Source organism: Elgaria multicarinata, chromosome 1 (genome assembly GCF_023053635.1).
Source record: "Elgaria multicarinata webbii isolate HBS135686 ecotype San Diego chromosome 1, rElgMul1.1.pri, whole genome shotgun sequence".
In the NCBI taxonomy this organism is placed as follows: Eukaryota; Metazoa; Chordata; class Lepidosauria; order Squamata; family Anguidae; genus Elgaria; species Elgaria multicarinata.
Genome location: NC_086171.1, coordinates 167,167,712 through 167,311,890, shown reverse-complemented (window position 1 = coordinate 167,311,890; position 144,179 = coordinate 167,167,712). Strand labels below are relative to the sequence as shown.

General features: G+C 43.5%; 1 protein-coding gene across 8 annotated transcripts; it reads right to left on the bottom strand.

Annotated features, from left to right (window-relative positions):
- Positions 1 to 57,338: 57,338 nt before the first annotated feature.
- Positions 57,339 to 128,698, bottom strand: TMCC2 (transmembrane and coiled-coil domain family 2). 8 transcript variants are annotated; one of them, XM_063142499.1, is made up of 5 exons: positions 88,050 to 88,167; positions 83,254 to 83,426; positions 72,228 to 73,162; positions 64,589 to 64,724; positions 57,339 to 61,575 (listed from the first exon to the last, which is right to left on the bottom strand). In XM_063142499.1, the coding sequence occupies exons 2-5, from the start codon at positions 83,302 to 83,304 to the stop codon at positions 61,264 to 61,266; spliced, it is 1,434 nt and encodes a 477-aa protein (XP_062998569.1). In that variant the 5' UTR covers positions 83,305 to 83,426; positions 88,050 to 88,167; the 3' UTR covers positions 57,339 to 61,263. The 8 variants fall into 8 exon arrangements, with proteins under 8 accessions (XP_062998569.1, XP_062998612.1, XP_062998549.1 ...); XM_063142542.1 differs by having other exon boundaries at positions 83,258 to 83,426; XM_063142479.1 differs by lacking the exons at positions 83,254 to 83,426; positions 88,050 to 88,167 and adding an exon at positions 128,204 to 128,698.
- Between the last annotated feature and the right edge of the window lie 15,481 nt (positions 128,699 to 144,179).

Sequence of the window (144,179 nt, the reverse complement as noted above, 5' to 3'; positions counted from 1 at the left end):
GAGACGGCCCTTTCACTCGGTGGCAACAGTTTCCGGTGCTGCCCCTCCTCCCACTCCACCCCCATGGCTCTCTGATCCCTGGCTGCAACACACTTCACAAGAAAAGGCTCTATTCATTCAGTGACAATTATTAATGAGCCCCTTTTATCTATGCCCAAAGATATCCAGGTCCAATCCAGCGCTTTAACAGGAGTCCAGGGCCGGATCCCCAAATCCTGTGAAAAGCCCTTGGCTCACTTTCATTTCAATAGACACAAAGGTCTTGCATCGCTCTCAGTAGGCTTGCTTCAGTTCAGTATCTTCACAGAGGGTGCTCAGCACTCTTGGGAACTGAACTGTGCACCTTTGCCCAAAAAAAGGAAGAGAAAAAGAAAGGCACTAACCGCCCCTTTATAATGCGTCGTGACATTCAAATGGATTAAAAAAAAAAAACACTTTTGCAGGAGAAGACACCACATAAAAAGAATTGCAATGTCGGGGTGTTAACTAAATCCTGGAAAATGACTGCATTAATTTTTTCATGCAAATGGGGATGATGCAAGAGATGGAACAAGACAGGAGAAAGGCCAGAGGAAAACAAATCCAGCTGAAATGCCAAACAATTGCAATAAAAACGCTACTCCTGGAGCTTGTCTGTTATGAAGGCAGGAAACTCTCCTGCTCTGATGTTCCCCTGGGTGAGCTTGGAAGTCTAGTGGTTCTTTTAGACTGAAAATCATGCCATTCAAAGCAAAAAGGAGTCTTTTCACACCTTAAAGACCAGGCCCTTGTCTTCACGACTTCGATAATGCTGCGCCTGGTGGTGTGAGCCACGGAACTGCCACACTGATGCTCCTTCTGACCATTCACATCAGAAGGAGTGCAATTGCAGGCTTTCCCCCGCCTCTGCGCCTGCCCACGTGAGCACTCACACGGCCGGACCAGGGGCGCCTGGGAGCATCCATGCCCCCTCTTCTAAGGATAGAGTGTTTTTGTTTTGTTTTAAATGGGACTGACTTGTTGTTTTTTGATTGTTTTACAGCTAACTTTGTGGGGGGAGGAATGGGGGTGCTCCCTCCCTGGTGGGATTTCCAACCCCCCTTTAAAAAAAACCCCTCTTTAATAAGGCTCCGCAGAGGTGCGGAGCCTTGCTCCAAGCTAAAAAAGTCAGGTTAAGTGCTCAACTTTTTTTAAGCGGAGCCTTGGAGCTTTGCCCCTGGATTGCTTCGGAGTGGCAGCTGCATCATGTAGATCATCTGCCTCCAATCCAAAGCAATCCAGGGGCAAAGCGCCCTTCTAGACGAGCCCCAGCAGAACTATTGTGGCCTATACTTTCCTTGACTAGAGTGCACTTCATCAGATGCCATTGTAATGTTTACACCCCAATCTATAGGGATAATTCTGCACGCATCCTGATAATATCTGCACCACATCCCAAGTGGTGTGTGTACCTAAAGCTCCACTCAGTGGTTTTGTTGCTGGAAAGCACTTCCTGAAAAAGATACTCATTTGCCCACAATATTCCTTGCAATGTGTGAATAACTGCTAGGATACTTGCTGCTTAAAACAGCAAACTAGGATGATTTGGTCACAAATGATCTGCTCACAGGTAGGCATTCCCATCTGTTTCAAGCAGCCTGCTGGGCAGAACGGACCTGTTAAAGACTGGAGCCCTTCCTTCCAAGCTGATCCTGGCCAGCAGCTTCCGGTCTAGTCAATTTCACTTAAGAAGGGTATGTAGGTGGGTGTATACATCAGTTCCCTCTTAGAAGAGGGCAAGCAGAACCTGCAACACAACATTCCCATGTGGATAGCTCCTGTTCCAGCCAGCTGTGCCCTTTCCCCAAATGCTCCATTCCATTTCCCATTCTCTCAGTTTTCAATTTCTCCTCCAGCAGTCAGGCAGCATTCTGTGGCCACTGAGCATGCTCAGTCCTCATTGGGCTGATGTGGGTTTTCTCCCCGCCCCCCCGCTTTGGCTTCCCATAACCCAAAAACAGTTTTTATATTTCTGGAAACCTTGGAGTTTCCATGACCCTGCTGATATATCTTTCTGGTACGTGAATGGTGCCGTTTTGGCTATATAAGGATCTACACTCAGATAATAAGGCCTTAACTAGACAGGGCAAAATCCCAAGGCAAACCCCAGAATCGTCCCTGTGTGTCCACATGACGCACAGGGGATCCCAGGATCAGGGAGGGATGATCCCTCCCTTGCCCCAGAATCTTGCCCTCCACTTTAGGCCTCCAGTTTTTCCGCAGGAGCACTGAGGAAATCTTGCCCTCCAGTTTTTCCTCAGGAGCACTGTGCCCATCGGTGGTGGGGTGGAGGGAGCAGGGGATTAAAACAAAAAACAAAAAACTCGTGTTCGTCTTCTTTAAGAAAAAACCCAAAATGGCAGACACAATGCCTCTCCCTCTGAGGTGATCACATGCCATGTGTGAACAGATGGGGAGATCTCACGATAAAAATATAGGGGCCTTAGTCTACAAATAGTTTTAGAGGACTGAACAAGAATGTTGCCGTTTGTAGCTGTGAGGATCTGCTGGAAAGGATACCTACCGGCTTATGGCATCAAGTGGCAGACTGAAGCCTTCTTCATCAAAGGAGTCCTCCCCACCAAACAATTGGTCTGAAGCATTTGCTCACAAGTAATTCATATGACACATGGCTTGCAAAGATCCTCACCAGAATTGAAGAAAAGAAAAACACTGGGGCAGGCACAGTATCATACAGAATCTAATTCACTTAAGACATTTGTGCTGTGCCGCCTACCCTCTAGTCCCCTCTAGTTCCCAAACTACCCTCTAGTTTGGGAACTACAGTGCTCAATTTCTAGAAAAAGGAGATGATGTACAGGGACTCCCTGTAGTAACTCAATGGTGAGAAAAATGAACTTAAATGAAGTTCATAAAAGTTCAGAGGCACTTTTATGTAGCCCAGCCTTTCACAATTTGATGTCCTCCAGACGTTTTGGACTTTTACTTCCATCAGCCCCAGCCAGCATGGCCAATGGTCCAGAATGCTGAGAGGTGATGTTCAAAACATCTGGAGGGCACCAGACTGGGGAAGTCTGATCCAGTCTTACTTCAACGTTCCAGAGTTGAACCCAGATGCTAAAAACAGATGTTGGGGCTGAGTCCTGGTGAGCTCTGTCAAAAATTAAGCCATACCTAGTAACGCTATTGTCTGGGGGCTCTATGAAAGCTAGAGATACGTGTTTTATGGAGCTATTATCTTTTAGAGTCACATTCCCCAATAACAGCAAATATCTGGCAATAATCCTAGAAAATGCAAGTGAGCCACACATAAATCTGGTTAGGGTCCCAGTGAGCATTGGTTATAGCTGGGATTAGAGGAGATGGTTGGTTGCTCCAGAAGGAAACCAAGAAATCCCAGGACAGTGTCGAGGAGTACCGGAGAATGATGTTTGACTTAGGGCTCCAGAAAGACTCAGGTTCAACTTTCACCTCAGCCATAGAATTATCAGGAGGGCTGAATAAGCTTTTCTTCACCATTTGCTGGTAAATTCAATCTTTGGGGAAGGCTGTTACTGACAGAATTAATTTGATCTTGTATTAGAAATTAATAATTTTAGCTCTTCCACTTCAGTTCCCCAAACTAGGAATTATGATTGGTGAAGTACGTCGCTATAATTCCCAATGTGGGGGGTTGAGGTAGAACTGCCCAAATGATTAATCTCAAAGACAAAACTGACTGAATTCTGTCAATTCTCCCAAGAGACTCCATGATAGGGCCACTCCAAAACCTGTGAGCCAAGGGTGCCCCTGCGGGCCAGCCAGTCTCCTCCTGCACCCATGGCTTTGTAAAATGCTCAAAATGAAAACTGACAGAGAAGGAAAGAGGGAACAGTAGTTATACAGCCATCCTTTTGCCATTTTGCAGAGCACGAGAAAAGAAGGCTTCTCCAACAGGCAGAGACAAACCAAGACTCCTGATGACATTTAACCTCACGTGCAGGAGCTATAAACAGAGCCATGTGCCAGTGAGTATTTGTTTTTAAACTACTCAGCTGTGATTTGTTTTGCATCTTCACTCTGTTTGTATAACAACAAAGATTTTCCTTTGGGTTTGTGTCGTTGCTTTTTGTGGCAGAACCTTTGTAGTACTCCACCCCTGTGACAGCCACCACAAAAAACATGGCATCCCAGAAAGGCACCACTAGAAAGTGAACTTGGGGCCTGAGGCTGGGAATATTTCACCCAGGCAGCTCCATTCAGTTAGAATGAACAACCCTGTCTGAGTAAGATGGGGTGATTGCATTTTCATATCCAAGGTCACTGACAACAAACAGTGGGAACCACCAACAGAGCCTGTTTTGGGGGGGTGACGGGTGATTGTTTCTTTTTAAATTTATAAATGCAGCTTTTAACAGAGTCCACCATCACTTTTAGGCTGCATTCTCAAGTGATCCAACTCTGACAAACCCTGAAAAGAAATGAATAGAAAATGGCATTTTTGTTGCCTGTCGGTTTGTAACAACTGCTTTTGTGCTGTTGTTAGACCTGCTCTGAGATTTCCCCCATTTTATTAATAGGGTGATGCCACGACACAGTCTCTGAACACCAGGCCTGGCCGCGGCTACTCCCTGCTCAAGCCAAGCACCACCACTTGATACGCCTGAGGCGAGGGATAAAATCACCTTCCTCCAAACTATGTGGAGAAAGGGATTTAAATGGAGAAGGATTTCAATAATAAAATAATGTGCTGCGAATTATATGTGCTGAGGTGAATTATTGTCAGAGTGGGTGCTAAATGTATAAACTTCAGATGATAAATGCCAAACAGACACGTGGGATTCTTGTGGTAGTTAAAACAAAATGATTAAAATTTATTTTAAAAGTTCACAAGCTTTGTTTCAAAATAAAACATTTAAAAACCTTTTTGAAACCTTTCATCCAATCCTTTCACCCATTCACATACACGCTTTCCTTTCTCTCACACAATCACTCTTGAACTTTCTTTATCATCAATATTGATTAATGTACATCAACTATGTGTACACCACACCCTAAAGACACTACTCTCTACCCTGAACCTCAGACTCTCCAGAACTCAAGTACTCTACACACAGAGAGCTAAAGCACTAAAGGCTAAAGACTCTAAGAGTACCTAAAAGTCTCCCTCAATCCCCTCAGTCCTTCCCTAATATATCATTCCTCCCCCCTCCTCAGACATTCTAACTCCACCCACTCAGGTCAACATTCTAAAAACCGCAGACTTACAAACTTCAGACATACATTTGGGAACTGACTTGTGGGGTGTAACACCACAGGTGACCATATGAAAAGGACGGGGCTCCTGTATCCTTAACAGTTGTACTGAAAAGGGAATTTCGGCAGGTGTCATTTGTATATATGGAGAACCTGGTGAAACTTCCTCTTTATCACAACAGTTAAAGCTGCAGGTGCCCTGGCCTCTTTTAGTTCCTGCACTTTAACTGTTATGATGAAGAGGGAATTTCACCGGGTTCTCCATATATACAAATGACACCTGCTGAAATTCCTTTTTCTATGCAATGTTAAAGATACAGGGCCCCGTCCTCCTTTTCGTATGGTCACCATAACTTTATAAATGTACAGGTGAAAGCTTTCCTAGATTTTATTTTGCTCCTGGCCAGGTGTTCCTGCTTGAAATGCATGGGCGCACTTAATTCCCTAAGACAGGGGTGGGAAACCTGTGGCCTTCCAAATATTTTGGACTCCAACTCCCATCAGCCCCAGTCAGCATGGCCAATGGCCAGGGTGGTGGGGATTGTAGTTCAACAACATCTGGAGAGCCAGAGATTTCCCAAACCTACCCTAAGAAATAATTGAAAGCACCCGTGCCTTATTTCCCTGTGGTATTCATTGTTTCTCTGTGCCCATTGTCCCATCTGGTTAACAGCTGTGGCTGACCAGTGAGTAAACACTGAGACTGCAGGGTGCAGGTCAGATGAAATGAGGGAAAGGAAGAAACGTCGGTGTCATGGGCATAATGACCAAATATCTGCACAATCTTATCAGGCATTTCCATATCTCATTGAACAGAAGTGGGTTCAGGATAGAAACCTACAAAGGGGCCCTGACTCTTCTGCTTAGATTTGACTTGCAGAAGGGGCAAGCATCCATCTTTCAAGTAGTTGCATGTATGCCCCAAAGCACCGTTTCCACAGTGGGGGGCTGACGGAGCTGAGTTGTTCACACTTCAGTCTTAGGCCCTTTCTACACTTACACTTACCAACTTCCGGGATCGTCACCCTCAGTCTACACGGCCACACGACGTCCTGGATGGGAGGAGAGACATCGCGCGTGTTGTGGATGCCATATTTTTAAATGGAAAAAGGAGCTGGAGCACACTCATGCTCCAGCGAAAAATAAGGTAAAAAAAAAAGTCCCGACCCTACTCCCCACCCCCATGGCCCTGGACTCCCCCTGTCCCAGCTCCTTCCCTCTAATAACCCCCACTACTTGTGGGGAGGAGGGAATAAGCTGGGACAGGTGGCCACATACCTCCCACCTCCACACCGAGACCATGGGAAGAATCGAGTTTTCCCAGGGATTACTATTGGGCTGGTGTAGAAAAGACCTTAGACTAAGGCAGGATCTACACTACTGCCTTGTAATGGTATTGAGGTGCACTGACAACTGTTGGGGCCCCTGACAGCTGTTGGGGCCCCATATACCCTTTTCAAACCACTTTCAAAGTATTATATCCTACTTGGTATAGATCTGGCCTTGGTAGACCAATTAGCAGCTCACAGACCAAACCAGATGAGATATTTTGCCTGCCAAAAAAGCAGGTGGACAAGCTCAACATAGTGGGCTGAGGGTGACTCAGCTCCCTGTCAGCCTGAATTTACCAGCCCTCTGCAGACACAGGAAGAACAGGAAACAAAAGATGTCTTCACTACTAGCAGCCCTGCTACCACACCAGAGTGTTTTTAAAACAATCCGTGCTGCAATTGGTAGGTCACAGCATTAGTCATGCACTGTACTGTAATCTTTTACTCTCCTGCTTCATCCACCCCTGGTCTTCCCTAAAATGAGAAGACATTTGCAAATAATATTTTGGGACAGGACACCTTACAGCAAAAGGGTTGAAGGTGGAGGCCTCCTAGTTTTTCCACAATTCAACTCAAGCATCATTAAAGTGGTGGGAACATTCCCCAGAGCGTATTCAGATTTTGTCCTTGCTTTCAGCACCCTTAATCCCTCATTGGGAAACTAATCCTAAACTTGAACTCAACAGGGCTTACTTCTGAGTAAGCATGATAAGGATTGTGCTGTAGGGCTGCAATTCTTTGAACACTTACCTACAAGGAAGCATGATTGAAACACAGCATGATTGAAACCCTGCGAAGTAATTTCTTAGGATTTTTCATTATCTATATCAGGAATGGGAACCCTGGGCCCTCCAGATGTTATTGGACACCAACTCCTATCATCCCCAGTCAGCATAGCCAGTGGGCAGTGTTGATGGGAGCTGTAGTCCAACAAGTCCCACCTCTAATCTGTAATGATGATGATGACGACAACGACAACAACAACAATAACTATCACTCCTCCTATGAACTCAGGCGGTAAGAGAGAGAAGGGCCTCTTCTGGTGAACTTAATGCACGGACAGATCGTTCTGTGATTCCACTGTTCTGCATATCCCAGAACAACTATCTGCCCATGCATTATATGGGAAGTACATCAAGAATCTAAGCACACAAGAAGATCCATGCTGGATCAGACTGACTGTCCATCTAGTCCAGCACTCTGTTCACACAGTGGCCAACCAGCCATTGGCCAGGGATGAACAAGCAGGACATGGTGCAACAGCACCCTCCCACCAAGGTTCCCCAGCAACTGGTGTATATAGGCTTCCTGCCTCTGATACTGGAGGTAGCACATAGCCATCAGGACTAGTAGCATGAACAAAAGAAAGGGCCTTCTCTATGGTGGCAGCTTGACTTTGGAATGCCCTTGCAAGGAAGGTATCTCTGGCACCAACACTCTGATCCTTTCAGTGCCAAATATATATATATATATATATATATATATATATATATATATATATTTGGCTAGGCATTTATATTTTTTATTTTCAGCTGGTGACATAGTATTATTTCTATTTTTATTGTATTGTTTCATGTTTTATGTTGTTTCAACACTGCATTCATATCAATTCTTTATGTATACCAACCTAAAATCCATTTGGGGGTGAAAGTAAGGTTTATGCATTTTTAAAATAAATAAAATAAACCACAGAAGGAGATAGATGGGTGTACATACACGTTTGTGCCATTTGTCCCACATTTCATAGTTAGCCTGGTTTTGCATTTGAGGCACAGGTGAAATATACAGAGCTATTTTGCTGTGCCACACACTCCTCGATGCAAACACTATCAAGTCACTTCGCTTTTTTTGCTTTTTTGCTTCTTCTTTTTTACATCATTACCTCTGCCTTTCAAATGGCAGTACTGCAACCCTTTCTTCTACTGCTTGACTGCTTTCACATAACAAGCTCTCTGACAGATTGGCTACCTGCACCAGCCAAAATGTCTAGACACTATTGTTACGTTGACAATAATTCAAAATATAGACTAGAGTTTGCACACTCTTTTCACACCCTCATTGAAGGAGATTTGCCTGGCCCTAGAACTTTTTGGAGCACCCACCCAATTTGATGTGGGACTGCTCCGGAACAGAGGGAAAAGGAAGGAATAAGTGAGACAGAATTTCATCTGTCTCCTTTTTGGCACTCCCACCAATTATTGTGCTTGAATCAGGAAGGGAAATTCCAACAACAAAGCTGAAGAGAGAGTAGCCTTCAGTTGCTCTGGGCAAATGACTAGAAGGTGAATCATATACCTTTGATGAGATGTATACCTTTTGAATCCTAGATCCAAGGTTTATCTCTTAGATATTTCTGGCTCTTCTGGCTCTTCTCTCTCTCTCTCTCTCTCTCTGCTTCATGTGTATGAAAAACAAAGTGATGGAGAAGTCAGTCTGGGGTCAATGTATGCCTTCTTCATTGCTGTGCACACTTTTGTGTATATGGATGACAAAGAAATGGAGAGTTGGGTGTGCCTGTTTATGTTGTATGCATAGAGGGTGGTCTATTGAAAACAGAAGACTGGCCGTAAATTTCACCAGGTTCTCCATATATACAAATGACACCTGCTGAAATACTCTTTTCTATGCAACTGTTAAAGATCCAGGAGCCCTGTCCTCCTTTTCATATGGTCACCCTACACAGTGCTAACTGAAAGTCGGTGCCAGCTATGCAGATGGCAAAGGAAGTAAATGCCAGCTGCCCAGCTAGGTGATATTGATCTTACTCCTGTGTCATTCAGCATGATCGCTAAATGCTATGTACATTCTATCACAACTATGTATCTCTGAACTTTACTTTGTGCTTAATCGAGGGAGCCACTTTCCACAATGCTGGGTTGGTTTTTCTGTGAGCAATATCTGAATACGCAGCCTTCCCCAACCTGGTGTCCTTGAGATGATTTGGACTACCATTCTCATAGCCCATAACATCTAGAGGGCAGCATGGTTGGAGAAGGCTGCTCTAGAGCATTGGTTGCCCCAAAGTAGGTTGTAAACACTTTTCTTTTTGTATTTTGTATAATGTGTTTTTTAATGTATCAATGAAATGAAGAGAGTTTTAGCCGACATACTTTAGACAGGGCCTTTTCAGTGGTAGTCCCACATTTGCAGAGTGCTTTTTCCTAGAAGTAAGCATGGCATCATCACCGTTGGTCTTAAAGGTAGGATCTACACAACTGCTTTAGAACTGTTTTTAACATTAGTGACAAGTGTTGTAACCCAGAACACACTCCATATACAGTTTTCAAACCATTTTCAAAGTGCCATATCCTGTTTGGTGTATATCTGGCCTAAGACGACTCATAAGATGTTTTATTTTGATCCAGTTGTAAGAGATGGTGCAAGGGGTGGGGAAATGCAGCAGGGCTGGCTCCCGATGTTACTCCACCTGTAGATGTTTACACCATTCTGAAAATGGGTGGGGGAGGGACACCAGGAATGAGCACTAAGTCCAAGCTACAGAGGCTGCTATGTTAATGGCATGGGAAAGATAGACAAGAGAGAGGCAAGGAAGCGCGAGAGCTGGAATTCCACGTTATGAGATTGACAACAACCAAGGCTAGCTTTGTTTTCCAGGGATTGATGGAGATCACAGTGTTAGCATTTAAAGCTCCATCCGATGAGCGTTTTACTGCATGCTCGTTACTGGGCACTCACAGATTGCTCACATGATGTCGTCTGCCTCTTGCACGTCTTCCGCCCCTTCTGGCCTTTGTTGCGCCACAAACCACCCACCCACCCAGAAAAAGTCCGGTTGCTTCTCTCTCCTACTGGACTGAATGGGCCTAATTACTTCCTGTTTTCAGTGAGCGATGTCTGAGCAACGACAGAGAAGCGACAGGAGCCGCACGTTTTGACTGAGATGTGATGGGGCTCTTAGATTTATTTATGGCACACATTAGAGAAACCCCATCTTTTATTTGTGCATCAGGCTTACTCAGTTCTGTTTGCCGGCTCATTGTCTTGGTGTCTCCTCAAAATACTTCTCTCCAAATGATGTGTAATCTATGCTGATCATGCGACTAAAAATGCAAACTGGCAGAAACAATCCCTCTGCAATTTTGAAATGGGAAGTGGGGGAGGGGAGGGGTTGGTGCCTAACAAATTGGCCAGCCCCATATCATACTAATTTTGCATTTGGTTGATTCTTAGCCAAACCTCCAGGCAAAAAAGAAGAAGGTAAGTCTAAGATTCTGGAGCAGCCATTTGATAGGGCAAAACAATCAAGATAGCATTTTTTAAGCAAGGCTGAGAAGTGAAAAGATGTTTTCAAGACGACTTTTTGTTTAAAGTGGTTTTCAATATTCTTTCTTTGATTATAGAGTTTCTTTGTAGATTTGAAATGAGAAAATTCCCTCCTTGAATTTTCGTTGGCTTCAGACAGCATGTCACGGTTAGGTTGCACAGCTGCTGGGAAAGGATGTAATAGAGTGAGAGCAGTCTTTGATCAGCTTCTCAGGGCAATGCAGGATGTCAAAGGCAGGCTACATCAAGAGGCTTTTGCTTCCAGGAACCAGGATTATATATAAATATTTTAATAAATAAATTATGTGCATCAGATTCAGGCACCGATATCGATCCTCAAGGGTTCGTTACATGTTGCAGTGATCATGAATGTTTTCCTGTTCTCGGCCGCATCCATGACAGGATTAATTGTCATGTATTTCTCCTCCTCGCTAGTCTAACTTAAACCCCATTCATTTTCGTGGGTCTGCTCTAAATAGGACTAACATTGAATACCACCCCAAATTTATAATGGTAAATAATAGACATGATGATGAAGAGTTATAACTGGAATTAGAATTAAAAAGTAGTACTGAAAAATGGATGTATTGTCCCTTTTGGACAAAAAAATATTGGAACTGAAACGTTAAATTATGTCCAAGTTATAGGCAGGGGAAATTATTGAAAATTCATTCCTCAGACAGAGTAGCAGGAAGATAAGGAATAGGACAGAAGAAGATAAAAATGAAATATGAGGTGAGAAAGAGGAGATAGCTGTGCAGGGAAGTTTGTGTGTGTCAACAGGGCAAGGAGTCAGACTAACAGATCACAACTGCTGCTGTTTCTGGGCAATATTGTTGTAATCAAAACTCTGTGGAAGGGCATCTCATATGCCATGAAATTTGTGCAAGGTATTCCTTTACATATATTTCACTACTCTTGAGATGCCAGTTCCATGAGTTCCCCATACTCAGTCATCAATATCAATGGAAAGGTTAAGCCAGATTAGTGATATGTTATGTGTGATGAACAAATTTTAGCTGATCTAACAGTATCCTCCTTTATCCTCTTGCTGACATGATGATCAATGTAAGGTGGCCCTTTTTTCCAAAATATCCATGGGACGTAGAGCAGTTTCACCCATATGTGAGTGCAAATAAGAGAATTCACATCTTGCCTGGGGCTGTTCAGAAGGCCTTTCTCTAAGTGCTTTGGAGAAGGAGAAAAGCAGACTTATATGTAGTCAGAACTGGGAAATGATGAGCTCTTTCACACCAGTGTTTTATCACACTGCCTTGTTTACACTTTTGCCCCGTGATGCTCATACGACGTCGTCCCTGTCCTGCAGTCATCTCACCTCTTCCCCTCCATTTTCTGTCTTTTCCTAGAATGGGGAAAGTGTGGTATTATTTTCTCCTCGCAGGATAAAACCACCCTTCCATCCATGCATATTGCCATCCTCACCTTATGTCATAGAACCTCCCTTCTTGGGGGTGTCTGCGTTTCAAGGACGATGTTGCTGATGAAAGAGGAGGGCATTCCTCAGCAACGCGATGGATGGTCCAAGGAATGGGTGGGAGAAAGGGGAGAGAAAGCATTTGGGGAGTAAGAGATTCCTGGGGATCGGCTGCCTGCTGCGGGTACTTGGTGAGAGAGGAAAGGACCTCAGGAAACTGGGCACCATGAGGACTTTCCCTTTCAGCACCGCCCCCCCCTCCCGGCTGATCGCTGGGTTCTGCGAGCTGGAATGAGAAGTCTCGAATCAGTTGGATCCCCTTTGACCATCCTCTCTGTTCCTTTTCATCTCATCGGATCCTGGTGCAGGAGTCTCCCATGGAGTCCCATGGAAGGAGCTGCTGCTACTGTATGTGTGGAGGTGTAATTTTGAGAGAAAATGGAGTCCTGTCCTCCTTTCTGTATGGTCACCCTACCTAGTATTACACTTCATTAAGGGATTTAAAGCTACACCAGTGATAGATCTCTCGGCTGCAATCCGGCCCTGCCTACTGCAAGGAACAATCTTTGTGTCTACAAAATGTACACGACTCGCCAATATTTGTCCAAGTTATGGGCAAACCAGCTGGGATTCTGTTTGCTAAACAGATACCTAAGAGTCTCACTAACCTCATTCCCTAAAGCTCCAGGCTGCCAGCTGCTATCACCTGGCAGAAGAAGACATGCATTGACTTAGCCCCAGGATATGTGTCACGTCCATGTACAGCCTTCTTTGCCAAGATGGGCCCACCCATCTGCAAAAGGAGAAGCTTATTTTGTCAAGACCCAAGTTGGTCTCCTCTTCAGGGAGTACAGTGAGGCATGAACAAAAGGCAATGTGCTTTCTAGACATGCATGCCTACAACCCACCTGCTGTAGGTAATCCCAATGAGGTGATTACAGGCACAAATTATAAAGGTAATTGTTTGCCTTTCATAAAGCAGCACAGGTTTTGTCTACCTCAGGAAATAGTGAGATAAATGCTTTTTGTTATGAAATGTGGTTGTTTTTAAAAAGGCACCTCTGTTCTCAAACATAGTTTCAGGGAAAAATGGGGCAACATGATTTAGTGGTTAAGGCTGTAGCATGAACTGAGGTCAGGAGGAAGGAGGAGGAGGAGGAGGATTTGTTTCTCTAATCTTGGCCCTAGGGTTCTACTGGGCAAAAGCCAACATAAATCCTACTTAGAGTAGACCCATTGAAATCAGTCTCATTTCTTCCAATGGGTCTACTTTAAGTAGAATTTACATCGGATTTTACCCCATGTATCAATTGTGCTGTAGGTCAGAGTCAGATCTCAGTGTATGATCCACATAGAGAAAAATGTGGTCTGGTATCTCTCCCATCTGCTGCCCCACTCTTTGACAATAGTGATAGTTATGGGTATCACTCTGGGCCACTGTGGGAACAGGTAAATGGCAGATTTCCCTTATTCAGCTGCTGCTACTCCCATAGGCCTACAGATGAGGAGACAGGTAGCCAGGAGGATCCAAAGCTCTAGTCTTTATATTCCCTCTTGGAACACTTCCTGGGCTTATGCATTACTGGGCTTCTGCATCATCAAAAAGAAGTGGGGAAAGGACAAAAGAAGATACAAATTTGCCTTAAAATGTGCATGTGCCATATATTTACTATGATTTAATCAGAAATACAACCCATCTCACACAGTGGGGAAGACTGGAACCAGGTGACCTGTGTGCCTTCCTGCTCAGTCTGCTGTCCAGGTGCTCACCGTGGATGAGCAACTTCAAGGCCCCTCTTGCTCTTTCTTCTTATGATTCTTTATCTTTACACCAAACTTGGACAGTCTTTCAAATGGAGGATGCCTCCAAATAGAGGACTGTCCTCTGACAGCCCTTCAAAGAAAGGATGCTAATCTGTAAAGTAGGACACATTGCCACCCTAGAACTACTCACTCTTATGATGGTTAACTAAGGGTCTTCTAAAATACCAGTTACATTTATAAATCCAGGATTCCCCCACAAGCCTTTTTTGAATGGAGGTAACCCCTTTGATATATAAGTTCACAAGTGAATAGCTTCAGCAGCCCTTTAAGATAGAATTCTGCCTTTGGTAAACCAGGCTGTGCTTCCAAGTTGTAAATTATGACCTTAGCATCAGCATTTGCTGCATTCTCGAATGACCAGCCAACAACACTTTTTTTAAAAATCCTTTTTAAAAGCCACAGATAATAGAATCTGATAATATTCTTGCTCATTCCAGTTTTACGTCTTCCTTTAGCTTCAGCCCAGTTACTCTTGATTAATCACCCCCTCTCCCCAATCCTGTCTGCTAACTAAATTAGGAAAAAACAATCATGAGAGCAGTGAGGTGGCCTGGGTTGAAGGTCTCGAAGAAGCAAGTCTCGCATGCAATTGCCTGAGTCATTGGTTTATCATGCCTTGATCTCCAGGCCGGTCACCTGAGCTCAGAGGTGGTCTGCCAAGAGACTAGACTTACAGCCATCATTGCTCAACGATGGGATTTCAAGACTTCCTGGTTCAGTTTTCATGTTCTAGCTGTACATCGGCCTTCAATGTTTGGGTTGCGTGCCACCCATAAATGGGTTGCAAATGAACCTAAAATGGGTCATACCTGTGGTGTTGCTACCATTTGGTTAAAAAGCATTCTTTTAATTTACTGCTAATTATCAGAGATGCAAAGAATTTAAGAACAATGGCAGGAGGTGAGTGTGTGTGCAGGTGTGTGCCCAAAATAAGGATTTGTCAGTTTTGGTCTTTCCCAGTCTCTTTTTTTTCAAAAGTTTACATGTAGGTTCATGAAAATTTTTGTCTGCATTTCTTCTAAAACATGTCTTTTGCATTCAAATTTGCCTAAGATACACATTTTTGCAAGCATTTTTCCTAATTAATGCATTTTAAATGTTATTTTTACCCCCCCAAAAAAAAACCCCAAAAAAACAAAAAAGAACTAAAACATTTTTGTGTGCATTTCCCCCAGATATTTTATATATATATATATATATATATATATATATATATATATATATATATATTCCATCCCAAAATTTGGAGAAGGGCAAATATCGAAAGATAACTGAGTTTTGATCTGTGTATTGAGTTGAATGGGTGAATTAGGTCAGTTTGCATTAAAATGCAACCTGAATAAATTTCTTCCCCGTCCTTATGGCCAGAGCAAGAAATTGCCCAGTGTCATAGCATTATGAGGTGGGAGAGAGAAAAGGAATCCTAATAATTATAGGTCCCATGTTAAAGATTTGAGTTAAAGATGGAGCCTAAGTATGGAAAACTGAAGACCAATGTTTTGTGTCTTACAACAGATATATGCATGTATCCCACCATCTGCATCAATGATGAGTAACCGGTCTTAGGGTCACTCAAAATTATTCTCTCTCCTTTTCGTATCAATTTTGTATGTATTTCAAAATGACTGTCATCTTGTGAAAGCTGCTGGTAATATGTATTTACGTTGACATATCTCCAGCTTTCTGGTAACAGTTATTGTTTTACTGGCTGTTCTCCTGATAACACAATGGGGAAATGCTCTTATAATAACCTTACAAGGACAGGTTCATTCTGTTGACTTCTAAACATTAACAAAGTCTGCATCTCTGGTTGTCATGGAAGATAGAACGTGATAGTGGAACAACAGGAAGCAATGATGGAAGGGGGTGGCTGTTTTGGGGAGTTAAATATGAATAAAGATCATAGACATTGATTAATATTTAAAAACCATTCTATTCCCAAAGCTTAGAGTAGTTGCAAAAATGTCTACAATTTTACGTATATAAAGGGAGAAATGAAGAGTGATTGATCTCAGTCCTTGAAATGCTCACCCAAAAAAATAAATTAAAAATCTGTTCCGGAATTCAATATAAGTTAAAATTATCCAGTAGAGTCTTACAGCTAGTGATAAAAGTGAATTGCATGTTTTGACAGCACATTCATAATATTTTGTTGGAATTCTCAGCTTAGTGATGAATCTCCAAGAAGTAGGGTTATTTTTTCCCTTTTCTTTTTCCTGGAACTCCATAACATTTCACTGGAACTTGCCTGTTCATGTCCCACTTTCACCATTATTTTCAGCTCAGTCTTATGAGCTACTCTATTGATGCAATGAGTAACAGCTTTCTGCATAATAACGGACCACAGGACACAAGCATGCACCTCACCTCCTTGTCCTGGTGCCTCAGTTGCCGTTGTACATGCAATGACAAACAAGAGCAGTTACACCTCAGTCTTAGGGACAATGAAGCAGCAAAGACAGACACATCTTAGAGGAAACGTCATGATCCTTGATGATGCATGGAAGCCTTGGAGACCCTTGCAAAAATATGCACCAGCCCAAATGCACTCTTTATTTATTTATTTTTATTAAAATATCCAAAGCTATTTGCACTTCAACATGAAACCATAATAAAACACAAAGACAAAGACAAAAAATAGCAGATAAAGGCCCCGTTCAGAAGATACCTTAAACCATGGCTTTAACCACAGTGGTTAAGCCAGAAAGATGGGCTGTGTTCAGAAGACACGTTAAACCACAGCTTTTACCATGGTGAACAAAGCAACAAGCCTTATTTGTCATAGTTAAAGCCGTGGTTTAAGGCATCTTCTGAACACAGCCTGGCTTTCTGGCTTAACCACCATGGTTAAAGCCATGGTTTAAGGTGTCTTCTGAATGGGCCCAAAGAATCCATACAACCAGCAGCTTAAAACCTGCAAAGATATGAAGCCATCATAGCATGGTAATTTAACCTGTAAAGCAGCCTCAGTGATAAAAGCCCTGATAAAACATACCAGAGAGGAATCAAAGCTGTTTCCTATAGTCTGCTCCAAATGCTCTTTTGTTAAAGGAAGGTCTTTTATGTTTTTTTAGAGGGTAGGTGCAGCCACAAAAAAGGCCCTGTCCATGGTTCCAACCACATGCATATTAGACATTGGAGGGACTCAAAAGAGAGCCTCTGAGGAAGATCTTAAAGCGTGGGGTAACTGAGTAGTTGGGGGCAATGGGAGCTTTATTTTATTTTTATTTTTTTGACAAATAGGGCATTGCTGTCCAGCTCTTGCCAAGAACACATTGATTGTTTGGCTGTAGCAGAGCAAGCTTTTGCTTGCATTACTGCGGTCATGAAAACATTCTGAAAACTGAAAGCTCGCACAGAGACAGTGGGGTTAAGGGATGAGGAATGCTATGAACTGCATTTTTCAATATTTATTGTCCATATTTTTAAATTAAAAAATGCTCCACAATGTTTGTAATACAAAGGCTTAATTTTTCCAAGGCTTCTGTAGTCGCTCTCCAGAGCTTTCAGTGTTAATCCCAGCCTCGTTCATGTCCACTTGGAGACATGAGTCTGCTTGTGTTAGAGTAATGTTCTTTTTTGCTATGGCCCGAGTCAAAACAACTTCATTTCCGTATATGTTAACTTGGCAAAGAGAGGCTCGCCAAAGTAACATCATCATAACATAACATCTTGTTGAGCTCTTTATTCACACTTCCTGGGGTTTAAATTACATACCTCACTATTTTGGCCCTGAAGATAACACAGATGCTGGAATTTTGTAGGATGCTGGGTTGGATCCAGGATCTGCCTTCTACAAGAAGAAAGGAAGGGCTCCACTCAAAGGAAGTCCCTTCACCTAATTCTGGGGGATCCCCCCCAGAGCACAGCCCACCACATTCATCAGGGTATCTTGACTCTCTGTGTAGTATTTTCAGGGAGCAGGGAAGTGCACTTCTATTAGCACATTTGAACCAGCATAAATCTGGATCCAACTCAATACCTTTGCTTGAAAGCTCCAAAGTATGCACTCCGATTCACCAGAAAATGTTCAGTAAAAGGTCTTGTCCCTGCGAGTCATTGGGGTGTAGCAGTTAGGGTGATGGACTTTGGCTAAGGAGATCAGTGTTCCAAATTCAGCCAGAAACTCACTGGGAGACCTTGGGCCAGTAACCTTCTCACAGGCTTGTTGTTAGGATAAAATGGGGTAACCCACATTCATATATGTCACCTTCAACCTACTAGTAGAAAGGTAGGATGCAAATGTCAATAAGATATTATCATATCTGCTTACCTGTCATTCTCTAGAAGAGGGGTGGGCTGAAGGTAGTTTAGGATCTCCTTCCAGGTGATCTTCTGAGTGATTTTCAGAAGATCAGCAAGGATTTATGACTCCCAATTATCTAACAATATCATCACTTAAAAAACCCCCACTTACCTTAAATTAGATTGCTGGAAAAGAACAGTTGGGAGAAACCCAGTCATGTTTTTTGTGTGTACAAGAACCTGCAAACTGAGTTCAAGTACTGATCACAAAGCCCTGGGCTACCCATGTGTATGACTGCCCACCTGAGTGACTGTTTTGCACCACACTCTGGTTAGTAGACACCATAGTTCTAATAAAAAACAACAACACCAATTAGATCCTGCAAGCCTAAATAGTCTGCCTATTCCTAATCTAGAACACATCAGGCAGCAGCTATCTAAACTATTGGATGAGGGCACTTTAATTTGAAACAGAAGATAAGGCAAGACACTTGTTCAGGTTCTTTGGGCACACATCTAACCAGAGGTTCACCATTTGAGAATGCCAGTGGGGAAAATTTGACATACCAAGGACCAGAAACAGGCTGGCTCTAAACTGCTAGTGAAAGGTACATAGAGCCTGTATGTGGCAATGCTGCATTATGTCATTTCCCTTGTGTTTCACTCTTGTTCTTCAGGATCATGGGAGGTGGGTGGGAGTAAGATTTTTTTCCCTAGCTGGCAAGATGGCAAGGAAGCCTCAGAAACTATGAAATGACATGAAGGACACAGACAAACTACCATGTCATCATCTAGAATCTACCATGCCAAAATCCACAATCTACCATGAATGGTGGTAGCAAAATGGTGGCCCTTTTTTCATGGACAGAAGCTCTGTGACTTGAACAGCTGCATTCCTACAGGAATCAACAACACAAACGTCTTCATTTCTTGTACCTCAATACTGCGGGGAGGGGGGAAGGTTGTCAGTTGTCAAATTCTCCATTAAAAGATGGTAACCTTACCAATAACTCTCTTGTAGGGACAGTTTATACTGTGATATGGACGGATTGAAAATATTATGTCCTTTCTCTGAACCCTATGACTGAGGACTCCAAAAGGGGAAGTTCCTCATTAACTTTGCACATTTCCTTAAAAATACCAATGGCAAGGTTTTAAGAAAGAAGCCTCCCACATTTGGCCCTAGCCTCCATGTGGTGCACACCAAGACAGCAGCAACACAAGCTCTTCCCCATCAAGCTATCAGTCGTATAGCCTTATCGTGAGCTGCTTGCATGATATGAGGATTGCTGCTGTATTCTTGAGCCCCATTTCAAAGCATACACTGAACGCAGGTTGTGTTGCTTTTCGGCCTCGATGAGAACTACTTCAATCCGTTTAATTAAGATTTGTATCCTGCTTTTGTATTTTGTAATAATAACCAAAGCAGCTTACAATAAAGGAATAATGCAATATATCCATCTACGGATGCTATTTAACTACAGCAACAGCAAAACCCCAAACACATTAAATATAGTTATGATTTTAACTTCTCATTAGGGGCCAGTATCATATAATGTCTTCTTATCATCCAGCTGAATAAACAACAACAAACCACAAAAAAGGAGGTGTACTCCTCTACGAGCTCTGGACTGCCCGGCTCTAAATTCAAGACAAGCCTGATCAGCACTTCCAGATTTTTGGCAGTATAATTTGACATACCCCATATTGTTGACATCCAACTTATCCACACTATTCTTTACCTCTGTCTGGCAGTATTGTGACCACCTCAGTGCCCCATTTCTAATCGGATGAGGACAATTGTCATCATGATGATCAAATCGGCTTCTGGTGAGGGTGGGAAGCCGTCAGGGAGAACAGGCCTCTTAGTAGCTTAGCCACCATGTAAGCCTGGCCTGGAAAGGTCTGGAAATTTCACTTGACCTGCTCTGGCCTATGGGTGCAAGATGGTTTCCCTGTTGACTGACAGGTCTGGTTGCCCTGCCGTTGGCCAAATCTGGGGGTTGTGCACAAGCCAAATCCCTTCTTGGCATCCTTCACATCATCAGTTCAGAACCCACTGTGGGCTTTTCTTAAATCAACACCCCCGCTCCCCAAATTACCCATGCCATTTTGTAACTCTCGCTGAAACTGAAGGTGATGGGTAGCCGGCCTCTTGTGTGAGATCAAGCACAACACAGGGGCATTGCCCTTTTTCTTGGAATTCCCTGCTTGTGCCGACACAGCAATGCAACAGCATAATCTCCCAATATCCTTGATATCCTATCTTCATTCCCTGTCTCTGTCACCCATGCTTTCACTTCTTGTTTGTCTCTTTCCTATCCGTACTTTGGACCTTCTCAGTAGTACAGTAACAAACCCGGAGGCACTGTCTCCCTATGATCCTATGGAGAAACCGGTGATACTCTTATCTTTATTGCAGAAGGAACATTCCTGGCAATGCCCTTCTGTAACCCAGGGCTCCCCTTGGGTTTATTGGAGTGTGCTGTGAAATGAGTGCATTTGATCGGAGGAAGAGAAGGAACCTGATCCTGCAGGGAACTCTTTTTATAACGTGCTCTGACCCACGCAGTTTGCAAAAGTCATCGCTATCGCTTCAACCCCAAATTAAACACAAGCACTATGCCTCAAGAGGAGGTACAGTCAGTGTCTAATATTCTGTAGACTCCTGGTTTGATTGGGCCACAGAGGCTAAGTAAGCAAGAAGGATATGATTCTTCCAACCCCATCTTCTCACCTAAAGTGAGACAGTTCTTTGCTGTCTGTTGTGATAACCAAGCATATTTAAGATGCTTGCTGCTATGTACATTTGAATGCAAGTCAGCACTCACATGCCATTCTTTGTAGTTCCGGATGAGTTGGGCTATCCTGTAAATCCCCATCTTGTCCCTAGAAAGCCTGAGCCAAGGTGATCTCTCCTGGCATTATAGAGAAATCTGGGTTAGCACAATATGCGCACCTCTGTCCAGCAGTAACTCTCTTTTCTTTCCCCCTTTGATCCTTTGTGCAACACTGTCCACAGTACCCTCCTCACAGCCCATTTATGTGTTCTGATTCAAACAATACCCATGACCTGTGGTTTGGAAATCATATAGATATAGTGTGTCTATACCCTTCTGAGTATGTCAGTGGCTGCTAGTCATTATGCCTATTTATTTATTTATTTATTTATTTATTTATTTATTTATTTATTTATTATTACATTTTTATACTGCCCATCAGCTGGGCAGTGCACAATTAAAAACCATGAAATACAACAAGTATAAATTTAAACATTAAGAATTTAAAAAGCTACATTAAAAACCAGGGAATGACTGTGTAAAAAGGTATGTCTTCAGGAGGCCTTTCAAAGATATTATGTTTTCCACCTCCCGAACCACACGAGGGAGGGTTTTTCCAGAGGGTGGGTGCCACCACAGACAAGGCCCGCCACCAAGGTTCTTCATGGCAGCATTCTGTTTGTCTCAAAATGGCCAGTCGGGCCTCCTTTGAGGAACGTATTATCTAAGAGTGTATATTGCCTGCAGCATCAGAGGCATTATGCCTCTGAATATCAGTTGCTGGGGAACATGAACAAGATGGTGCTATTGCATTCATGTCCTACTTGTAGGCTTTCCATAGGCATCTGCTCAGCCACTGCAGGAACAGAATTCTGGACTGGACAGGCCTTTGGTTTGATTCATCAGGGCTCTTATGTTCTTATTCATCTTTTGTTTACCTAATTTCAGTCCCATCAACAAAAGCATGGGGGTGGAGTGGGGAGTTCAAATCCAGTTCACTATCCTGTCATTAGCAGAAGCTGCTTCCATTAGCTTAAAAAACAATGTACAATAGACATCTCAGAATTTCCATAATATCACAAGTGTTGCCTCACTTTGTGACATCCTGCTTTCTTCTTGCCTCTCCTCGTGGTAAGATGGTTTTTAGCAGCCACACTACATATTACTAATATTATATTATTTGCATTTCTTAGATACCTTTCTCCCCCCAAAAAAATGACTCAAGGGGACTTTCAACCAAATTAAAAAATACAAAAAAATTAAACTATTTAAAACTGAGAAAGAACTGGGACTTGGGAAATCCGGGTTTTAATCCCCATTTGGCCATGAACCTCACTGGGTGAGTTTGGGTCAGTAACTGGCAGGAGCCACACCAAGAAGGATATACCACTATGAAAGTGGTATATGGTATGTGTCAATTGGACCCAACAACTGTCAGTGCACTTCAATACTGCTATAAAGCAGTCGTGTGGCTCCTGCAGTGCACTTCAATACCACTATAAAGCAGTAGTGTGGATCCTGCCTTTTATATACCACTCTCATGCTGCTTTCACAGTGCAATATCCTGCTTTGTGTAGATTAGGGCTCAGACTAACCTAACTCACAGGGTTATTGTGAGGATAAAATGGAGAGGAGGATTATGTACGCTGCCTTGGGTTTCTTGGAGGAGAGGCAGTGCACGGACATGCGTACAAATATATGTGCATAGGCGCTCCTCTTCACATGTGCTCTTCAGTGCAGGTGATGTGGGCAGAGTGATATTGGAGACAGAGACCAGTGATACTGGGGGGGGGGGGGGGAGAGAGAGATCAGTCCTGTTCCACTCCATGCATTTGTTGCACATGTCGAGCATACATGAAGAGAGCTAATGAATGCCTGTATGTTTCCCACTCCAGCTAATAGTAGCTTCAGTAGGATCGTTTGCATTGGAGAGTCAGTGCTAGGGTCAGTGAAGCCTGCCTCCTTCACACCATAGCTCTGATCCAATTTCACCCCCCTCTGCCCCCCAATACATGCATTCATAGCTGCCTTTTGGGAAAAGACAAAGGCTTTGCACTGTCCAATCATGGAGCTCCGGTGCCAGGTGTAATTTAAGATGTTCTGGTAGTTGGCGGAGGGACGGACCAAATATTCACCCCATCCTTTGCCAAATACGATACAAGGAAATAAAAAATGGACTGGCAGTGGCTTGGGATTTGTTTCCATCTTGCTGTTCGTTGTTTAGGGAACTGCTAGTTACTGCCTACAGCACAGGAAGAAGGCGCTGGCAGTTCCCTAAACAAGAAATGTTTGGATTTGGGGTAAGTTCTTATCAAACAATGAAGTGAACAAAATGCTCGCCCGTCGCCACTGGTCAAATTCAACAGCTACAGCTATGAGGAAGAAAGACAAGGAGCCAAAAAAGGTGGTGACCCTAATTCAGCATTACAAACACAGTTGAATATCCAGAGAGTCAAACCCAGACTTTGAACAGCAAAGAACTCAAAGCCCTCTGCCTGGATGGATGAATCGGTCAGTTTAGCTTTCTCCCACATTCTAGTTTTCTAAATCTCAAGTCCTTTCTGTCCACTGATGGAGAAACGTGCATATTTGGGACACCTTATGAAAAACAACAAAACCAATTGAAATTCTTGCCCATCCCTACTTCCAAGTAGTCCCAAAAGACACCCCCCCCCCAGCATGGAGCTGTACCCCTTCTTGATCACTTAAACGACTGAGTGTTAATTGCTCCTTCCTCATCATGTAGGTTTTCATCCTTGATTGAAACTATAAACACCGAAACATCACCCTAGCATCTGCTCCATGAACAGCATTAGCGGATGGCCCACGACATGATCACCGTTCAAAAACCTTTGCAGCTCTCGGTGAAAGTCCTCCTGGCCTCCTCCTTTCGCCTTGGTGCAAAGCTATCTGAGCTCCTTGGCACATTTTGCCCTCTCCTGGAGGGGCAGGGGATGACGCTGGGTGTGGAGAAAGATTTTAGAGCCAGTGTCTAGGGATTGCCAGGCCCTTGTAATTTTCCAACCGCGTAATAGCACCCAAGTGCCCGCAGGCTTGTGGCTGGCACAGTACCCGAGATATTTGAATAAGTCAACAGTGTGATGTCTTGCTTGGCTGGAACAGGCTTGCCAGGCAGGCACCGCCAGGCAATAACCTCCGACTTGCCGTGGCACGAAAGGCACTCCCTGCCTTGATTCCATGAGCCCCTTGGGAGGGCAAGTTGAGGCTGCACATTTGCCTGGGCCGTAAGGCAGAACCAGCTTGCTACAGGCACATAGGCAGCCACCTTTTACTGAGTCAGACCATTCGTCTATCCAACTCAGTTGGATGTTTTCTATTCTGACTTCAGGTGCCTCTTCAAGGTCTCTCCAAGGGCAGTGGCTCCCCTTGCCCAGCCCAGCCCTGCCCCACCCACCCCATGACTTGCTACTTGATCCTTTACAACAGGGGACTGGTTGGGTGGCTGGGTGCCCTGGTGCCCTCCAGATATTTTGCACTACAACTCCTGTAAGCCCTGACCATGGGCCATGCTGACGGGGGCTGATGGGAGTTGTAATCCAAAACATCTGGAGGGTGCTGTGTTTGTGAAGGCTGCCCTAGAAGCCAAGATAGAACTCATGTCTAGTGGCCATGGTGGATGGGGCTGATGGGAGCTGTAATCCAAAACATCTGGAGGGTGCTGTGTTGGTGAAGGCTGCCCTAGAAGCCAAGATAGAACTCACATCTAGTGGCCATGGTGGCTGGGGCTGATGGGAGCCATAATCTAACACATCTGGAGAGCACCAGGTTGCCTACCCTTGCTTTTAGAGAGAAAGAGAAAGAGGGAGGAGGAGGAAGAGGGTCTCTTCCCCAAGGCTACAAAAGGAGTTCATGACCGAAGGAGGTCTTGAGAGCCCCAGTATTCCAGATTCATGTTCCAGGGAAAGCTCTGGAGCGCATGCTGCTGCTGTTACTTTACTGAAGCTAAACAAGTTTGGTCCACACCTGATCAAGAGACCATTTGGGTACCCCAAGGATGGCACCCTGAAGTCTAGGAAAAAAGGCAACTGGTGAGCCACTAGGCTTCCTTCCTGGGAAGGAAGCATCATTGTGTGATAGAAGGTGAGTGATTAGAAATAATGCCAATTTCTCTCCTTCCAACATTTGAAGGTTTTCTTCTCATTGGTCTGAGAGCAGGAGCCTTCCCCTTTCTGATATCTTGCTAGCCATCAAGTCTGTGTCTCGGCCAGAGCAGACCAAGGCAAGAAACAAACAACTGTCACGTCGCCTTAGACAAGAGGCAGGAACAGCAGGCTGCTCAAGTAACATCATGATGACTCCTGTGTTCCTCATCACTTTCCTGTGAGTCTTGAGTTTGAGTGGACCTGTCTCGGTCTCCCATCCTTCTGTCTCATTCATTCAGCCTTGATTTATGTAGGGAGCCTCTGCGTGGAGCATGGCTTCTTTCTTCCTGTGCAAAGCTTGCTCAATTTCCCCTTCCCCAATTTGAGACACAGAGTGGGGAACTTATGACTTATGCACAGCCTCTCACTTGTGTCAGAGTGACTTTGTGTGTGTCGGGAAGACATCATGATTCAAGGGGGCTGTTTCCCATGTTCCTAATTTGGTGCCCCGGTGCAAAACTTGTTGTGCAGGAAGAGGTCTGGGAAAGGGTAGGCACCACACCCATCGCAAGCAGCAAGAGACACAAAGATAGTTGTGACATCCATTGAGGGATCCGTGTAGGCTGAAGGGCCTTCACACATGGACTGCATGCTCTGATGCATCATCTCCAGCACTTGAAATGGTGGCATTGAAGAACGCCTGGTTGTTCCCCAAGGTGCTAAACGTTGATGGGCAATTTCAAGGGCCCTGCTCTCCTGCCTCCGTAAGGTTCTTTATCTTCAAACCAAACTTGGACTGGATAGCCCTTCAAAGAGAGTGTGCCATCAAACAGATTACAGTTCTCTGGCAGCCCTTCAAATGGAGGATGGTCCTCTGTGAAGTAAGGCACATGTGTGATGAGTCCTGCAATAGTACTACAATAACAGAATGTTCAGAAGGAGGGGGGAGGACAGGGGCAGTTGGAAAAGGGGGAGGAGGAGTTAAGCCTGGTCCTATGAAGAGGGTGTTGTGTTGGTCATAGGGCCAGGAAAAGAACTGGGTATTTGGAGAGAGTTTCCCAACCTAGTGTCCTCCAGATGTTTGGGACTATAACTCCCCTACATTGGACTACAACTGCCTGATCATTGGCTATCCTGGCTGGGGCAAATGGAAGTAGTTCAAAACGCCAGAAGGGTGCTGGGTTGGAGAAGGCTGCCGTAGAGGCTGCTGTTCCCAAATGGACGTACAAGAATCTGACAACTTTTGTTGCAGGTCCAGAGAGCCTACCACAGTGGTGGGCAACCATAATGCAGAGCTGGATGACATCCCCTAGCCTTCCGTGGGCCATATGATGTCAGTGGGCATGCCCCCCACCGATGTCAAAGGGGCAGGGCCACACACTCTGATGTCATTTGTATCCCAACAACAGAATCAGGAGGATTATCCCCCTGATGTGGCCTCTGGGGACTGGCTTCTCCTTCTCCCCTGGGGAGAGGATGTGGGGCAGGCAAAGCCTTTGGTTCCCAGCAGCCATGGTGGGAAGAGGATCCTCACAATGCAACTGCCAAGAACTGTCTTCGTCCACTGCACACCTTCTTTCATTGAAGAGAGAACGTAAGGTAGTTGAAGTTGTTGTTTCCTCAATCCCCTTGTTATCTCTGGTATGTGATCGGAGATAACCAGGGGATTTCTCCTATGCGCTGCTCTCCCTCCATTGGGAGGGGGAGTGGCATGCATGGGAATCCCCTTGTTATTTCCAGGGCCAGCCCTACCATTATAAAGAATGAGGTAGCCACCTCAGGCGGCAGATGCTGGAGGATGCAGAACACTGCCAAGGTGTTGGAGGACAGAGGTAAGTGTGGCATACAGCCTGCCTTTCATTTATGAGCTAGCCTACTGCCTTCAAGTGATGTGGAAGAAATAAGATTCAACTGCCAGCCCAGTCAGCTTTTATGTGTGGAATTTGGGTTGGGGTGCAACCTGCAAAGCTAAGCACTGGCAACCTATTCACGCTGCTGCCTATAACCGGGCTGGGTGTGAGGGGGTTAACATGGCCCTGGTGGCAGCAGAAGAATTCCTAACAGCTGGCAGTGCAAGAATTTGCCTTTTCAAATCCCAGCATTGCAGGAACTGGCTGCCCACCATGCTCGGGCACACATGACTGATGCGCTGTGACATGCCTTTTGTGCTGGGGGATTGGCTTAGAGAGTTACAGATGGTCCCAACTAATGCCACTGAAAACTCTCCTGCAATCACCAGCATCTGTCTTAGAAAGATATGAGGCACATTATCCCCTTCCAACTACACACAATAGAGGCAGCAGGGAAGGGGAGAGGCCTTTGAGATGCAAATCCCCATCCTGGTTCCTTCCTGCCATTCTTTTTATGAGCCAGCTGGAGCCAGAGTTGTCCGATTCCAGGGCACAGAACGTTTAAACCTTGACAACTCTTGGCCAGGCTTCTCCGGCTGCCTGTTTCTTTCCCTGCCTTGTCTTCCACTGACACCCAGCACCCCTGCTTGCTGTATATGGCATACCTGGAGCCCTAGTACGAAAGGTAATACGAGGAGCAGGGAACCAGGCACAGTGCACGAAGCTCTTCAAGCGCTCCATGCTTTTGCGCTGGAGTGCAGGTGTGTTCCAGGTCCTGACTTTTTAAGAAAAAAAATGGCGGGTGTGACGTCCTCCTTCCTTCCTGGACATTGTGTGCCGCGTGTGAACGCAGGGGGAGGATCTCGCAATCAGCATATTGCGAGATCCTCCCCCTCCCAGAACGCCAGGAGGTGTAGACATGCCCTTAGAAGTGCATTTTCTGCCCACACATGGAGAGTCACTTTAGGAAAATTTGGCTGTTGCGAAGGAGGTTTTATGGGTGTGGGTATTTTAATATCACCTGCTTAGGTTTGCCCTGTTTTAAAGAAAACTTTGGATACAATTGACCCCCTTTATTTGAGCTACATATATTTCATTGTGACAGCTAGCATGCTTGCAAGAGGGTTCCCCCCACCCCTATACTTCCTCTTACTTTCATTCCAATTGAGTGGGAACACTTTTCTCAAAGATTTGGTTTGGCACTATCGTGCTGAATTATAAATAGGAGTTGGGTATTTTAGACGCTGGACTTAATCGTGTTATTGGAAGGAGGGTTCTTTACATGGTTATGCGTAACATTTCACTAACTTGAAATACCCTAACCCAGCCCCATCAGTCAGATGACACAGGTAGAGGTTCACAGCCACCGCAGGGCTTCCCCATGATGCCGTGTTTTGAAAAAGTTAGGGATTTCCCCTGACTTTTTCAAAAGGAGTGATGTCAACATGGCGCCTCTGCCATGTAATGTCACTCCGCAGCCAATCCACGGCCATCCAGGGGGCAGAGCCTGGTGGAAGGGAACCAGCGATTGGTCGCTTTTCACCAGGAAGAGGGTGAGGGCAGGGGTGGCTACAAGCACTGAATAGCCACCCAGAAACCCCATGCTCCCTCCTTGGCATCGGGATTACCCAACACCACCCCAGGACAGGGAAAGCACTGGGTTGAAGAGGGAAGTGATGCCAACCCAGCGCCCCCAGGATAAACTGATTAATTCACCTTTGCCAAAAGTGCCTCGCCAATTTCACTTACCTTATGTGTCAAAGTGTACATGAAACGGACAAAAGTTAAAGGGAACTTTTGCTTCTAACCATTAGGTTACACCATCTCAAAGAACACATTAACCTGTGCAGATGTAACCCCTTGGACTGGGTTACATTTGCTTCAAATCAGAGCTACCCTCAGCAAATAACAAGGCAAGGCATGCCCAGAGGGAGCTTTAGAAATGGGTTTTTAAAACTGTATTTAAAATCACTACTATCCTGCCTTTCTTTCCATTCTGATGGTCATGGTGGCTAACATCATAAATAATAAAAACAATCTGTCAAAAATACAAAATTAGAAAAACGCATAAATGACCCACTTTCCCTAAAAACAAAGAGAACAACTGAATTCTGACCGGAAATGTATATGCAGCCAGTGTAATTCCTTTAACTTACACAATTGCTGGAGGTGTAATGCGCTCCCACACTAGAGGCATTCAAGAGGCAGCTGGACAACCATCTCTTCTTGATCATCCCAAAGTACAGGACACGGAATAATGGGCTCAAGTTACAGGAAGCCAAATTCCGGCTGGACATCAGGAAAAACTTCTTGACTGTTAAAGCAGTATGGCAATGGAACCAATTAGCTATGGAGGTTGTGGACTCTCCCACACTAGAGGCATTCAAGAGGCAGCTGGACAGCCATCTGTCAGGGATGCTTTAGGGTGGATTCCTGGATTGAGCAGGGGGTTGGACTTGATGGCCTTTTAGGCCCCTTCCAACTCTACTATTCTATGATTCTATGAATACAATAACTTTCAACATAGAGGGGAAGACTGACCAGGTGACCGCTGTGCCTGCTCAGTCTGCTGTTGAGGTGGATGTGCAACTTTCAGGCCCCTCCCTGTTCACCCTCCTTGTGGTTCTTTATCTTTAAACCAGGCTGTGCATCCCTTGAAATAGAGAATGCCTTCAAATAGAGGACTGTCCTCTGTGGAGTAGGACACTAGACCTGTGGCCAGGGACCGCTTGGTACTTTACCTTGCTTGGAGCATTGAGCAGTTTCTGAATCATGTGCATTGCATTCCTTTGGGGGGGAATCCCCTTCCCTCCCTCTCTCCTCCTCTTCTTCCTCACCACAGCCCAGGCCTGCTGCAAAAAGGTCTTTCATTCCATTCTTACTGGAGCCAATGAAAGCAAACAAAGCTGCTGCTCCTGACCTTGGGGAGGAATGTGGGCTCTCCTCTGAAAAGGGTAGTGAATTGCAGCGGCCACCCAAGGCCTGCCGGAATGCTGTTGGCTTCTCCCTTTGTGGTTTTCTTCCTCGCCCCCTTTGCTGATTGTGCAGGTGTGAACATGAGGTGTGAGCAAAGAGAGGAAAAGACAGCAATAGAATATGAAAAAGCCCCGACTTCACAGACTGGGAATGCAAGGCATGGGGACTATTTGGATTGTTATGGTTAGATTACGATTGTTCATCCTCTTTCCCTGGCCAAAGTTGCACTGGGGGAATTTCACTCAAGCCAATGCTGCACAAGGAAGAGGAGGCAGGCAGGGTCTTTCCGGACTGAAAACATTAAATGTTGAAGCCATAGACATTTTCATCGATTTCCATTTGAATATGCTGTGTGCAACCCATTGGTGAAATGTCATATCGGGCTGTAATTGTGGCAATCACATGGCACCTTTGTGGTCCTAGATTCAGTGTGTTGGCTCACACAACTTTGCTAACCACACACGTCTTTACAGCATATACCCAGTGGCAAGGAAGGAGAAACAAAAACTATATTTGCACATATTTCAAGACCTATTTTTTGTTTTCTTATGAAAACATAGAATATGATGCTGATGAAGAACCTGGGAGTGGAGAGAGAGAGAGAGAGAGCACGCTAATCACCCAAGTCAAAAGTAGTTTTTGTTTCTTTAACAAGAAAACTGGTTCTTATTATTTTTTTAGGGGACTTCTAGGCATTTGCCAAAACTATTGGCACCTTTGAAAGACTTTTTTTTGTAACAAAAGAGAACTTCTTCTATGGAGTGGTATAAAAATACAATAAATAAATAAATACCAAACATCATGAAAATTTAACACAGGGCAATTCTATGATGTGTTTTTGGCTTATCAGACCAGTGCAGCAGTTACAATCTCCTGAATTCACAAACATCTAGTTCTTCAACCCATAAAGGTAAACCCTGTGCTATGATCTATTACCACCAAGGGCCATTTTGAAGGAGCCAAGCAGCAACCATGTTCTGTTTTCATTTTATTACGTGCAGCATGATAGGATCACCTGAGGCAGGGTAAGACAACTATCACTTGTAGGCAGATTGGAATGGAGATAATATTTTTCATGTTCTTTTTGATTTAAGTGCTATTTTTGCCTTTGAAGGCCTGTTCTGAAGAATGCAACGATCCATTCCTTAAAAACCTTACAGCAGAGCTCTCTCATCTCATTTTGTGGAACCACTCCAAGGTTCATAGTTTGTATTTTACAACCTCATGACTTATCCAGCATAGCACAGAAGGCTGAATGCAGAAACAGGACATCCATCACAGGACATCCAAGTGTTCCTGGCAACATAAATATGTGGTCATCGTTTCTTCTCCTCAGGCATGCTGGCTAGTAACTTGATGATCCTTCCATCTTCCAGGAAACACCCCTCTCCTGCCTTTGTTCACTAACTAACTGTAGATTCAATCTGAAAGTAAAAGGAGGGCAACACCTTTATTAGGAGCAACTAAAAGCTCAGAAAGAAATGTGCAAGCTTTTGAGTTCCTCAAAACACTTTATCAATGTGTGTGTGTGTGTGTGTGTGTGTGTGTGTGTGTGTGTGTGTAATACTCTGTTGTTAGTCTTTCTATATTTCATCAGGCTGGGTCTTAATAAGAAAAAAAGGGGGGAGTTTGGGGGAACTTGGGAAAAATTCCATCAGGCTTCACCCTCCATCAACTGTCACTTGGCAGCAGCCATTCCTCAAGCTGTGGCTGAGAGATGGGAAAGCAGATAATTCCACCAGCCTTGCAGAGTTTCTGAGTTTGCTTTTTTTCCCTCCTCTCTCCCAATCCCTTTTCCTTTTGTGTCATGACTTTTATATTGGAAGCCTGATACCAGGACCAATTAAATCACGGTGGGAGCCTTTTGGAGGCAAACATGCTTTGCATAAACAAACAATCAAACAAATAAATAGCCCTAGTCGTAGTCCACAGATTGTAATAGTCTAAAAGTAGAATAGGGAGGTGTTCTGCAGATTTAAATTAGGTTAAGCTGTACTTGGTGCAAAAAGATCTCTGCTTGTGCCAAAAGTTACAGAGACAAAAAAAAAAAGGACTGCTGCTCTCCCTTTGAAAATATTAAAGCCAGCAATTATTTGGAGCTTCCTCTAGCACTAATCAGAAGTTACGAGTTTCTTGTGAGGCACAGAGAAAATGTAAACCCCCCCAAAGTGACTGTCTTGTACTTAATAAAGCCAGAGAATAATTTTAGGTGGCCAAAGAAGCCAAATTGAAGCCAAAATGGGAATTACCTATATAATGTATTTATCCATTAAAACATTTGTATCCCAAGCTATATCACTGGGATCTCAGGGTGGCATACAGTTAAAATCATACAAACACCTAGTGAAGCTTTCCCCAACCCGGTGCCCTCCAGATGTCTTGGAGTAAAATCCCCATCATCACCAACCATCCAAGTCTCAAACTATGCATTTCTTAGCATATAAAAGCCTGGGTGTGTTCCATGGAGAGCTTCCTTGCCCTGATTTTTTTTTCTGCTCAGAATGCAAAACAAAACTATTAAGAGTTTAATAAGCCGGCAGCTACCGTTGGCATAAGCTCAGAAGTTGATTACTTTAACCCGTTAGTTTTGATGAAGCTGCCTTTGATTCCTATAGTTGACAAGAACTTTTCCAAAACAAGAATATACAGAACAATTCCTTGGATCCTGAGTTCTTTGGATTACCCCAAGTATGTCCACAACAAAAATGGCAGGCTTGTCCTAAGGGCATGCAGAATGGACATGCAAACTTTAAAGTAATTCAGGAGCCTTACCACTAAAAAGAAAAACACCTTGTTATGAAAACTGCACACTGGCTGCATTTCAGCATCCTGCTAAATCATTGTTTATCACATGGATGAGCCTAAATGAACCCCTTCCCTTCTCCTCCTCTGGCACAATTGTTTGGAGGAGCTCAGAAAACTATGCTTCCTGAGTGACACACTTTAGTTACTGTTAACTGTGGTTTGTTTGAAAGAAGCTAACTTCAAACTATGGATTATGGTGTTGGCTTCTTTAAACAAACCATAGGTAACATTGACTCTGTTCAGATGACATGCTAAGCCTTGGTGGTTAAGCACTTTGAGCTAAAGATTATAGTTTAGCATGTCGGGTGAACCATTCCTAACCATGGTGGCTACATAACCATGGTTCAAACACACTCGCTAACCATTTGCTGCAAAAGGGTTAGCAGCTTAACCATGGCTTAGTGTGTTGTCTGAACAGGCCCGTCAACTGCAGTTTAGGGTTCAGACGACACACTAAACTACAGGTAAAATAAAATGAAAGCAAAAACTCTCAAACTCATCCTTGTGGCAACACCACTAAAAAAGTTGGAAAAGTTATCATCAATAAAAAATTCAAGGCAGGTGTTGCCAGCTTTATTTCAGAACCAGACCATGGGAGAGTCCAAATGATTATCAAGGAACTCAGCCTCATTGCCATTTATTAGGGTGATCATATGGAAAGGAGTACAGGGCTCTTGTACCTTTAACAGTTATATAGAAAAGGGAATTTCAGCAGGTGTCATTTGTATGCATGTAGCACCTGGTGAAATTCCCTCTTCATCACAACAGTTAAAGCTGAAGGAACCCTGCCTTCATTTGTATACTAGAGTAACCAGATACAAAAGAGGGCAGGCTTCTGTAGCTTTAACAGTTGTGATGAAGAGGGAATTTCACCAGGTGCTGCATGCATACAAATGGCACCTGCTGAAATTCCCTTTTCTATACAACTGCTAAAAATACAGGAGCCTGTCCTCCTTTTCATACGGTCACCCTAATTTTAATACCTTGATACGGGGAAAAACGCAACATGACAACTCGAGTCCTCCCAGTGGTTGGGCACCAAAGAAGTCCTCTTCATTCACCTGCATCCTCACAAGAAAAGCCCTTTTGTTCCTTAGTCTAGAAGACAGAATATCTACACTCTGATCATGACATTTTGCTGCCTGAGGAGAAACAGCAAATGGCCATTCCCAGACACCCAAGTCAGGGCGCATAGTACCTGTTGCTGGCAAAGTTATTTTGGCACATGAGGCAGAAAAACCCACAAGTATCTCTCCCCATCCCTCACAGTAAATGTAATAATAACAAATTAAATAGACTAACCATTTGCTACAGTTTCAGGACACCCAAACTATGCCAGCCCCAGGTCTACTCATTTGTTTTCTTCTGTCTCCTCCCTGCCTCTCTTCACATACCATCACTAGCAACATGTCAGCAAATCCCCCAGTGTAATTAGCATCCATGGGTGTCTGTCTAAGTCCCCAGCTTTGCCACCTCCTTATTTGGAGCAAAGTGCCTCATCCCCTCTGTTTTTTATACGCTACTCTCTGTTTCACTTGGCCGTTTTCTCTCTTTTCCTTCCTGTCTTAAATTAAATAAACTGCTGATCCAAGCTGAGCACTCCTTGTGTAATCAACATCGCCATTCTGTACCAAAGCTGCCTATTCATCAATTTCTCTATCTTATGTAATAAAATGCATGTTCTGCTGGTGTCTTGTATTGGGGATTTTCCCCCTTTCATAAGTGTAAAGGGCAACCTTCTTGTGGTGCACTGTGACTCCAGGTCCAAGATCTGAAAAACGTGTCAGTTTGATACGTGCCTAGCCATGAATATACATGCACAAGTGTAGACGAGGACATGCACTAACAAGTGTTTTGGACTTCAATTCCCAGAAGCCCCTGCCAGCATGGCCAATGATCAGGAATACTGGGAGTTGACGTCCAAAACACCCGGAGAGCTACTTTATGGTGACCATATGGAAAGGAGGACAGGGCTCCTGTATCTTTTAACAGTTATATTGAAAAGGGGATTTCAGCAGGTGTCATTTGTATGCATGCAGCACCTGGTGAAATTCTCTCTCCATCCCAACAGTTAAAGCTACAGGAGCCCATGCCTCTTGACAAGATAAAAAAGATGGCAGGGCTCCTGCAACTTTAACTGTTGTGATGAAGAGGGATTGTACTGCAGAAAAACACATAATGTTGTTTAGGCCACCTCAGATGAGCTGTTAAGCTGCCATGCCTCTGGTAGCTGAGCCTAGTGCTGTAGCAACATCCCCCTTCTTTTCACCAGAAAACTGCAGAATCTTTGACCCAAAGGGTGGCTGGATATTTGTCATGTAGGTCAGTCTAAATTCCCCTCAGAGACAGCCATGGAATGCCAAGTATGTTATCCTTAGTACCAGCTCTTTCTTTTTGCAGACTAAGTACACCCAAGACAAAGCTGGCGGGGGAGTGAAGGAGGCAGGCAGGAGAACGGCTGGGATTTGGGGTCTCCACAATGCTGTCTGGCTTCCAATGGCAAGCTGGTGCAGTAAATTGAAACACACACACACACACCTCTGCCCACTGGGCAATTTTCCTCCTTGTTCCTTGCCCCGAAGTTCTTAAGCGCTTACAGTAAAAACAACAAAGAGTCTTGTGGCACATTAAAGACTAACAAGTTCATTATGGGATAAGCTTCATGGACAACCGCTGAAGCTATTAACCCCACTGGGCGAAAAGGGCAGACACAATACAGGTACTTGTTCTATTCTCTAACAGAGCTAATAGCAGCCTCGGAGGGGTGATTGGGATTGGGGAAATGGCACATGTGGGAAGGGTGAACCTCCCCTCTTCCTCGTACCTCTGCTCCATTTAAACTCAGAGCCCCTGTAGCTGTTATTCAGTTTAAAAGAAAATGGGGAGATCCCAAAGTGGATCTCCCCCATTATATATATTTTGGCCTGGAGCAAACCATTCTCTTTCAACCTCAGCCCCACTGTTCATTTGCAAGATGATGACAGTAGCCTACCTTAATGGGCTGTTGTAAAAATGATTGAAATGTGAAGCACTTTGAGCACAGGGCAAAATGTATTGTTTGTCCATTTGAGTCAGGGTTCCCAACTGCAAGGGCCGCATAAGCACGTTTGGCTGAATGTGCTTACAAGAGGTCTGCACTAAGCTCTCCGAGGTAGCTGGGTGCACGGGGATGCATGGGGGCAGGCTGTGCATGTGCGCACACGTGTCATCCCCACTTTAGCCCTATGCATGATGCAGGCAGATGCCTTCCTAGAGCTCTGCTGCAGTGGAGACTCATGGCTCCGATGTCAGTGTGGTGGTGAATCCACTCTGGGTTTCAATCAGAACAAGTCAGAACTCTAAAGGACCTGTCTATTGCCCTACTGACATCAGAGCCACCAGCCTCCACTAGTTCTATTGTAGTATGTATGTATGTATCTGTGTAAGGCCTGCTTGCAAGCATTCTATCTGAGTAGGAGCAGGAAATGTGACAATGGTGTCTCGGAGCTATAGTTGGTGAAGCTGATTGAAGATTATTTATTTATTTTATTTATTAATTAATTACATTTCTATACCACCCAATAGCCGGAGCTCTCTGAGTGGTTCACAAAAATTAAAAACATTCAAAGTATAAAACAACAGTATAAAACCATAATATAAAATACAATATAAAAGCTCAACCAGATAAAAACAGCAGCAATGCAAAATTACAAATTTAATTTGTGGCTAGAAGTGGGTCGCAGAGGGGATCAAGAGAGCAGGCTGGAAATTTGGGAGCAGAGGACTGGTTGATTAAACTAATGTGTGGATTACAGTGATTTTGTAGATTGCTATAACCTTGTGGATTGCAGTAGCCTGGTGGATTCCTTGCGGAATCCTTTGTTTGTGATGTATTGTTTATAGATGTATTTTCCCCTTAAGAGTAATTTTAACTTCCCCTTTTCTCCTGTATTTTGTCTATTCCTATATGTTAATTGCATGTATGAGTTGTTGTTTTTAAACTTTGATCGTTCATCTTTGCTGATTATAAAATTATTCCAAAGTTCATGTTGTGTTTTGTTGGTTTAAATGGGAGTGTGAGTTGAATCTGGCCTAATTTTGATGCGAAACTGAGAGCATCACATCTGTCGTTTGGAAGCTGTTTTGGGGTGGATGAGGGTGAACAAGCAGAGACTTAGGCCTTAGCTAGACGGGGTGAAATCCTGGGCGATCCCCAGGATCGTCCCTGTGTGTCCACATGGCGTACAGGGGATCAGGGAGGGATGATCCCTCCCTTGCCCCGGGATCTCGCCCTACACTTTAGGCCCGCTTTTCCTGCAGACTCAGAATGATCCTGAGGCTGAGGAACATGTGGGAGCACATTGCAGTTTGTCCTGGTACCTTATGGTTCTTCGCGAGGAGCCAGGACCTGTGCACGGGGTGCAGAGCTCCTCAGGAGCTCCTCGCCCATCAGGGGTGGGGTGGGGGAGGGGGAAATTTAATTTATTTTTTTAAAAAAAACTACTGTTCTGCACATGAGCACTTTTGCGCTCCTTCTTTTTAAATATTTTTTTACAAAATGGCGGCCACGATGCCCTCGCCTTCCAAAGCCATCGCACACCACGTGTAAACAGAGGGGGAGATCTCGCAATAAAAATATTGTGAGGTCTTTACCCCTCCGTCCCACTAGACTGCTAGGTCTAGCTGAGGCCTTAATCCAGGCAAGACAGGTGTATTATGGGTTGGGAAACCAACTACTCTGGATGGAGGTTTACAACTGGTCTTAGATGGAGTTGAACTCCCCCTAAAAGACCAAGTACCTAGACTGGGAGCCCTCTTGAATTCTGCACTAACTAGGGAAGCCCAGGTGGCTACGGTGGCTAGAAGTGCATTTTACCAATTACACTGGTGCACCAGCTGCGATCCTATCTGGAGAGTATGAACCTTTGCTAGGGGTGTGCACGGACCCCCTGATCCGCCCTGTGGGCCGATCTGAAAATTTTGGATCAGGCCCGCTCCGCCCATAGTCCACTCCTCTTTGCCGCGGAGCTCCGGCTCCGAATCGGAGCTCCGCAGTGGAGGGGAGTGGCGCCAGGTAAGGCCCCCCTCCCTCCTCTCCCTTACCTGCAGAGCCTGGTAAGGGACCAAGGGGGAGGGGGGCCTTACCTGTATCCGTCCGCAGTCCCTCGGCTTCTTCAATTGAGCCCGCGGCTCAACCAGGAAGTCTGGGCTGCACTAGACCGCGGACTGACACAGGTAAGGGAGAGGAGGGAGGGGGGTTACCGGGCCCTGCTGCTGTCGCCGCATGGGCGACAGCGACAGCGGCAGGGCCCGGTAAACCCCACTTACCTTTCTTGCGGAGCTCCGGATCGAGGCGAAGGATCCGCCTTCACCTCGATCCTCTTCGCAATGCTCCGCTGGCCCCCCACTCCTCTTCGCCTCCGCTTTAAGGGGAGGCGAAGCACCCTGCTCTGCTTCTAATTCGCCGGTCCGATTAGAAGCGGAGCACATCCCTAACCTTTGCCCCTGTTATCCATACACTGGTGATGTCCAGAATAGACTAATGTACTGGGGGTGGGGGGCTGCCTTTCAAGATAGCTCAGAAACTTCAGCTGATACAGAATGCATCCACCTGAGTGTTGGTGGGTGCAAGGAAATCGAATCACATGTAACTTCAATCCTGCACCAGCTTCACTGGTTACTAGTGCATTTCCAATTTAAAGTGCTGATTTTGACCTTTAAAGACTTAAACAGTTTGGGACCATATCACTCAGTGGAGGCTGGTGTCTCCAACGTCAGTGGGGTTGTTTACCCACCCTGGGTTGCAGTCAGAACTGAAAAGGAGCTATATAATGTGTTTAACTCTACCCAAAAAATGGGTTCAGCACATTAGATAGTTCCTTTAGAGTTCTGGTTGGCTCTGACCGAAACCCATAGCCCCTCTGACATCGGAGCCACCAGCCTCAACTGGGACTGCCTTCACCCATATCAGCCTGCCAGCACTTTAACTTACTCCAACTCCTCAGCCAAACCATGCAGAACTCTAGCCCCAAGGGGTTGGTCCTGAGGGCCTGAGAGACAGGGCTGTCTTCTACCCCGTGTCTTTGGCTGGTTTTCTTCCTTAGAACAGGTGAAAGAAAGATGAGGGTAATGAAAGACAAATAGCTCCTCAGCCCTGCGTCAGCTCTTGTACAGCTATTGTTGGCTGAGCACTAAACTGCAATTGCCTATCTCACCATCTGACCTAATTCCAATCTGGAAAACTGACAGTCTCGCCTTCACTTCACATGATGAATTGTGGGTGTGCCCCGCCTCCATTAAAAGCCCTTACCACCTAGAAGAGGAAAACATTTCTTCTTGTGTTTAACACATTTGTTGCCCTGCAAGTGAGACTATAGCAAGATAATACCTTCTTTGCATAAGACAGCCTAGGTATGGGAGGGCAACACCATGCCAGCTTTCAACTAAACCTTGGGGGAAGAGATCAGCTCTCTAATTTATTTATTATTTACTTATTTAAAACATTTCTATCCCGCCCTGTATCACTAGGATCTCAGGGCGGCGTACAGATAAAATCATACAATATAAAACAATAAATATACACAGCTAAAAACAAATTAAACCACGAATCAAGTTAAAACCAGTATATAATTTAAAAGCAGTAAAACAGTTAAAACAATGTGCAAGCTTGGTGAATTTAACCATTAAAGGCTTTGTTAAAAAACCATGTTTTTACTTGCCTCTCCACCCTATGGTTACATAATGCATGCCCCAATGTAAAAGCCAGTGAAGTGAATTCAAAACAGTCTTTACAATTCAAGTTCTATGGGACAAATTCCAGAAAAGCAGTCTCTGGCAGCAAAATAAATAAAGTGTCTTATGGCATCTTCAAGGCCAGGATTCCTTGACCTGGTGCTCTCCAAATGCATTGGACTGCAACTCCCATAATCGCCTTGGCCCAGCTGGCTGGGAACTATGGGAGTTTCAGTCCAGTACATCTGGAGATCATTGGATTGGAAAAGGTATTCGACATTATGTTTTTCAAAAATGTAATGGTGTTTTAATCTTTGTATCTTTTACTTCTTAAGTTCACCACTCCAGAATCTATTTCAGATTTGGAGTGGTATACAAATAAATAAAATAATGCTGAAAGCCCAGTCAACAATGAGTTAAGTTGTGTTCTAACTATTGACTAAGGCAGCCTTCCCTAACTTGGCGATGTCCAGATGTTTTGGACTACAACACCTATCACCCCAACCAGCATGGTTAATTATTCAGCATGCTGAGATTTGTAGTCCAATACATCTGGGCAGCAGTTTTGAAAGACTGAACTATAGCAGTGCTCAGTCAGAATATGGGGGCAGGATTTAGGTGACCATATGAAAACGAGGACAGGGCTCCTGTATTTTTAACAGTTGCATAGAAAAGGGAATTTCAGCAGGAGTTATTTGTATATATGGAGAACCTGGTGAAATTCCCTCATTACCACAGTTAAAGCTGCAGGAGCTATACTAGAGTGACCAGATTTAAAAGAGGGCAGGGCACCTGCAGTTTTAACTGGTGTGATAAAGAGGAAATTTCACCAGGTTCTCCATATATACAAATGACTCCTGCTGAATTTCTCTTTTCAATACAACTGTTAAAGATACAGGAGCCCTGTCCTCCTTTTCATATGGTCACCCTAGGCAGGATAATAAGTGGAATAAAAGCTTTGTTTACACACACCTTTTGCAAGTCTCAAAAGCTGGTCTGGAATCCTGTGCGGGTGTGAGACCCTTTTCAAGGGCTATCTAATTAGTTTTTATGAAATAACTGAGAAATCATTGATTCTAGCTTTCCTGATCCTTTGTAGAAACACAGCATCAGGGGTTATCATGATCTCTTGGATTGTATAGGTCTATAGGACCATCAACAATACACATAAAAAATGTGTCTGTCTCCTCCATGTTAGCAGAAAGCCTCAAAGAATGTCAAGGCAATCCTGTGGAACTCCCTGCCAAGGGAGGCTAGGTTGTCCCCCTCCTGGAAATATGATTTCATTCAAGTAGGCCTTTGACATGTAAGCTGATCTGTTGGGTTGAGCACTGTTTTATTCTATTATTGCTGCATTTTAACTGCCTTTTTAAAAATGCATTTGTTTTATTATTGATTTAACTAAGGTTTGGTTTTAAAAATTTGGTTCCTTTGTTAGCTACTTTGAGCACCATTTTCTGAATGGAAAGGCATGGTATAAATCAAATCAATCAATAAAATAAATAAATGTGAATCAATGCCTTGTTTTGAAAGGTTTCCCAGTATGGATTGGATTCCAGGACATCAGTTCAACAGGTAACTCATGGAGCATATATTACCTGCTGAGCTTTCATGTATGTCCTACTGGGCCCCCAAATGTGTTTTGTTAAAGGCAAACAGAACGGGTTTGGCTGGCCTCTCTCAGAGTAGTGTGTCCAACATGCTTAGCCATGGTAATCCAGAGCTGCCTGCATTTGAGGTGACACCTGTCCCTGGCAAGGCTGAAACAGGTTCTGTAGCATGACTCTGGTTATGCGGCAGATTTTAGAGAACATGGGAAGAATGCCCTTGACACGAGTGAGAATGCGTAGGGGAGCCAGCTTTGACTCCGCTCATCTGCTATGTCTGAGAATTGATACAGAACTGAGGCTCCCTAAAAGGCAGACTTGAATCTCATGAAAAAGTTGGCTATGAACTGTCCAGCTTCCTCACTCAAACAGGCAAAATAATTCAGCCAGCGCATGAGCCTTTTAAACACATGTGTTGTACTGCTGCCAAGTGACAAGAGATTCAAGTCCAAGTCCTCGGCATGGAAGCATTATGAAGTTAGGGTTATATTCGGGTTATAACGAGAATGCTTGCCCATTTTTAGGCAGCCTTCCACAATCTGGTGCCTTCTAGATGTTTTTGTACTACAACTCCCAGCATTCCTGACTATTACCCATGCTGGCTAGTGGCTCTTGGGAGTTGAAGTCCAAAACATCTGGAAGGCACTAGTTTGGGGAAGGCTTGACTACAAGGTTTCCTGGGTAGGAGTTACAGATGCGGAATTGCTTTCAAAGTAGTTACAGCTGAACTGCAGACATACCTTTAACTCTCAGTGGGAAAGCTTATGGCACAGCAATACTGGGGAATGATATCAATGCTTGTATTCTCCCTGGAGAGGTGCCTGGGCACTAGGGAAAGGCATCACTATCCTTTTTTCTTCAAGCAGCATAACCATGCCCATGCCAATGGATAAGAAAAATATAGCTAGGGTAGGGTGACCATGTGAAAAGGAGGACAGGGCTCCTGTGTCTTTAATAGTTGAATAGAAAAGGGAATTTCAGCAGGTGTCATTTCTAAGTATGCATAACGAGATACAAAAAGGCAGGGCTCCTGCAGCTTTAACTGTTGTGAAGAAGAGGGAATTTCACCAGGTGCTGCATGCATAAAAATGACACCTGCTGAAATTCCCTTTTCTATACAACTGTTAAAGATACAGGAGCCTGTCCTCCTTTCCATATGGTCACCCTAATATAGCACTTCCATAAAACTTTGCAATGAGACTGTGTGTAGGGGTGGCAAACCCACCCACGACCAACTCGTCAGACACTCACCCCCATCGTGCCGCCTGCCCCCATTCGTCGGGCCACGTGGCCTTCTTTTGAGGCTCGGCTCAGCCCGATGAACGCTTGGCAGCCATCCGTCCTTGGCAGTCGTAAAGGCCCCATTTGCACAAGAGTAAAGGTAATAGGGGAAATTGCGCAATTTCTGGAGTCTCCATTGTGCACACAATGGAGGCTCGAGGAATTGCACAATCCACCCTTGCATCAATCATGGCCGTAAAGGCGCATTTAAGCAGCAGGGGAAATGCGCAATTTCGGCAACGAGGACAGACAGCTGCTGAGTGCTCTTCAGGCCTAGCCAAGACTCAGAAGAATCTCTCCAATGCGTTGAGATTAGAGATGGATGCTCTGTCAACTCAATGACATTAGGGTGGACATATGAAAAGGAGGACAGGGCTCCTGTATCTTTAACAGTTGTATTGAAAAGGAAATTTCAGCAGGTGTCATTTGTATATATGGGGAACCTGGTGAATTTCCCTCTTCATTACACCAGTTAAAGCTGCAGGTGCCCTGCCCTCTTTTAAAGCTGGTCACTCTAGTATAGCTCCTGCACCTTTTACCATGGTAATGAAGAGGGAATTTCACCAGGTTCTCCATATATACAAATGACACCTGCTGAAATTCCCTTTTCTATGTAACCGTTAAAGATACAGGAGCCCTGCCCACCCTAAATGACATTGAGGTTCTCATCTTTCGATGACCAAGGCCATTCCAAATTAGGTCCACAACAGACTGTGCACCTTCCTTCCCCCTTTGTATTGGATTTTTTACTTATTTCTGTATGCATTCTTTTTTAAAAATGTATGTATTATTTGTATGCATTTCTAGAATGCACATACTTTATCCATACTTTATTTTGTGCCCATTTTTCAAATGTATGCATTCTTTCCAAACACATTTCAAACACATGCACCTTTTTCTACACAATTTCCTCCCCACCCACCCCAAACCTCATTGCAATCCTTGGAAATGTACCGATTGCGTTGGCGACATGCATTCCATTCTGTGTTCACCTTGATATGTGTAAATTGGGTACTGGTGCATTAAAATGTGAACCCTAGGAGCATCTCAGCCAGCCCTAGCTGTGGTGTGCCTTTCTGGCCTTATCCCATTGAGCCTCTCTTGAATGCTCCTGTTTTCACCCACTGCGGAGGCCCCTGGGAACCGCTGTGTCAACTCTCCTGTGTTAGCACCCGTGCAAAGCTCCTCACAGCAGGAGAGCAGCATAGGCCGTCCTGCCCGACCCTTCCTCGCAGTTTTGCATTCTTAACCAGCTCCCATTGTCAGTCACTGCTGCCGACATGAACGGGGGAATCTGTCTGGTTGTGGCTTTTCCAGCCACCTTGGAGCCTGGAGGCCAAATACCCAACTGTGAGAGGAGGGGGCGTGGAGCCCCAACATCATTGAACAGGCTGGGACAACGGGGACCTTGCAGGGCATCCTTGCCCCCTTCTCCCCATTCAGCATCGCGCTGAGGAAGCTTTTGCCGCTTCCCAGCAGCCCCTTCTCCTCATGGAGAGCCTGGCCCCTGTCACTCTGACTTATCCCTTTTTCAATGGAGCAATGGGCACCCAGCTGCCGCTATTACATAAGGTGCAATTAGCAACACAGGCCTGAATGGCATTAAGGAATTCCACCCGGAGTGACGTCAAAGCCTCCCTTCTCCCCGTGCCGCAGAGACAAAGGGGGGGCTGTTAGGAGCCAGCGTGTCCCACTGAGCCAGCTCCAGCCACTGGGAATGCAAGTCATTAAGAAGGCCCAAGATGCCGGAGCAGAAGGAATTGTTCTCAGGGCAAGGGGAATGAAAGCCATGAGCCAGCACACCGGCCTCTCGAGGGTGGGGCAGGCTCCCCTCCGCTCCACATTGTATGCACAGTCAGTTCCCATCTCTTGTGTGTGTGCCATCTGTTCAGTGCCCATCTGTGAGACGTCACAGTGGAGGGGTGAACGGACAGGTGCCCATGTCACCAAAGACCTCACAACTCCTATTGTCAAATTCCATTTATCAAATTAAAGGCATTTCATCACATGTTGCCTCAGAGCCTGCCCCCCCTCTCTTGAAGTGTCAACTGCAGAAATTGGGAGTACTTCAGAGAGATATTATGTTGTCAGTCAGTCAAATATTTATTGCTTATGGTCAAAGGCTTTTGCAAAGATTCGAACGCCCTCAAAAATACATGTGCTAAAACAAATCATATTTGCAAATACAGTTAGTTACTAGAAATGCTTCAGCTATAAAACACTGTCACTAAAAACTAGAGCCAGAAGAACCAAACAAGCAGTAAAGCAAAGATGAAGGGAATACAATAATTCAATCAGGATATCACCATGGCAATTTCAAATAATCTCTGATCACACTTTTGCATGGATCCTTGCAACACCCAGTGCAAAAGGAGACACTCTATATATTATGTTATGTTATATTACAATATTAATGATATCATATTAATGATATTATATAAAATAACTTTCTAGAGATTTTGAAAAGCTAGTAAATACAACACTCTGATTTTAAATTTTAAATGTTTTAATATTGGAATATATTTAATATATTTTTAACTTTGTATATTTGTATTTATAGGTTTTTAATGTATACGTTTTAAATTTTGTAATGCTGTCTTGAGGCCCAGCACTGGACAAAAGGTGGGATATAAATATAATAATAATAATAATAATAACAACAACAACAACAACAACAACAACAACAATAATAACAACAACAACAACAACAACGGACTTCTAGGTGGAGGACTACTAGCACTATGGATTAGAAGGCATTGCGCAGAATTTCTGTCTTTTTCAACTTAACAATTTTTTAGCATTAAGGAAAAAGATGGAAGAAGCAGTGTGAAAACACAGGAGGGTTATGAGTGGAAGATGATGTTGACACCCTTAAAATCCCATGAATGGAGCAGGGTGATTGCAAAATAAAAGCCGCACCTGGAAGCACCCCAAAACATCCAGAAATAAAATACCACTCAACATTTATTATTACTTCGATTTAAACTCTATAGACAACAGTTAGCTTCCAGGGCTGAAGCCTGTGTGAAAATACCTTCTGGATCTTTCACACAGCATTTAAAAAAATTGGTATACTTTTTAATGTTCACTGTTTTTAACTTTTGTAAACCGTCCTGAGAGCTTCGGCTATGGGGTGGTATATAAATGTAATAAATAAATAAATAAATGTGGGTGGGTGGGGGAAACAGACCACAGATCCCTGGAATCTGCATGTGTGGCGATACCCACCTTTCTGTCCCTTAGGTATGTCTGAGTTTGTATGTCTAGCAAGTGCAGAATATTTGACTGAGTGGGTGTGGCTAGTGATGCTGGGGAGGAGTATAAATAGGTTGGCTGAGGGGATTGTGTTTAGTTTGGTTTTAGTCTGGGTTTTTTAGTCTGGCTTGTGCTTCATGAGAGTGTTTGGTATGTGAGGAATGAGAAGAGATAGGATTTTAAGGGACTTGCGATTGTTGTTTGAAATATAAAAATAAGCAGGTTTGATCTAAATTGAAATACCAAAGATCTGTTAAATTTCAATAAACTTTACTTTGTGTTCCCTTACCACAAACCACGTGTCAGCTCGGATTTATTACCTGCTATATGACACAGTGTAACTAAAAACATCTAACAATACACCTGCAGTTCAGTTCTTCAGCAATAGAACCTATTTTCCAAAACCCTTTACCTAGTTCCCTCACATATAGGGGAAAGGTTGTGTTGTTTTTACCCTTTCCTCAGGCTTTTCAAGAGGTGGCGCTTGGCTTGAGAAGGGTGTGCTCTGCTAGGCAAGGCCTTCTGTGTGAGGTCGGTGTCGTCGCAGCATGATTAAGCCTCTCTGCTGCACAATCTGCAGGTTGGTTGCCTAGAAATCCAAACTCATTTCAATCTGCTGCAGACTTCTCCAACATCTCTAACGGTGGTCTTCAATTAGGGATATATACTGTGGAGGAAAATGGTGCAGAGCACATGAGGGGCAAGAGCAGCAACCGAAAGGGAGAGGTGTGAAGCTTCAAAGAGGAGACTGAGTTGAGGGCTGAACGTTGATTGGCATTCCAACAGGAGATGGGCCACTTTTCAAAGCATTTTGTTAATGCTTTTGATAATGGCCTCTTTGAAATGAGGGCTACTAGATGAACTGACTGGACCATTAAAAACTGTCCATGCAGATGCAAATCTGTATTGCACGGCTGCTGGGTTTCCACCAGAGGGAGCCTCATGCCTATAAAATAAAATTTGGGATAATAAATTGAGCTCTTGGTCTTCCAGGGGCTCCTTTAAAATAAAGTTGATATCATTATTACTGTGAATTGTTGGTCATTTCTCCCCAGATAATAATGATTTCTACATGGATGACTAAACAGTGCAGGCAGCTAGGTATGCTTCTTTTAATGGGGTACTAGTGTGAAGATTAAAAATTTGTGGTTTTCAGGGCTTGCTGCACCTCAGAAGAATCATGTGTTTTGTATTCTGTTTTATTTTGTTCTGTACAGCACCATGAAAATTGATGGTGCTATATAAATAAATGTTATTATTATTAATAATAATAATCCTCATTTTACGAAACGGGAAAATGAGGTTGAAAAATTGAACGTGTCCAAAAAATGAATGTGAGACATGGGAACAAGCACAGTTTATTCCTTGACTCTAATGCTCTGAAAATTTTCCTTCATCGACTGTATCCTCCAATGACCTTGGGGAAAAGGATGGCCAAGTTTTCGCCCAGCATCTCAGAAACATCTTGGCATCACTGACTGATGCTGTTTAAGGCCATAGCTAGACAGGGCTTTATCCCGGGGCAAACTCCGGGATCGTCGCTGTGTGTCCACATGACACACAGGGAATCCTGGGATCAGGGAGGGATCATCCTTCCCTTGCCCTAGGATATAGCCCTCCCCTTTGGCCCTGGTTTTTCCGCGGTCCCGGGCTGAGCCCAAGACCACGGAACTTATGGCCCGGCTCCACGCAATTACTCGCACGGAGCCAGGAGCCGCACATGGGGCGCAGCACTCCTCAGGAGCGCTGCACCCATTGGGGGTAGGATGGGGGGAGCGGGGAAAATAATTTCAATTAAAAAAAAAACCACTTACCTTTAGCAAACGGACGTTCGTGCGCTGCTGCTCCTTTAAAAAATAAAAAAATGGCGGACGCAACGCCTCTCCTGCTGAAGTTGTCACATGTCCGGCTGGACATCAGGAAAAACTTCCTAACTGTTAGAGCAGTGCGACGGTGGAATCAGCTACCTAGGGAGGTTGTGGGCTCTCCCACACTAGAGGCATTCAAGAGGCAGCTGGACAACCATCTGTCAGGGATGCTTTAGGGTGGATTCCTGCATTGAGCAGGGGGTTGGACTCGATGGCCTTGTAGGCCCCTTCCAACTCTGCTATTCTATGATTCTATGTCACGTGTAGACAGAGGAGGGATCTCGCATTAAACACAATGCGAGATCTTCCCTCCTCTGTCGCGAGATAGCAGGTAGGTCTCGCTAAGGCCTGTGTGTGCAATCCTATGCATGTTTAGACTGAAAAAAGTCCTACAATTCCCAACATCCCAGCTAGCTGTGCTGGCTGAGGAATGCTGGGAATTGTAGGACCTTTTTCTACCTAAAAAATACATGCATAGGATTGTGCCCTTAAGCAACTTTTCTGAAAGCTAAGCTCAACGGAGATTCTATTTCAAGACAAGGATTCTCCTGCTCCCTAGTGGTGAGAAACACAAACAAATCAAGACGAAACTGTCTTTGTTTTTTTATTTTTGTTTTTTCTCTTCTTGCTTCTGTGCTTTACTTAACAGAGGTCTTAGAGGGCATTTCTTCCTTCCTATAGGGCAGCCTTCACCAGCCCTCCAGATGTGTTGAACAATATTCCTGAACATGGTCTATGCTGGCTGGGGCTAATGGAAGCCAAAACATCCAGAGGGCAATAGGTCAGGGAAGACTAGTCTAAGAGGTCAGTGTGGACTGTAGCTCAATGTATTTGTGGACTGTGGGGAATGAAATGGACTGCTTAATCACACCTGATCCCTAAAGTAAGTGTGGCCATGCCCTTACAGCAGATTTAGGTAGTGATGGTGTTGCCAAAATTTTGTAATTAGTCAGTTGGTCAAAACTCACCTGCCTGTAGTGCTTGCCTTTGCAGCGAGCCTGTATCGATGTATTACTAATTCAATATTAAGTTTGGGATGGATTGCAAGCTACAAAGCATGTGCAGTAAAAAATAGTACACAGTCCTCCACACACAAAATGCAGTCATGTTACTACCCCAACATACTTGACCTCATCTTTGTCATTGCCACCACGGCTCCAAAGAGGAGGACTTTGCACTAAGGGTGTGCAAAGTGGGTCTTCTTTGCCTCGAAATTTGACCTGGAGCTCCATAGAGGTGATTCTCTGCCTAGATTTCAGAGCAGTCCCCCCCTCCACCTCATCAAATTTCCATTTGAAGAACCATTCAGTATTTGGGTAACCCTTATTAACAGAAATGCTTACAGCTCCCTCATTTTTAAAGATAAAGTGATAAAACTTGGCACAGTGATAACACTTAAAGGGGGCTTTAGCCTCACCAAGTTTGAATCAGGTCAGTTTATGCTTTGATTTTTTAAAGTAATTTTATAATGGAAATTAACAAAAATGCTTACAACTGCATAAGTTTTATAGCTAAAGAGATGAAACATAGCAACATGATAGCACTTAAGGGGGGCTTTAGCCATGCCAAGTTTGAATCAGATCCATTCATGCCTTGAGTTTTTAGGCTTTTTTAAAAAAATCCCCACTCCAGCCTTCTCCAACCTGGTGCCCTACAGATCTATTAGACGGAACCCACCTCCTTCCACCCAGCCACTGAAATAAAGAGTCTGCCTGTGCCTGACTCAGGTGTAGAACCTTTCTCACCATGCCAGCTAGCCAGCCCAGCAGCATTTTCACACTGTGGGAATGTGGATGATTGACTTCTATGAGTTCAAGCAGAAATGCACTCCCTCTCCCCGCCCCACCCCCTGCACAGCCAGAATCAGCAGGCAGTTAGTGTTTTCCACTCCCCCAAACACTGTGATTGTAGGCGAACACGGTCAGGGACAGCACTGTGGCTATTCCTAATTGGCTAGCCACAGAAGTCAATATCAAAGCTACCCCTCACCCCACTCAGCATCTTCCAAATATGGAGATATTCAATTTACACACACACACACACACACACACACACACACACACACACACACTCTTCTGGAGACTTTAGAAGCTCCAATTGAGCGTGTCACCACTCTGATATTAATCGATGGGTTTGGAAGCAACCAATCTCTGCTCTGGAAGATGAAACGCTCTATGGATGTTCGCGGTTACCAGATAATTCCAGGGCAGAGTGCACACCCCTACTGGGCATATCCATCTTTGTGTCAGCAATCAGCGATGGCAAGTAACCATCACATATCATCAAGCCATGTGAAAACAACCAACCGAAAAATGGACACATCATGTGGTGACACATGACATCACGCCACACTACGTGATTCCAAACAACAGCTCCCAAGACGCAGCTTGATATTGTGTGTATGCAAAAGCTCATATACACAGAACAAGACTTTGTTTTTAAGGGGAATTCTCATGCAAATTTGTTATTTTCTGAAGACTTCACTTGGGGTAAGTTCTCATGTCCATCTTTTGAAATTCCTATTTCTAAAAGCACATTGGGAGCCTGAAATTAAAAGATGAAGTCCTGAATGCTTGCATCTTACTTGGGAGCAGGACCTGGAGAGCAAAATGTGCCGCTAACCATGCATACGAAGCTACTTGTCTGATAGATTTCAGACTACAGCTCTGTGCACAAATTAAGAAAAAAAAATTCCATTGAACTTCTGAATAAATGGAGCCACAAGACAGGATCATTGACAGAGGAAAATTACCATATGTCAATACTTTCCTTATATGCACCTCTTGGCTCTCCAAAGTGGTAACTTGAGAATAATTTAATCACTTGCTATTTTCTCAACCAGCAGGAGCCCTGAGCATGCTTGAAAGTACACCAGACCTGGATTGTTTCTGTGCCCCGCTCGTGCTCTTCGCTCCTCTGATGCCATGCTTCTTGCCTGCCCAAGGGTCTCTACTTCCCTTGCTCGGCTTCGCCCATTTTCCTCTGCTGCCCCTCATGCCTGGAATGCTCTTCCAGAACACCTGAGAACTACCAACTCAATCACAGCTTTTAAAACACAGCTAAAAACTTTTCTTTTCCCTATAGCTTTTAAACTTTGAGTTTGTTCTGACTCTATACTGTTAGCTTCACCCTTCCCGGTGCCTGTTTACACTTCCCTGTGCCTGTTTGCATTCTCTTTCCCTCCTTATTGTTTACTACAACTTTATTAGATTGTAAGCCTATGCGGCAGGGTCTTGCTATTTACTGTGTTATCTGTACAGCACCATGTACATCGATGGTGCTATATAAATAAATTAATAATAATAATAATAATAATAATAATAATAATAATAATAATGTTTATCTTAGTTTCTATCCAGGTAGGTGGAAGGTCGAAGCCTATGTTGTATGCCTAAAACATCGCTCCCTCTATGGCCCTCCAGGTGTTGTTAGACTCCAATTTCCATCAGCCCCAGCCAGTGAGGCCAATGATGAGGAATGCTGGGAGTAGTTCACCAGCATCTGGATGATCACTGCTTCCCCAGCCCTGACCTGAATCCACGGTATTTAAAGCTTGAAAGCCCATTGGCCAGGCTCACTGGGAAGGGTAGGAGTTGCACAATCCTGGAGGGTGCTAGTTTGGGAAGGCTGTTTTAAGAGGTACGGAGAAGCAGCCTCTGGCAACCTGGTGCCCTCCAGAAATTTTGAACTGCAATTCCCAGCATTACTGACCATTGCCCTTGCTCGCTGGAGCTGATGGGAATGGAAGTGCCATTAGCCCTAGGTTTAGAGAAGGCTGCACAAAAGGAAGAATTTCTTATTTGTTATGCTGGGGGGGGGGGGTTAATCCTGTTTTTCCTCCAAAGAGCTCAGGATGGCATGCTTTACCCCCTACCCCCCATCAATTTTAAAAACAACCTTTTGAGGTAAATGGTGAACTAAGAGGCAGTGACTAGCCCAAAGTCATTCACTTTAAGCCACGGTTAGAGCCGCTAACCCTGCTGCAGACGGTCCGACTGTGGTTAGTGAGTGAGCAGGGTTTAGCAAAACGCATCGCACAAGACACCTTAAACCATGCTGCTTAAACCAAAAGCCTTAACGAGCAAGGTTTAAGGTGTCTTCTGAACAGGCCCTCTGAGTCTACTTGGCTCTTGGACTATGGATAATGTATATTTGGAGCATGATGCCTCTCAGCCCACGTTAAAGATTATAAATCCCAACCAAAGAGCAAAAGGAACGTGCAAAGGTAATTTCAAAGTATGATTGTTTATTGAACTTGTTTCATTTACACACATTTAATGGCAGAAAAGGAAACATTATTGCCAATACAAATCTCCTTTCCACCCCATTCATTGTAAGCCACTTTCAGGAAGAACAAAACAATTAAAGATAGCTTTGTACTGGCTTGCAAACACATCCAGAAAATGTCCTGACAAACAGAAACAAAAACCTGAGGTGAGCGGTTAGAAACCCTGTGGATTGTAAGGATTTTTTATTATTATTTGTAGATCAGGCACACACAAAAATACAAATGAGGGGAGAGTCCAAGCTCCCTTTAGGTTGTTGCCCTAAGGCAGCCTTGTCTAAGATGGTACCCACCAGATGTAATGGACTACAGCTCCATCATTCACCAGCCAGCATGGAGGCCACCAGCTTGGGAAGACAGTGTTAAAGAATAACTTTTCCATTCTTTTCTTAGGAAATCCAAGTCTGGGCAGGGTATCTCCAATGGATAGCTGAATAGCATTATACTGTATCTGCTGAGGAAGAGTTTAAATAAAATCAGAATTCCTGAAGTCACTATGCTTAAACTGCTTCCCTCACCAATTTGAAATTAATAGAAGAGGGTTTTGTTTTGTTTTTTAAAACTGTGCTGTTTGGCTTCAAAGTTTACTTTTTGTTTTCCTATCTACTGCCTACCTGATTCAGTGTCTTGTACTGTGCTGATCTTGGATGATTGACTCTTGCAGGCAGACTGTAAGTAGGGGTGTAATTAACAGCACATCTCGTTTGGCCCTTAGACACTGTCCAAGAAGGGACAAGGTTCATAATGTTCCATGAAGACCCAGACCCAGATCTCTCTCTCTCTCTCTCTCTCCCTCCCCCTCACTAGCTGATGTCCAGTGGAAATCCACAATCTCCACAATGTACCTTCAGAAGAAGGAAGGAATGCTGGACCATGTGTTGGGAAACGGGTCATGTTCCTGCAGAGTCCATGCGCAGAGAAGGTTGCTTTGTGCACATGCCTTGCAGCAGAAGGCTATTCCAAAAATGGAGGGTTGTTTTCCCCTTGCTCCTATTTTTAGCTCTGTAAAATCAGAAGGTAAATGACCCTTGCTGAAAGTTGCACCTTCCATTGCAGGCCCAGTTCTGAATCGAGACACTTCTGTTGCTGTCACAGGCAAATCTTCTGTAGTCAAGCACAAGTTCAGCCTTTTTCAGGTTCTGTACTTCTTGTCATACTCCTTAGGGGACAAGGCTCGTGTGCTTTAAAAAGTTAGGCAGGAGAGCACATTTCTCTGACTATTGCAACCACTCTTATGGGGAGAAGTTGCAGCAGCTGAAATTCTTTCTTCTACCCAACTGTTAGAATCACAGTAGTTTATTGAATCAGACTCACCTACATGTCTCCCAGCTGTATATCGGCACTGCCTGTGCCATCCATAAAATTTTACATTCGGGAATGTTGTGCTTTAAGAAGATCAGGTATCTGCAATTTCCCTCAGTCTGTTTCCATCTCTGCTGACATTTCCATAACTTCCTGTGAGTCAGTTTGCCTCACTTCAGAAACCTTTTGGAAGCTGTCACCATCTAAGGAAATAGGTGAGCATCATGGACCAAGAAACAATCTTTCCCCTTTCTGCCACACACAAACTTTGGGCAATCATTCAAGTGTAAGCCCCATGGCCTTCCTGAAACATATTTTGAGCTCTCTGAATGTAACTCATTAGTCACAATATAGATATGGGGGTTCATCACATGTTTTCGTTTTCCTCTATAACACTCTTCCCCAACCTGAGCCCCTCCAGAAATTTTGGACTACAACTCCCATCAATTGTAGCCAGCATGGCCAATGGTAAGGAATCCTGGGAGTCATAATCTAAAACATCTGAAGGCTGCCCCATAGCTTCAGGAGGTTATATGCCTGATTTCCCTCACCTGAAGAGGTTCATGAAGTCTACTGAAGTGAACAGGTACTGAATGCTGCAAACTTCCCTTTCTGATTTAGGCCTGGCAACTGCCATGCATTCCTTTACAACAGGAGCGGGCAATTTGGTGATCCTCCAGATGCTTTGACCTACAACTCCCATAATCCCTCACCATTGGCTATGCTGGCTTGGGCTGATGGAAGTTGAGGCCCTCCAGATTTTTTGACCTACGAGTTGCCCATCCTTGTTTTACAATGTCCTCTCTACTCTGCTGCCTCTGATAGCTGTTTAGACACTAAAGCATAGCGCAGAAGCAGTGTCCCTCTCCCCGGTGGTGTGAGTCACAAGATACTAGGCCAGTTCACTATTTGAAGGGCTGATAAGAGGACAGTCCTTTCCTTTGAAGGGGTCCTCCATTTGAAGGACTGTCCTGTCCATGTCTGGTTTAAACATAAAGGACCATATAAAAGGATTGCAGGAGCCTTGAAGTTGCCCATCAACAGTCATCTCCTAGGGTGACCATATTTGGGAAACCAAAAAAGAGGACACCTAGTGTGTGTGTAGGGAGGCAGCTTTCTGAGTCCTGCAGAAAGTACGTTATTCCCCCGCCACCTTAAAGAACACGATTGGAGTGGAGGAGGGGAAAGGATTTCATTCTGCACCACCACCATCCACTCCAATTGGGGCCTTTTTTATAATGTCCACGAATGACCCACTTTCCCCTTTAAGACCTCAATTGGAGCTCGGGGTGGGAGAATGATGTGCCTCAAGAAAGCATGTCATTCCCTCCTGCCATGCTAATGGCAGCCTTAAAGAGGAAGGTGTGTCATTCCAGGACATTATTGAAAATTATAGAAAATCCCCCCTGACACCATGGAAAGAACAAAAACTAGGACAAATCCGGGGAAATCCTGACAGTTGGTCACCCTAGCATCTCCACAGCACAGTGAGCAAAGACACACAGGTCACTTAGACATAGTCTTCCACACTATGGTGAGTTGCACTGTATTTCTATTTGAATTACAATAATGCCCAAATTTGCACCTCTACATATAAATTAGCATATGCAAATTTTGTACAAATCAGTGCCTTCCTTTTTTGTTGATGTATTTCCTCTTCTTTTTTTTCTTCTTTTTTTTAGCAATTTACCCTTCTGGCTGTTGAGATAGCCACAATGAGACTCCTCATATGATAACAAACACAGTGGCTTGAGGCCTGTATTTCTCATCTGACCATGGGTGACACAGCAGAGCAAGAAGTGGGGTGAAATCCAACCTGAGCATTAGGAGACACGATCACTTTCTTTGGTGACTTTATAATTAGCCCACACTCCTATGGCAGCTGAACTCTCGCCCTGACCCCTGACATTCCACACACCCTTCATTTAAGGCTCCAGTGCAGCCTTTTCCAACTTGGTCCCCTCTGGCTCTTTTGGACTACAGCTCCCAGGATTCCAAACCATTGGCCATGCCAGCTGGGGCTGATGGGAATTGTAGAACAAAACGTGGGCTACAGGGTGTGTAAGGCTGCTCTTGTGGGTTCTATTTCCCCCTTTCATTTCAACAGGGCTTCTGGAGAACTTCCTAATGTCTTATTCCCATAGTGACTGGTTCCGAGATCCTAAGCACTGGCCTAATGTATCTGCAGGTATACTGGCAAAATCATCATCATCATCATCATCATCATCATCATCAATCATCATCCCCTTCTAACCCCTTCTGGACCAGCCAAAATCGTCTTCAGGTGTTCTCACAAGTGCTGCTGAGAACAGTCTTCCCTGTTTGTAAATTAACTGAAAAGAAGTGCCACATTGCTCAATAGGATGCCCTGGAAACCAAAAGCATGCTTATTGCCACTTTTGACGACACCCATAGGATGGCAGCATTGACCCCCGCCCCCAGCTGCAAAGCCTATAACTCATTCAGATTTATTTATATCCAACATTGCTCTGCTCTTTGGGCTCCTCGTATCTATAAGGATATAGCGTCTCACTAGATCAAGTGCAGTGGGGTGAAATCCGACCTGAGCATTAGGAGACGCTATCACTTTCTTCATGTGCTTTATAAATAGCCCACATGCCAATGGCAGCTGAACACTTGCCCTGACCCCAGCATTCCACATCTCCTTGAATGAGGCTGCTCTTGCTACCTCCTTCCATTCATCTTAACTTATGCCAGGTTCCCCCAACCTGGTGCCCTCCAGAAGTGTTGTACTACAGCTCCCAGCAACCCCCACCAGCATGGTTGGCTGGGGGAGGCTAGGAATTGTAGTCCAACATATCTGGAGAGCACCAAGTTGGAGAAAGCTGATGTATGTCATTGCATTTGACTCAAGTACAGAGCAATGTGAAAGCTCATTAGCAGGATTGGCCAAGAAGATGTCCTGCCTGCACATCAGCCCTTCAATAATGAACAATCTAAAATGTAGAATTCAATGGGTGGGGGGAGGGTGGGAAACGTGCATTGGGAACTGTCCCGCAGAAGTTGCAAAGGAGTGGTCTTTCTAGACAGGGCCACTGACAAGGTTTGGTCAAAGGGTAGGCCAGCCTTCCCCAACCTAGTGCCCTCCTGATGTGTTCCCAGCCAGCAATGACCATGGTAGGTGAATGCCAAGGTTGGGCAGGTATGGTGCTGCTTTCTACTGGGAGCACTGGGCAGGTTAGAAGCAGCATGTGAGTCTGTCACACTTACTCCCACCTCATTCTAGGTGAACTGCAACACTTCCCAGAGACCTGTTATCAAGTTGCCCTGAGACATTTTGTTGCCTGAGGCAAAGGACAAGATGGCACCTGTCTCCTCATCCATGTACAAAAGCAGAGCAGGCTGGCAGTTGAATCTTACTTCAATGTCTTTCACTGCACACGAGGCCAACAGTCTTATGGGACACAGAGCAGGCCATGGGGCACAAACATCTCCGTCCTCCAACAGGACAGGCAGCCACCTCACTCTGCCTAATGGTAGGGCCAGACTTGCTCTTCAATTATGCAGTCATCTCTTCACATATTATGAGCCCCCTCCCACAATCCTTTATTTCATGTCCCCTTACAGGCAGCAATCTTTGAACCCAGTCCTGGGACAGCTATTCCAACTGCCCATCCACAACTTCTTCAGCAGCCTTGCTTCTAGGTATCTCTGAGACCTGAGAGCAAGAGAGCACGCTATGTATGCTCTCCACTAAAGTTAACCAACAGCAACATTTAATGTATTGTACAAGCTAAGCAAATGCATAATTTATTCTACTTCAGCTATCCTTGGGGAAGGACAAAGAGCTATGCAGAGAATTGAAGCCCTGTTCCCCTCACCACTGGAAACCACTAGCCCTGTTCACAGCCTACTTCTCCATAAGGCTCAGAAATACAACTTCCCTCCAAAAAAATAAAATTAAGTTTCTGTCAGTCCCCCATGCTTCCACAGAACATACATTGATTGATTGCATTTCTATACTGCTCAATAGTCAAAACTCTCTACAGATGCCTGGAATACCTACAGATGTGCCCTCACCTTCCACTTGCAAGTGTCAAAGTAGCCTTTTCTCCATCCACCATCTGACACATTGCAATGCAATTCTCTGAGGAGCATTTTCTTCCGCTTGTGCATGGGGCCACCACAGAAGTTGAGAATAAAGGACTTTTCTTTTGCCAATGTTTTAAAACTCGTTTTATTTGAAAAAGTGAATGGAAAAATATAGTGAAATGAAACCAGAGTTTCCTCTTTGTGGGCTTTCCAGTGGGATATCAATGTATTATCACGGGGTGGAGGCAGGACAAGATTCAAGCATACATAATAAATACAGTCAAACAGTTTCAGAAGAGGATTTTGGCATGGGGTGGGCCTTGGTTTTTTTCTGTGATAGAAGACCACAATCTTGCCAACTCAAGTCTGTCATAAGGGCTAGAAACTTAGGACTATGGGTTTGTCCCCCACCCACAGTGGACATGAAATCACTAACAGCCAATTCACAAGGAACATCTTTCCTGCTAATTATGGGCTTAACTATATGCTTGCAATGACCAAGTGAAAAGGATAACCACAGTTTTCCAATCTGGAATTAAGTGAACAATCAACTCCTCCCTCCACTAGAATAGTGCTTCAAGGGCTTGCACCACCCCATCGAGTGTAAAATGTTGCTTTAATATGCAGTTGTGGACATGAGAATCCTTCATACATATACGTGGATACAATGGGTGTAACAGAAAGCATGAAACAGTCCTAAACTAGTTTTGATTTAGGCTTCCAAAAAAACTTAGGATGTGGCCACATGCCACAAATATTCCTGTTAAGGCAGGATAGGGGAGCAGGTTAAAGATAGTATGTCAGTCAAATTTAGATCAGTAAATAATCATGACTCTAAGGCCACAAAGGACTATTGCAATTGTTGTTTGCTTCTGGCGCTTGCTAGCTTGGGCACGTCACCAGCTGTTCTTCTACCACCTTATGCTTGAAAGTACTATTCAAAAATATTCAACTGATCAAATCAAAATATATGCTGCTAAGGTGTATCCATGAGCTTAAACAGGCTGGTAGTAAAAGAAGAAGAAGAAAGATCAGGAATAATTGTGAATGTTAGCAGTTTATGTGCAAAGCAGGCATGGGCACCCTCATTTAGCCCCATTTATGGAACAGTTTTTAGCAGCAGCATCTCTATCCCCAGTCAGTGCAAAGCAATATTTAATTGCAGCAAAATTGCCTCTCCCATTCATTAACTGGAGAGAGGGGGAGCTGTACTGGGGTTAGTGTGTGCAAGGTCAGAACTAAAGGTAAAAGCTCCAGTCCTGCACACAGATACACTCTCACCATGGATTGTGGCAAAAAACTGTTTTATTTCATGTTCTGGAATAGCTTTCGTCGTCGTTGTCACTGAGAGCTCTTTTCCAATTTATCCAACATTCATCCTGACATCATTCAATAAATTATCCATGCAGATTACACTAGAAAACCAGCTGGTCCTGTAACTGACCGGAAAAGGTATACTGATTTCCTGACTCTTTAGGAAATAAAAGATACAAAATAAATAGATATATAAAATAAAGGTTGGGTTCTTCACATCTCCAGGGGTTAATAAAGCCAGACTGCAGAATGTTGCTTATATAGGATGGAGTTTTGTCACAGAGACTCCTTAGGAAAAGGCCATGCATTCTATAGGATAGATCCAAGGCCAACATTCCAGGGTGGTTTAAGAGACGCAAGCCTTATGGAGGCTCATCAGCTTCAGCCTTTATGCACATCTCTAGTTTTAGAGCCAGAAAGGAGTAATATACAGGCTGTGTATATAGCAGGTGCCCGGGCTAAAATACTGATTACCCTGCCTGTGATTATATAATATCTGTAAAAAAACAACAGACATGTTTTGGATAATAAAGGGCAAATTTGAAAGTATGTTACAGAAAGGTCAACATAAACGGAGATCCTCTCTCTCTCAAACAAGATAGGGTGGTTCAACCGTTCTCCTTATGACTATTCAAGGAGAAATAACTATTATTTCTGCAGATGAAGCTTCTATTGTAGTGTTGTTGTGGGTGGGAGCTGCACCTGCCAAAATTCTCTTCAGTTTTCCTGTCCTGTACGGAACCTCACAATTTCTGGATTCTAGAATTTTACACACTAGCCATTTGCAAGAGATGAAAACGTCATCAAGTGCTTATCCTCATGGGTTTCAGTGCCACCTTTCCTTTTCCTGTCTCTATAACCATATGGCAGCTATTCAAAGTTCTCTCCAGTTCAAAATTTTCACAGTCATGGTTTTCACATGTGGGGTGGGCTGAATCCATACAAGCAGCAGAATGAGGTGGTAAAGTCCTGTGAAGTATTGTGGATTGTGTAACTTCAGAAAGCAAGTGGAAACTATTATGGGGGGGGGAGGGAAGATATGTTAAAAAAGACTTTTGCAAGCAGAAATCTAGCAAGGTTTGGAAGGTCTATTCTAATTCAGCCCTCTAGCTGCTATACTAGGTTCTAGTGCCAGGGAATATGTTTTTTTTTTTAATGAAGATGAGCGATAAAAATGTGACCTTACACACACACCATAAGTCTGAAGAGGTACTGTTGCATGTGTAGATCTAGACTCAGTTTTGTACTGAAGAGCAAAACTTTGATCTATGACTTACATTTTTTGAGCCCAACTTACAACTGAGCCTCCCTTTTGGCAGCAAGACTAATTATATACTTTTGCAAATACTAATATAATATCAAATTCCTCAGCGAGATAATTTCAAACATGCCCTGCCCTGTCAGTTTTGGTGTAAAACAAGATGGGGTGACCAATGAGTGGCGTGAATACCTATCTTTAAATAAAAACTGGAGAAAGACACCTGGATTCATAAGAGCCAATGGTGATTGATTGATTTCCCTTTTGTGAGAAAATCTCCATTCGAGGGCTGAATCCTACATCATATGGACTCTGCCCAATGACAATGATGCTTTATTAATAACATCATTCTAGTATGCAGAGATGAAGGGCTGCCTCTTTGAGCAAGTAATGGGCAAATTCCCTACTGGTACAATTTGATAAAGCATTGACAAATTCAAATGGAGACTCAATAATTTTGTACAAACTAAGGGTATTCAAGCATTTTAAAGCCCTCTTCATATTCCGTTCTCTCTAGGGACACAGGAGATGTGAAGGCAGTTGAATTTTTATCCCTGCCCTCCCCCACAAAAAAAACACATATCTGTGAAATCAATAAGTTAACACACACACACACACACACACACACACACACACACACACACACACAGATTGTAAGATTCGCAGATGCAATGTCAGCATTTCTTGTAAGTCCCTGAAGATATCAAACAAAAGCAAAAAGAATGAATGAAAACAAAGCCAACCAAAAATGTTGAGTTTGCACTAGAATGGTAGATGCTTCTTCCTCAGATCTTGTCTCTATTGAGCATAACTGAACTGGTAAAACAACCAGTGAAGATGGTAAACCCATGATAACAAGATGCCCAGCTGAGTTTCTGACATATGGGCTGTTCTGCAGGAATGGAAAGTAAGTATCCATGTGACTTGAATAAGCTGGTGTGATATGTACATTCTGCTCCTTGAACTCAGTGCATGTTCCTAAGGGACAGGAGTTTAGAAAAAGAAAAGTTCACTTTCAGTGTTCACACTTTGTCTGCACGTGTTAGCTTTGTGTCTAGGAATGAGCTTTTCACCGTCGTTATCAGGCAGAAGAAACAACACTCCCCAAACTAAACAACCACTTTCTAGAGAATGTCATTCTAGCCTGCGTATAAAATCTTGCCATCACCATCGCTGTGTCTGCTTTAAAGAAGGACTAAGATGGAGCTCTTTATAGGCGTCGTTTGCCTTCCTACAATCCCTTGCAAAGGCATCCTAAAAGAGTGACGTGCACATCTGGCCTCTCACAAGCCCTGATGCAATTACTCTCCTTACTGACAAGGTGATGTCGGACGTGAATAAAGGTGGCTGTGCAGGGAAAAGCAAGTGAGAATTACATACTCCAAATGGACAAAGAAACTGAACCGGAAGTCTCTTCATTTCCACTCGCTCCACAAGGAAATACAAGGCGCCCTGCAACCCCGGCGTGTGGCTGCCGAAGAATCAGCTGGGGAGCAGCACATGTTCCAGAAGATAGGTAATGGAGTCCCAGTGCTTCCAGAGGAGGAAAAGAAAAAGCACGATCAGGGTGGTGCTCAGGAGACGCATGCGGGTCTTCATCAAGGGCGTGATGAAACTGGCAATGGTGGAGACAAAGACCAGCAGCACAGCCATCAAGGCCAAGATGACATTGATGAATTTGCCCAGCAGGGCCCGGGCATTGGCATTTTCCACTCCTTCCAGCTGCACCACCTGTTGCTGCTGCTGTTGAAGCTCCAACTTCGTGACGCGGGTCAAGCAGGATTCCACAGCCTCCTGCAAGAGCAACAGAAAGGGACCAAAGTTAGCTCAGCTGAGGGATGGGGAGCATAGCTCAGTGTTACGAGCATGTGCATTGTGCGCTCATGTATCAAGCGCAATCCCTGGCACTGGCAGTGAAAAAGGTCAGGTTGCAGCAAGAGATGTGAAAGGCAGTCTGCTGGGACCCTGGAGAGTTACTAGGAGACCAAGAAGACAATGCTAGGCTAGATGGCTGAGAAATAGTCTGACCTAGTATAAGGCAGCTTCCTAGATCCTTCTGATAGCTGTGGTCCAGCTCCTTCCCTGGGAAGCAACAAATCAGTGGAGGCTGTTGGCTCCAATATCAGCGGGGTGGTGAATGCACTCCAGATTTCAGTCAGGACCAGTCAGAACTCCAAAGCGAAGCAGCTTGGATAGCTCCTTTAGAGTTCTGGCTGGTTCTGACTGAAACTCAGAGTGGAATCACCACCCCATTGGTATCGGAACCAACAGCCTCAACTGCAGCAAACTTCACACTGTTCCAGAGAGAGGGAACACAAGCTGAGCAACCGCAACCCTATGCTACCTTCTATTATGGTACCTCTGATGCATCTCTCAGGGGTCAAGAATCGTCTTCTCATTTCCTCACTTTTAATCTGTGCCTTCTAGGAGTGAAGATAGCACAATGAGTGACCTGGAATTGAGCTGAATCACCTCTTACTCTTCCAAGGTATTCTTTTAAACAAGCTCATGGATGGAGGAGGCGGCAGGATGCTATGAAAGGCCTGGGTACACTAGACCCTGTAACATTATTGAAGCTAACTAGATATGGATCTTGTCAATAATCGGAATAGGAGACTACTGCAAAATCAGGAAATAGAAGGAGGAGGCTCAGTGAGTGGAGGCTTCTTGGTTCTCCTGTTGGTCATAAATGTGGGCTGTAACTGGCATAGGAGCAACAGTTGTTCAGTGTTCCTATACAGTGCATATAGGATTCAGTCACAGATACAGACTCACTAAATTAGATTTCCTATTGTCTTCCCATGGCTTCTTCCCACATCAATATCCCATATCGAGAAGGGGTGATGCTGTTGTGGGGCAAAATCATGTCAGCTGCTCAAGCGATGTGGTTTCTTTCTACCAATGTTATATTATTATATGCTAATAGGATTAAAGTGATTGGTGGAAGTCCGATCTATTAATGGTTGCTTGCCATGACACCTAAATACAACCTTCACCGTCTGGGAGATAATACCTCTGATTAACAAATGTTGGGTGGTATCTCTATCTTGTAGTGCTGGTGAGCTTCCCAGGGACATCTGGCTGGCCACTGCTGGTCTAGATCTGATGACATACTATTGCACAATCTATTGCATAAAGAATTGTAGTGGGTTTGGAACAGACAGATAGCCTAGCAAGATAGGCATATGTATTCATCTCTCATAGAATGCCAGTATGGCTGTATTATCTAGCTAAAAGCCAGTCTCTGCTAACATACAGACCTGATGTATATCTAACAGGCAATTTTTTTACAAAAAAAGTTTCTTCAGAAAAGCTGCACTGAAGTTCTGGTGAATCCTGCAAAACATTTAAGATGAAATTGGTGGCTTTCAGCCACCACATTTGTGTAATCCACTTAAATATACTCTCTCTCTCTCTCTCTCTTTCTCTCTCTCTAGGTACCAAATTCCATCCATCTCACTGTAATGTCCCCACATGGCCACATGGGGGCAGAAGAATACCCTGTAGGCCAGGTATACATTTGTCTATTAAGAGTCAATGGAAGCACTTTGTATGAGATTGTATGTTCTTTACTCCGAAAGAAGACAACAATGAATTACAATGGCCCAGGTGCTATTGTGAGAGAGTGGATGGAGCACCATACTGGAGTATATTCCGAGTTCTCTGTGAGTTACTGAACACCCCTGGAATGAAACATGGCAGCACCCTTTGCTTCAGTTCCCACAGTGGTATAATGAACCTGAGATTGACCTCTGTAAAAGCACTTGGGATCAAACAGAACTACCAGAAATGGCATAGCATATCATCCTGTGGTCAGATAGACAGGAGAATGCTTTTCTGCACTGGGCAGTAAGGTGGCCAGTTACAGAAGGGGGTGGTGATACAGTGGAACCAAACCACATCCCAAATTCCACCCCAATTGCTAGGACTTCAATGGCCAGTAATCAATATGGAAACTAACTTGGCAGTTAGATCGCCTCCTTCTTGAGACCAGACTAAGCTCAATGGCTTCCAGGAAGTAGCCCCTGTTAGACTGCAAAGACTGAAAGCCACCAGAGAAACCCTGAGACTGATCCAAGAAAAAAGAAAAACACACACCCCTATATTAGTACAATGACACAAAATGGACTTCTGACTTAAAATGACAGGTCTTTTCTTCTTTTGGGGTCAATTCTGTGTGATATTGGGGAAGTCTCTGTTCCTGGGCTCCTGATTATTTCCCATCTCATGCTATCCCATTTCAGATAACAATGTTTTTCTAATGTACAAAGAGCATAAGGATATCCCCGGGAACAATGAGAACACAGGCAGCTGCCTTATACTGAGTCAGACCATCTCACTGGTTACAGGCTGGCATTTTTCCAGCCCTTCGTGGAGATGCCAGGGATTGAACCTAGGGCCTTCGGCATGCAAAGCAAGTGCTCTACCAACTGAGCTGCAGGCCTTCCGTAATATGAGGACAAAACAGAATGGACTGAAGAGCAATGATCTAAAGCTAAGTTGCACCGAAAACTATCACTTCTACAGATGTTAGCCTCATTCCTCTCCCCCTGGAACAAGGAACACCTTTTCAGTCCACGAGTAAACCCAAACACTCATGCTCACAGAATCATCTGAAGGCACATGGCACAGTTCTAGTGAGGAATGTCTGGTCCTGAGCCCTGCATGTAGAGGAGACCACCTGGGATTTGTATATAGGCTATTCTGATCTCTCAGGAGAGAGAGTTGGTATGTGTAATCTATCTATAATACATGAAGAGGGGCAGTAGTTACATCAACCACATAAACATCTCAAGTGTGATTGTACCTGAATGTCCCTGGCCCTCTCATAGGACTGGTAAGCCACTTTCTCCTCCATGCTGGCCAACTCCTGCTTGAGATTGGTCATCTCATTCTGGTGAAGCTCCGTCAGGTCATTCAGCTGCTCTTCCAGACGCTCATATCTGTACAGTGGGAGAGAGAAAGCATGCAGCAGGTGACAACTCTGAGCAAGACAGCTGAGCCGCTGTATCTGAGTCTGGATATGAGTTTGGGGGGGAATCCACACGTCGTTCTCAGGGCGTGTCCATCCGCTCCCAGTGCACCCCGAAAACGATCGTGTAACTCGCCTGTAAAAGAGCCGAGGAAGAAGCGTCCTTGCCGGCGCCGCCACCCAACTCCCTCCTCACCAGCCAGCTCGGAGAGCTCAGCAGAAGAAGGCGGGGTGGAGAGCGGAAGAAGCTCTCCACCCCGGCTTCTTCCCCCGAGCTCTCCGTCCCAGCCGGCGAGGAGGGAGTTGGGTGGCGCCGGCGGCGCCAGCAAGGACGCTTCTTCCTCGGCTCTTTTACAGGCAAGTTACACAATCGTTTTTGGGGTGCACTGGGGGGCGGATGGAAGCGCCCTGAGAACGACGTGCGGATTCCCCCTTTGAGACTCATTCCAGTAGCCTCAAAGAAGATGTAAACTTTGAGAGTCCCCGAATTCTTTTCTGTCACAGATTAAAGTCTGAACCAGAGAAAATTGCCCACTAGCCTTTGCCTACCCCCTTCCTGCCACCCAATTTCCCAAACAGAAGTAGCAGAGTTGTGCAGGGAAGAGGGAAGGAGGGGAACATGTCTTTTCCTACTCCTGATCCCTCTCCAATGCCCTGAGTAGCAATGTGAGTTGCTTTCAGGAAAACTACATCTCCCATGGAGCACCAAGACTTTCAAACACCAGAGAGGGAGAGGAGAAGAGGCAGACTTCCTCTTTGCTATGTGCTTACTAAGTCCTTAAGGAGTTGCAGAGGACTGGTGAAAAGATGTTTGGGGGATTGGGGGATGGGCAGGGTGGGGGAAAGAGGTGGCGAATGACTTTGGAATGCTGGATTTTCTCTGAAAATAAGCAGAGTTATTTTCTTTGGAAACAATTTATTTCCAAGCCAATACATGAGTCAAAGCGAGCTCACCCATCAATATTCCGATGTTTCACACCAATGCAATATTGCATTGCTTGTTTCCTGATTTTGGAGAGTCTCATATTGTTTTCCAAAATGCAAAGCTGATTGGCAAAGAACTATGGATATTGATAAATGCTAATGAAAACGCCAGCCCAGAAATTGGCCCCAAGTTTAGCATTGCTTGGAGCTAAGTGACAGTTTAAGTATACAGATATATTGCCAGGCCAAAGGTCCTGGACAGCAAATCCAAGTATCTGTTTGTTTATTTTGTATGTATCTATACCTAGTATTTCAGCCTAGATTGGCTTGCAAAGAGAATTAAAATTAAAACGCATTCAAAGATACAGCCGTACTAGCAATACACATGTATAGCAGAGTTCTTCCTTTTCCGAGCAGTTGATGACATAGTTCAGGTACTCAGTTCTTCCTTCCAGACTGAGAAGGCAAGGAGCTGCAGGTGGACTCAAGAGCTGGCTGACAGTAGCACTGATACAGAGGGAGTCTACATGGAGAGAGCACTTAAGGATGTCTTTCCTCTAATTTCCAAAAATCTGAATTCCTGGGTACATCCCTATAATTTTCCTGCCTCGGGCTGGATCTACACTACTGCTTTAAAGCACTTTAAAGCACTTTATAACAGTTTTGACAACTGTATACAGAGTGTGTCCTGGACCCCAACAGTTGTCAAAACTGTTATAAAGTGCTTTAAAGCAGTAGTGTAGATCCTGCTTAGGACTCCTTTGGGATGTCACTACATGCTTGACAGTGAGCAGAACAGAAAGGGTCTCAGGCCCACAGGGGAGTAAAGATGTGCATACATTCAGCAATGATCCTGTTGTGGCTACACACTCACTGCAGTTGCCACACACTTATAGTCTCCTCCTCAGAAGGGACCATTTATTTCCTGTCTGAGGAGAAGTCAGATTTGCATAACGCTGATTGGCTGGCCCTTCTGTTCATCAGAAAACAACTTCCATTTTCTCAGAGCAGGGGTGTGAACAATGGTGATTGGGGGGGCTCTTCAGTCCCCCTCTGCCCAAACCAATTTCAAAGCGGAAAACTATTGGGGGGGGTGTTAATTAAAATATTGCAGTGCCTTAAAGACTTTTATGTCATATGCTTTTTATAGACTGGAGTCCATTTCATCAGATGCATGAAGTGTTATCAGTTGGGAGGAATACATAAAATGGGTGTATAGAGAAAACAGTTGTAAACTGTGGGGCCAAATGTCCATGAAATGCTAGGCATACAGACTGACAATTCTATGCAAAGCTTAAATGTATGGAAGATGAGATTATTCACAACAGCATAAATTGGAGATAATGCAATCAACCTAGGTGCCACAGGAAACTTCCCTCTAGAAGTTTTTCAGAAAAATAAATCCAACTTTTGCCATTTTTTTTAAAATCATGATTAAGGCCATATTCCTAAAGTCATTTTTTAAGGAGTAAGTCCAAATGAATAAGCTGAGGCTTACTTCCAAATAAACATACACAAGATTGTGCTGTAAAATACCCAGTAGTTTCGCAACACATTTGTTGAGAAATCAGAAGCATGGATGGTAGAAACAAACCTGTCACCTAAACATGGAAGACTAATGCTCCCTATGTGCTTTGAAATGTGGTTGCTATTTCCCCCCCCCTTTAATCTTACTTATTTTAATACCAAGCCAGTGACTTAGCTATTACATCAAGATAGATTTTTTTTTTAAAAGAGCCCCAGGAGCACTAATAAGCAAATGGCAACTTAAAAATAGCCACAACAGCAACAGCAAAAAAGAAAAGAGGAACTGGTTAAAACAATCGCATGAGGGGTTTGGTTCTTTAGAATAATATTTTCTTTTAAAAATACAGGAAGAATAACAAAATGCCTACAGTCAGGCCAAAGCATATCAGAATATTTTTCTGCATTTGTTTCTCTCACCTGCCTTTTCTCCTTAGAAATTTTGCAGCTGCAAAGTAAGCTGCTTGGGTGAACTCAGGGTGATCCAATAAAGCTAAGTTGGTGGGAGATCCAAGATATATAAAAGTAACTACTTCTTTGCACAGCACACAGTTAAAACTATATCACTGGATGCCAGGAGATCTGGTGATGGCCACCAATTTAAATGCCTTTCAGAGGGGATTAGACACATTCATGGAGCATAAGGCTATCAATGGCTAGTAGCTAACTTCAGGATCAGAGGCCGCACACTTAGGGACAACAGTGGTTTAGGCTATTGCCCTCAGGTTCGACTTTTGGGCTTCCCATTGGAGGCATCTGGCTGGCCATTATAGCAAACAGGATACTGGACTAGATGGGCCCTTTCGGCTGATCCAGCATGGCTCTTATGTTATGTTCGGAGGAGAGAAGAGCAAGTAGTGAACACATAGCTCAATAGAGAAGCCAGGAAGAACAGGAGCCATAATATTACACCCAGGCTCTTCATGAAACTCTTTTACAAGCATATGAATGCAGGTGAGAGAGCCAGGCTCTGCCTTTGATCTATTTAGTTCTTTATTTAAGCTGCTTACATACTGCTCGATAACATAAAATTTCAAAGTGGTTTACATAAAAATACATAAAACACAACATAAAAACAGTAATAAATACCTTAAAATTTTACAAAAACAGTAAAACAGAGCAGAGCGATTGTAAGTTGGGAAAAGCCTAAGTAAACAGGTGCATCTTCAAGGGACATCTAAAACATGCCATTGTTTCTGTGTCTCGGATCACACGTAGGAGAGGCAGAAGTAGTGATGGCCACCGATTTGGATGGCTTTAAAAGGAGTTTGGACAAATTTATGGAGGATAAGGCTATCAATGGCTGCTAATCCTGATGGTTATGTGTTACCTCCAGTATCAGAGGCAGTGTGCTTATGTACATCAGTTGCTGGGGAACATGGACAGCAGAGTACTGTTGCACTCATGTCTTGCTTGTGAGTTTCCTGTGGGCAACTGGTTGACCACTGGGTGCACAGAATGCTGGTGTGCGGCAGCTGTAAAGAAGGCAAACTCCATGTTAGGCATAATTAGAAAAGGAATCGAGAATAAAACGGCCAGTATCATACTGCCCTTATACAAATCTATGGTGCGACCACACGTAGAATACTGTGTACAGTTCTGGTCACCACACCTAAGAAAGGATATTATAGAGCTGGAAAAAGTGCAGAAAAGGGCAACTAAAATGATTAAGGGGCTGGAGCATCTCCCTTATGAAGGAGGGTTACAACAGCTGGGATTGTTTAGCTTGGAAAAAAGGAGGCTAAGGGGAGAGACATGGTAGAGGAGTACAAAATTATGCATTGTGTGGAGAGCGTGGATAGGGAGACATTTTTCTCCCTCTCTCAAAATACTAGAATCTGGGGTCATCCTATGAAGTTTGTTGGTGGGAGACTACTTTGTTGGTCCCTGGTCGACAGCTGGTTGGCCACTTTGTAAACAGAGTGCTGCATTAGATGGACCCTCGGTCTGATCCAGCATGGCAGTTCTTATGTTCTTATGACTAGATGGACCCTTGGTCTAATCTAGAAAGGCTCATCTTAAGAGAAATGTAGTGGCCAAGAGAACTGAGGAGCAGGTAGGAGCAGGCTGGGTTGATATAAATCAGGTTGATTTAAATCGGCAAGAAAAAAAATCCATTTTAATCACTGATTTAAATCAAGTTTCCCATCTGTACTTTCTTAAGGTAGCGCAAGCTACATGAAAACTATTTTTAATAGTTAAAGCTGCTCTCTGGTTTTACTATTAACCCCTGGTTTTATTGTACTGTAGTATAATAATACTTGTAATAAATAAATAAATAGAGTCCCAATGCATTCATTGGGATTTATTCCCCAGTAAGTGTTATTCAATTGCAGTTTAAGTCTTTCCCAGACTCTCAAATAGGACAGATGTGAGTGGATGGAAAGCAAATGAAGCGGAGGAGGTGGGATGTCTCTTCTGAAGACCGCCTTGCCTTTGGGAACAAAGAGTTTTATTTCCATCCCTGCTGTCACTGATAAGAGACTTCCAGGATATTTTACAGCTTCTGAAAAAAGCTTGGAAAAAATGCAAACACCAGTGTAATGAAGGACACTATGGGCATCCAATATAACCATGCAAACACATATCTGCAGCGTATCAGCACTTTACCCGGACAAGCACACGCATCGTGAATGCATGGAGGGAGAAGTAGTTTGTGGTGGTAATCCTACATATGTTCACTAGACTGCCTGTACAATCCCTGTACACATAAAAACTGCAGACTCATTTATGTATTTGGCTTATACCTCGCCTTTCTACGAAGAAAAATGGCACTCAAGGCAGCTGTTACGTTACACTTCAGCTGTGTATGTGCTGGGGTGGTGGTGGATTTTGCACATCCCGCCCCCACCCACCCCGCCTGCAGAGAGCCTAGGTGCTTTCAGTTCATATGCTCATAGATCCTATACAGTCTACTGGTTGCCACTGCAATCTCACTCCCCCTACTAATGTTTCATTTCATGTAAAGTGCTGTATTCACACTGATGTCCCCACTGGCTAAGGTCCACCCATAGATCTCCTACGAGGGGGGTCGACCAGTGTGGGGGAAAATGGCATAGAGCAGCCTGCCTGTCAGGGTCATCTGGGGAGGAGTCCACGCAGCCTTGGTAGCACTCTCCTCCCAATAGGAAGATGACACAGTGATGTGCTTCTCAAAAGTCCTGGTGAGATGGCCTTGCGAGGTGCAAGCGGCACGTGGGGATTGTGGGAGAGGATGCAAAACGGTGGCTGCCATGGCTGAAGCAGCAAGGCAGCTATTGGCAGCAGAGATCCCGCATGCTGGGCAGAGCAGCCTGGCTGATTTTGGCTGCTCTTGCTGCAGAAGTCTATTGTAGCAGTGTTTTAACCATGGGGGGCTTATATGCAACATGCTAAGCCGCGGTTAAGACCGCTAACCCTGTTGCAGCACATGGTTACTGAAGATGGCTATAACATGGTTACTGAAGATGGCTATAACCCCGGCTAGGCAAAATGCCTTGCACATGACACGCTAAACTCTGCTGGTTAGCCCAAATTGGTTAACCAGCAGGGATTAGCGTGTAATCTGAACAGGGTTATTGAGACACCAGTCACAGTTCAAATGTTCTATTTCAGGGCAGACTGGTGACTGAACTGTGTGAGTGCCCCCATGAACACAGGAAGCACAGGAAGTTGCCGTATACCAGGTCCACTTAACCCAGTATTATCTGCACTGCCTGGCAAAGGCTCTCCAGGATATAAAGCTAAAGTTGTTCCCATCACCTGGTCCCCGGTCTGAACCTGGATCCTTCTGCATCCAAGGCACATGCAATACCACTGACCTACAGCCACTCCCCAGAAGTACAGCCAACCTTTCTTTCCTGAGAAGAGCTTCTCTGGGATTTGAATCCGACACCTCTCACAACTTAAGTGAGAACTATACCTCTAGACCACCCTTCCCCAACCTGATGCCCTCCAGTTTTTTGGGACTAAACCTTCCATCAGCCTTGCCTATAGACCATGCTGGCAGGGGACAATGGGAGCTATCATCTCAAACACACCAGACCCACAATCCAGGCAGGAGAGATGGCCGGAACTGTAGAAAGAACATGCTGGATCAGACCAAGGATCCATCTAGGCCTGAAAGAGGTGTCTGCTCTCCTGTCATGCCTGATAAGCGAGAACTGCAAGCACACCAGCTATACACAACTGTTCCACAGTTTAGGACAATGGGCTCCCACTCCCAAAATGTTTTTAGGAACATAATTCTTCCCCTATAGACTAAACTTTTAACATAGCCCACAAGCAAAATCATTACTGTGACACTGGTCTTAAATTTCCCATCAGAGGGAGAGAAGTACAAGCTGGCATTGAGAATTTAGTCAGGAATCCATTTCCTCTTGTGTCTTATAAATAGAAAACAGAAACATTTAATAGTGCAAGGCCTTTCTTCTTGAAGAGCATTTACAGTGCACCGGAAATTCCAACAGACCTCTTCAAAGTCACCAACAGCTAGGCAAGATGGGTTGATTTAAATCACATGGGAAAAAAGACCTCTTTTGAATCACTTGATTTAAATCTAATTTCCCATTTGAAATGCATACATTTCTTGAAGATGTAGGCATACTAACTGGTTGCTATAGCAATTACGGCACATCGGCTTGCAACTAAATGGAACCTAAATTCAGTCTAGGAGCATAATCCAGAATTCTTGGTCATGCAGCCCACAAGCACTGCAGAATTATATCTGTCTAGAGACAAAATTATTTCTGAGAATTGTTTCTGTACTCTGCCCACATTGCCAAGTACATTGTAGTTTATAATCTCCACCACCACTGTATTCTCTCTCTTAAATGGGCATTGTCAGTCAAATTGTTTCTCCACAGAGGAACATAAAGGCGAATGCAATTCCATCTATTATTCCTCACAGCATGACCCTGCAAGAGATGCCAAATAAGGACAGGCCAGCATGCCCAACTCCACCAGCCAAGAGCAATGAATAGAGATGACATGGAGAAGGAGAATTTCCCTATTTGGGAGAATCAAGAACACATCCAGCAAGTCTTACCTGTAACGTTCCTCCTGCAAGCACTGAGTCATGTAAGTATAGTCTCGTTGCAGCTGGGCCTTGAGGTCTTCCATGGAGTCCTCAAGGTGTGACTGAATGTCCTTAATATCTCTCAATTCTTCTATGATGGTCTCAAAATTATAATGGTGACTGTCTAAGGTGTTGGACTTGGGACTGCCCAAGCCGCCAGCACCCGCCCCAGAGTTGCTCCCTGCTGCTGAGCCAGAAGTGGCGCTGGAGCACTCATCGTCGCTGCCATATTTGGGACTAGACACCAGGGTGGCACTGCCACTCAGGGTCCGTGAGGCCTCCTCAGGGTGCCCGTCATCCAGCGGGTCCTTCAAGTGGGCAATGTTGTCCGCGCTGCCAAATTTGTTACGGATCAAGCTTGCGAACTCACGAGGCTTGGAGACCACAGCAGTGTGTGTAGCTTGAGAAAGGCCTGATAGTCCGCCCTTGACACCCTCCACTACACCACCTCCGAAGCCACTGATGCTGGAACGGACATTGGCCCCTACATCTTTGAGGCCCTGATGCATGTCCCGGAAGACGTCTTTGGGCTGGCGCGAGGGCCCATTTTGTTCAATCTCCTTTAGCTTTTTGTGGTAATGCTCAAGTTTCTTATGCAACTGGGCAATGGTCTGGGCTGACTTCTGGTTCTTCTTCTCAAAGACCTGCTTTATACGAGAGGCCTGTTGCTTGTCGGCATTGTTAGCTAGCTTTAGGTACTCAGCCACATTGTCGTCTCGTGCCTCCTGCTCAACCTTGATCTGCTCAGTGATCTTGAGGATCTTCTGGTGCAGATGATCAATGGCAGCTTTTGTCCTTTGTGGGTCTGGATTGCCATCTGGAACATCAAGGCAGATATTGCCGTCGGCGTCACCATGGCTTGTATTGGAAGGCAGGCTGAGTTGGCTCACATCCCCTTTATCCAACTGTAAGGGTGAGGGAGAGAAGAAATGGAAATTCATGAGTAAAAACTTTGAAAAATATTCTTTCCTTGGGTCAAACACTACAATGATAGACAGGTCCGACACAAAAAGGAGAAATGATGATGAGCTACTGAGAACAGTTAGATAAGAGATGTGAGATTAAAGTGAATATAATCAAATCATATATTTTTAACTGACTTTCAGCTGTTTCATTGCTAAAATGTATATACATGGGCCTGCTACTAAACACCCAACAGAGATGCTTTTTTGAGGTTCTTTGAAGGAAGGGTGTGTTCTTAAGAGCAAGATAACTGCCACTTCATAAACAAGAGAACTGTTAGAAGAATAGATTATGTTTCATATTTTCCTTTTTAGACGTTTGGAAATATAAAATGTTGCATACCTCGTATTATAGCAGGGATATGCAAACCAGTCCTTTCCAGATCTTTGGGACCACAACATCCATAATCCCTGACAATTGGCCATGCTGGCTGGGGCTGATGGAAGTTGTAATCCAAAACACATGGAGTGCAGTAGATGTCCTATCTCTGTATTACAGAAATACAATAGAGCCAAATGGCTTCACAAAACAAATGTTCAGATCCATTAGAATTGTGGAATATTCGGGTCTGAGAGGTTCCAGTGTGACATCCTTCAACATCACTTGCCTGCAGTTCTTATTGCAAAAAGGGAAACTGTCCTAGTTTTACAGTGAACTGTAAAAATGTTGTGTTTGAATACAAACTCTGGAAGCCTAAATGGCTTTCACTGGTATGATCAACACCATTGAAAATATCTATAAATTGTGCCTTTAATGTATTCTTCCTCCATGGGCGAACAGAAGAGGATTCAGGGATCCTGACTCATGGCCCTTTGAGAATCAGCTTGCTCATACTGCTCAAGTAAGGAAAAATAGAAAGCTGAAAGTAAATTTTGTACCAAGTCATATTTAAAGTCATAAGAGGTGAAAGGACCAGAGAGCACCTCAGCATATTCTTCAGGGTTTTATGCATAATGTTCCTGTGTGTCCTGATTTTGCTCAGCAGAAATGCAACTCGGCAGGCTGTCCCCTGACACTAGAATGTCATAAAGCTCATGATTTCATATAGGTTATAGTTAATGGTTTTTGTTTTTTTTAAAAAAGACTTGCCTACCATTGGGCTGATGCCCACTCAAAGCTCCTCTGGAATCTAGGAACTCTATTTACCAACTGCTAGCCTAAAACTCCTAAAGCAGTTTGCTCTCCCATTTGAAGTGTATAACACTAAATACTCACCATTCATGGGCTTTTCTATGTAAATTCTTATGCAAATTCAAGAGGCATATGACTAACTTGAGGACTTCAATCAGGAGATCCGTTCAGCAGATGCTGCCTAATTTACTGCCACCCTATTCTCATGGAAGCTCCTCTAATGCCTTAGAGGGTTGTCACTAGTACTAGAAACGGTGAGTTAAAGGACCAGTTGACACAATAAATATTTTGCCCGTGCAAACGGTTCCAATTATCCTCAGGTTATGTATTCACATGGTTAAATGAAATGTCTGAACTGTATGGTCAAAAATATAGTCAATAGCAATTCCCATGATCACGCAGACAGAATTTCCTATTGCCACAATAATGAGAATTGCAGGTGATTGTATTCATACAGTCTGCATATAAACCACGTTCAGCGCACTAAATGAATGTGTAGAGGGGGGAATTGGGATCGAACCTATTGCCACTGCCTTCTACACATTCATGGTCCTGTGTACACAAGGCCTACATGTGTACAACTGAGTGTGTGCAAAGTCCTATGCACACAATCTATATCCCTAATTTCCCCACATATTTGGGTGTACACATGTAAACTCTGCAATCAGAGACCATGAAAAGTGGAAGTTGGGTTGGGGCCAATGGTCATGACCCCAATGAGGGCTATTACGTTTATTGCTCATGTGAAGATAGTCAAGGCAGTTCATGACTCAGCCCAAAGATATTGAATAAAATAAAGATGTGTATTAAATGCTCATTGTGAGAGCAAAGACCTTGTGTTTGTCATTAACAGAATAGAACCTTCATGGAGGGGCTTATTCTAGGTTCTCTTCTTACAACATTTTCTGTCTAGCAGTATAAGGATTAATTCACACTGTAACTGATGAGTACCAAAGTTCATCCCATGCCAGCTAAACCATAATAGTTATCTCACTCAACTATCACATGATAACTGACGGCTATAATACCTCGAATTTAATTCCTTTTCAGTTCGGAGTGTTTTCAGCATAGTAACAAAAGGACTTCAGTTTCACCTTCTATAGATGTGGCAATTGAAATGCTTGTTAAATTCACAACAAATGGAAACATGTCCTGACATGTGCAGGGCTGAAGGACTGTAAATGAAGTTTACCAGGAAGGAGATTAACCTTGTTTTCCATAAATATATGATGTATCTCCATCAATTAAAAGAAACAAACAAGCATTGCCTAATATGTTCCTAAAGAATAATAAATATCTCCCACCTTTCCAAATCGTGTAATACTTTGCAAAATTACAAGAGCCAGAAAATATTAGGGTCAAATTATCAGTTCAGAATATCAGAGAGTCCTAGGTGCCTTTCTTCCAGCCTACAGAAACATTGTTTGAGAGCCAAGTGCAATTCATACATTCACCAGGACTAGAGTGAATGTGTTAAAACTCCCAAGTGCTTTCAGTGAGAAATTGGAGTCCCACTTTTTAACATCTGCACCAGTATGGCTTCTTGGAATCCAGCTTTAGAATAATGTTGTGTTTTGTGATGATGTGATGATGCCTCTATATTCTGAAAGACTTTTATTCTAGAAGAACCTGACCATAAGTCACACTATCTGAATCACTACAGAAATGGATCTGTCCCCACTTCTCCTCCCTTAGTTCGGGTGACAGCAAGGAGGCGGGTAGATTGGAGATTGTACTGAGTCTAGAGCTCAGATTAGCCGACAAAAAGCTGTGACTCTGGGCCATCGCCCAACCTTGCAGGGTATGAGTACTAGCCCCATTTCCTTGTGTCTGCACCAGTATCTTAGTATATACAATAAACTGTTTTTATCACACATTCACCATGAGGTTAATTTTCCTGTCTCACTGTATTTCTCCAAGTATTCAAGCAGGCTGAAACTGGTGTTAAATTGTCTCTTCAGCTCCTGTTAACTGGAGACGTTTCAGCTCAGAATTTCAAGATCAAACTGCTACGGTCTGGAATACCAGAGGCCCAAATTTTGTGGATTGTACGGAGGTAATTATATCCATAACAACCCTTCTTTGGGAACAGCTGGGTTGTAAGTTTAAGCCACACCAACCTTTGACACCATACCTTACAGTGTTCATCCGGTTCCAGCACGCTCTTCTTTCTCATAGTAGCTTAAGCCTCACTGCTGAGCAAAGGAAGATCCCTGCCAAAGAAAAACCACGAGGAAACGCCACCAAAGCTACAGGAGATCTGCCCGGGCTACTCTTATCTCTCTGCTTCAGACATCCTACTGATGTGTTTCGCTGGGAGATATAGGCAAGCAGGAGGAAGAAACGCAACCCACACACAACTTCATACAGAGCAGCCACAAACTTGCCTAAACCTTATTAGATCAGCAATTTTTAAAAAAAAAACACCAAAGAACTGCAGACTTTACAAATATTGCCTGACGGCCTATTCTTAGCTCCTGTGCTGCTCTGGGGCTTTCCAGGACCCAGAACAAAGTGAGGAGCTTCTCCTTGTCTCTTAACAACTTGCAGGAATTAAACTGGAACCCGCAGGAAATGGATTCTCCACCCCACCCCACCCCATATGAACTATTCTGCGTATGAGAAAGATAAAAGCAACCCAGAGACAGCAACCTTGATGAAGCTGAAAGAGGAAACTGGGCCAATTCATTAGAGAAGTTGCTCAACTTTTGTTTCCATTAGGCGAATATTTACTGTAGAGACTGGGTCAGTAGTTCCCCCTTTTTATGAGACAGCCTGTAGCTCATGCAGAAATGGAGAAACTGCTATTAGGAAATGGAGGAAGAACCCAAGCTACCACTTTAGGTCATATTCAGGAAAACAATCTTTGGTGGTGATGGTGGTAAGGATGTGTATGCAATATTTATTAACAAGGGGTTTTTTTTAGGGCTAAATATCAGAAGCTGTATTGGCAGCCATACATATAAACGGACATAGTTCCATTCCAGAATTAAAACTATTTGTCTTCTACCAGATACACTGAGTATAAAAACAGGTATCCATCATTGCATTAGCCTTCCCCAACACCTACTTGACCGCATCCCCAGGGATGAGGGCTCTAATTTTAATTTCCCATTGCCCCGCCATGCCATTTCCCTGACCAAAATGCTCCTGTCCAGTCCCAAAGCTGTTATTAATCCAGCAGTGTAAAATGATATAATCCTTTTTCTACTGAGGGGTATTAGCAGTTTTGGGAGGTGATTTTGATAAGGGGAAATGTATATGAGGTTCCCCATTCTGACTGTTGCTGTTCCGATCAAAAACAGAACTTGCTACATGCCAGTATCAGAAGCAGGAAGCCTATATACACCAGTTATTGGGGAACATGGATGAGAGGGTGCTGTTCTACCGTGTTGTGCTTGTGGTTCCTGGTTGACCACTATGTGAACAGAGTGCTGGACATGATGGACCCATGGTCTGATCCAGCATGGCTCTTCTTATGTTCTTACATCTGTTTTAAAAGTGGGTGTTTTAAAAGAACTCACTACCACAAGATGTAGTGATGGCCACCAATCTGGATGGCTTTTAAAGGGGGTTGGATAAATTCCTGGAGGCAAAGGCTACCAATGGCTACTAGCCCTGATGGTTGTGTGCTATCTCCAGTATTTGAGGCAGTAAGCCTGTGTGTACCAGTTGCTGGGGAACATGGGTGGGAGGGTGCTGTTGCACCTTGCCCTGCTTTGTTGGTCCCTGGTCGACAGCTGGTTGGCCACTGTGTGAACAAAGTGCTGTACTAGATGGACCCTCAATCTGATCCAGCATGGCTCTTCTTATGTTCTTATGGGTGTCAGGGGGGTGGGAATGAAAGGCGAACTGATCACGGACCTCCCATGTGATGTCTGTTTTGTTCTTCAGAAATCACAACAATTCTGCTAGCCTGTCTTGGGCATCAAGGCTGGCATTAGGGATTGATCTCAAATTCTTAGGACAGCATGAAAGTTTTAGGCACCTGCACTTCTAGGTGCTTCCTGATAGGATACTGATTTCTTTTGTAAATGACATTGGAAAGTATAGCTGGAAAGTAATGATTTAAGAAGTATGAATATGTCCTTATAGGTCTTCAGAGCAATTATACCAACTTCCCAGATAGGACACACTGACTGGACACAATAGGAGGAAGCCTGGCCATGACAGATGAAAACTCTTGATAGTCTAAAATAAACCTGTTCCTCCTTGGCACAACTGCTTATATGGCTTTACTGGAACGCATTAAACTTGTTTCTGAAGTACTAGGTCAGAGTTCCCCAACCTTTTTGGACCTTGGGCACATTTGGAGTGTTGAAAGAGTGTCATGGGAATTCTCACAAAATGGCTGCTGTGGGCGAAGCCTATGCGGCAGAGTCTTGCTATTTACTGTTTTACTCTGTACAGCACCATGTACATTGATGGTGCTATATAAATAAATAAATAATAATAATAATAATAATAATAATAATGACAAGAATCTATGTACAAGACAGAGGTAGTTGGGAACTGAGCTCCAAAACACAAACTACTCTTATGAATCCAAGCAAAGATGGTGCCAGAGGACAGTTTTTCACTTTGCAGACTGGCAAATGCCAAGTTTTTAAAAAACACGGTTTTTAATTTTAAAAAAATATCTGAAGAAATAAAATAAAAATCAGGAGAGGTATGGAGCGTGGTGGGTGCCAAGAAAGGTGTTTCCAGACACACTTGATGAAACTAGGATTTAGGAATTAGAAGACTGTCACACATCTTTTTCTTATTTTCCCTCTCATATCACCCCCACATGTCCCCCCCCATGCCCACCCCCCAAACCGACTTTAACTCAATTCTGGCATTGTGTGACTATCACCACCATGGGCTAAAATGAAACTAGATATAGTCTTAAAGTTATCTAAGCAATGCTAACAGTCCATTTTTGTATGTAAACAGAGCTTTTACTATATAAAGCAGTACACAAGCATTACCAATACATACATGCATACACACTGTATATGGAGCTGCCTTTGAAAACTATTTGGAAACTGCAATTAGTGCACAATGCAACAGTGTGATTGTTAACTGGGACCACACCAGCTACCATTCCATTCCTGAGCACAATTCAAAGTGCCAGCTTTAACCTATAAAGCCCATCATGGCTTGGAGCAAGCTACCCAAAAGGCCTGCTTCTCTAACATGAACCTGCCAAGCTATTAAGATCAAATTCAGAGACCCTGTTCCACGTCCTCCTGCCATCTGAAGGAAGTGGGGCTGTTCTGAAAGTGTCCTGCCTTCTGCAAAGCCTCTATCCCCTATGAAAGTAGAGGTGGACTTTTGGGGACTTCGAGGTAGGAGATGAAAGTCTTTCACTTCAAATTGCAGTCTCAGCAGCTGTGCATTGTTTTGAAAAATCCCTCAATGAATCACAGACGTGTAGTTTATCCAACACAATGGGCCCATTCCATTGTGTTAGAGCTTTTAAAGGTTATCTCAAAAGAAGCTGATAAATATCCACATAGGAAAGGAAAGAGGGGAAAGGTATCATTTGTTTGAACAGAGGCAGAACATGGATGACTGAGTACTTTGAATATGAATATACCAATTAGTGAGACGACCTCAGAAACAGCCAAAAATAGCTTTTCCTTTCTACTAGGCAGACAAAATCCCACAGGGAGGTTATAGGCTCCTTCAATTAACACATGCAAAAGAAACAGTTTCCTCAGCCTTATTGGCTAATGATATTGAAGTAGCATAGAATGTCTACACCCTTAGCATGAGTCTGCGTTCCAGGAGCAACTCATATCTGATAGGAGGTGCACTTCAAAAGTTGTCAGTGTGATAAGATGAGACAAAGCAAAATCGTTGACAATAGAAATGGTTGAAGTGCCTGAGGAAACCCAACTAATGTGGGGAAGTGACTTGAACAGAGGCAGTTGTCGGGGTAAATCTCAAAAGCAAATAAGAGGCTGGGTTTTATCATCCTATTAAGGGCTTCTTTTTCACTTTTATGTGCTACAAAATTATTTAGAGATGTCCCAGGAAGTATTTTCCCAAGAGGTGCCAATTTTAGGGCAAATGAGCAGCGGTGCATCCAGGCAGGTGATTATAAACTAAGGAGTATTGGAGAAGAAGTTCGAACAGATGGTAACAATACCAGATTCTGGCCCCATTTAGAAGACACCTTAAACCACGGCTTTAACCATGGTGGTTAAGCCAGAAAGCTAGACTGTGTTCAGAAGACACCTTAAACCATGGCTTTAACCACAATGACTAATGCAAAAAGCCTTATTCACCATGTTCAGAAGATACCATTTAAGGTATCTTCTGAACATGGCCTGGCTTTCTGGCTTAAACGCCATGGTTAAAGCTGTAGTTTAAGGTGTCTTCTGAATGGGACCAAAGAATTGTGGGCAATTATCAATCCCTCAGGGCCAAAACAGACATTACTTTAAGTACTTAGCTAGCAGCTACATCTTCCTTTCATTTTTACTGTAAAGTAGGCACGGGGGGGGGGGGGGGGGGGCTGATACAGGTTGGGACTCGAAGGCAGGGAGTAGGGGGGGATTTAGCCCTTTCCCCCTGCTATGAATATCCAGAACAGCCGGGGCAAACCTACAATTTCTATTACAAAACAGTGATCTATAAAGTACATGGATAATTATTTGGGATGACACATGGCCATGGCAAGAAATCTCCAAAAAAAAATATTTCTGGTTCGAGTTCTTTAAACATGTTGTGCAGATCTCTGTGTTGCAATCTGGCAATTGAAGATGGTGGGAGGTGGAATAGGAGGAGAGATGGGGACTGAGGATGTAGCAGGGCCTAAAACCCAGGGAAAGTGTGGCAGAGGCTGCGGGAAACAAAAAGGCGGGAGAAATGGGATGGGGAGAAGGAGAAGGGGAAGAAAATGAAGAAGTGGTGTTTAGGGAGAGAATTTGCAGACACAAAGCAGTGGAAGGGAAGAGGCACAGAGAAGCTCAAGTCTTGAGCTGAAAAATGAAAATAAATAAATTGTGCATTTAAGGGGATGTGTGGCTGCCTGGACTGTGCAGAAGTTTAGGAGAAGGGTCGGTGGATTGCCCAATCAGTTTTTGGGGGTGGGGAATCAGATGACATTGCTATTAAAGATCATGAGGTAGAAAGTTGCAGTTGAGAAATCCCATTGTCCTGGGATTACGGTAACGGTTTTAGTCCTAGTCCCAACTTCATTCCCTCCTCTCCCAACTTCTTTCTTGAGAAAAGCTCCAGCCAGTACAGAGTTGACAAAAAGGCTGAGGCAGCTCTTTTAACTGCCTGGATCCTAGAAGGTGCTAAGAGCCAGTGGGAAATAAGAACACTCTCATTGTTGTAGGCTGCCTGTGCAAACATCCTTGGGCAAAGTCATCTATACAGATCAAGAGCGCCTTACCTATTCCACTTAATAGCAGGGAATTTTAGATAACTGGTTCTAGACAGATGAGCATTTTTGACTTTGATGAGGGAGTGGGTTCTGGGGCCTGATTTTCCAGGGGAGGTGGTGGTGGTGGTGGTGTGTCTCATGACATATGCAGGTGTGGAAACCACCCCTCCCAAGCTTTTTGGGGAAAGTCAAATCCCGCAAAAGACTTGGCTGCATGATGTGATGAATACTAGATTAATTTTGAACACAGAAACACACAGTGGATGTGGAAATGGAAATAAATGTCATTTGTTATATAATCAGACTAAAGGGAATAGTACTAAAACCACAGCAGGATAATGGGATTTCTCAGGATAAAACTCTTTTAAAGTCTCATGGATCAGCCACAACTGCGTTCTGCTTCAGATTTCCCATTTTCAGTCCAAAACAAAACATTTTAATAAATATATTCTGCAAAGGCCCAGATCACAAGGCCTTACTGAAATCAGAGAGAGCTGACCTGCAGGCAAGATTTCCCAAAGCACTTTAATGATCCAGGAGCAACACAGACATGGTGCTTCCTTTATAAGGACCACTAATCATCTAGGCCACAATCCTGTGCCAAGTTAGCCACATTTGGGCCCACTAGAAATCAATAACTCTACAGTGGATTGTAGCCCTATGATGGCATGATCTGACAGTAGTAACACAGCATCATGTTTACTTCTGAGTAAACATGCATAGGATTTCATTGTAAACGTCAGCTAAGGGATATAGCTGCAGGTAGGCAGTTTGGATTATGGGAACCAGTGTCCCTTTGGCAAGTTAATATTTATGTTATAGTTTACTTGTTCATTAATTGAAATTGCTAACCCTGCCTTTATTTCTCATCAACAAGACCCTGGAGGCAGTAGACAAAGATTAAAATATAATCAGTATTCAAAATGAAAAACAGAAAACAGTGGACAGGATTTTCTTAACATAGCCAAACAGAAAGTGTGTGTGTATATGTGTGTGTGTGTGTGTGTGTGTTGAGAGAGAGAGAGAGAGAGAGAGAGAGAGAGAGAGAGAGAGAGAGAGAGAGAGGAATTCATTCATCCAAGTATGTCAAAAGCATTCCAGAATAGTGCAGTATGACTTTTACTCTTCAATTATGCAACTCATCAAAACAAAACAGTGATTTAATGAAATCAAACCCAGGGGAAAGTTGTTAGAGTTGGTGATCATGAGCCAATAATTTAGACCACTTCAGAAGTCAGTTTTAAAAAAAGGAGCAGAAGCATATTCAGTGTACATTCCTTCTCAACATGACTCATATGCTCTGGTTGTTTGAACATGGTCTGGACTCCCATCAGTCCCTGCCTGCCCACCACACAGGCTGTGTCAAGCAGATGACCAGCACTGTCAGTCATATTATAACAGTGTGAAAAAGATCTCAACTGGAATGGGTGAACTCAGGATGGGGCCTTCTCAACAGTGCCATTGTTGGCAGATTCAGACAATATAATAGATTAGAGAGGGGTAAAAATGAACTTTACACACTTGCCATTTTTCTACAGGATGGTAGTTTCCAGCAGGATGGAAACTTGTCATCTCCGGCAGCTGTCCCTCATCTTGAGCCTTCAATCTTTTGGATTATGTCCCAAGCCCGTCTAAGTGGAAGGCGTCATTTGCAAATGCAAATCTTGATACCGTGTCAAACTTGCAGCAACCCCCTAAAGGAAATCAATCCATTTTATTGTTTTCAGCAACAAAAGGACAATCTGGATGTCAAAAGCGTTTAAGGGGAAAAGCTATTTAATAATCCCAGCAAACCTGAAATGCCTGTGCAATGGATTTGCCAGAGGGATTAGTGAACTTTCCCCCTCTTGTGTGAAGGAAAAGCTTTACTGTAATTGAAGAAAAATTAAAGTTCTCTTTTATAGAAAGCCAATGGGCTCCTTTGGTGATGCAGCAGGAGAAATACCTTGGTTTGATTAAAGGAAGCAGAGTTCTACCAAAAATAAAAATAAACAGACTCATGTCCCAAAACAAAATGATTTTTTTTAAAAAAGTAATCATTTCCTGAAAGACCATGGAATAAGCAATACAATGATTTATCATGACGATTAAAACATTAAAAGCAGAAATGCTGAGTCTCTCTCTAAAAAATCCAGAACCGTTTAAATGTTTTGTATGGTGGTGATTCCCCAACAGCAATGATAAACTAATATTGCTCCACAGCAGCAAGCCAAGATGCTGCAGGATCCCAATGTAGAATCATATGGCCTGGCAAAGGCTCTTTGATCTATACTGTTGTACTCAGGTGGTCTCTATAGTGTCAAAGCAGCACCTAGTCAATTTCTAGGGCAGGTTAACACCTTTTATGGATCAACACAATGCTGTCCTTGACAGTTACACGTACAAGCCTTACTGGCGTCATGGTAGCTTAACGATATTTAAAGTCGTACCAAAGTAGTTTTTAAAAGCAGTTTAAGGAACCATCCAACATTTCCTGTCAAGAATCACACACACGTGTGTGTGGTGGGGAATGAATGAGAAATTTCACAGAGAGGAGAATCTCTTCTTCCGTTAACAGTGTTACATTCATTCAGAGAACATTCAGTTCATTTCTGGAGAAAGTACCCTTAACGCTTCTGTTTTGAAAGAGGTCCAAAGTTAACAAAACTTAGATGTGCATCTCGTATTTAGGTTTTGGATCCATTCTTAGATTTCCAACTAGGTTTGAAAATCAACATTTGTGCAAATATATGTGCTGTTCTTCTTTTCATCATGACCAGTTGCCTAATTGGTCAGGCAAAAGATATCCAAGCACTATGGATAGCATATGCTCTCCTTGGTGTTGTTACTTTCTTTCCTGCTTCCTGGGATCAAATTCAGTTCTCAGGGTGGTTCCAGACGGACAGCTCCTAGCACTATCAATAAAAAGGCATTGTGCAGTTATTCTGTCTTTCTCTCCTTAACAGATTGTTTGAGTTAAAAAAGAAGGAAGAAGCAGTGGGAAAACACTGGAGGGTTACAAATGGAAGACAATGGGCTCATCTACACCAAGCAGGATATTCCACTATGAAAGCAGTATGAAAGCGGTACATAAAAGGCAGGAGCCACACTACTGCTTTATAGTGGTACTGAAGTGCACTGACAACTGTTGGGGCCCATGACACATCTACACCAAGCAGAATATAACACTATGAAAGTGGTATGAAAGAGGTATGTGGTATGTGTGAATGGGGCCCAACAGTTGTCAGTGCACTTCAATAGCGCTATAAAGCAGTTATGTGGCTCCTGACTTTTATATACCATTTTCATACCACTTTCATAGTGGAATATCTTGCTTGGTGTAGATGAACCCAATGTTGTCTGAAATCACCCCCACCCACATACACAGAAACTCCATGTTTGAAGCAGGGCAATAACATAATAAAACCCTCATCTGGAAGCACGCTCAGTCCCAGGATAGGATGATTACACTACTTTTATTAAAACATTTTACGCTGCCTTTCAATTTAAAAAGACTCCCAGGATGGCGAAAACAATGATAAAAGCAATGTCTAATAAAAACAAATAAGTTATAATAAAACCATAAAGCTGCCTACAGTAATAAAAGACAACTGTGTGATCCCATATGTGTCTACTCAGCACTAAGGCCTACTCAGTACAGTGGGACTTATTTCGAGGTATAGGAGTACAGTATTTATTTATTATTTATTTATTGCATTTTTATACCGCCCAATAGCCAAAGCTCTCTGGGCGATTCACAAAAATTTCAACCTAAAACAAGCTAGACCATGTAAGGACAGACTTTAGGTTTGTGGGATCTACTTTGTTTTGCACCAGGACCCCAAGATTCTAAGAACTGGAGAGCCAGGCGCAGAATGGTAACTTAAGAAGATGGACACAGAATTGCAGAGCAAGGTGCCTTTGAACACGTGTTTGGCACAAGATTTTGTTTTCAGTACCAGAACTGGAATCTGCACCCACATATCCTTTCACAGACAAATCTACTCCTGTTTCCCTACAAGGTTCCTTGACTACAGCAACCTAATTTATGAGGAAAATAAGGCTTCTGGTTACTGGTATTGTTAAACCACTAGAAGTTGGAAACCTTTGCTCAGCTACTGCAAACCACCTGGAGATGGATCAGTAGATCCTGATTTACCTCTGCCCACCTCTGAGCTAGGTGACATGCTGGAAGGCCTGGATTTTTTTTCTTCCAAAAAATGGTCTCTGTCTGGTACTGAAAAGATATCAGGCTCAGTACCAGCTAGCCTCTCTTGAGAAGGCATTCCACACATTGGGCACCACTACTGAAAAGGCCCTCTCTCCAAGTACTTCAATTCATCAAGCAGAGGAACTCAGAAAAGGGCTTCCAAGGAAGATATTCATGTTCACGCAGGCTCATGAGGATGAAGGTGATCCAGGTACATAGAAAGCTATTCAGTGGTACCAGGAACAAGAAGGCTGTGGATTTAACTTTAGTACAGAGTTCTGCCTATATTTTTTCCGTGTCATAGCCAACAACCTATATGTCATGCTTGGCTGATGGCTGTGACCCAACTCAGCAAAATAGAGGTCATCAAAACCACCCCAACTGATGGGAGCTGCCTAAATACTGTTTCATGTACTATTATTATTATATTTATTTATATCCCGCCTTTTTCCCAGTACTGGGACTCAAGGCAGTTTACAAGATCCCACAAACTACAGTGACACTACCTCATCCTTGGATTTTCCTTGTGGCACATTTGTGTGAAAAAGGTTGGCCATTATTAGTCCATGGAAGATGCACTCATGTTAAGATATTTTTTCCTTTCTATCTTGAAGATGAAATAGCATAACGCTCTACTCTTGAATGGACACTTTATACACATCCGTTTCCTTTTAAAATTATTATTATTATTATTATTATTATTATTATTTATTTATTTATATAGCACCATCAATGTACATGGTGCTGTACAGAGTAAAACAATAAATAGCAAGACCCTACCGCATAGGCTTACATTCTAATAAAATCATAATAAAACAATAAGGAGGGGAAGAGAATGCACCAAACAGGCAGTATAAAAGTCAGAACAAAAGCATTGTATGTATCTGCCTTGATAGGAACCTCCAGGAGTGATGTCTCCTGTTAAGTGAATATAGCTACTTGCATTAGAATGCAACATCCTGATAACACATTATCAGAAAAAATTGAGCTGGGAATCTACAGGCATGACTTCCATCTTGAGCAACTCAATTGATAGTAGAGAAATTTAAAAAACAAAACTTAAAAACTGAGTTAAAATAAAAAATTTCCAGCGCTGAATACCAGCCATTCTGGGAAACACATAACTCTGGGCCCCATTCAGCATGACAGCTGAACAGCTTCATACAGTGAGTAATAAAACAAAACAACAGGGAGTTCTGTGTCTTGAATGTGGCCAATGGGCTATATTTTAAGTAACCTTGTTTTACAATGGCTCAGTTGGGGAATAGAAGATCAATACTGAATAAAATACAGGTCAGCAATAATCACTTTGTTTAGAAACAGGACAGGATCAGAACAGGGTTGAGCAACTTATGCTCGAAATAGTAGGATTAAGACATGTTTTCCCAGACCCTGCCAATTAAAAAAGGGAAGGGGGGGGGGGAGAGAAAAAGCCTCCACTGAATACTGAGAATATTCAGGAGAATACTGTGGGCTTTTGGAAGGAGAAAATTTTATTGGCTCAAACTGTAGGAGTTTCAAAAACTTCCGTCCCCAAGTGTATATAAAAAAGCTAATACTACAAATGCACACAGGAGGTTTTAAATATTCCATGTGACGCACACACTGTCAAATGCTAGAACACAGCCCCATCTGGGATGGGCTCACCACACACCGAAAACTTGAGATGACAACTGCTGGAGCAAAAATGACAATGTTGTTCAGTTCAACCAGAGCAGCTGCCAAAGTGCTTCATATTCTTAAATAGGGAAAGAAGAAGGAGAAATGTGCTGCCTGCAGTGGGAACTGCAGCTTACTTTTGCCCAAGCAGAGAAACTAGTTTCCTTAGAACCAAGGCCACGGTCATGATGAATTGGGAGATCTGCACATTCCACTCACCGCCCTCCCTATTACACTTCCACCCACCCACCAAGGCTGGCTACTCTGGCCAAGGAACCACAGCCATTATTGTGCAATCTCCCAGCTTATGATAAGGAACGCTGCAGTCTTGCAGAGCCTTATGAAACCAGTTGCTTTGTGACCCCACCTGAGCCGCCCCAAAGTCTCATACTAGCATTTCCTTTTGGACAGGTTGATACTCCTGAAACACTCTGTCTCGCCAAAGCAGAAGTAAGAGGGCTGTACTTACAAATACTCCCAATAGAGAGTTGAGCAGCAATATCTTTTTCCCAGGACACGAATCAGATTCAGAAGGATGCATTTCTGGCATGAGCAGCGTTGATAACAAACCCTGCTAGGAGCAGGGAAATTCTGCCATTAAGTTGAGTTAAGGACTGAAAAGCTGGGTACTGGTGGGGACAAACGAGCCATCAAAAAAGAAAGAAGAGGAAGGCATGTGTGTTGTGGCTGCTCTCTGGGGAACTGAAGCTTCTGAATCAGCAGCCAAGTACAATAAGCCCTGGATAGCGCCACGGAGAACAGAGCGAACCCGGCTGCAGAAAGAACACCCAAGACTCAGGACGAGACTATTCTGTCTCCTTGGTGCTTGCTTCCCCCCCCTCCCAATTGCATTCAGAGAACAAACATTACTGATTAGCCTTATTTGAGTCAGCGTGTACTCTTTGGAGAGAACAATTCCGAACAATAGAAAGAAAACCCCAAATTACAGAACCAGAGAGATCTTATGCGGCGTCCCAGCCATCATGCCAAATTGGCATATTTCATCAAAGTACTGGGGCCTACAGAGCACTAAGCACAGCAGTCCTAAGCATGTTTATTCAGAAGTAAACCCCACTGATTCAATGGGGATCACCCTCTAGTAAACGTATTTAGGATTGCAACCTGCAACACTTTTCAAACAAAGGCTCAGTTCAGATCACACAGTCAGTGCAGACTGAAAACTCCACTCAGCAGTTGAGTTTTTAGGGGGTACTCTCCACACAACATGTTCTAACTCCGCCGTTGTGTGAATTTGTGCTACCGTGGAGTTGAATAAAAGTCAATATTATGTTTGATTGACAGTTCCTCTGCCCTCTTTCCATTGCACAACGTGGATATTCGGCGTGGAGTGTTTTCCAAAAAAACTCCACCGTTGCATGGAGTTTTCCTGCCAGACAATACGTTTCTCAACGGTGGTGTAAATACTCCACTGTGGAGTTCTAAAACCACCATTGACTAACGTGTTGTCTGAACTGAGCCAAAGTCTGTTAAGTCTCCTGCTTGAGAGTGACAACTGTCAAAACTAGAGCTTCACATAAGCACAGGTTCCATGGTGTTGATCTCTGCTTTAGATGCCAATATCAGGCCTGGTATTATTGTAACACAGCCTTTACCCAACCTGGGCTGCAGCTCTCATCACCCTTGACCATTGGCCATACTGGTTGGGTCTGATTAGAGTTGTAGTCCAAAAAATCTGGAGGGCACCAGGTTAGGAAAGTCTGCTGTAACATATTTTGCATATGTTAAAAAGTTAATATATCTTTTTCTTCTTTTTTTTAATCATTTGTTGCATGAGATCAGGAAAACACTTCTGTTTCGGGAAAATGTGTTTTCTCAGCACTCAAACAGCAATCTATTATTGTTGAGAAACTGCCATTCTTTCCCAAGCTAGAAGGGCTATTGCAATTTGGAACAATATCTGGAATGTGGTTGGCATCAGTGTCATGGGCACTTATTAGTGAGTGACCATGACACTAATGATGGGAGAATTCCCCTCATGCCTGTTCCATGATGTGATCCTAACAGAAGCTCATGAACTGCAATGCGGGGGCTTGCAGAGAAACTGAATTTGATTAGTAGGCTAAGTGTGAAAAAGGCCCTTACATTTTCACTCAGGAGCCAAGCTTCAAAATTAATTGTGAGACTTTAACTGAGCCTAAAGCAAATATGACAAGAATCTTCTCCAAACTTCGATTTGAAACTTTGAAAACTCATTCAGTTCCTGTGCATGTCCTCATTTGCAAGTTGAGCCCGCCTTTTCTTGCACACTGGAGCACATATCAACCAATCTATAAAAATAGATAACAGCCGTGCCTCCCTCCAAAGCTATATACCTGGGAACAAGGCTACCTCCGTTCATTGCATGTGGCATAAGTATTGTGCTTCTGCCTTTGGATTGGAGCATGCAAACCCTGCACAATTGATAGGGGCAAATTCTGAACTGATCATCTACATAAGCTTTTCATCAACATGGAGAGTTTCTAAGCAGGGGAGCATGTTGATACCCACTAAAAAAAATTACACAAGTCTCTTCATCGGTTTATTGATTTTCTAAGCAGGGGAGCATGTTGATACCCACTTTAAAAAATTACACAGGTTTCTCCATCGGTTTATTGATTTATACACATTTCTCTGCAACCTCCCACATTTTGTTCCTACATTGTGCTTATTTCAGGAGCTTCTGTCTTGCTGGACTACATCTTGCCATGAAAATGCAAGGTTGCAATACAGAAGCCAGAGACTCAACTCGAAGGTCCGCCAAGAAAAAAAGTAGTGACCTTGGGTAGGCTATTTTAATTAGTCTCTTAGTTCCTCATTAGTAAAATGGAAACAACTTTTTCTTTTTCATGCTGATTGTGAAATATCCTTCTTGGTTGGTAGCCATACAGCTTCTAGCATAATGGAACGCTCAATGTTACTGCAGTACAAAACATCACAAATAATGGTGGGGGGGGGGTAAAAACAGGACTGTTGTAATTTTATCTACTGCAAGTAATTCACAGCTTGATTTTTATTGTGTTTTTGCTTTCAGTGTTGTATCTCTTCTTTTTAATTTTTTGTAATGGCTTTGCGAGTGTAAGAAACACTTTAGTGAAAACTATACATTTCGATTGATTGCATGGCTTAAATGAACCCAATTCTAGAGTCGTTAAAGGGGCACTTAAATTAATTGTCTCATCTTTTGATGTACATCTGTCTAAATTAAAAAGACAAAACAACAGTCTATCATCAAAAAGATTTGGTAGTATAGGGACAACTAAATAAAAGGGTAGTCGCTTAGGCAATGACAAAACAATGAGTCACCTCTACAAATTTACAAACCCCGATCATCCAGCAAGCATGAAGATTTGCTGCTCCTCAACTGGGATTTAGGAGAAGGCTATTTAAGGATTTTTGTATACTAGGTGAACTCCAAACGTTTCACTATCACTGCTGGTGTCCAATCCAGGCCCACTAGAAATGGCAATGCATGCTTAGACTTGCTGGTAAATCAATAAAGACTGCTTTGAGGAGAGTAAGATTACATAGTGACTTCAACAGGTTGAAATCTCCCTGTATACTCTCTCAGAAATCCTTATCTGCCTTCGCTCCCTTATTATCTCAGTTAATTGAGGGCACTGCCAGACAGCTTCCTGTGGTTTGGCGCCACAGCACAAAACTGGGAGTAGATGAAATCATGATTCAGCATAGGAAGCCAGCTATGCACTCTGCATAGCCCATTTCAGTCCCTGTCAGCCAACAGTGGGACCAGCAGACAGATGTATCACATGTCGGTACCAGGGGAACAAATATACATTTTTTTAAAAAAATACTAGAATATCACAAGTGTTGTCTGCATGTGGTCAATCAAGCGTGGTATTCTACAACACACACATTTTCAATGCTTAGTTTTCTATGGGATTAAAAAACAATAGCGTTTATGGAGAAGTCCATCCTCGTTCGTTCACTTACTCACTCCCTATTTCCAACACTCGGAGATCCAATAATATTGTGGTGGCCATAATTACAGCAGCATAGCCAACAAAAAGACAGCGAGGGCTATGGTATGTTAGAAACTGAGGGTGAACACACACACCACCTTTAGACTAGTGGGGCTCTTCTAGAAGCACCCTCACAATGTTCACTGGAAACACCTTTTTTCAGGATAAAGTTCTGGGAGGAAAATGGTTCTGTCTATCTGAACGAGAAAATGGATGTGCATAGCACTGATTGGCTTCTCCCTGGGAAGTCACCAAGAATGATTTTTTCTCCTGTCTCCAAAGCAGTTTTACACTTTGAAGCCTATTAGACTTGTATTAGAACTTTTTGACCCAGCTTTCCCTAACCCGATGCCCTACAGATGTTTTGGACTACAACTCTCATCACTCCTAACCACTGTCTGTGCTGTCTGGGTTTGATTGGACTCAGAGTCCAAAACATCTAGAGGGCACCATGTTGAGGAAGGCTGTTTTAAGCAACATTTCCAAAACAACCACAAAATCAATTGTTCACTGTGTGAACATATTTGTACCAGTCCTGATATCTGTTTTTTCACTGGGTCGCTCCTCTCACCCTTGCATTGTGAGAAAGAGTACGAGCCACATTATCTCGAGGCTAAATGAGAGGAGAGAGGGCCGTCATTTGCACATCAGCCCTATTTCCATATAACGTGTGGGATGATGGTCTTACTAACAGTAAAGGGAAGATGAGGGAGAAGGTGTGTGTGCTGAATTCTCTCCCCTCCTATGCATGCCCTCCCCTCAGTCAGTTGCTCAAACTACTTTTCTCCCTTCCTGGTCTGATACCAGAAGCAAGAAATGGAGAAAAGTGGCTGGAGCATCAGATTGGTGAAAGTTAGGGTACAAAAGAGGAAACTGTGCAGTAAGCCTTTCCCTATGTGCCTTAAAAGTAAGGCCCCCACCCACATTTTATATATGAATGGGGCAGATATGTGAAAAGCAGCATGTATCTGTCACAACCACATCTCATTTGGCCCTTCATCACACATTCAAGACCAGTTCACCAGCATGAACAGATCCCAAAACAAGGGAAGATTATTGTAATTTTCACATTCAAGAAAACCAACAAGACAACTCAAAGTTCAGATGCTGACCTAGACTCTAAATGACAGAGCTCACAAAAATTGGAATGGTGAATGGCAACCTGAGATAATTCCAACTGGGGTGCTTAGAACCAGAAATCATGTTTAAGAATGTGATTTAGCCTCAGACACAAAGACAGCCAGAGAGAACACAGACCAGGATAAACTGATCTAATTTTCTATCACTGCTACCCAAGTGCATGATTTCCTATACCACATACACAATAGCACACCCTTTTACTTTAACCAGCCTTGAAACTGTGTTGGAAGCTCACACTTTTATTAGCTCACCTCATGGCTGGCTGGGGAATGCTCAGAATTGTAGGATTTCTTTCTGTCTAAACATATTTAAGATTGCACTCTGAGTCATTCAGTTTATATATGCTTCTCTATTTGCTCAGGTGACTGCTTATTTACAAACCTGTTTTTATCTCTTTTATGACAGGATAGCTAGTGTGTTAAGGGGTAACTCATTTGCAGTACGTTTTGTTGCCTACACACCTGATGCTAGCAGTGACTGACCAAGACAGCTCGATGAAAATATTATCCCAGTGTGCAGTCGCTGTAAATAAGGCAAACTCCAAATTAGGCATAAATAGAAAAGGAATTGAGAATAAAATTGTCAGTATCATACTGCCTTTATATAGCTCTATGGTGGGACCCTGCTTAGAATACTGTGTACAGTTCTGGTCACCACACCTAAAAAAAGATATTGTAGAGCTGGAAACAGTGCAGAAAAGGGCAACTAAAATGATCAAGGGTTGGAGCATCTCCCCTGTGAGGGAAGGTAACAACAGCTGGGTTTGTTTAGCTTCGAAAAAAGGAGGGTAAGGGGAGACATGATAGAGGTGTACAAAATCATGCATGACGTGGAGAATGGGGATAGGGAGACATTTCTCTCTCTCTTTCATAATAATACTAGAACCCGGGGTTATCCCATGAAGCTGACTGGTGGGAGATTCAGGACAGATAAAAGGAAGCACTTCTTCACACAGTGCAAAGTTAAACTATGGAATTCACTACCACAAGATGTAGTGATGTCCACCAATTTGGATGGCTTTAAAAGGGGGTTGGATAAATTCGTGGAGAAGGCTATCCATGGCTACTAATCCTGATGGCTATGTGCTACCATCAATATCAGAGGCAGTAAGCCTATATTCACCAGTTGCTGGGGAACATGGGCAGTAGGGTGCTATTGCACCTGTGTCCTGTTCGTTGGTTCCTGGTCAACAACTGGTTGGCCACTGTGCGAACAGAGTGCTGGACTAGATGGACCCTTGGTCTGATCCAACATGGCTCTTCTTATGTTCTTAAAGAGAAGAGAGGGCTGTCTCTTACCACAATCCTCAAGCCTCTGATTTTGGCCACAAACCAATTCATGAAAAACCCCAAATTGGGGAAATGAATTATGAAGCCGTCACTGGTGGCTAGCCTCTCTCTTCCCTCTGGTGAAGAGTTAGCTTTGATCAGCATGTCCACGAACAGGCAAAATTGAGATCACTGTTTGTAATCTATAATTCATCAATTTCCTTACCCGACTCAGATCTATTGATTCCACATGGATGAATACAGGGAAAAAACAGCAAAGATATAGGAGTTCATAGGAAATCCATTATCCTCCCAGGAATTTTTCTTACAAAATCTATGGGGATTTTCATTCCAGTGTAACTTTTAAAAAATATGTATTCTCCCACTACATTGCAAGGAAATCTAGCCCACTAGCCTGCTATTCTTAATACTAAATAACTGCAAAATATGACTAGAGTACTTTCTCTCTAATCAGGCCGGCATGAAAACATGGTCAAAGTCTGTGGTTTAAGAATGTGAGCTGGTAAGGTCTTGGTTCAAATTTCACTAGGTTCTTCAGGCTAGCCATTCTTTCAGTCCCCCCTCCCTCTCCCCACTCCACCCCATCTGCTAAAGGGGGATAATACGGCTAGCCTATCTCACAAGGTTGCTGTAAAGATTTCTGAAATACCGTATTTCTCCGATTCTAAGACGCCATCGATTGTAAGACGCACACTAATTTCAGTACCACCAACAGAAAAAAAAGCTTTGATTCTAAGCAATAATAAATACACCCGCGATTCTAAGATGCACCCTGTTTTTAGAGATGTTTATATGGGGGAAAAGTGTGTCTTAGAATCAAAGAAATACGGTATAAGCATCTGTCTTAGATGTTACGTTCACTGGAAATTTTCTTGCTTCAATTGTTGTGTGGTTAATTTTATTCTAGGGTATAGAGCTTTGTATCTTTTTATGCAGAACTTGTATTGACTGTTCAATAATTTTAATAAAACTACGTATAGAAAAATGATTACTATGATAATGGATATGAAACACTTTGAAAAGTTGAAATATGTTATCTAACACTAAGTAGCATTAGTATTAATAGTATTAAAAGTAAACACAAAGCGTTCCACCAACCTATTGAACTGTCTCTGTCAGAAAATAAATTAATGTCACGGAACACTACCAATTCCTTCTTTCCTTACTTGCCAATACAGTCCTTCTAGATTAAGGAACTAGAAGTCTCACCTCACCTTAGCGTTAAACAAAAATTAGATTGGAGAGCTCACATTACTATGATTTAATCCCTTGAATTCAGAGCTCTGTTAACTCTCCTGCATGCAAAGGATTCTTCAGGGAAATAACAACCGACTTCACTGATAAAATAGCCAAAAGGACATTTGCTATTTTGCTAGAAAACCTGATGGTTCATTGGGATTTCTATATAGGTTTGGTGTATCAGGATCCTTACCAAAAACTGAGTGAAAAACAAAGGCCTTCTTTGAGCGTATAGTTTTTGGAACTAGACAAAGGGAGATAAAAGAGAATTAGGACTGAACCATACTTCAGGAAGTAAAGCAAGCATCCAAGTTTCTTTGGCACACAAAAAAGAGGGCAGCCATTATCCCCATTTTATGGATGGAAAGTTGAGGAACAGAGAAACTCAATGAGAAACCTATGGTCAGTGACAAATGTTGCTTCTAAAGAACTTGTTTGCATCTCTCGAATCTCTGGGCCTTAACCCCTATAAGCATCCATCCTCTCACTAACTCATCCAGTTGACCTTAACTTTGCACCACCAGAGATTGAGAAACTATCAGCAATTATGATACTATGAATCCTGAGATACATCTACTTACTAAATCACAACTTTTCTTATTACCAACACAGACCTCATCATTATCAAGGTAAGCCCAAGAAATGTCCTCTGCCATGGAGAGAAAAAGAAAATTTAATTTAAGGAAGTCACAGCTAGATAATTCAAAGGATACACTTGGAATTGACGTGAAACCAATCTTGATCTCTACTAGTGTCCTTAGTCCAATAAGTCACAGTGATAGGAAATTTCTGTTTGTTCTTCAGAATATCTACCAAGGATAGTCTTTTGCCTTCACCAGTGTCTTCCTTTCTAGTCTGAAAAAGATGACTCCCCTGTAAGTTTACTTGCTCTGGTTTTTGTGTGCCTGAAGAGCTTCTCTCTAAACCCTTCAGCTCTCTGAGGCAGTTTTTCATTCCCCAGACAGTTGTCGACTCTGACAAGTAACCCAATCTTTAAAAGGGCATGGGGAGGCAAAATCCTGAAACCCAACACGGTCAGAAGCCAGCTGGCATGGTGGACGGAGCCATGGCTGCACCCAGATCCCAGCCAACAAGAAAATGCCTCGTCAGAAGTGACAAACTTTGCCAGACCTTCCAAAGTGACAAGCTCTAGTCTGAAGCTCAGACAGTTCGTTGAAGGCATGCCAGGATTTTCAAGGATGAGATGCACCCAGTCCTTGAAAATTTATGAAACCAGTCGGCACTCTTCTATTTAAAACATGCACGCATGTAACCACCACCTTAGCCTACCGTATTAAGACCTATAGGAATTAGGTAATTGGCATGACAGAAAACTAAGCCTCCATCACATTCTCAGAAACCCAGCCATATAGAGGCACTCAAGATGGACTTGGAATGGAGACATAGAGGCAAAATAACAGTTCCGTTTCCGAGAGTTCCTGAAATCAAGGTACTACAATCAAAAAGACATCTCCTGAGAGTCACTGTTTGTGAGTATCAGAGAAATCTGAATGAAATGGAAGATCTGAGAAAATGTTTAGCAGATGGGCATGAAACCAGTACATAATGTAGTTTAGCAATATGAGCCACAAAGAAACCAGGAGTTCTATTGTCAGCTGCTGATTTCATTTTTTGCAAGGTCTCTGGACTGGGCTTGGCAACAGCCATTCCATTAGGCTGCAACAGAGGGAGGGAGAGACAGAGAGAGAGAAAGGGAGAGGGAGGGGGAGAGAGAGAGAGATGGGATGCAAGACCATTCTATCAGTTCTGCTGAAACCCCAGCAACATTTGACTACTCCTCTCAACTGTTTCTATCCCAGCTGGTTGTCAAAAAGACTTTGTAATCAAGAACTAGCACCTGAGCTTCCTTCCCCTGCCTCCTCCCTCCCAATTCCTTTTCCTTTTGTGTCACGTCTTTTAGACTGTAGGCCTGAGGGTAGGGTCTTATTATTTGTAAGCCATGCTGGGAGCCATTTTCAGCTGCAGAGCAGGGTAAAAATACTTCAAATAATATGTAAATATGCAAAGATCTATCTATAAGACTTTTCATGTAGGAAGGAAGCCCAAATCAAAATCCACTTGTGAACCCAGGATTATTAATCCTCACAATAAGAGGAAATTCATTACACAGGGACACAAAAGAATATATCAATTTAGATAGCAAGTACAGAAATAGATGGAGAAGCTAACAGTTGCTTTACAGAAGGTAAAGGTTAACTAAAGTCAGGGCCAGCCCTACAATTAGGCAGGGCAAAGCAGTCGCTTCAGGCGGCAGATGCTGGGAGGTGGCAGCAAGGTGTTGGAGGAGACACCTGCATGCCATGTGGCCGGCCCTGTGCCTCCTAAGTTATTCCGCTAGCTTCAGGAGTTGTGGGGGATTGCTGTCCCATCATCAATATTGAAGACAGGTTCATCTGCCAGTCCAGTTGGCTTTGGTACATGGAATGGGAGAGGGCACCATCTTGTCCTTCGCCTTAGGCAGCAAAAGTCCTGACTAAAGTCAATGGACAGAGCAAACATCAGAGGCGTTTAATTAAACCCATTGTTCTAGTTTATGCATTTATATACGTTGTTCCTAGTTTGGCTTTTCTAACCTACTTTTCTTGCAGAGGACTTCCGAAATAGACTTGGTTGGCATAAACAAAGAACGCAACATGATCACACACTCTCCTGCTTGAACCCGACCAAAATAAAACATCACGCTTCGCCCTACAGGCAACGCGATTGTATTTCATTGCTGGATGATAGGACACATGTATGTGGCAATCACTGCATGCTTTCGTGAAACATTCTGGAAAGAGAACTGTTCTTGAAAGCAGGCCAGCTTTTCTTCCCCATGAGACAACGTTGATGACATCTGCCCAGTGGGGCTATTTTAAATCTGGGTGATTACCCATTGGCCAACAGAGGCTTCAAACTATTCTGAAACTGATCAGAGTTTGAGACAGCCGTGCCACTGGTGTGTTTAATGACTGAAGAATCTTTAAAGTACGCTGGCAATGTTTTGAAGAAAGGAAGAGGGCAGGGCACATTTTTGTTAGAGCAACTTTATTCGCTAGAAAGAGAGCCGGGCTTAAGCAAGCTGTGCAACAAAATGAACTGAAACATTTTTGGAAGCCAGACGAGATGACATGTTAAATGCATCCAGACATTTCAAGTATCTGTTTAAAAAATATAAATACATTAATTAAATAGCAGTGTGGGAGAGGAGGCATGAATCAATATAGAGACCACTGTGCACAGGGAAAGGAAGTTTAGCCCTTTCTCCCTTTCTTGTGGTCTAGATGAAAATCATTCCATCTGTGGAGGAAAGCAGCCATTGGCAACAATCTCACTCCACAAACCGGCCTGCAAGGCTCAGTTCGGGATGTGCTGGTTGGTATAGGAAGAAACGCTAATAGGTGAGCTCCTTGAGGCATCTTTTAAGTGACTGGCCATGCATGAGGCCTGCTTTCCAGGGCTGTGGGACCCGTGGACGAGGTGCAGATGGCCGTTGCGCCTAACCTGTCACATCCACCCAGAGTTGGGATACCCCGAGTGGGATGAATCCGGAAGGTCACCCTCCATTTCTGGATGGGTAATGGGTATGACCTATGAGCAGAGGGTAAGCTAGTTATGCCAACCTCTTTCTCTGGGTGGGGTAGAACTCACCCAAATTAGCATCAGGCTAGTGGATTTTACTAAACAGGTTATCTTATCTTTATTGCCTTCTCTGCAGATCCTGAATTAATTAACTGTGGCCCTTAGTTCAACCCATTACTTTTGTGTCGTCTCTCATTTCTCCTCCTGTATCTAGAATCATTAAACCTCTCCTCAGCATATTTTTGCTTACAGCTTTTATTTCCAGTAACTAAGGGGCTGTCTAAATGCTCAGAAAGCCCAGAGGTGGGTGTACAGTGGTGCGTTGTCAATTATACGACGCTGCTGCCATCGTACACCCACCCTGGGGCTTTCCACTGAAGCTGCAGAGAAAAGAAGTCGGAGACTTAACCCAACTTTTGTCTCCAGAACAAGGCGAGAACATGCAAGACGGTGTCAAGACAGCCCCTTGCCTCACTCCAGAGTCGCAGTGGAGGCACGGCAGAGTCGTGCCTGGTGGAAGACGACCTGTGATTGGTCACCTTCCACCAGGAAGAGGGCAGGGGTGGCTCCGGTCCCCGGATGGCCGCCCAGAAACCCTGCACTCCCTTCTCAGCATCGGGATTACCCGATGCCACCCCAGGGGAGGTAAAGGGTGGGGTTTGAGAGGGAGGCAGCGCCAACCCAGTGCCGTAAAGCCACCCCCTTGATCTTAGGAGAGGCATTTCAATGGGGGAAAACCTGCACAAAGACTGGGAAAACACCCAATGATTGGTGATTGGGGAAATGGGGGTGGGAATGGCAACATGGTGCAGCCATCTGGGGAAACCTGGAGGGCTGGACTGGGACTCTGGGCCTAAGATTCCTCACTCCTGCACCCCTAGTCCTCTTTAAAAACAGACTTGTGAAATGCGTTCATGCCTTCCATGTCTCATCTAGTTTGGCCCTTCTAAACACAGAGTTAATAAAGAAAACAGGCATGAGGTTACTAAGAAACATTCAGGGGGCGTTAAGATGACAACTACAGAGTTATATTCATATTACCAACTCAGAGCTGTTGGAATCTATACTTTAATTTTATGCCACATGATACCATGCCCTTACTATTACACATTTATACTGTGTTGATTAAGAAGGGCTAGGGTGAGTTTGCAGTGAAACTCTATCTCCTAGCTCAAGGCATATGATAAGAAGAACCAGGGAGAGGTTTATACCTGCCCAGGCAATTACCTGACATCTGACAAGATCACATTTTTGAGAGCCATTGTTTCAGAGTGTCAAGTTTCTACATAATGTTAGGGTGGTATGTCTGGGTGACAGCTAAATTGATAGATATCACAAATCTAATGGCATGACAATCCCACCCCCACTAAAGAGCTATCAGTAACTATCAAAGTGACAAGCCTAAAATCCTCCTCTATATTTTTGCTTCTGGACCATATAATGGACTAAAATAGATTTCTTTCTCAGACCAAGAAATCTTGGTCTGGGTAGCACAGTAGTCTGAAAATCTAATTACTGGCCACTGACATCCTCTATGCCAAAAGAATGAGTAGGTCCACAGGCTATCCAAGATGTAAAAGTCTTTTAAAAGCTAATACCACCAGATCGCTTCACTAGAAGGACAAATTCTGGAAAGAACAGCTTATGAAATCTATTGTCAGCTAAACCGGGTCTCTCTCTCTCTCTCTCTCTCTCTCTCTCTCTCTCTCTCTCTCTCTCTCTCTCTCAATATTATATATGCCCCTCAAACAAGCACATACTTCCAGCTCATAATTGCCTAGGGGAGTGGTATTCACTATGACATTGCTGAAGGTCACAGTAAATGTAGGAAATGTTTAATAGTATAATAAACTGCATTAAAATGTGAAATATTTTTTTAACCCTGTACCCATCAAAATAAGACGGAATATGCAAAACAATCTCCCTCCATGTCATATATACCTAGGTAAAAGATAGAAACCCTGCCCTCACACAAGCAACTCCTCAGATGTTTGGTCAAATGTTCCCTTGCATCCCCTGACCCCAAAATCACTTCCCTTTACCCTTGAGTGAAACCAGGGCTGAGTCAAATCAACCTCAGTAACTTAAGAGCCTGCCAAGTTATCCCATCTTCTTTGACGGTATCGTGGCAGGGGGTGGGAGGGAGGGGACAAAACCAGGCAGAGTTCACCAACTGTGTGGGGGCCACAGGGGAAGAAGCAAAACTAGGCAAGTGGGGAAGGGGTGTTGCACAGTGGCAGAGCCAAGCTTTGCATGCAAAAGGTCCCAGGTCCAATCCCTAGCCTTCCCAGGTGGGGCTGGGAAAGATCCCTGCCTGAAAACCTCGGGAGCTGCTGCTTCCGGGTAGGTAGACCAGCCTTCCCCAGCCTGGTGCCCTTCAGATGTTTTGGACTCCAACTCCCATCAGCTAATTGTCAGAAATACTTGCAGCTGTAGTCTAAAACATCTGGAGGACATCAAATGAGGAAGGCTGGTATGGACAATACAGAACTGGACAGGGTAGTCTGATTCAGTATAAGGCAGTTTCCTATGTTTCTTGATCAACGTGGCTGCAAACAGCCAGAGGTGAAACTTTAAAAAAGTCTTGCAGGCGGCAGTGGGAATTTCACCCCCCAGAACCCAGCCACCCATTGTAATGACTGGGTGGGGTGGAGGAGTACTGTGTCTGACCTCTAATCTAAACTAGTCCCAGTAGTTCTGCTCCCGCTGCTACCTCCATCAAATAGGGATAGAGGAGGGCATGGGAATAAGCCTAAGGAATCAGAGCCCTGCAAAATAGTGTGACGGTGGAATCAGTTACCTAGGGAGGTTGTGGGCTCTCCCACACTAGAGGCATTCAAGAGGCAGTTGGACAGCCATCTGTCAGGGATGCTTTAGGGTGGATTCCTGCATTGAGCAGGGGGTTGGACTAGATGGCCTTGTAGGACCCTTCCAACTCTGCTATTCTATGATTCTATGATTCTATGAAAATAAAGTTACCCTGGTTCACACAGAGAATGCCACTAGTTTAAATCCAGGTTCAGGGGAGAAAAAAGAAACACATCATAATTAGCCTATCATACAGTATAATTAACCTGTGGAAATCATTTATGCCGTGTGTTCTGATGGTCATTACTGTAAGTGGCTTTTCTAAGATTAGATGGCGGGCAAAGCAATCAGTGACTGAAGGAGGTGGTAGCTAAGAATGGAACCTCCACTTGCAGAGGTGGTTCACTGCCCATCACCGGATGCGAGGGCAAACAACAAGGGATGGCTATTGCAAACCTGCCCTGCTTATGAGCGTCCCTTGGGCATCTAGGTGGCTCAGGTCAGGGATTCACGCTGAGCTAGATTGATCTTTGGTCGGACACAGCATGGCATTCAATCTTTAACAGATACTGCCCCGACCCCATGCATTTGGATTGCTTTACAACTCTGATCAATGGATTCAAGGGCTTCCTGGGATGCTGTAGCTCTAGTGTGGACAAAGGGTGCCATTGCAATGTAAGGATCCTCTGGGCCATCCTAGTTTGAACAGAAGGGAAAGGAACAGGTTTGGTTTTTTTAAATATATATATATATATATATATATCTATCTAGGACATGAAGCCATAGTTCTCCCGCTAGAACCAGGCAGATACTGTAAATAGATCCGCACAGCTGCTCTGCCTCCTCCACCCGCATGAGAGCACAGTCAGCCTGCTTTATCGCAGGTGCAACCATCCCACACGCCCAGTGTACCCAAAGCACAGCCAACATCACTCTTCCCACACTCTGGGTGAGCTGCAGAAATCGCAGCAAGGGGCCAATCTGCCCCCGACTCGACCGTCCCACCTTCTCCCATAATTGTCTATTCTCCAGCGAATACCGCTGGCGGCTGAACCTTGTGCTTTAGAAGTGGCGCGATTAATCTGCTGAATTAATGCTTTCAAATGCTTTTTTTTAAAAAAAAGAAAAGAAAAGCATTAACAAGCTTCTTCCAGGCTTGATTCTGCAACCTCCTTATCCTGGATTTCAAGTATTCCATACTAACTCATTTCAAACCGATGACATTCGCTCACTTCTTTGTTCCACTTGTCAGCCCCCTGATCTACCGTTGCCTAACCCAGGCCCCTCCCCCCATCCTCCACATTCCAAAGCTAAAACAATGTACTTCACAACCTCCAACCTGGAGGGCTGGGTGGAGGTCCAGAATGAATGCTCACCTGAGTATGAACCATTTCGTGGAATCAGGCAGGGTGAAGGCTCTCAGGTGACCTTCTGTCTCTCTCCCTCCTGTGGCACCATGTACAAATCCTGCTTGGGGTCGCAGCATGCAGCAGCTCTTGTTGGGAAGGCGGAGGGTCGGAAGGGAAAATATTACTTCAGCCATACAGACAAGCTCCTCCAACCCCAGAGGACAGGACGCTTCCATTCTGCATTAATCCGACAGCGCCTGCAAGCCATGCTGCCTGAGTGACAGCCAGTGGGGATTAAGGCCTGCGAGTAGAACACCAATCACTCCCATCCCTCCCACCTCCCCCTGCGGCTGCCCAGAGAGATGGGCGATTCCGTCTCAGTAATCCCCGTCTGTCACTCCCTTCCAGGAAAGCCTGGCAGGTCACCAAAGGGGAGATTAGTGAGATCATGAAAATGCCCCCCTTCGGAGCGCTCCCCCTGCCATCGCGGGGGTCTGCACAGCGCCACCCTCCCCAGGCGAGGGAGATGCTTCCATCACCCAACAAAGGTCTGCTGAGATACCGAGGGGAAATCTGTATTCCCCACCACCACGGTGGAAATTCTTCTTACAGGCGGCAGCATCACCTGCTGGCCTTGCACAGAAATGCTGCATGACCGCTCTCTCGCTGCAAAGAAAAGAGCCCTGTCCACTCGACAGCAGCTGCTGAATCCGAGCCTCCCTGCTCCTGCTCCTCCTCTTGCAGCGCATTCCACACATCTAACACCCTCCCTAAGCGTAATGATGCACAAAGGCTGGAATGCATTAACAGAGGATTTATGCCTTATACTGCCAGCGTACCTCTCCGACACTGTAAGATGCAAGTTATCCGGTGTCACAGGCTGGTGAACAGAGAGGCTGGGGGTTAATCTTATGATCCACATCCCACCCACTCACCACTGTAAGGAGCGTATCAGTGTATCCTTAACTAAATACTACTTCTAGATTGAATCTCCAATGACACATTGACCTTGTTTGCACAACACAATAAACCCCAGTAGGTTCTCACCATGGGTTATTTCAAGGTAGCTTGTTGTGACATCTGAACCCAAAACAGATGTTTCATCATAGGTTGTTTTCCACAAACAAGCCATCCTGAGAATCAAAGGCTTGTTGTTGGGATGTTCAGGGTGGCTTGCTATGATGTCCGAAAGGACACCAGAGAGTGTGCTGAACATGAGCACAACTTTTTATTATTATTTACCTTTTTCAGTCTTGAGTAAGTGTGCTCATTTGAAAGTCTGCTGCTATGAAATTTGTGTAGTTTTCCTCTCTGCTTTAACTGCTCTGCCATGAAAGTTGCGTATATTTACCCAGCCCACTCATTGCTCTGCCTTGAAATTTGTGTGTCTTAACTGATCCACCTCACTGCTCTGCTTTGAAAATTGCATATCTTTACCCATCTCTGCTCTGAATATCTGACAGCTAACAATGGAGACCAGTGGAGGGAAGTGACAAGCATGAAGCAGGGAGAAAGCCAAAAGTGGCCGGCGGCTGCACGAAATGGAAGGCTTTTTGGACAGGTATAATTACTTTGGTAATACATGAAGCAGCCTTTTAAGAAAATGTTATTTGCTATTTAGGCAAGCTGATGAAATTGACAAGGACATTAATAAGAGAGAGATATCAGTATGCTGGCCTAAAGAGCAGATAGGTGGTCTTGCGCTCCTGCACACTTGCACAAGACCCTGAATGGAGTGGTGGGGGGGGGGGAGGATTGCAAACGCATTGCCACGTTCATAAGGGCTCAGAAACTTATATGCATTTGGCTGTCTGATGTGGGAGGGGGAAGTTCCCCTTGTGAGCTGGCATCCTCAGCAGACTCATTGCAGAAAGCATGCTGATGTAGAGAACAAAGAAATGAGAATTTCTGCTGCAAAAGTGCCTGGGATACATGCCAGGAACGGGCGGGAGAAGAGAAGGGGAAGCGGCTATGGCAAGCCAAAGAGCACCCGATTATCTATCAGGAGTGACAACCAACCTACCAATCTACCATGGCTTATTCTCAGGTGGCTTAGTGTGACATGCAAACTCACCTAATGTGGTGGTGTTGTATAGCTTTCCCAACCTGATGTCCTCCAAAGACTTTGGACTACAATTCTCAGCATCCCATCCCCAACTAGCACAGCTCAGCAGAGCTGTGGATAAATACACCCGGGATTCTAAGACGCACCCCTTTTTTTGAGAAGTTTATATGGGGGGAAAAGTGTGTCAGAATCGAAGAAATACTTGCCACCAGCAGAGGGAGATAGTTATTAACAGAACTGGAACTGGAGCTGAAACGTAGTGGTTTGGGATGGAGAGGTCTTTCAGCAGACATGCCTACTCAAAACTATCTCTGATAAAGCAGACAGCATGGATTTAATTACAAATATCAACAGCTACACAAAGTTCTTGTTGAGGCTGAGCACTTATATAAGAGATTAATGTAGCTCTTACATTTATGCCATTATGCAATGAGCTCTGATTTCTTTTCATTCTTTTTTTTATCATTTTAAGGTATAATATACAATGTGATGTGATATACAATGGGCTCTGTCCAGAGATACCCATATGCAGCATGACACTACGTGCAACCATCACCAGTATTTGGATGCAGAGTCACATCTGTATCTGCATTTAGACAACCAATGTGGATGAAGGTCACGTCACACATACATGAACAAATCCAGAGATCTGTTTTGCCAGTCCTGGCGGATTCCTCTGGTACCTGTGTGCTATGGGGTTCCATGTGACATCTTGTAAGAGACAGAGCAGTCAATTTGCCCTTGTTCCCTAAGTGAATTAGGACTGTGTAGGATGCTCTGGGTGTGGAATATAGCTTTTCTGTAGGTACTACATGCAAAAGAGGATAACAGGACCAGTATGCTAATGATAATAAACTCTAGTCCAACAGAATGCTTCGACTTGTTAGGCCTTTGTTCTTAACAAGCACTAACATACTTCTGCAGGAGTGGGCAACACACAATCCCCGCCGTCCACCAATGTGTCTCCCCCACACACACACCTTTAAAAAAACTAACTGGAAAAAAGTTTTTTAAAGGTTCTGGCTTGCCCCTGAAATTCATCAAACCACTATGGAGGCTTAGAACTGACAAATTTAGCTTGTTTTCAAGCTAAATGTGTCTGTTTTAAGCCTCCATAACAGCTTGCTGCCGAATTTCAGCAGCACAGCACAGCTTCAAAAATCTTTTCTTGCTTTTTTGACATTGCAGCAGAAGTGGGAACATGGCTCACAGCAGGTCCGGGTTGGGGGAACTGGCCCCTGGACTACCCAAAGCTGCCCACCCATGATACAGAGGATTTTTCAGGAGGGACCATTCAGTCACATGAGCCTTCAGCCACAGCCTGAAATGGAACAGCCCAAACAAAAGTTTATCACCTCAAAGAGAACTAGGCTTGCAGGTAGTTCTATTCTTTCCTCTTTTTTATGTTATCTCAATTCCTATTGTAATTATTAGATTCATGTGCTTACTATATTGCTCAAGCATCGTAATGCAAGTCCTATGCAGATATTCCCACCATCCATAAACTGAACACTTAGAGATGGAATGGGATCATGCCCACTCCCGAAATCTGCACATTTACGATTAGCATGAAAAGGGCCTACAAGAGTAAAACTGTACATGTGCAGGCCCCTTTCCCATTAATGTAAGGAAAAAACCCTATACCAGGACAGACATCCATCTAGCCCAGCATTGGGTGCATTCAGACAACACTTTAGTCCATGAAGTGAAAATAGACCACTCCATGGATGGCTATTTGCAGGGCACCCTTGAGCAACATGGAAGTGCTGCTCCATGGAGTGGACTATTTCCACTCTGTTGAGTTGTTGTCTCCCCACCCCGGCCCTCCCCACTGAATGGCGGCGCAGGTCACAGATTACCTTACTGGGGCGCTAGAAAGGGAGGGGAGATGCGGCATGCCTGTTGCCGTGAAATGGCCACGACAGCGGATCAATCCCACCTCCTGTCAAGAGAAGAGATGGCTCCGCCAGGGCTTCTTTCATCAGCAACGGGTGTGGTGCATCTCCCATCATTGAAGGAGACGCGCCGTCCCCGCAGAAGCAAGAGGCTTCGGAACGGTTTCCTGTGTCAGGGCGTGCGATCCAGCCTCTGGCAAAGGATGTGTTAGCACAGAGCGACATCCTCCCTCACATGGCTTGGCGCCGTGGATCACATGGCTTGGCGCCGACGTGTCCTTCCCTGTCGAGGCCACGGCAAAAGGGAAGTGGGCGGCTACAACAACAACACCCCCTTCCCTGTTCCATGGCCTCAATGGGGAAGGACGCGTCAGTGCGGAGAGAACCTTTCCGCTGAGAGGGCATCAGTTGTGTCGGCGGCACCTCTTCAATCCCCATTTAGTTTCGATCCAGAGAGTGGGGAGAGCTGACGGTTGTGTGACACGTGGGGACACCACTCCAGAGCTTCCTCCTTCTGCAGTGGCCATGGTGAGTGTCCCCTGGCACGCAGTTGCCACAGAAGCAGGAAGCTCTGAAGCTGTCTCCTTGTGTGTCCTGCAACCGTCAGCTCTCTCTGCTCTCTGGATCAAAACTAAATGGGGACAGAAGAGGCACCACCAACACAACTGCTGCCCTCTCAGCAGAGAAGTTCTCTCCAGGACGATGTGTCCTTCTCCGTCATCTTCATAGCAACAGGGACGGGGGGGCGGCTACAACATCATTGCCCACTGCCTCATTGTTATGGAAATAATGACAACAGAGGGGTACGCAAGGATCCAAGCTGCTGCTCTGATGGGCAGGAGAGATTCTTCTGCATCTAGTCCCATCCCAATGGTTTGCATAGTCAACTCTGCAAACCATTAGTTATCTCCATTGGCTATTTTTTGGAAATAATCAACTGTAGCGTTGTTTTTGCCCGACAGACGACGTATTAGTCAACAGTGGACTATTTAAGCAATGGTTGATTAACTAGTCTACCATTGACTAACGTGCCTGTAGCGTTGTTTTTGCCCGACAGACGACGTATTAATCAACAGTGGACTATTTAAGCAATGGTTGATTAACTAGTCTACCATTGACTAACGTGCCGTCCGAACTAAGCCATTTTTGTTCTAACTGGCAGTGGCCCTCCAGGGATTCAGAGAGAACGCTTGTCCATTGCTTACTACCTGATCCTTTTTTTAACTGGGGATGCCAGTCAGACCAGGTCTCAGCCTGTGGGGAGCTATAGCCTGTGTCACCAATTCTGAGTCAGAGGGGGATGCTGTGGAGCCAGACCCAGCTGCGGGAAACCAGACATATGTGAATTAGGGATGCATGACTGTTTAGTTTTTGCTCACAAAACATGCGAGCATGCCCTGTCCAAAGCTCCAAACATGATTGCAGGCACACATATACCGAAAAAGTTTGCAAATCATCAGACATGTGCTCATGTTCAATTTGCGCAACTTTCACAGTTCGATTTTGTGCAAATTTTCTAATTTGCGTAAATTTCCCCAGCAGACTGAAAACCCTGCTTTAGTCTGGAAGAAATTTGCGCAAATGTCATGTTTGATGCTCAATTTCCCATTCGCACAGAACAAGCAGAGGTTGCAAACCAAACAGGAATTGGGCATGAAACCAGCAGCAACACAACATTGGAGGGTCCTAGCAATCTCAAACATCACTCATTCACCCATCCCTACTGAAAATTAAGTGCTACCAAGGCTCCCACCCAGTGATGAGCCAAGACAGGGTGAGACTCAGGATGATGAGCCCATCTTCCACAGCTAGGGGACCTGACCTTGACCCAGGCCTCCGCTTCTCAACTAGGGACGTCTTCCATGGGAATGGGGCAGCAGTAGGAGAACTCTACTGGGGTGGGGGCTTCTGGGGTGAGTCCTAAAATGTGTCATCAACTAAAGAAGATGGGACAGAGATGTCCGGTGAGATGTAGCAGGTGTTTGCAAGCTAGGTTTCCCTGCCAGGATCAAATGTATGATAGTGATCTTTAGCATCCACTCCCCTGTATTTAAACGAGAGCCACAGAAAGTAGAGTTTAGACAATAGTTTACAACATCTTTTTCACCTGAAAAGCAACCTTGTCTTCTTTCTTTGATAGAACTGTAAACTGTTTGGGTCTTTTGTTGAGAAATCCATATACTGATCATGGTTAAGGAACTGCACTGTAATCTGTTCTCTGCTGATCTTTATTGAGATTCTAAAGCTTAAAGCCAATTACTGGAATTAAGACAATAAAAGCTTTCCTGAAACTTTAGCCTTATACCGGGAAGCCGGGATCCTGACAGTGCTAGGGATTGAACCTGGGAGCCTCTACACACAAAGCATGTGCTCTACTACTAAGCTATGGTCCTTCCCTTCCTTTATTGAACATGTGGATATCAGTGGGTGCAACCAGCAAGCCCTTCAACACTGGGAGCAGGGCCAGTAGACAAAGTTCCACTTCTCCCTCACCCACTCAATCAATGTTCACCGAAGGTGAACAAGGAAAGTACCCTACGGCTAATCAAGATTAATGGTGACAACAGCCATGTTCTCACAACGTTTACTGACGAAGTGGACACATGTGGAAGGGGGAGCAGGATCACAGCTGCAGCAGTGACCCCCCCCAAAATATTTTTGGACACATCCAGTTGAACGCAGTGGTGTAGTGGACCCAGAGCTTGAAGGGATGCTGCAACAGCACTTTTTTTAATTAGCAGGGATGTGATCTGCCCCCACCCTGCCTCAAATTTCCAGTTCCTCTGAGTTTACCTGCAACCCTCACATTAACTGCTAAGGAAATAGATTTTCTCAGCAACAATATATTGTTCCTTGTTGTTATGCAAAGTGTTTTGGTGGCTTGGTCTTGAATGGAAAATTCAGACCCATTAGCTTTACAAAAGACCTGCTTCTGGTGGAGATAAAAATGGCTAGAACTGGTTTGTTGATCAGAATCAACGGAGCTGCTTGAATTTTGGGACTCTCATTGGGGGGTGAGGCTATGGGGACTGTGATGATGAGTGCCTGCACTTCAAAACTGACCACTACACCACTGGGCTGGATGTCTACCCCTGAACAACTATATCCTCATAGAGCTCTCTCCAACATCAAGAAAAGCAGGCTCCCCAATTGGAGGGAATCATCCCTGTGTGCATACATCTAGGGGTGACCATATTACACCAGCTGTAAAATCACTACACTGGCTGCCAATTAGTTTCCGGGTGAAGTATAAAGTGTTGGTTATTACCTTTAAAACCCTACATACTTTGAGTCCAAGTTATCTGTGGGATCGCCTTCTCCCATGCAATCCGCCCCACACACTCAAGTCGTCTGGGAAGAATTTACTCCAGTCAGCAAAAACTAGGCTGACAACCGTTTCCCAGAGGAACGCCTCTTCTGCCGCTCCCAGACTGGAGAATGGCCTGCTGGGAGAGATTTGTCAACTTAACAGTCTTCCGGAATTTAAGAAAGCCATAAAGAATTATCTCTTCTGGCAGGCCTACCCAGTTGTATTTTAAGATGCCTTTTAATAATGTATTAGTTTTATATGTTTTTAATCAATTCTATGTATTTTATGGGGTTTAGTATATGTGTTGTACCCCGCCTCAATCCAGAGGGAGAGGCGGGTAAGAAAATTATTATTATTATTATTATTATTATTATTATTATTATTATTATTATTATTATATACATGGACTCCATGCAGACATTCAACTGAACATGTATAAGCCCCCTGTCTACATGCATTTACTCATCTGGATATGCTGAGAGAACTTATCCTACAGTATCTGGTACAGTTTTTAAAACATCCTCTCAGAATGTTTAACCTTTAAACAGGCTGCCCCCATATGCTAATTATTACCATCAGGGCTTTACACCTCCAGCATTTATTCTCTGTTGTCAAATAAATGTTGTTAGTTTTTCACACATCAAATACCATCTATAAGGAGCCTTAGTACCTCATCTGCCATGCTCCAGAATTAGACTGGAAAGCTAGATGCCACCCAGTGATGATGTCTGAGCATTTTGATGGACCCCAGACTTTTAACACTGTGTACTTACAACAGTACTCAAGTAGGAGGAGGGGGCTTTATGAAATCCACAAGCCCTAAATCCTCCCTCCCCCTAATTTTAGCTAAATCATGCCCCCTGTATCCTCCAAAAACAGTAGCCAAGGGGGTTGCCACAAAAGGGAAGGGGGCTGAGCTCTGCCCACCCACCACAACCCCTGTGATTCTAGCTTTGTCCAGGACTCATTGGTTAGTCCTGTTCCCTAATATGGAAGATACCCTACCATTAGCCCCCGGAACTCCATTGTTGGTAGGGGTTCAGAAAAAAACCCCATGCATTCAAGGAGGACCACAGAGGCCAACTACACTCACACACACACACACACAGTTGCACATTCAGTAAGAGTAAGCTCATACCAACAAGGGGTGTCCTTGGCCAATCGGGACCCACCCACCCCTTTGCACGTAGGAGCTCTATACATGTACATCAGTATGTGCACAGAGCCCTTTGTCATGCACTCAAAACACAGGGGGGACACATTAGAACATTAGTGACAGAGGCAGGCCTAGCCTGTGTGGCTTTCCAATCGCCATCAAATGTTCTGAATGTGTGGAGTTGGTCATCTGAATCCCTTTATTAACACCAATGCTGACAGCCTGTCAGCTTATCTGCAATGTTCCCATGAACCATGAATGTGTCCCAGCACATCTTTTGGCCATTCTCCATAGAGCCTTCATTTGAGTCCTTTTTCCTGGCCTCCCCACTTAAAGGTGATCACAATGGTGTACTGTGACCATTCATTAATTCAGGAGTGAATGGATTAATACAGGAGCAGAAAGCAGCCCTTGCTAGATGATCAATGCCAAGAGGAGAAAATCCTACTGTGATGCACCAAGTTCATTTGCCATTTGTGTACTGGGAAGCGGTTTCACTTACTCAGCCCAACGAAGCACATATAGGAACGGCTTTTAACGAAAGGAAGTCGTCAAATACTTCGCTGCTTTAAAGAAAAAAAATAACTGCAGACTGCGGTTTCTTCATCGATTTTCAATTGTATGAGAGCACAAAACATTTTAATCATGCTGATAAGCTCTTGCTTGTACAGGATTTATGATGCCTGAAAACTATCACCTTTCTACTGATTTAAAGCTCTGACACGATACCAATTCCACCCAGAGCAGGCAGACAATCTCAGATACAATCTCGCTGACATCTCACATCAAGTTCTCATACCAAAAGCCATCATTTTGGTAAGAACATGAAAAACTACCAACTCAGGAGAAAACGCTGTATGTCCAACAGCCATAAGATCAAAGCTTCCCATGACCTATTTGTGAGGTTGAGAAATTGTATTTGGCTATTCCCATTGTTCAGATAATGAGTTCAGGTTTAACTGAATAGTCTATAGCAGGTTCTCTGATTGGTCACAAATTTGGTTTGAAATAGCTATCTCCATGCACAGTAGAGTTTTTAATCCAATGGGGGGGGGGGGAATCTAGAAGATTTCCCATAGAGGACTGGGAGACTGGAAAAGTAAGTTCCATTAGATGCTTTCTGATGGTGAAAGTTTCGAAATGCATGATGTTGTTGAAGTAGTCATGCCAAGAAAGACTTAATATACATACTATTTTTAGCATTATTTCATAGAGAGACTAATACGGTACGAGGATGCCAAGGATCAAGTTACAGGAAGCCACATTCCGGCTGGACATCAGGAAAAACTTCCTGACTGTTAGAGCAGTACGACAATGGAACCAGTTCCCTAGGGAGGTTGTGGGCTCTCCCACACTATAGGCATTCAAGAGGCAGCTGGACAACCATCTGTCAGGGATGCTTTAGGGTGGATTCTATGGCCTTATGAGCAAGGGGTTGGATTCTATGGCCTTATAGGCCCCTTCCAACTCTACTATTCTATGATTCTATGGATCCAGTACCACTGAGGGCAGCTGGTAGCAATTAATGAAAGCCTGGAAGACCAACAACATGGAAACATGTGGAGTAACTGTATAGGAACAGTCAGGTAATAATTTCACATGCATACAAGCAGAAAACATAAATTACTGTTTTTATTTGCTCTGTATACCTACACATGATGAAAGGGTTTGTAGATTTAAAAACCTTGCCAATACGTGAAGTGGCATGTTGCAAACTGAACATTCTTCCTATACCTTTAAATGTTGAGGCAGCAGAATGCAAGGAACCAATAACACAATACAACAAAATAATATGATTCCAGGTACTCTATGGTGCCCTCCAGATGTGTTGGGACTATAACCATCATCATTCTGAGCCAGCATAGCCAGCCATGCTCATTGGGAATGATGGGAGTTGTGGTCCAATACATCTGGATGACACCAGATTGGGGAAAGCTAGTCTACACTATGAGCTATCTTTAGGGATGGATCAAAAATATGCAATGTTTGAGCCCACTGAGGTTTTCTGAATTCTTCCTCGAAGCTTGTTTCACCTTGTTCGTGTTCTCTAATGCGACAGTCTTCTATTATTTTTGGATATGGTAAAATATGCATTTTAAAAGGTGTTTTTTCCCCCAATTGCAAAAAAAGACATATTTTTTAAAAACTGCTTTTTCCATAATCAAAAATGCATTTCTTGAATAAGGCATGAAAATGCAGAGTCTGCAAACATTTCCTGAGAATTGCATTCCTGCTGGCATTTGTGGTTGTGAATGGGACATGTTTGCATGATTTGCAAACAAGAACAAAATTCTTGTACATCCTTTGCTGTCCTATCCCATCCTATAATGGCAACCATCACTGCAGCAGGTACCATAGCATTCTGCCTCATGCCAGAAGTAGATAACTCTGCCCTGCTTGTCTCTTAAAGCAACAGGAAATCCACTTTCTGACAGTTTGTGAATGCCACCAATCTGTCTGAGATGAGGAGCCCTAGGCCCAGTTTGTAGGTTTTATGATGAGACACCAGGGCCTGACAGAGCTCCTGCCATTGGTGCTCTGCTCCTTTGACTCACGTAAGTACTTCTTCTGTGCTGGCGCTGCAGTGTCCATGACCAACTCCCAGCTGCAGAGCAAGAAAACTAGCTTTTATCTGGCACAGATCAATAAGAGAGCCAACGTGATATAGTGGTTAGTGTGCTGGACTGGGATTTGGGAGATTCAGGTTCTAGTCTCCACTTGCCCATGAAGCTTGCTGGGTGACTTTGGGCCAGTCACTAGCTCTTATCCTAACCTACCTCACAGGGTTGCGGTGAAATTAAAATGGAAAGGAGAAGGACCATGTAGGCCACCTCGGTTTCCTTGAAAGAGGAAAACAGACAGGCTATAAATGTAGTAATAAATAAAAATAAAAGTACTGGAGTCTCAAACTGGTTTTAGAAACATCATACACATCTATCATATATGAGGTTCTAGATGATAAGATCTCTAAGAGAGGACCCTCAGCACTGTCACAAAACTACATGACCTAGAATGCTTTTGGTGAAGCCATTATAATTAAACTGGCTTCTATTTGCAGCACAGCTAGAGCTGAAGTGATACTTTTAAAAGTACAAGTGCATTAATTTATCCTTAACATTTTTGTACAACATTTTGTAATCTTAATATTTATTTATTTATTGCGTTTTTATACTGCTCAATAGCCGAAGCTCTCTGGGTGGTTTACTGCAGCTGAAACTCTTAATATACTTCTAAGAAAGTAACAAACATATCAAGATACTTATGACAACTATAGTAAAGTATGCTTATTGCAAGCTTCCCAGTTTTTGTGAACAGTTTTTGTCCTTCATCCATTAAGTACATCTGAAAATGTTTTTCCCCAAAAACAATGCCCTTAACAAGCCACTCATTTTGGAGGCAGGTAGATGAGTTTCTGAGAAGCACATGTAGGAAATTCCTTTCAGAGGAAGAAAAAAGGCAGACTGAGATATCTTTACTGCTGCAACGTCTTCTCAGTCATCTAGGTCAGCCAAGGTTATTGCACACTGCACGGAGAATGGGAAGTACAGACTTTCTAGTGCAGCACATACATATTGGGAACAACGCTGCAGGAGAGAGATCATACAACCATTTACTTAGGGCAACATGAGACTAACTTGAACCATTCTTACTGGATGTGGATGTGCATTTTGTGTGTGCTTTAGAACAAGTTTGACTTCATGAATACACAAAGATTTGGACACATAATTTAGAGTAAAATAGTGTGCATACCTGAGCACATGTGCAAAAATGCATGGGCATACATAAATATACATGGTTTTTACAGTCTTGAGGCTCATTTACACCAAGCAGGATATTGCACTACGGAAGCGGTTTGAAAGTGGTATATAAAAGGCAGGAGCCACACTAGTGCTTTATAGCAGTATTGAAGTGCACTGACAACTGTTAGGGCCATTGACACATACCATATACTGCTTTCATATCACTTTCATAGTGTTATATCCTGCTTGATGTAGCTGTGTCATGGGCCCCAACAGTTGTCAGTGAACTTCAGTACCACTATAAAGCAGTAATGTAGCTCCTGCAGTGCACTTCAATACCGCTATAAAGCAGTAGTGTGGCTCTTGCCTTTTATATACTGCTTTCATACCACTTTCATAGTGGAATATCTTGCTTGGTGTAGATCAGCCCTGGGTTAAACCACACTGCTGCTAGGGTTGGGAAGACACTTAAATTGCCAAGACTCCTAGACAGACTGTCCTTACATAACCCATTTGTCCCCAAATTGTGCATGAGCAAGCACAAGAGGAATCACTAAACAAAGAGACATGGAATTTGATTTCAAAAATACAAGGATTTTGTTTCCTGGCTTATGGAAGAATATGACACAGTACAAGTTAATATTACAGCGTTATTGTCTTTCTTTGCTTGTTGTTTTTCCATTGCCCTAAGAATGTGTCTCAGCAACAAAACCTTTATCTTTATTTTGAGTGTGGCAAGCTTAATTATTCATTAGGGGGTTGTTGTGTTCTTTTAAGCTTTTATTTGATGAATACATTTGGCACTGTCAAAACGAGGCTAACCAGACTGAATACTCCTCTGTCCCATGTGAGAATGTGGCTACTGAAGGAAAAATATTTAGCCAAAGCCCTTTTAATGTCAAGTCCTTTTCTAGCAGACTAGAGAGATCATGAACAGAGGCAGTATGAACCTGTTGTCTAGATAAAGGCTTAACAGAAGGGACCGTTTCTTTGATCTAAATTAATCTTGAAACTTCATGCAAACTCAATTAGGTTTAACTAGTTAACTCGGATTCATTTTCCCATGTAGATAGGACTTCTAATATGCGCTATTCTTTTCGCAGGGGTTTCATTTCACCCCTCGCATCTTGGTTTTACATTTCACTGGCTTAGCAGCAGAATGACAGACCTGCTTCCGCTCATTTAAAAGGAGAATTTTAGCCAACTCTTCCTCATCCCTTTCTACCATGTAATCTCAAGTATGAAATTATGATTGAGTTATAAAGGCCAATTTTGTTGGTGCAAAATTATGTTCACTCTAAGACACTGCGAAGAATTATGCCCTGAAATGCCAAGGAGACCCTGACTGCTAACCTCTGATGTTACGTTGCATGTAATGGGCCTTTACCAGCTTTACCTCAGCTTTGAGAAAGGCATTCATTCAATTACTTCTTCTGTGAAACAACATTTTAAAATAAAATCACACATGCTGAGAAGTAGGAGACTTGCTAGATTTGCTTCAAAGTATTTAAAATGAGAATTTCAGTCTAATTTTCTTCATCATGTCTCAACTCTGAAATTATCATGATTGTTTTGTTTTTGTTTATGCCCAGGTTCTAATACACGTCCTGAATTTTTTTTGAAAAGTGGGCTGAATTCTATTGTGGCAGGTTGTAGTTTCACAAGGCTGGTTTAATGCACCAAAATCCATCTATTTTATCTATGTTTAACACAGGTTGACTTCAGCTGTTTTCTGTTTGTTTATTTTAATAGGTACTCGTAGTCTTGTGATATGGTAGAATTTGAGTCAGTTCAGTTTTATACATTTTCCCAACCATTAGAAGTCTATGGTGGTGAAATTAATACCATGGTGTCAAAAGAATACTCTGGCAAGTCTACAACAAAAGCCCTGAAGACAGAAACATCATATCAGCCTTCACAAAGCAAAAACAAAAAAGCAATTGCCACATAAAACTCTTGGTTGTTATAGACACAAATCTGCCCATGGTTTAAATGTGAACAACGTTATCTAGGATGCCAAAACTAATCCCATTCTGGATCACCCAGAAATGACAATATAGTCATGCAACTGTTCTTTTTTTGCAGTTCTGTCAGTGCAAAATTCTATCTATAATCTGGTGAAAAATTGACCTAAAAACCATCACCTTCATTTTTCTTGCTTTGCATGTAGGCAACCGTTCCCTCTGTTGCTTTCCTTGCATTTATTTTTAGAATGTAAACCCCTTGAGGTTAAAAAAGAAGAACTTGTCTTCTCATTCTTTTAAAGCATCACTTTCACAAATCTTGCAGCAGCAACAACAAAAACATGTGTATAAGAGCACAATATGGTATGACTAGAACATATATCCAGTCTTATGGAGGAACATCATACTGTTAAAAGTGATTCACAGGGACTAGACATCTAAACAGGTATCCTTTGTAACTTGTTTCAAACAGTATCCTTTTCTATTATATCTTTTCCTTAAAAGAAAAATCAGAACTACCCATTGCCAAAGGCATGATAACAGGATAGAGGCTTTCAAGCATACAAAACTCAGCTCAGTTCTATGCCTGTCTACTCAGGAATAATCTCCAGTGTAACAGCTTTCAAGCACACAAACCAGAGCTCCCTACAAGACTGGTTTAAGAACATAAGAAGAGCCATGTTGGATCACACCAAATGTTCCATTTAGATAGACCAGTATTCTGGGCAGAATCCATGTACAGCCAGCCACGCTACTTCTGGTCACGAGTGGCCCCATTCCTTGTGGAACTGCAATTTAGTGCTACAGGAGGCAAGCCCCACACTGAGTGTTTTTACTTGCTTGATGGCTTTCTTCCCAAAGCACTAAATCATGGTTCTGCAAACAGTAAGGACCACTTGCAGACCAGAAGTGGCAGAGCTGGTCAAGCATGGGCCAGAATTGGCAAACAGCTCCACTAGCAGCTGAGCAACATTAGGTTCTGCCTTCTGTTCACATAGTGGTCAACCAGCTGCCTGTGGGAAATGCACAAGTAAGACATGAATGCAATAGTTGTACACAGGCATCATATAGGAATCAGCACTAGTAGTCATTGATAGTCTTATCCTCCATGAATTTGTCTAATACTCTTTTAAAGCCATCCAAATTGGGGGCCATCACCATACCTTGTGGTAGCAAACTCCATTGTTTACCTATGCACTGTAGGAAGTACCCCCTTTTATCTGTCCTGAATCTCCCAATTCAGCTTCTAGTATTTGGGTTTTATTATTATGAGAGAGAGATAAAAATGTATCCCTACCCACTTTCTTTACACCATTCAAAGTTTAAATACCTTGCATTTTAAAGACCGATACATTTTAAATGTATTTAAAGGCCGGGATACATAAAATTTAAATGGCTTTTAAGTCCCCTCTTATTTCTGATAACTAACCAGAAATAACAGCATGGGTTACCTGCACTGTGCAGTAGAAAGACTGTCTTCCTTCAGTCCAGCAGGGAAATGCCAGCTTTTATCTCCAATCAGTGATTGGAGATAAGAACAGGAGTTCCTGCACAGGATTGAAGGGAGAAGGGAGGGGCCTGCAGAAGGCTTGCACACTGGATCAGGAACTCACATGGGCCTCCGGAGGCTCCCCATCTCTGTGCTAGACAGATGTTTGGTAAGAACGAGTGAAGCTTTTTCTTAGATTCTTATGGCTGTGTGTATTATGTGTTAATTCATGTCTGCTGTGTGTGACACCGCCATGTGCCAAACGGCGACTGAAATAAGAGAAGAAAAATGCAGGTGGTATTGTTTCCATTGCTTCATCAGGCAACCAAAAGATCAAGATCACATTTCATTCTTTGGCATAATGCAGAAAGAAATTCTTTTCAACCACTCGAGGAACAATTACAGCCTGTCATGACCCATCTGTGTCTCTCCTCTGGATCCTTTTCTTCTGAATGTATAAATCAGGTTTCCAAGAGGTCACAGCACTACTGAATGGTATCAGTGCGGAACAGGAGCCTGTCACCTGAAACCTTTCACTTCCTTTCAAGCAAGAAGAGCTCTGTTGGTGTCCATCATCCAAGGCAACTAGGACATGGGGGCATAAAAGCACTGAGAATTGGAGGCAAGCAGCTATTTCTCCTCTTATTTTCCATGGCTTAGCAAGCTACTGCCGAGATGAATATAGGAATGGGGTGAAGACTGATTAAACATAGGCAAGATTTTCAAGACCATTTTTGAAAAGGTTTTTAAAAACCAATTTTGGACTTTTTTCAAAAAAAAGTGTGTGCAGGTGTTTTTTTTTAGCACCCAGGTATTTCATCTAAAACCCAATGTGGTTTGGGATATGCCTCCACCTTACACTCAGTTCTCAGCCTCAGAGTTTGAAGGTTAAAACTTTAGTTATTTCTGTATTCCTTCCTCAGTTACAAGTTAAATCTGGACCATATTTAACTCTGAAGCAAGCCTAATCTCTTATCACTAGCTTACAGAAGTCCCATGAGCTTTTAATATTTGGCCGGCGATAGCTTTGCCTGAGGCCACAAAGTGCAGAGAGGTCACCACAGAGACTCCTTGAGGCGCATGAGTAGCTAGACCTATCTTACCTGGAGAGCTCATTTCACAGCCTTACAACATCACAGGCCCCATGGCTGTGCATATTACATGTGCTTTGTGCGGATTTGGAACCTGTTATGCACTGCAGAATCCAAACACATGATTGTGGCAACATAGACAATTGTACAAATGGGACACAATCATGTCAGATCGAAGCATTCATTGCATCTGTAGCTTCAAAGAGCCGTTTCACATCCACACATCAGGCAGGAGGGGCCATAACTGAGTGGCTGAGCACACACTTTGCATGTAGAAGGTCCCATGTTCAATCCATGGTGTCTCCAAGTAGGGCTGGAAAAAATCCTTCCTGAAAGCCTGGAGAGTCATTGCTGCCAGTCAGCGTCAGCAATACTGGGCTAGATGGACCAATGGTCTGACTCAGAATAAGGCATCTTCCTGTGTTTGGGTTTGCCACCAAGCATAGAATCAGCAGAGAGCTGCAGCCAGTTACAATTGCCTTTATTGGTCTTTTCGACTTGGATTTGATTTTTCATCTTAGTCAGTTTTGGATCCTCTTGTCTGGAGTTTCTCTCCAAATGGATGGCTTTAGGTTCTCAGCATTTCAGAGTGGACAGGGCTCTTCCCAAAATTTCGGCAGTTAGAGACGTGTGGCATACAATTTCACACCGATTACCAAATTGGCCCTATGGGGAAATCCCAATTTCAAAATGGGAAAGAAAATGTTTTTGTGGCAGAGCTAGACTGACAAGAAGTATATACGTCACAGCCACATGTTATATATAACATCAGGTGCACACCTAATGTACTCTCTTGAGTCTGCCTTTCATGACTGTACAGAAGCTGCATCATGGCCTATTTCCTAATGAAGGCTGGTTGCTTGGAGCTCATTAGTATATTTACTGAGCACATTTATATCCTGCCCTGTCTTTAAATAATTCAAGGCAGTTAACAATAAAATTTTAAAATACACTGTGATAACTAAATTAAATTACACAGCCACATAATAAGGTGAGCAAAACAGACATACACAAGCCCACAAATTCTTTTTAATAAATATAACCCCCTGAAAAGCTTGCCTAAGCAGAAACAATTTGCACAGGTGGGAAGAGACCTTTCTTCCCTTTGGGTTCATTTGTGTGTCTAAGGCAGGGAGTGCAGAATCGCAGGCCTGGGAGCACAATCCAGCCCAGGGTTCCCAAGACGGCCCCACCCCTTCCCCTGGCTCCACCCCTTCCCCTGGCTCCACCCCTTTGCCACCAACTGCCAGTTGTTTGGTAGTGCAGTGTTTGTGCAGTTTTTTCCCTCATTCTAAAAGGTTGAAATGCTTCTCGTAAATACTGAACTAAAATATGCTGGTATTTTGGCCCTGCCCCTTTGTTCCTACCCACCACTGGAATGCAACCCCCTTGAACCTTTCCAAAATGAAATCCGGCCCTCAGGCTGAAAGTGGTTTGGACCCTGTGGTCCAAACCTTTCTCATGGTTTGTGTTAAATTGACAAAATATAAATTGGTTCTCTTTCATTACACTGAACCTTTTGACTGAGGTGAGATAATGACTGATCGGGAATGACAGGTGTTGCAGTCCAGCACATCCGGAAGACACCAGGTTGGGGAAGGCTGTGCTAGACATTGCTGGCCCATTAGTAATTGTATGCTGCTGATCTAGTAACCCTCAGGCTTCTGCTGCAACCTTACAACATCCACTCAGGCAAGTGTCAGCGCCCTTCTCCCTCAGTCAACGGTCAGCAACAGTCTCTCATTTCCCAGCATATCAGCTTGTCTGCTGCTGGCCCTGTACACACGGTCAAGTTCCTCTACATGGCAGGTACATGACTGTGTGTAAAAAGACTAGCAGGTGAACTGGGATAAAAATGAAGGGGGCTGGTCTAGGGTGACCATATGAAAAGGAGGACTGGGCTCCTGCATCTCTGTATCTTTAACAGCTGTGTAGAAAAGGGAATTTCAGCAGGTGTTATTTGTATGCATACAGCACCTGGTGAAATTCCCTCTTCATCACAACAGTTAAAACTGCAGGAGCCCTGCCCTCTTTTGTATCTGGTCACTCTAGCATAGCTCCTCCAGCTTTCACTGTTGTGTTCACGTCTGCTGAAATTCCCTTTTCTATGCAACTGTTAAAGCTACAGGTACCCTGTCCTCCTCTTCATATGGTCACTCTAGGCTGGTCGCTATCCCTTTGTAGTTGTTGGGAAGCCATGGAAATGCGTTTCTCATTCATTTATCTGCTACCTCACAGAAACAGCGATTGGGCAGTTCACAAAATATAGAGTTTAAATCCAAGACCGTAACAATGAAACATAACACAACCACTTGTGCAGCTTGGTATGCACCAACTCTTTCCCATACCATTGCATCATGCAGAGGAAACCAGCCCACAGTAAGCACAGCTGAATTTCAGCCTCTCCATTGGCAACATGCAAAGCAATTTAACAATTCACTCTGGATAACAGTAATCTGCACACTGCACCTTCCCATTCCGTCTGTCTATTTATATATTTCATTTCTATACTGTCAAATAGCCGAAGCTCTCTGGGCAGTTTACAAAAATTAAAACCATAAGGTACAGCATAAAATATAAAATAGTAAGCTTAAAACCACAAGATAAAAGTACAACCAGAATAAAACCGAGCAACAATGTAGAGATTGAAAATATAGATTTAAAATACAGATTTAAAACAGTAGAACTAAAAGACCAGGGTAGAAAAATGCTAAAAGACCTGGCGACTTTGCCCAAGTTGAGCAAAGGATTAAACCTGAGCACAGACAAATAATCTGATAGTAGTTGTGCTAAAAGAACTCTGACTGAGAGCCTGAAGAACCATGGCTAGTCAGTGTAGAGAATACTGGACAGCTAGTCTGGATCTTCCTATACTCCTATAATTATGCATTTTGATCCCACACTGGACAGATGCTCACCACAATATTGCACACTCAGAAGCAAGTTGCAAAGTGCTCAGGTTCTGTATACCTGGAACAGGCAGCAGACAAGAAGCCCCAAATAGATTAAGAAGTATTGCAGGCAAGCACCCCATTTACAACCAGATTTATGAACAAAAGCAACAATCCCACTAGCCCAGTTCCTGCTACTAAATCTGGCCATTTCCACACAAGGCAAGTGAACAATGGTTGTGAGGCACACATCCTTTTCTCCACCCTAGCTAGTAATGAGCTGATAACATTGAGATTATGTGGAGGAAACTGAAAATGGCCTCTGCGTGAAAAGTTGCCATCATCATGTGTAGCAGAACACATCATGTTCTTTCCATCACATGGACAGCTACATGTACCAGCCAACATAAGACCCAAGAGGTACTGCCATGGGAGCTCTCCACAGTGGCAGAAGAACAATACGATGCACTCCACTACAGACCAAAGCAGCGTGGTGGAAAAAAGTATCATGTTGGGGCCATTACTGAGAGCCAGTGTGGGATAGTGGAGAAAGTGGGAGATTTAGGTTTTAGGCCCCACTTGGCCATGAAGTTCACTGGGTTGTTAGGATAAAATGGAGAGGAGGAGGGGACTCATGTACACTGCCTTGAGCTACTTGGAGGAAAGTTGGGATATGAATGTAATAAATAAATTGCCAGCTTTCTCTACGAAATGAAAAAGATAAGTGAATCAGCCCTATAATTAAAATTGTAAAGCGAAGAGGGTTTTGAGAGGGTAAAATAACCCCTGATATTTGGGGCTGATCTGGGATGTTGGGATAGATTTGGCTTCTTGTTTCTTTCTTCATCCCTCTCATTTGTGCTCTACATCTCAACTAACAAATACATGATTGGATTAGGCAGGAGCTGTGTCCCAAGAAAGAGAAAGCTTTTCTTCCCATTTAAGCATACATGCTAAACTCTGGCTGTGTACAGACAATCACTTCTGAAAAACAACAGGAGTAACTTACTCCTGACTGCTATTATGGTATCTACCTCAATCCAGCATTGGTAGTTTGATATTTGTATAAATGTAGGGGGTGGGAGTCAAGGGAATCCCTCACAGGAAAATTCTATTAATTCCGATTTCACTTCCTAATCGCTAGACTCTTCTCTTAGTTTTATATCAACCAATGGTTCAATTAAAATTAACTAGACCAGATTACAAGCAGTTTCTGGTCTAGTTAATTTCACTCCTAAGAAAAGCTCTGAGGAGAGGGCTTTACACTTTTGCCTCTATCCCCAGCCCTCCTCATTTAAAGAGTTATATGCAATATAAATCTTCATTCCACTGACATTCTACAAAAACTTTTTTTAAAAAAATACCCTTTAAAATACGTTCCTTCCAAAATAGTTCTGGACACGGGGTGAATCATAAATCATTGAAGGGAAGAAAGTAAAGCTGCCACAGATTATTAAATATAGCACCTATGTGCCTAGGAGCCAGCAGGAAACAATGTTACGGGACTACTGGGACACTGTATCACACTATTAGAGAGCCAGTGTGGTGTAGTGGTTAGAGTTTTGGATTGGGACTGGGGAAACTCAAGTTCTAGTCCCCACTCAGCCATAAAGCTCACTGGATAACTTTGGGCCAGTCACTGACTCCCAGCTTAACATACCTCAAAGGGTTGTTGTGAGGAAAAAATGGAGAGGTTGTGGAGTATACTGCCTTGGGCTCCTTGGAGGAAAGGCGGGATATAAATGTAACAAACAAACAAACGACTCTGTTTCTGACCAGAATGCCTGGATACTCTAACCATATTAATCCTGGTAGGTGTGGATGGGTGTCTGTCTGTCTGCCAGACAACTGGCTTTCTATCTTTACAGCAATCAGCTGAAATTGCAGCTCTCGATTAGCTGTTTCCCTCCCAGGCAAATAAGCAAGCTGGAGCCCTTGATGTCTTTCCAAGCGCAGATTCGTTTTGGCATGAGCCTGCAGCTCTTCAGTCCCAAAACTCACTCTCCCCTTCCACAGGGAGACACAGCTGTTGGCTTTGTGAGAGCCACGAAGTGAGAGGGAATTGGGGGATCAAGACTTCTCGATTTTACTTCTGACACCGAGAGGGGGATATGTTCGTCTCTTCTGCTGCTCCCAGACTGTGGAATGGCCTGCCGGAGGAGACTCGTCAACTTAATATCTATTAGCATTCAAGAAAGCTATAAAGACTGATCTCTTCCGGCAGGCCTATCCAGTGGAATTTTAAGATGTTTTTAGAATGTTTTAACAATGTGTATTATGTTTTAATTCAGTTAAAATAATTAATTTTAGCCAGGTCGGTTCCAATTCAGATGAGAGACAGGACTCTCCCAGCACCTCTTTGGGTGTGTGTGTGTGTGTTCTCCATCCAGGAATGTACTCCTCCTGTTGAAGGCCAAATGCTTGGATTGCCTAACAAGCAAGATTCAAGATCCCCTCCTATGAGAAACATGAGAAGTACCCATGACCTCTACTTCTAGCAGGGTAGATACTTGATAGGAAATCTTTCTCACAGAACAACGAACAGCGCCTTCTCAGAACACAGAGAAAATACCAAGACTTTAGTACAGAATTAGCCTGATCCTGCTGACCCCAAAGGAACCAGGCAATATCTCATTCTCTTAGCAGGAAGGTCTTAGCAGCTGTGAAAGCCTTTACCCAGGAATTGCAAAGCTCCTCATAAACACTCTCCAAATCCCCTCATTCAGAATATTTATAGGCACATCACTACCTTCATTTAAGCCAGAAACATTTCTTGATATCCACCAGGCACCAAAAACAACATACTTGCTCATTAAAGATGGGCTGCTTAACCAGCATTAAAATTCAGCTCACAAGTACCAGCAATTGCCGTGTCAGTGCTGTTTCGGTGCTCCTCTGGCATAACGATGGATTTTGCAAAGGTGTTCTGGATAGTTCAGTTTTATGGATGGGCCTTACCAGGCTTGTCCCTTTGGAAGCTCTTGACTAAGGGGGCCACTTATGAATTTCCAAAAAAGAGAACAATAGAGGATACTGATTTGCATAACATTTGCATATGCTAATTTGTACATTATTATAATTCAAATAGAAATACAGCCCATCTCACCATAGGGAAAGGCTGTGATCAGATGAGTTGTGTATTTTGCCCAGTCTCTGGCTGCGTTTGGACAACACAATAACCAACGGTAGTTTAAGTAGTCAACCGCTAGTTGAATAGTCAACCTTTGGTTATTGTGTTGTCTGTCAGGCAAAAACCACCCCATGGTTGACTGTTTCCCAAAAATAACCAATGGAGAGAAACCAACGCTCTGCAGAGTTGACTAGTCGCACAACCATTGGTTAGTGTGTTGTCTGTCAGTCTCCATGGACTATTTCGCCCCATTGAGTTGACTTTTTCAGCTCCCTACAGAGTCCTCGGCAAGAGCGACCAAAGCAACAGCTGCCACTCTAGTCCAGCTGGCAGAACTTGCAATGTCTGATGGGATACCAGCAGGAGGACTGGGGTGGAGAGAGGGCAGGGGATGTGTCAATCAAACACACAATTGACTAATAGTCAACCCAATGCAGAGGTTAATCCACTCCACGATTGATTATAATCATATCATGTGGGGAGTACCCCCTTGATAATCAACCCTGGAGTTGACTATTAACCCACCATTGACTATTGTGTTGTCCAAATGCAGCCTCTGTCTAGGTCACATCACAAGAAAAATTGAAACCATTCATCACTTAAACCAGTTACAACACAATCCTATGGATTGCACTGCCTTTAAAAAGAAACCTCCAATCTCCGCTGCCAACAGAGCGGGAGGAGCAAGTGAAGCGATTTTCACCTCTCCATTCTCTTTTTCAATGTCTCCCCTCTTGACAGGACTTTAAAAAAGCAACAACAATAAAAAAAACCCAATAAATTGGCTAATACCTATAAAGTCTCAATCCTGAGGGGGTAAGATCCCATATGATGTATATGCGTGTGTGACTACATGTACACATCTCTATCATAGATGCAGACACTATTCTTAAGCAACTGCACAGTGTTGGTTTTCCTGAGCTTTTATTCCAGAATATTGGTGGTAGGGAATGAGGATGTCAGATCCTGGCACTATCTGCAGCCAAAGTTCTCAAGGCTAGACAGACAACCTTTGGATTAGGCAAATCAACTGCTGAAATCCCTGCAAACATTTGCAAGTTCGCCTTGACTTGAATTTTCATACAATTCCTTGAATCCTCCTAAAATCCATAGTTATAAAAATATATAGCCTATTTACACTCAGCAAATCATAAAGATTTCATGGACATGCCATATATTCTATAAAATGAAAGAACTCATCAAATGGCATCATGACTGGCTGCAGTGCCAACTAGTGAAGTCATTAATGCAAACCAAAGAGGTAAACTGTTAAAAATAGACATTATGAAAACCAGCAAGTAGGAAACAATGAAGGGCATACGATGCCGTTTTTATCACTAAGCAGATGCAAACCCAGGGACTGAGCAGTTGCCTGCTGTCTGACATTAACAACATAGTTACAATGTGACAGGTATGGTAGAAATTCAGGTCTAATTCTCACTAAAGTGGCAAGCGTCTTTCTGCTCCATTTTAGACTGCAGGTCGAGAGTCCCATAGTTGAAGATTCTAACATTGCCTTCCATTCATTAATATCCCCTTCAAATAGAAAACTCGGAACCATGGACAAAGAGTCTAGTGTAGCCTTCTCCCAGACATGCTATTTTTCTATGTACAAGGATTCTTTTCATGTGGAAAATATCAATCTCAGGTACAGTCATCAACATCGGATCAGAAGGATAGCAAAATTTTCCACCATTTTCAGCTGCTAATATGTCTTGCTGATGAATGCAAGGCTTAAAATTAAATGAGGAAAACGTAAGCTCTTAATGTAAGGCCCTGCATATTTATGGAAGAGACCAACATAAAGGAAGATCACACAGGCTACATCCAAGGAGCTACTCCCACAAAATATGACTTAGTGGACTATTAGCAGTGCAATTCTTTGCATGGTTGTACAGAAGTAAGTCCCATTGTGTTCAATTGGTTTATTCCCAGGTACATGGCCACAGGATTGGAGTGTAAATGACCTAAATAAAACTCTAAAGTGTTGTAATCACAATGGATGGGGGAAGGGGAGTTCTGGGAAAGGGGGAGAAATGACATGCTATCCACATAGAAACCAAATCATCTTAGATCACCCTCTTGACTAGGAATGAGAGACCTTTTCAGGACCTCTTAATGAAAGGCCATGCACGCAGATATATGAAGATCATTTTCAACTATTATTTCAGAAGTTTGCTTTCTAGTGTCTTTGGGCAATCTTGGCTAGCTGGGGCTTGGCCTCCCAATGGGAGCTCCATCTGACTTGTTTCAGAAGTTGCTTCTGTCATTAGCACAAAGATGCTCCTCACAGACATTGCAGGGACCACCATGCCATCTAGCCAAGTTGCTTTGGCACGCTCATGTGCTCTTTAAGACATGGATGCTGAAACCTATAGAATTCCAGGGTTGTGTCCCTACCAAAGATGAGGACCACAGTGGTACAGAATGCTGTGTCATGAAATTGGTTACCCCGGTGAAGCGTGTTACTTCCAAACCTTTAATAGAGTCGCAGTTCAGTCCTACCTTGTCGCTGAGGCATTCTGACTCTTCCGTCAGGAGGTACACGGTCCCGCTTTCGGCCATAAGGAGGGCAGTGTCTGTGGTGGATGAAGATCTCGGTCGGCCTTGGTGTTGATGCAGTATTGCTGTCAGGCTGCTATCCTGAGGGGCCTTGCGGACAAGATGCGGGCTGCTCTTCTGGGGTTCCAAGGAGCCACTCTTGGCTCGGCGGCTGCCACTATGCAAACTGGTTCCCCTCTTGATGGAAGGACGGGAACGGATCTGCTGTAACACCCTGTTGAAGGCAGTGGGTCGAGCTGGGAGATCATGGAGAGACATGGCGTAGGAGACACGGTGCATCTCAGGAGAGCGTTCCTTTTCATCAGGGGAGTCGTGGTCAGACATGCCATGGTGTTGTTGCGATGAATCCTGGGAGTTCTGGTGCTCCCGTTCTCGGGACCGTCTGCGGCTATGGAAAAGATGCTTGAGACCATGGCCAAACATAGATCCTTCAGACAGCTGTTGTATCTTCTGTGTGGAAGAAGAGTGACAAAAATATCGGAAAAGGTGGTTATAGCAGGGGCTACACAAGGTTTATCTTGTAGAACACAGATGATACATAACACAGATGAGAAAAGAAGCTCGTAATAATGTCACAATCCTACAGCCACATTTTCTGGAAGCTCGTAATAATGTCATTTTCTGTGGATGACAACTGGTGTAGCTCTTTTGAAGTCCAAGCTCACCCACACATTACAATCTGGAGTACAATATTTGGAATTTGTGTTAGTCTCGGGTTTGGGTTCTTCCAGGTCCTAGTGATCAATCTTTTGATTACCAAGATGAAACAAGACACTTGTGCAAAAAGATCTGATAGATGATTGAGACCTAGCAAAACCAGAACCCCAGACCAACACAGCATTTCAAGACCATGAACCTAGGGGACTATGCAGTCTCTGCACACTGATGACTACCTGGGCTGCTCTATTACTATTCAGCCATGCTATGTTGACATGATAAATGACTCCCTCTCCTAAAAGAGCCTACCTTGGCTAGCCTGGCCTGTTTTCAGGGATGAAGGCTGGGGGGGGGGGGGTGGCTGTAAAACTTCTAATCATAGAAGAGCCAAGATTAATTGCGCACTCTATTAACATTATAGGGACAAATTGTGATATACCATAGCTCTACAGAAACACAAATAATAATAATAATAATAATAATAATAATAATAATAATAATAATAATATATTTATTTATTTCTTACCCGCCTCTCCCTTTGGATCGAGGCGGGGAACAACATTAGAACAGGAATCAATACATCTTAAAAATTCTTGATTTTACATTGATCTGGATAGGCCTGCCGGAAAAGGCTAGTCTTTAAAGCTGCCTTAAAATCACACAGAGAGTTAATTTTACAAATCTCCTCCGGCCGGCCATTCCACAATCTGGGGGCGACAGAAGAAAAGGTCCTCTGGGAAACTGATGTCAGCCTAGTTTTAGCTGACTGAAGTAAGTTCACCCCAGAAGACCTGAGTGTGCGGGGCGGACTGTATGGGAGAAGGCGATCCCGCAGGTAACCTGAACCCAAACCATTTAGGGCTTTAAAGGTAATGACCAACACTTTGTACTTTGCCCGGAAACTAATTGGCAGCCAGTGGAGTGATTTTAATGTTGGAGTAATATGCTCACCCCTAGATGTACCGGTGACCAACCTGGCTGCCATATTTGAACAAGTTGAAGTTTCCGAACTACGTACAATGGTAGCCCTATGTAGAGCACATTGCAGAAGTCAAGCCTTGAGGTTACCAGCGCGTGCACTACTGTCTTTAGGTCTTCTGATTCTAAGAAGGGGTGCAGCTGGCGTATCAGCCGAAGCTGATAGTAGGCACTCCTGGCCGTCGCATCTATCTGGGCTGTAATTTGGAGCAACGGATCCAGGAGCACCCCCAAACTGTGAACACAGTCTTTCAGGGGGAGTGTAGCCCCATCCAGAACTGGTTGACACACCTCCAAACCTAGGTCAGAGCCCTTGACAGCAAGCACCTCTGTTTTGTCTGGATTCAGCTTCAGTTTGTTTTTCCTCATCCAGCCCATTACTGCCTCCAAGCATTCATTCAGAGGAGACACACTATCCTTAGCTGATGCTGTTATTGAAGGCATAGAGCAATATATTTGGGTGTCATCACCCCACCCCATGCCTCCGGATGATCTCTCCCAGCGGTTTCATGTAGATGTTAAACAGCATTGGGGATAGGATGGCACCTTGTGGTACGCCATACAACAGCTCCTTTTTTGAGGAGCAACTATCCCCAAGCATCACCAACTGGAATCTACCTGAGAGGTAGGACCGGAACCACTGCAGCACAGCGCCCCCAATTCCCAAATCCCTCAGGCGTTCCAGAAAGATACCATGGTCGATGGTATCGAAAGCCACTGAAAGGTCCAAAAGTACCAGCAGGGACACACTCCCCCTGTCAATACTCATGCAGAGATCATCCACTAAGGCGACCATAGCTGTATCAACTCCGTATCCTGCCCTAAAGCCGGTTTGAAATGGGTCTAGAAAATCTGTATCATTCAAGACTGCTTGGAGTTGGAAGGCAACTGCCCTCTCAATCACCTTGCCCAAAAATGGAAGATTTGATACTGGTCTGTAATTATTAAGGTCCAGGGGGTCCAGGGAGGGCTTTTTTAGAAGTGGCCGTACCACTGCTTCTTTTAAACATGGTGGAAAACTCCCCTACCTGAGAGATGCATTAATAATATGTTGTAGTTGTAGTCTAATTGCATCTCCTCCCTGGGCGACCAGCCATGAAGGACCGGGATCGAGAGGGCAAGTTGTCCTCCTCACTCATCCAAGCAGCTTGTCCATGTTGTTGGTGACAACTGAAACTGATCCAGTGTAATCCTACTCGCAGAGTTGCTGGACTCAATTGTCAGCTTCTGCTATATGGGGTGGCAAGGATGCATGAATATTATTCATTCTTCCAATATATCATTCGACGCATGCGCTTGTAGGCAGCCTCATTGTCATGGCTGGTTATTTTAAAGTGATTGCTGCAGCTCGTCACAGAATCAACACTTTGACTGCTATGGCAACTGTGCTGTGATCACTTTTTGCTAATAACTGTTCAGCTTGCAACAGCTTTCCCTAAAGTAGGGTAACTTCTTCCTGTCTTTTGAAATATGTTTTGAGAAGAGATGTTCTCTCAAAAGTGAACTTGTGAGCTCTAGATATTGATCCCTGCCTCTTTGTAGCTAGAATCCCTCACTTCAGCAGTCCCACCATGCAGAAGCTTTTGCCACAGCCGTAGCTTCCCTAGCCTGAGAGAGAAGAACAGATAAAGAGGAGCAGCACACTCTACTGCTTCAGCCAAGCCACAAGGCAAGCTAAGGTTACACAGATTCAAGGCAAGCCGAACTGGGATGCAGCTCATACGAGCCAAGGGAAATGTAACCCAATCCCATGCATAAGTACATAAGCAGGTCATGGCTTACTTCGCAAAAGACATTGTTTGAAATGGTTTAGTAGGGAAGTAGGAGATTTTCCTTTCTTCGGGATTTTATGGGCTTTCGTGGTTTAAGGGCTTGGTTGCATCCCATCGGTGTTTACCTCATACCCGAAATAATATGAGTCATGAGGGAATCCCAGAATTAGAGACAAAATGCTGAGTAGGGCAGTCTTTCAATACTGGGTAGGGTTAGGGTACAAAAATCATAAATATTTATCTCCTAAGGATCTAAAAGTTTGATACATCTGGGAATTTGATAGTTGCATTCTACTCTCATAACCAAAACAAACATCCTTTTGGGAAGACTCACCAGATGGATTTTGCTTTAAGATATAAAGGAAAAGTTACACAGCTGTTTGGAGGTAGTGAACAGAAAATGGAAGCCGGGAGAGATAAAAGGGGCTTCCAAATGGAGGGCTCCTAGCCCTACCAATTAAAAGGCATTGTGCAGCAATTCCATCTTTTCTTCCTTATTGGGCTTTTTGTAGAAAGTAAAAAGATGGAAGAAGTGGTGGGAAAACATGGGTGAGTTACAGTGGGTGATGACATTTCTGAACTCCCCAGTAAAATTCCATAAATGAGGATGAGAAGTAGCATGATATATCACCTCAAACATCAGGTGATCTATCAAAGCAGTTAAACTAATGACTGTCCCACCAGAATCACCACCTTGGGGCAACCTATTATGTCAGTTGAAATGGTCATTTGGAAGTACCTATGAGAACACATTTACCCCTTACTAGTGCCAGTATAGTGGTTAGAGTGTTGGACTGTGACTCGAGAGATCCAGGTTCTAGTCCTCACTTAGCCATGAAGTTCAGTGGGTGACTTTGTGCCAGTTACTAACTCTCAGCCTAACCTACCTGACAGGGTTTTTGTGAGGATAAAATGGAGGAGAGGAGGACCATGTAAGCTGCCTCAGGTTCCTTGCAAGAAGAAAAAGGATGGGATATATATGTAATGCTACTACTACTACTACTACTACTACTAATAGTCAACTAGAACTACCTCTTTCACAGACATCTTAATATCAGCTATCTTATTGGTTTTAAGCCTCTACTGAAGCACACAATGAATTCTGCAAGTTGATCCATGGGAGATAGATATCCTGCTTTAAGATTAGGCACTCCCAGACCATAACTCCCAGAATTCTTTACTTTCATTCTGCAGTACCTTATGAACTCACATTGCCCCTTATCTATTCATCAATCTGTGGTGATTAGGGAGCATCTTTTGGTTACCAATGAAACCTAGATCAAAGGTTAATTCCTCTCTAAATTCCTCCCACATATTGATCTAGGATCACAGGCAGTCAAGTCCTTTTTAATCCAGGTGCTAAATGTTCCATATGGACAAAAAGAACAGATTTAGCTAACGTAGAAGTAGTTAAAGAATTTTCTCATGAATGAGCTAAACTGGGGGGGGGGGGATTTTCTAATTGCCTTTAAAAGATATATGATGGGCATTTGGATCAGATCCTTTGAAGGAAATTCAGCATACGTGGTTCTCCTAAGGGGCCAAGGTGCTTGGCAGTACAATACTTCTTGTGTTGTTTCTTTCTAGTAGAAAGATTATTGCCATTTCATTATTAATAAACCATATTGAGCCTGTTTGTATGAAGTCATTAATACCTAACAAGCCAACAATGCTTAGCGCTTTTGAAAAAAAACAAAAACACCCTGACAAATGGTGACATAATAGGAGCTGTACTTTGAACAGCATTTAGGAAACTCTGACCTAAGCAGCCCACTGACAAGAATTCTGCATCATCATTCGCTTCCAATTAAATTCAAGAATCTATAACAGAGAACAGTTCAGAGGATTTAAGGGTCCACTGATGGTGCAAAGACAGGCATCCTGATCAGACACTGGTTAGGACCAGTGCTTCCTTGCAGGATCAGGACCTCCATGAAAGAGTGTATTTGCATGAATAGGCCAAGCTGAAACAGGCAAACATTATCCAACAAACCATGTATTCTATTCAAGCAAACAGGACTAAACCAAGCACAGGCACAAGAAAGAAAATAAGCAGAGTAGGGTCAAAGCCAAGGCAGGAAGCAGGCAGACAATGACTAATACAGCATAAGGTCCAGAATCAAGATACAGGATATATTATTTTGCTCAGATAGAGGCGCAGGTAACAAACATAAATTGGGACAAATCAGACAGAAGGAAAAAGGCTCAAAATAAAGGGCTAGTGAAGTTACTAGAGCTCAGAAAACACACAGACTGCAAGCATGAGGTGGTGGCTAAGGGAATAAACCCAAAGCTAAGAAGAAGCAAGATTAGAATTACCATTTATGCATCACCCAAAAAAGAGGAAATGCAATACCACAGAAAGAGAACAAAAGAAGGTACAACTTTGCATAAAATTGGCATGTGTTACTAGATGCAAGATTTAGACATTATTATAGAAACACAGTACATCTCACCGTAGCGTGGAAGATTGCTGTTTTCAGCCAGAGGGCCCAACTGAATTTTGGGGAAGCTCTCAGGGGCCTACATTCCACTGGTGGGTGGGGCTGAAGGCAAAAGGGGTGGGGCCAAAATGCCAACATATTTTAGCTTAAAGCTCTTCCTGCCAGTAACCAAGCCTTAGAAGGGGGCATTTCAACCTCTTAGAATTGGGTGCCGAAAAGCACCATATAGTCAGGAATGGAGGTGGGGCTCGGATTGGGTTCTAAGGTAGGTCAGATTTGGTCCGTGGGCCTGAGATTTGACACCCCGATTCCATGATATGCAGTGAATGTGACCCATAGTGCTTCCTTGGTTTGCACCCAGGGTCTCAGGGGAATAGACACATTCACAGAGGGTAGGGCTATCCAGAGCTGTTATTCCTCCACATTCAAGCAGCATGACGCTGTGCATTGGTTGCTGGGATGTAAAAATAGGACAGGAATACTGCTCTCGTGGCCTGTTTGTGGGCTTCCAAGTAATATCTCTTTGGCTACTGTGATTAAACAGGATGCTGGCGTTGCTAGACCTTTGGCATGATCAAGCAGGGCTCTTCTTATCTTCTGTTGGAGAATCCACAGATGAGAATTGTCGGCAAGTATACATTTTCATGGTCTTGTTACCTTGGTTGTTGTCTGTCCCTTCCTAGCCACCCCCTCCCCTCCCCTCCCCTCCCCTCCAATAGACGCACTGAGATAGCCCTGTTGCAGTCAAAATAACCTATTTTTCCTTTCCTGTCCCCAGCCTCCTTTCTTATGTTTTGTTTTAGTTATTTTTAAAATGTGGGAACTGTGCATTTTAGTTCCCATGAGCCTTTTTAAAGGGCAAACGGAGAATCTAAATCCGTTCTGTACCCTGACGGTAGAAATCTGTGGGTTTTGTAGTTCTTATCTATCTTACGTATACTCCGTTTCCATAGAGACTCTATAAATAGAATAAACTTTAAATCATGATGGTACAAAGCAGCAGTTCAACACAGAAGCCGTTTGGTTTTTTCTTTGGTAACTAACTCCTTTGACAGGTAAGGATCCCTGGGATGCTCTGAATCTTAATGTTGATTGGCTAATGGAAAAGCTGATCCTGTTTGTGCAACCCTAGTGGCTAGTAAGTGATTTCTCATTTTTAATGAGGAGAAGAGAAGCTTCGTGATTGGGATACTAGCAGGATTACAATGATTTGAGGCTAGTTCACACAAAGTAATTGCTACTCAGTAAATGTTCTTTGCTTAAAGTTAAGTCCTGGGGTACTAATGTGTGATGCCATGGACTGTGAGATAAATGTGATGGGTACTTTTGCACTTGGGAAATATTTTTGTCCCTAACCTGACACTTTAGTGCAGTGAATCTCAAATTCTATGGGGTTCAGGCTGTCATAAAGGGTGTGGAATACCTGGCGAGTTGCAGGGAGGGAGGGGATCCTTCGTAGGGACCACAGCTCAGTGTTGGAGCATTCCTTTCCTACTGTGGGCTTCCCAGAGGCATCTGGATGGCCACTGAAGCCACTAATAACCAAGACTGATCTCAGCGTAACTGGATATGTTTTTGATGGCAGCAGCTTGATGGCTTCGCTTTGGATCTATTTATTTTTTCCCCAATATTGTTAGGCTTCCTTTCAGGGCAAAAGACCTCCCAAGACTGAGGCCCAATATTCACAATATTTTTTGACATTGTTAAGTCACTGCAAGGAAATGGTTTTACAACAGCACTTTCATCAAGCATGTATGTGCACTCACTCTCATGTGGCATCAGCAGATATTTATGATGGCAGAGGAAAGCACTGAAACACAGTGTTTGACTGGGTTTCAATACTATCTCTCACCATCAAGGGTCAGGCAAACAAAATTCAATGCATAAAACTGATGGGGGGATTTTAAGAACTCTGATTACTACATCAAAAGTGAAACTCCAGTTATAGATACAAACTTGTGTTCAATATTATTGTGTTTTGGGGGAAAAACCCACCCCATCCCCAATAAACTGATTTCAAGGAAAGAGCATCTTGCTGTTTCTGTAAAAACAGCAGCTTGAAGAGATAAAGATATGGGACTAAATCCAGCTAACAGTCCTATTAAACACAATGGAACAAATTGGTTGCAACTAAGTTGAGAACCATTGCTTTCAATGGGACTTAACATAACAAGTAGGTCCTACAACAAAATGTTACAGTGTGGAGTGCTCCTGATCATTCCACCCAGCTATTCATTACTTCTTCTAAGATACTCTATTCTATCAACCCGACTCCATTTTCTGAGGTGTCTCTCCACCCCGTCTACTCCAACAGGTAGTCCATATTCTATGCTTACTGAGCATGCTCAGTTGTGATTGGGCTGGTGGTTGTTGTTGTTGTTACGCCCTGTGGGTTCCCTCTCCCACATACACACCCTAAAGATTGTTTAGCATTTATACAAACCTTGGGGATCCCTCAAACCTGCTGATCCCTTTCTCTTGTGTGTGTTGTATCATTTTGTCTATTTGCAAGATGTTTTTCATCATAATCATAATTATACGAGGCAGTGACTAGCTTTAGATGAATTGGGGGCATGGTTTAGTGTGAAACCTAAATTTTAAAAGCCTCAACCTTGTTATGTTCCACTCAAACAACATACGCTAAGGTGAAAAGGTCATATGATGAAATATGGTATGCTCTCTGCTAGAGGGAAGTGTGTAAATGTCATTATGCCTAAGACAAAATAAGGAAGATATTCATTCTATTATTTTTTTAGCACCAGCCAGCATTTTCATTCCTAATTAAACAGCCACATGTTTGCTATTTTGTATAAATGAAAACTGGCTGGTACAGAATGATAGATGCTTAAAACCATAGCACACAAACAGGACTCAAATTATGGTGTAGAAGACTACACTAACATTGCACAGAGTCTGGGTGAATGTCTCTGTGTTATAAACACAGTCGGAGGATACTAACATATCCTCAGAGGAGACCATTATGGCTGCAACAGAGAACCAAGTATGTGGGGGGGGGGGGAGGTTGTCTTTGCACTTCATTCCATATGCAAAATGAGAAGTGTAATAAATTGGGAGTGGAAAACATTTTTTTCTTTTAAATTATTTTTAGGCCGCCTTTAAGGGTAAAACCTCAACTCAGCACACAGGATAAAAAAATAAACATACAAAAGTATATAAATAGGTAAACGAATACACAATAACATACTTAGAGCCTTCCTGAAAAACAGGCCTGAGAAGCCTCTGATGGAAGCTGCTTCCAGAGGTGGTGGAGCCACCACGGAAAAGGCCCTCTCCCTTGTACTTCCCAGCCTAACCACCCATGACAGTAGGATGCCCTCTTTTAAATCTGGTCACTGTAGTAGAGCTCCTGCAGCTTTAACTGTTGTGATGAAGAGGGAATTTCGCCAGGTCCTGCATGCATACAAATGACACCTGCTGAGATTCCCTTTTCAATTCAGCTGTTAAAGATACAGGAGCCCTGTCCTCCTTTTCATATGGTCACCCTACTTGACAGCTAACAAGTGAGAACAGCCAAGTGAGAAAATGGGCAGCATTCTCTGGGGATATGGTGGGGGGTTTCAATGAGGCCATTTTTGCCAAAGCAGGTCTTGTACACACAGAGAAACAATGTTTGTGAACATATATTCTTCCTAATGCAGTGGATCTATGTGGCTTTAACATAACATAGAAAGATATTCTGCCCATGTAGATCTCTTCCTATGAGTGGAAGCAATGTGCTAGATTGTGACAAATTCAATTATGAACAAAAGGGGCAATCCAGGAAGTCTGTTATGCACATCCAAATGGTAAAATGCATGCAGTATAGTTTAGTCTTTAGCCTACACTTCAGCGGCTGTTTCCTTCCGCCTTACAGGAAATTGTTCTAATACACACCCACCCTCAGAGTTAAAGTAGTGGTTTGTCAGTGAGCGATGACTGATAGGGAATGCTTCTGGGGCTAAAACAAAACAAGGGCATGATTTCAGATTGTGGGAAGGGGAGGGAGATTCATAGCAATGATCATAGCCTGCTGTTGGAACATATTCAAAATTAAAATGAGTATCTAGTCATTCAAAACAAAAAACTAGCAAGTTAGCTACAGATACAGGTATTCTTGAAGTATAATCAAATGTGGCCTGAGAAAGAGAGATTGCCTTCCCTTACCATCTCTAAATGTCACCTCTGACCAAAATGAAAGAAATTGTGCATGAGATTGTGTCACCTAAAATCCTGAGAAATCATGACCCAATTAACTTTCTTGTTTAATAGTGTCCTAAACATACATAAATACACTTGAAAAGTTTGGTTTTGCTGAAATGTGGTATGCTGATCCCCTGAAAGCTTATTGAGTATTACTGAATACTTGAAATCCCTCCATTTTTTTTTTATACAGAAGTATTATTTAAGGATTAACATTAAAGATGTTAAAAAGCAAGAACATCAGGAAGAATCTTGTGGCCCCAATATACTGTGGCACAAAGTTTCATGAGCTGGACCCCACTCCATTAAATGCCACAACATAACTTATGGAAGTACATACTAAATGAACATGTTAGTCTTTAAGGGTTTTAATGCATCAGGCTAACAGGGCTCGTCATTTGGCACTTTTCAGTCACTAGGATGAAGGGTTCTTTTCATTCTGAAATGGAAAACCAGTAAGGAAGAATTTGTTTCTTGCGTAAGCAGCAGCTGAGGTGAAAGAGTGCCATAGAGATGTCTAACAAAACAAGCATCTTGTTCAAAAATTGTGTTTTCCAGACAGCTAGTACATCATGCTGGGGGAAATTAGAAGGACACAGACCAGGTAACCCATAAACCAAAGCAGTTTTAAAAAGTGTCGTTAAAACTATGCTATCTGGGCTGGCTTGTGGACAGAACTAGTGGACAGAACTTGCATATATCTGTACTGGAACGGCTTTTGATTAGAAGAGAGTACTCCAATGGTCATGTGTCCTACATTACAGAAGACAGTCCTCTATTTGAAGGTATCCTATACTTGATTGGCTTCCCAGTCCAAGTCTTGTTGAAAAATAAAGAACCATAAGTAGGCAGTAGAGCCCTTGAAGTTGCCCATTAACAGTTAGCACTTTGACAGTAGACTGAGCAGGTGCACAGATGTGTCCTGTCTCCCCCGCTCCTATACATTTTAATCTATACATTTATATTTGCAAGTCTGTGTCCCCTTTGTGCTTTTTTGGTGATGTGTTTGCTCCTTTTTGGCAATGCGTAAGCAGCCATCATGTTTAGCACTGCTAGGATTCCATCATTCCCCATAAGCCGCTTAATTAAATCAATTGCCATGATGACTAGAATGAGAATGACAAGATTTGTTCCAGAAGGCACCACAACACTTTTGCCAAAAAGGAAGCTACATTGTGTAATCAATTATTGGTTCAGTTACTCAATTTTTAAAATGCTTCAATTCATATTAAATCCTAGAAAGGTGGCCCTGATTAAATGTGCAGCCGAGTTTTGTAGAAGCCAAAAATATTATTTTAATACAAATATTTCTACAATCTGCAGATGGCAAACACCACCTTAAAAGGGGCAATGCCCCTTTTTGTTGTAATAGGAGATGCCTCTTCTATGAAGGTGCCTGCAACAACATACGTGCATTATCTAAATACAAAGAGTATGCTTCATGCTTCAAAAATACTACTTTCACACACATGCATACTCATGCAATTGAATCGATACCAGAGTAATTGACTAACAGCACCATCCTGTGCCCACTTTCCTGCGAGTAAGCCCCATTGAACTCAGTGAAACTTTTTTCTATAGGATTGATCTGTATAAATCATACAACTAATCAACTGGGTTACAGAACTAGTTACCTTGCTTATTTCATTTGAAAGGCCATTCAAATTGCGATCCTGCACCACCAGATTCAAAGGACTAAGCTGCACCACCAAGCACAGAGTTATCCGATAACTTTTTAAGGACTGGTTCATTCAGGCCTGCAGCAGGTACACCCTATAAGCTATAGGGCACAGGAATAGGTCTTCAGCTCATGTTCTTGCATGAAGAATGCTGCTGGATGGTGCTCATAGACCTATGCATGTACAGATGTATACACGATTAGCTTTGACTCTGTCAAGAAATGCTAGGGATAGAACAAAAAACTTTTGCTTCTGTGTTTCTTATGATGAGCCACACAAGGCTGGAAACTGAAAGGTTCTGAGGTAAGGGCCATGATATCTTTCCAGACTGCAGGGTTATTCTATCCACTCTGGTTGCTCATTGTTTTCTTGGGTTGGGCTATAAAGCTTCTAGTCCAAGCTTGATATTTGCATGGACAACAGACAACTTGGCCAACTACCTCTGGCTGTTATTCACCTGACTTCAGGCTCCGATCTCAGTGTCCCATGACTCCTAACCTTACCAGCACTCTAGACTCCCAATGGCCCAGCATCATCAAGGCTTACATATGGCCATCTACATTAGGCTGCAGTTGCTCTTAGTGCCACCTGCAGAGCCGTGGGGACTTCACTCCTGAGATAGAGGATGGTCTTCCATGCTAGCTGATCTCCAACCTCTGGGGTTTCTCTTGCCAGCACTGGCAAGAGAAACCCTTCCCTCATCTCTGATCTCCGATGAGAAAAGGGCTTCCTTAGGTAGCACTGAAAAGGGAATCCCATCTGGCAAAGGAACTTCCTGTCAGGGGACGCGGGTTCTATGGAGGAAGAGAATGTGTGTGTGTGTGTGTGTGTGTGTGTGTGTGTGTGTGGATAGTGTGTACGTACGTTGGAGGAGTGGATGTGTAAAAAATAAGTATTTGTATGTGCACGTGTGCAGCCCCCAGTCTTCCATCCAGCACGAGATACGTCCCTCAGGGCCAAAAAGGTTGTGCACCCCCTGGTCTACATGATGCAGGGAAGCATATGCAAGACACACTTTTATTCCCACAGCATGTATGTTATCTTCATGCTGCCAGCCTGATGTGTCTGGATTCCAATCTGAATTGCAAAGAAGGAAAATTTGGGCCGATGTAAAGAACATAAATAACCACACTGTTTGCAGAGGATGATTATATCACTACCTGCATATAACAAAATGGTGGCATGTACCCTGAATCTCTACAAAATGCTGTGTGAGTTTTGCACATAGTTCCTTATACAAAGCTTCTAACGTAAGTGCTGCCTTGTGTCAGCTGGGAACTGAAAGCAACAAGAGTTCTTTGATTTTAGAAACAACTGGTGGAACTGTGCGGCATTATTTAATTTACCGATTTAACATATTGATACCCAACTTCTCTTATTCAATCTAAAGCAGCACAACCACTGCCTGATTCTAATATTTAGCAAGTGTGAATTGTTACAGAGGGTCTGCTCCCAAACACTATATTATGATTATGGTGCCTGACACATTAAGTTAACACTTTGAGGAAGTTATGCAGCATAAACCCCTATGCACCAAAACTGCACACAAGACAGGGGACAAAATTCATTGCAACAAGCCAGACAGTGGTTGATAAATGATTTTATAGGGCGGTCACTAATCACGCTATTTCAGAGCCCAAGCTGGTACTGCTCACACTGCCTGACAGCAAATATATTCAGGTAACCCATAGGGGATTTGGCTCACCTTGACAATGACCTTCCAAGACTGAAAAGCAATAGATTACTCTACCCCAGGGCATACATTTTAAGCATACCATGCAAGAGCTCTGACATTGGACATTCTAATCTTCATGGGTAAAAGGAAAAGAAAGGGGCCACGTGTCACATCTACCCTTTCCAGCTATTCCACAAGACAAGACATGAATGGCTCTCCTCCGAAATAGGTTTCTATTCTTTAGCAAAGTAAAACTCCAAAACAGCCTCTCTAGAATGGTCACCGAGACAAAGAGATTTGGTGGTTTTAAAATTGAGCTGAATACAGTTAGCAACCGGCATTTCAATTTAGAGCTTTGAGTGGCCGCCTGGGAAGGATTTTCCTTTGCCATCCTTCAGGGTTTGAAGAGGGTGGGGTGGGGTGAGGTGTTCACCTTTCTCAAAAGACAATGATGGGAGATCTGTTGTGCCATATTCAAAATGCATTGCAAGTTGGAGGGTTGCTACTAATTAACATAATTTGCATTTTATTTTAATGAACATGCAGATGCTACAGATGGTGAAAACACTGCACTTCTACAATCGTCTATTTTAAAATCTGGACCTTCAAATTTGAGGAAAAAATGTGAGTCAGCCTCTGCAAAATCTTTATATATAGATAGTGGAAGCTGAAAACTTATAAGAAATTTTACTTCCCTTTTATCTAATTCAAGCCCTTTCCGTTTTGCAATGTTTATTGCTGCAACATGAGACATACAAAGTTGCTTCTTTTGTTTCCCAATAAAAGCTGGATTTCTTGGGACCCAAACAAAATGCTTATATTCATGGAAATGTCAAATTTTGAAAGAGGCACAAAGAATCCCACAAATGTATTTATTTATTAAATGGTCAAATGAAAACTGTCTTCTAACAACATTGGGAATGAAGGCCATTGTTCAGATTATGTGATTTCTGAGAGCTCTTTTTTTCCTTCTCCTGTACTACACATCAGGGCCTGTCTCACTCAAATCATTGGGAATAGTTTTAAACAGTACATTCCTTCACCTGCTATACCTTTTTCATTTAACTGCTCCACAATTCTTGTGGTAGTGCTGTGTAAAATTCTCCCACCCTAATTCAGAATGGCCTCAAATAAAATGATTTAATTTGCTGAGTAGTCATTGGACAAATGAAATTAAATAATTTTAATTCACGCTTATTCCAAGCCTAGGGCCTGCTGCATGATGGATAATGTCACCAGGCGCCCCATGGGGGCGCTAGAAGACTCCCAACACCACCTTCTATCCCTTCCAAAACTTAACTGGCAGCAATGAGGCAGTCTACCAGAGGGCCTGTATTAGACCCCAGAGGTGAGGTGGTGAGCTGTGTACAGTTCTGATCGCCATACCTCAAAATGGTATTATAGAGCCGGAGGATGAGCAGAAAATGGCATCCAAATGACCAAGGGGCAGGAGCAGATCCCCTAGAAGAAAGGTTACAACTGGAGCTATTTGGCTCAGAAAGGAAGAAAGTAAGAGCGGGGGCTAGACAGAAATAAGTAAGAGTATGCATAGTATGGAGAAATTGAATGGAAAGACGTTTTTCTCCCTCTTTCATAAAACTAGAACATGGGGTCATCTAATAAAGCTGAATGGTGGGAGATTCAGGATAGACAAAAGAAAGTACTTTTTTCACACTACACATAAGAACAAGATCAGATCAAGGGTCCATCTGTTCCAGCACTCTGTTCACTCAGTGGCCAACCAGCCATCAGCCAGGGATGAACAAGCAGGACATGGTGCAACAGAACCCTCCCACCCATGTTCCCCAGCAAATGGTGCACACAGGCTTACTGCCTCGAATACTGGAGATAGCACACAACCAGCAGGGCTAGTAGCCATAGATGAGCTATGCAATGAGCTATCACAAGATGTAATGATGGCCAACAACTTGGACGGCTTTAAGAAGGGATTAGCTGAATTCATAGAGAATCAGGCTGTCAATGGTTACTAGTCATGATGGCTGTATATTCCTCTAGCATCAGAGACAGCATACCTCTGAATACCAGTTGCTGGGGAACAATAGTGGAAGAGAGATAATCCCCTGACAGCCTGCTTGTGAGCTTCCCATAGGCTTTGACTTTCGTTTCCTTGACCAACAGAAAACTGGACTACCTGGGCCTTTGGTCTGATCCAGCAAGACTCTTCTTATGTCCTTATGCATGGCCATGTCCAGGGTTTCCAAAAACAATGGGAAATGTTTCTGGAAAATCAATTGTGACAGGAAATAGGATTAATGACCACACTGTTACTACATTAGGGAAATGTCTGAGCCCTTGATTTAACTGTAGGAGAGATATTCTCCCCTCCCCCCCTGCTCCCAGCACCAAGTCTAAGGCCTCAGCTTACAAAGAATTATGACAGCACATTACTAAGCACAACAGTCACACACTATTCACAATTAAGTGAAAGAATAGGACCTTTGCACAATTGAGCTTAGGTAAGGATAACCAGGCAGTTCACAATGGATCCTGGGC

What these genes read in the sequence shown, in the direction of transcription:
- TMCC2 (XM_063142479.1), bottom strand. Translation starts at nt 128,683, where the DNA reads ATGTTTGGCCATGGTCTCAAGCATCTTTTCCATAGCCGCAGACGGTCC. An exon ending in TTGCAGGAGGAACGTTACAG is followed by an intron (nt 64,725 to 72,227) that starts GTAAGACTTGCT and finishes CCCACTGTACAG; the next exon opens with ATATGAGCGTCTGGAAGAGC. An exon ending in AGAGGGCCAGGGACATTCAG is followed by an intron (nt 61,576 to 64,588) that starts GTACAATCACAC and finishes TTGCTCTTGCAG; the next exon opens with GAGGCTGTGGAATCCTGCTT.